At 52.2% G+C, this 128097-nt stretch overlaps 2 protein-coding genes and 1 long non-coding RNA gene across 5 annotated transcripts; 2 read left to right on the forward strand and 1 right to left on the reverse strand.

The window, feature by feature from the left end:
- Window positions 1–2855: 2855 nt before the first annotated feature.
- Window positions 2856–77277, forward strand: ARRB1 (arrestin beta 1; the record flags this gene model as incomplete). 3 transcript variants are annotated; one of them, XM_079707708.1, is made up of 16 exons in its annotated part: window positions 2856–2875; window positions 56427–56457; window positions 58209–58269; window positions 61506–61550; window positions 62306–62502; window positions 63864–63923; window positions 64716–64783; window positions 66963–67098; window positions 67963–68047; window positions 68477–68549; window positions 69546–69683; window positions 70879–70962; window positions 72195–72218; window positions 74923–74993; window positions 75772–75823; window positions 77166–77277. In XM_079707708.1, the coding sequence occupies 16 exons, from the start codon at window positions 2856–2858 to the stop codon at window positions 77275–77277; spliced, it is 1257 nt and encodes a 418-aa protein (XP_079563834.1). The 3 variants fall into 3 exon arrangements, with proteins under 3 accessions (XP_079563834.1, XP_079563835.1, XP_079563833.1); XM_079707709.1 differs by lacking the exon at window positions 72195–72218; XM_079707707.1 differs by lacking the exons at window positions 2856–2875; window positions 72195–72218 and adding an exon at window positions 52909–53219.
- Window positions 77278–94750: 17473 nt separating this feature from the next.
- TPBGL (trophoblast glycoprotein like) lies at window positions 94751–95961 on the reverse strand (the record flags this gene model as incomplete). The annotated part of the gene is made up of 1 exon (XM_079708676.1): window positions 94751–95961. Exon 1 carries the CDS (start codon window positions 95933–95935, stop codon window positions 94751–94753), a length of 1185 nt encoding a protein of 394 aa, XP_079564802.1. The 5' UTR covers window positions 95936–95961.
- Window positions 95962–98808: 2847 nt separating this feature from the next.
- On the forward strand, window positions 98809–99676 carry LOC307056146. The gene is made up of 2 exons (XR_013810999.1): window positions 98809–98865; window positions 99175–99676. It is a non-coding gene; the product is annotated as an uncharacterized lncRNA (long non-coding RNA).
- Window positions 99677–128097: the final 28421 nt, after the last annotated feature.

Below are 128097 nucleotides of genomic sequence, written 5' to 3' on the forward strand. Positions count from 1 at the left end.
CTGCACCACTCCTTCCCTGTTCACCCAAACCCAGGCACCCAGTCCGTCCTTGCTCCTGTGCTTCAGGAAGGCCCAGCTTCTGTTCCTTGCCGCCCCCTCTGCCTGGGTGGCTCTTCCCCTGGCTCTCCCCACACACCGCACATCGCTGAGTCCTCGCCTGCAGGTCTCTGCCCAGAGGTCGTCTCCTTGAAGAGCCTCTTTCTAAGTACACTTGCCCCCAGCACTCTTTGTTCCATCACTTTTATTTCCTTCATAACACTTATCACTGCCTGAAATTAGACTTTTTATATTTGTAGAGGTCTCCTCAACATTCCTACTTTTACTTTTTTATTAATTTTAATTCTACTAGGAATACATAACTATGTTGTCCAAAGAGACTGACAGGTAAACTCCTCTTCTCCCAGTGAGATCCCTCACTGAAATGACAGCTCCGTTTGTCCTATTGACCATGATTTGTAAGTTCCCAGAACCATGCATGCATGGCACATTCCACAAACAGTTAATGAATGAAGAGTGAATCAAGGGCCACACTCTGGCTCTACCACATATTAGCTTCCCTTTGGAGAGGGCTGGAGGAGGAGGAATCAGAGGCCAAAGTCCAGAGGAGGCAACGGATTTGGGTAAACTACTTAGTTTCTCCAACTATCAGTTTGCTCATTTATTTTTTAAAAAAGGGAAAAGAGCATTTATCTCATAGAATTGTGAGCATCAAGTAGTGCCAGGCACACCATACACCCCCTCATGAAGTTTATAGTCTAGTGGGGGGGGGCAGTGGGGACGTACTTGAAACGCTGCATGTTGATTCCATAGTTTACCAATCTGTTCAGTGGTCCTAGAATGTTAGAGCCACGCTTTCCAAACTGGGCTGGAAAGAGCTATGTGGGAAAACGGGTTACCCTGAAACCATCCGATGCATCTTCCTGGACTGTTTGTTTTACTTGGAAGTAATTTTTAGCATTATGTTTTATAGTAAACTAAACACAAAGACTTATTGAGTCAAATGCAGAACTTGCCTGAATTTTAAAATCCAGGTGCTTTGGGCATCATCATGAGGAGAGGCGCTGGAGATCATGTGGGAGGGTTGAGGCCGTGTTTCCTGGGTGGGGAAATAGGTGCAGAGAGTGGCCAGACCTGGCCTCTCCATCCTGGTTAGGGTCTTCTCTGGCTCACTTGGTAAGCCTCCTGTCATCATGCAGGACTCTGGTGTGCTCCTCTCAAGTCCCTGACCTCAGCAGAAACAGCAGGTAGCTTCCTCTCCTTCCCCTGTGGGAGTGAGGGTGAAGCCCAGAGGCCAAGGCCAGGAGGAAGGTTCTAGGCCCTAATCCAACTCTCCTAATTCCTAACATTGCCCAGACCCTGGACCACCCTGCCTGCCCATCAACACTTCCTCTTCTCAACCATCCACCGATCTGGACATAATTACAGTAATTATACTGGGATATCCTTTCCCAATTATGTAAAACCAGCATAGGTAACTGCTTCTGAGCATAATTACAGGAGATGTTTACAGACTCACAATCACATCAGAGTAAATGATAGCTTCCTTTCCTCCCATTAATACACCAATATTAGGGCCCTATCAGGGCCAATTAGTCAAATCCCAGCAGTGAGGGGGTGGGAAAGACCTCACACTCTCCCACCACCTGCAAAGCAGGAAGGGATCTCAGGGTCTCAGCCAGGATTTTACAGGACACCCAGAAACCTGCAGAAGTATGGGCTAACATTCACTGGACACCTGCTGTGTGTCAGGCACTCAGGGTAGGCCAGCAAACACCTAGGAACAATTCTGCACGCTGGTGTTAATATCCCACTTTACATGTTTGTAGACTGGTTCTGAGAGGGCTGGTGTCCAGGGTCACCCACAACAGACCATGAAGCTAGGAGGGGGCTTTTCCATTATGCAACTCAACCGGCCAGACTCCCAGGCCACAGCGCCGCCAGCTCTATGCCCTCTTCCTTATCTCCTCTTTTCAATGCTTCCTCTTCCGTGGCAGTCACCAAAGCTACCCCTGCTCGCCTCCGGTCCCCCTCCCACCCCCATCAGTTCCCCAGCGTTGACACTGCCTTCTCTGGCTCCCTCCGCCCCTTCTTCCTGTCCCCGTGGGGTTGTAGGGTGTTATCTCTCCAGAAGGGCGGGGAGGTGGGGTGGGGATAGGGTGGGGCATAGGGCGAAAGCCACCGCAGGCACCCGAAGTTTCCCACCAACCCCCACCAGGGGCTCCGCCCGGAGCTCGGCCCTGGGGTCGCGGGCACACCTTCGGCGTCCACGCTCCCGCACACGCAAAGGCCGCCCCCCGGCGTGCGCAGGGGAGCGCGCCTGCACACACGCACACAGCACAAAGACGTGCACCCCGCTCCATCCAGGCAAACGCACCCCCAATCGATAGAGCACGCATTGGTGCACACGCACCCGCACCCTCGCGTGCACACACGCGCACGTATACCCACCCCAGCGTGCGCCCTCACGTACACACACACGCACGCACACACACACACAAGCCGGACAGCATCCTTGTGGACCCCTAATGCCGACCTCAGGGCCCTGACGCGTCAGGGCCCTGCCCAGCGACTGGCTCGGCGGCGCGCACACACGCGCACACGGGCCCCCGCGCGCCCTCCCAGCTCGGCTGCTCGGCTCCCCGGCTCCCCAGCTCCCCGGCTCCCCGCCCCGGCCGCGGCGGGCGCTGTGCGGCGGGCGCTGTGCGGCGCGGCGGGACCGGGCGGGGGCGGCGGCCGGGAGCGCGGAGGAGGCGGAGCAGGAGCCGGGAACCGGCTGGCCCGCGCCCCTCCTGCCGGCCGGGGATTTTCCAGCCTGGGCGCTGACGCCGCGGACCTCCCTGCGGCTGCCGCGGACCATGGGCGACAAAGGGACGCGGTGAGTGCGGGCGGCGGTCGGTCCGGGGCGCGTGGGGCGACCCGGGCGAGGGCGCGGGCAGGGATTCTAGTCCGTGTCCCGGCTGTGCGTTCGCAGCCACCCCGGCACCGCCGGCGCCTGCTCCGCGGCGGCTCTCGGCTCTCCTCCACCCGAGGTCTCCCGTGTGGTCGCCAGCAGGGCCAGGGGCGCGGGGACGGAGCGACGAGGACCTGGCCGCGGAGACACATTCATGCACTCACTCGCTGACACCCAGCACTGGCCAGCCGGCGCAGGGGGCAGGTTGACACACAAAGGCACACGCTTATGTGGACACACGGGCACACTCATGCATGGGCGCGCTCATGCTGGCACACACACTGACATTCACTGCCACATGTCAGCACATCTAGTGACACACTGTCACACACTCACTGGTACACACTCATCAACACGTTCTTGCTGACAGTCATGTTGGCATACACAGGTCACACTTCAAGACATACCAATGCTAAGACACCTTCATGATGGCGCACACATGTTGGCCGACGCTGATACATACACTATCACTTGCACTGACCTTAACAAACACTCTCACTGAGACACACACGTTCTTACCCTTACCAACAGGAACACTTATGTTGGCATGTCTCTCACCAACACAGTGTTCAACAGGCTACGCCAATACTGACCCCCACAGACACACATCAGACTAATGCCCACACAGACACCCCAGGTCACATGCCAACAGCCCCTGGCCGCTGATACACTCCAGGTCCCTGCAGGTGGAGAAGTGGAAACACACGCACCACACAGGGTGGGAGGCCCCCTGGAGCCTGGGAAAATGCCTCCCATCCACATTTCCTTTCCCTCTGACCTCCCCAAGGCCTGTGGTGGTGGCCAGGATCTGCTTGAGCTGGGGGTGGGGAGGGCCCTCCTGTCTCCTTAGGAGCCTGCCCTGCTCAGAAAGGGAGAGGGATGCCTCTGAAATGGGAAACTGGGACAGAAAGGGGAGGGGGCTGGGGCCTAAGATGAGTCCCGGTCAGGCACTCAGCTTTGTCACCCTAGTTCTACTCCTTCCCTCAGCCAACTCCCCTTAAGTTCCGATACAAGCTTCTCCCTTAGCTGCTCTTAGCCCTTCTGCAACCCCCTTATTCATTCTTTTCTTTCTTTACCTTCTTCTGTCCTGTGCCCCACTACTCCCTCCTCTCTCCCCTCTCTCCACCCTCCCTTACTCTCTCCTTGCTTCCAGTAATTATCTCTTGAGTGCCTGGGGTGTACAAGGTGTAATGTGGGGATCAAAGATGTCCAAAACCTGTTCCTTCCCCAAAGGAGCTAACAGACTAGAGAGAAACGGCCCCCGTGGTCATCATGTTTCGGGACCACTGACAAAGCAAGGTACCACTCACTGCCATCTGACACTGTCTCTCAACAACCTGAGAGAAGTATTTTTTTTAACACATTTTAAAAATGTATTTATTTGTTTTTGGCTGTGTTGGGCTGTGTTGCTGCGTGCGGGCTTTCTTTAGTTGCGGCTAGTGGGGGCTACTCTTCGTTGCGGTGCGTAGGCTTCTCATGGCGGTGGCTTCTTTTGTTGCAGAACACGGGCTCTAGGCGCACAGGCTTCAGTAGTTGTGGCACATGGGCTCAGTAGTTGTGGCTCATGGGCTCTAGAGCGCAGGCTCAGTAGTTGTGGCGTGTGGGCTTAGTTGCTCCGCGGCATGTGGGATCTTCCTGGACCAGGGCTTGAACCCGTGTCCCCTGCATTGGCAGTGGATTCTTAGCCACTGTGCCACCAGGGAAGCCCCAGCCTGAGAATAGTCTTTCGGAGATTATTTCCATTTTCCAGAAGAAGAAACTGAGACTCAGAGATAACTTGTGCTCCTAAGTTTTAGAAACTGCTTCCCAGCCATCCTCCTGACGGCCCTGCAAGGAGGTTAGCTTTCCTCTTCCTGTTTTCCAGAGGAGGAACCAGAGCTTAGAGAGGTTACCTGACTTGCTTAAGGTCAAGAGGGGTCAGAGACAGGACAGAGGCTGGAGTCTACTTGGTCCATTTCTCTGTGGCTCACCCCTGGGCACTGTCAAGCCCTTCGTGGGCCCTGGTTTGAGGCCCAGGAGGGATGGCCTGCTCTGTGTGTGGAGGCCCGGCTGGTGGTGGAGGCTGCAGAAGATCGTGAGGCATCTGCATTCACCTTGATGGCTAGTCCCCATTGCTGAACTGGTGACTCATGTCTCTGTCCTCAGCAGGAGCATGTGTGACCCTCTCCTCCACCACATCCATGTCCCCCATTGCCAAGATCCTCCTGACCGCTGAGGTCAGACTTTTCTCCCTGCAGGGAGTCAGGAGCCCTTCTTCCTCTCTCGTTCCTCATGTGCTACTTCACCATCAGGGTGACTCAGCCCCTCCTGGGCCTTGGTTAGCCTCACTGTGACTTGGGGGAAAGTGTCATTGTTCTCCTGCTGGCATAGGTTGTCAGCAGGATGGGAACACCATGAGCAACCAGGCACCTGTTGGAGACGCAATCTTTGGGGCCAAGCATTTTCCACGACTCCCCCTTCTCTGCCTCTAACTCACTGGGGGAGCTTGAGGACCTTGGACAATGGTCCTTACCTCTCTGGACCTTAGTGTTCCTGTCTGTAAATTGTAGCTATCAATACCTAACATTTTCAGGGCTCTCCCTGTGTTTTCTGAATATACTGGACAGGGGAGGAGGTGCTGCCAGAAGCCTGGTGCCCAGGCCTGGCTATGGTCCATGTGACGGTGGCCCTGCTCTCTCTTCCGGTCTCCCCTGTAGTCCCAGGAGGCTTCCCTCTCCCTTCCAGACAGGTTTCCTGAGTAATTTGGAAGAGAAAGACAAAATCAATAATGGGCTGTACCTTGCCTTGTTCTGTAAACCACGGGATTCTACTTTATCTCTGACTTAGAAGAAGAGGCTTGCAAGTATCCAATACTCCAAGGATCAGAAGTCATTGCATCCATCCTGCACCTGGATTTTCAACCCGCACGTGAAAGTGACAATGAGAATTAATCAGAAACTGTCACTGCCCTCTAGGGAGTCCCAGGGTCAAGGGGGAAAGAGGGCATGAGGCGAATACCTGGATATTTTTTTTTACAGGTCGTGTGATGACTGCTCTAACAAGTGCTCTAGGAGCAATCATACAGCCATTCAACAAATGTTGACTGAGTGCAGGGGCTGGCAGTTCAGAGGTGAATGGCTCTACTCTGTTTCCAAAAGACTGAGAGCAGAACAGATGATTATAATGAGGGTGACATGTGCTGTGGGAGGCTGAAGGAGGAGTCCCCCGCCCAGTCTTGGCAGGGGGCATGGTGAGGGAAGCTTTCCTGGGAAGGAGGTAGCATTGGAGCAAGGGGGTGGGACTGGGGATGTCATTCCTGGCCGGGGGTGCAGAATGTGACAAGGCTTGGAGGCATGAAGCAGCCTGCGGGTTGGGCTGGGGTGAGGGGTGAGAGTGAACACGGGCCAGTTATCAACAGACTGGGATGTCAAGCTAAGGAGAGGAGATTTTCTCCCGAAGTCCCTGGTGACTCAGAGAGGACTGTGGGGAGGGGAGGGATGGGAGCAGATCTTTGTTTTAGATGGATGCCTTTGGCAGTGGCAAGGAGGGGCGGGCCTGGATGCAGGGAGACCGGTGAGGAGGCTGAGGAGGAGCCTGAGAGAAGGCGAGATCTGAACTAAGGCTTTGGCAAGGATGGAACTGAGAAAGCTGAACAAGGAGCTGGAGTCCATTAGCCTTACTGCCTGGATGCCTGGTATGTGTCAGGTTTACATGCATGATCTCATTTGGTTCTCCCTATGATCCTATTAGCATAAGGACTGTTGTTCCCATTTTACAGACCAGGAAACAGACTAGGAGAGATTAAGTAATTTGTCCACTGCCATTCAGCCAACGAGCTTCTGAACCCGGGCCCCTCTGTCCTGCTGCTCCTTGCTTTCACCCAGAGGGACGGGGTTGTCTGGCTCATAGGTGGCCTGCCCCGTCTCCCTGGTGGCCTCATTCTCAAGTTGTGCGTCCCTTCTGGTTCTTGCTGTTCCCACTAATTCAACTGGCAATATACAGGATCAAAGTTGAACAACAGGAGGGATTTCCTGAGAGGTGATGGGATAGAGTGGCATTTCATTTCCTACAGATGTTTATGAACTCTTCTTTTTTGGCAGAGAAGGAGGGTGGGTGTGATGGGGACACGTAATCACCAGCTCTCTGTGAACCTTGGCTGTTGTCTCTCTTGGTGGTTAAGCTCTGTGTGATCCATCTTGGCTGGAACATGGGGGAAGTCCTGTGGCTTTGGCCAGGGGCGCTTATGGGGCTGCTGGGAGTGGAAGCATTGAGCTTGACCCACCTTCTCTGATCCTTGACTCCGGGCTGGCCTCTGGGCTTCACACGTCTCCCCAGCTCTCTTACTTCCGAGTTTGGGCCTCCTTGCCCAGGGTTGAAACCTCCCACTGGCATGGGTTCAGGGGTCCTGAGTCATGGGTGTGCCATACCTCGGGGCTGTGGCAATGGAAGAACAATAGCCTGGGAGTCAGCACGCCCCAAGTGGCCTCCTGGCCTCTGCCAGGCCATCCTCCACAGCGACCATGCTGACCATCTATTGAGGCCTGCAGGGGGTGGCAGCTTGACAGGGAGTCAGGCTGGAAGTTGAGGAAGATGTAGGGAGGCTTCTGCATAGATGGGTCCGGATCTTGGGGCAGGGATGGACGTGGGAGGCAGGGATTTGAAAGTCTTCGGGTTAGAGGTAGTGTTTGACTTGGGCATTATGGGTGACATGGTACAGGGAGAGGGAGAAGATAGAACGTATGAAGAGAGGATGGCTGGGGGCATTTGAGGCTTTGGAGAGCAACCATGCCTGGGGGTGGAGAGAGGAGGAGGGAGAGAATAGGGGAGGCTGTGTCCTGGGAGCCAAAGGTCAGGGAAGGACCAACAGAGGATGAGCTTGGGAAAGACCCCTGGGATTTAGGCAGAAGGCAGTGGCTGGTGACTTGGTGAGAGGGGTTTTGATGGAGCCATGAGGGCAAAGCTGGGCTACAGTGGGCAGAGGAGAGAACAGAAGGACCTTGCTTTTCTCTGTGCCTGGAGCTGGTGGGGATCCTCTCGGAAGAAGGGTATGAGGCCACGGGCTGAGGGTGATGGGGTTTCCAGGTGTGGGGACCTGGGGGGTGAGGCTCAGCTGGGGACTGGGGGGAACATTGCAGAGGTGTCAGCTGGTCACAGGGGGGCATGTCTGTGCTGGCTCCTGAAAGAGGGGCCGCTGACTCAGGCAGGGGGTCTTGAGAAAGGCTTCCTGGAGAAGGTGACCCCCTGAGCTGGGTCCTGGGGCACAAGGAAGGCTTGTGTTCTAGACAGATGTTCTAGACAGGTGTTCTAGACAGAAGGAAGAACCTAGACCAACGTGCAGGTGCGGGAGTGTGAGGGGTGAGGCTGCCGAGGGAGGTGGCAGCCCTGGCGAGCAGGCTTTGGGTGCTGGGGTGGGTGGGTTTCGAGATACTTTCTACCCAGGTATTCACACCTCAGGTGTCTTTTTTCCCCAGGTGGTGAGCTCCTTGTGATTTGGGGCTCTTTCTGTTTCCTGTTTGCTGGTCCATTATCCAGCTCTGGGTCTGGTTCACAGGAGATGCCTGGCAGGGATTTGTTGACGGGACTGAACGCCTTCCTCCCTTCTTGCCTCTGCTGTCAGTCCAGGGGCCCCCTGAGTGCTGAAATTAGCTCTTTCCCATTAGGGAATCCTAAGGACGGAAGCCATGCCTCCCACATTAGACCGGCTGTTGGGGGGTCTCCTCCATCAGACTGGGAAATCGTGAGGGAGAAAATTACCACCCCTATCAGAACGGGCTTCCTGCAAGTGAAGCCTGTTTCTCCCCCATCAGATAGGCTTCTGCAGGTGGGAGCCATGTCTCCTACATCAGGCGGGGGGCTCCTGGGGGTGGGGCATGTCTCCAGGGCAAGCCCTGGAATTAGAACAGGGCACCCTTATGGTTCCTGGGCACCCGTCTTCCCTCCTGTGTGCAGGATGGGTCCTGCCCCAGGGGTGGCTTGAGTCCCAGTAGGGAGATATAGATCAGAAGGGGTGGGACAGGACAGGGTGGCTGCTTTTGAGAGGGGAACAAAGGACACCGTTGTCCCAGCCCCCTCCCTCCCTCCCTCCCTCCCAAGGGGCCCTGGCAGGGTCATCTCTCTGGAGACACACCTCCTCCTTCCTGGTCCTGGCCCCATCTTTAGTCCCACTTGAGAGGAACTGCTTGTTCCTTCCCAAGAGACCCGGTGCCAGATGAGGCCCCCAGGAGGCCAGACCCCAGGGACCGGGCCAGGCAGGTCCCTGGAGTTCTGTGTGATTGAAGTCACCACAGCCACTGAGCTGCTTTCCCTCTGCCTGGGGCTGGGCCTGGCCTGGCTGAGACCATAGCCAGTGGGTCCTTCTGTAACTGGAGAGGGATCTGGAGGAGGTAGGGTGTGGTGGTCCATGTCAGGCCAGCGGGAGGCAGGACTCCTCACTCAAGGTCGGAGGGGTTCAGTGGCCGTGCAGGGTGCAGCCTGTCTCCAGGGTGTACTCAGAGGTCCAGAAGCTGAATGAGTATGGAACTGCACAAGGCAGGGCCTCCCTCTCATCCTGGCCCTGGGCCTCTGGCGCCACAACTGGTCCTCCTGGTCCTTTTGCAGCCTTACCCCCTTCCCTGAGCCTGTGCAGTCAGTGGGCATGGATGCATTTTGGCAGAGGACCAGGGAGGGGGTGGGGAGTGGACTGCTGGGATGTGCCATCCCAGGAGAGTCCCAGAGATACGCTCTAATGCTTGCTCAGTGCTGGAGGGAAGAAATGGGGGATTGGGCAGCTCAGGCCTCTGCCACACACCAGTGGGACTGAGACTGCTGGGTGGCTGAGGGTTGTGTTCTTTGCTGTGAGACCAGGTCCTCGCCTGAGCAGCCTTCTGCCTCTCAAAGCACCTGCAGGAACCGGCAGGCAGGCAGGCAGGTCCTGGAAAGTTTCATTTTCTCTGCCCAGGCTGTGCCCCCCTCTAGGTGCTCACAGTCCCCTCTGTGATCTGATTAGCATGTATTAGAGGCTGATTAGTATAGTGGTTAGGCTCTAGGAAGAACCAGGTTTCCTGGTTTCAAATGCCAGTTCTGCCACTTACCAGCCTGGCAACCTCTGCTGATTATTTAACCCATTCTCTGCTGCAGCTCCCTCATCTGTAAAATGGGAGAGCAATAGTGCCTGCATGATACGTTGTTTTGAGGATTAAATGAGTTAAAATAGGTACAGCTCACGGACAAGTCCCTGGTACAAGTGCCGTGTTATATGCGGTTAGTTCACAGCACCCTTCCTGTCCTTCAAGGCCTGGATCACACATGGCCTCCTTCTCTGGGAAGCCCTCACTGATTTCCAAGTGCCTTGTGACTTTTTTTTTTTTTTTTTTTTTGGCATATATTCATTCTCTCTCTCTTCTCTTTCTGTTAGCACTCATCCCTCCGTCTCTTCGTGGGTCCTGGTTATTTGCACACTCGTGATGTCCTCTGTGTGAGGCCAAGGGCACCTGTGCTGGATCTGTCGTCCCTTTGCACCTGTGCAGACCTGGCACGGCACTGAGCTCCATAAATATTTGTTCAGTGAAGGAGGCTAATGTAGGTGTTTCACTGGGAAAAAATATACTTGGGGATGGGCAGCATGGTGGGTGAGGACAATGGGACACCACTGCTGATTCTGAAACGTCTAGAAGTGACCTGAGCCACAGGCATTAGATTATTCTCTGTGATCCAAAGGGCGGAGGTCACAGGATGACTCGCTTTACCTTTGCTAGGAGAATGTGTTTTCAGACAACCAGAGCTACCTGGCGAGGGGCTTGGTGGCTCATTCCAGCCTCTGTGCCTTTGTTTTTCCTGCTCTCACCATCCAGAATGCCATCCTTTCTTCTCTCTGCTTGTCCAAATTCTACATCCTAAATACGTGCCCAGCCATGGTGCCATCACTTCCTGGCCCCCAGAGGGTGGGCTCCATTCATCCCGCCCATCCTCAGACATTTACTGAGCCTTTCCTGGGTCTGGGCGGTGACATGGGAAAGTAGGGAGTTCCCCTTTGGGATGGACATCTGGATCTGGCTATAGTATATCCAGTGTGGTTTGACCTGACCCGAGGAGGGGACCATGGCTTCTGATGATCCACCGGTGATCAGGGAGCCCTTTATGCAGCTGGAGAGCCCTCCCTTGGCCTGCTGGCAGAGCACAGAACTCCCCAGTGGCTTCCCACTGGGCAAGTACTCAGAACCCACCTAATTACTGGGGACAGAGTTCTGGGCACTGGATCCAGCAGGCTGCGGTCCAGTAATAATCAGCTAATTAAACCACCCAAGAATTGCTCCTTGGCCCAGAGGAGTGGAGGGAAGGGGGTGGTGAGGCTCAGAAGAGTCGTGGGAAGGAGAGGGCTGCTCTATGCAGGGAGAGTTCAGACACTGGGCCTGCTGAGCAGAGCTGGGAAAGGGAAGCAGGAAATGGGGAGGGGGGGCAGGGCAGGGAGAGAGACAGCTGGATGAGAGCGGGTGTTATCCGGGGACAGCACTCAAGTGAGATGAATCAGGGCAGGGATCTGGTCTGGGAGGCAGGGACCCCATTTGTTCACTGTCCCTGTGACATCATGGATGGACTGTTTTTCCTCTGTGGACCTCAGTTTCTCCACAGGTCAAGCAGCACGGGGGAAAGGGGTTGGTCTGGGAGGTCTCTAGGACCCTTTGCTTTGGTTCAGCAGCTAGCAGGGGAGGGGGGCGTGAACAGCAGGCTGTGTTTCTGCCCGATAGCTTGGTGTCTAGCAGCCCTGTGTTCTGGAAGCGGCAGACGGTGCTCGGGTCTGATCCAGCCTGAGATTGAGTTGCCGTAGGTTAATCAGAGGGAAGACTGTAGGTGGCAGCAGGCACGCCCTCGGCCTCTGGTGTGCCCTTAGCCCTGCCCTGTCCTCGTGACTGTCCTGTGGTTCCCAAACCAAGTGTCCTCAGCGAGAGTGACTGCTTAAGGCTCTGCAGTGTCTTTTCCACCAGTCTAGAAATTTCCCAAGTAGCACCCCCAGGTGTGTGGGGATGGGGTTCCCTGAAGGTAAAGCCACAAGGTTTGGAGTTTGGATTTCAGAATCACACAGACTCGGCTTTGCTGTCCAGCAATATTGCACACTAGCTCCATGCCCTTCGCTGAGGGTCTTAAACTCTCTGGGCATCAGTTTTTGCATTTATGAACTAAGGATAATAATATCCTCTATTGCGTGTGGTTGCTATGGGCAGAGAGGGTAGGGATTTTTTTTTTTTTTTTTTTTGAGGTACGCGGGCCTCTCACTGTTGTGGCCTCTCCCATTGCGGAGCACAGGCTCCGGACGCGCAGGCTCAGCGGCCATGGCTCACGGGCCCAGCCGCTCCGTGGCATGTGGGGTCTTCCCGGACCAGGGCACGAACCCGTGTCCCCTGCATCGGCAGGCGGACTCTCAACCACTGCGCCACCAGGGAAGCCCGAGGGTAGGGATTTGATAACAGTCTTTGTTACTCTTCAGGACTGGCAGTGGACCTCAGCTTTTCTCTCCGCCCCCTCTCTCCTGCATCCCCTCCCTCCTCCCGTCCTGCCCAGGACCGTGTGCCCCGCTGGGTGTGTTGGGGTGGGAGCTGTGCTGGGCTGGAGGAGAAGGTCAGATGGTGGCTGGAAAGGGAAGTGAGATTGCCCGGGGAGGGGTGGGGCAGTTGGGGCTGGAGCAGCCGTGGCCCCCTCCCTTTGGGCCCCGCACTTATGGTGGGTTCTCTAGGAGGAAGTGGGGAGAGTGTGGGGGGCAGGAAGCTGGGGACAGGGGTGGGCTTTATGGAGCGTCCCAGGCCTCTCTCCTTTAGCCCCCACCCCCAGGTGCCGGGTGCGGAGCCCAGAGCCTGGTTTTCTGCCAGGGAAGCCAGCAGGCCGCTGTTTCACACACTCAGACAACAAACAGCCCTTCCTGGTTCTCAACCCCTACTGGGAGGTGCCTGCTTGAAGCTGGGGCACTTGGAAGGCAGCGCCCGCCTGCCGCGGAGGTTGGCCGAGGTCTGGAGGAGAGGCCGCAAAGGAGGGGACAAAAGCCGCCTCCCCCTCCCCCAGCCTCTCCCCGCAGTGCTGGGCTGTGGCATGCCAGGGCCTCTGACTCCAAGGAAGCTGATTACATAACGCAGCTGGACTCCCTGTTGGCTTCTTCCATTCCTCCCCAGAGCGGCCTCGAAGGAGGTGCCGCTGTGCTTTGATTCCCGGGCCCAAGAGGTCATTGTGACCATCCCCCTGCCTAGGGCGCTGGTATGTGCTGCCCACACCATCTCGGGAGGAGAGCTGCATGCCCTGCCCTGCCTTCGTGCAGGCGCTGGGGTTGCCTCTGCGCCCTGCCTCCCTTCCCACGCTCCTGGGAGCAGGGCTCCAAAGGGGAGAAGCCTCATTAGAGGAAACAGGCTATGTCCTGAGATAATTTGCCTGCACAGTGCCCCAGAGGGAAGCTGGCCTCTCTGCAGCCAGAGGGACGGATAACCAGCATCTTCCAGTTTGTTCAACTCAGTTCCACAAACGTTTCTCGAGCACCTGCTGAGTGCCAGGCCCAGACCTCCACTCAAGGCACGTCGCCGAAGCCGGCTGGCTGACCCCCGTGGCATCTCTCTCCTGGTGGGAAGCTGACTTAAGGAGCAGCTCTGCCCCTTGTCTCCCACCTAAGGCAACAGCCTTTCTCACAGGCCGGGACCTGGCTGTCCTGTGTTCTGGGGTGGCAGGGACATCACGACAAGGAAGCATGGGGGTTCCTCTGGGCTAGGCTTTTTCAGGGTTGACTTATACCCTTTCTATTCAGCCACCCTGCCCTCCCAAGGAGGTTCCCGTGAACAAACCCGTGAGTGTCTGCCCCATCGCAGGCCCTGGGCCGGGCACTTGAGGTATGAAGAGGAAACAGGCAAGTCTCGGCCCTCGTGCTGCTTGTATCTTCTGGGGGAGAGGAAACAGATCATCCCAACATGCTATAAGAAGGCGGGTAGTGGGAATTCATTTATACGGGGCACAGAGCAAGCCCAGTAGATAAGTTTCACAGGCACACCCCCAGAAGCGGGGGGCAGGGGGGTCATTGCAGCAAGCTTTGGAAGGTGAGTTTGACATGAACCAGAGGTGACGCTTGTCTTGGCGGTGCCTGTGACCGATGTTCTCAGCGGGGACTGACCTCCTTCATCAGATACTTGAGAACCCACTATGTGCCAGGCACAGAGTCAGACACTCACTTCATCTGCTGTGAGTAAGGTGTGTCCTGGGACTGTTGGAGGACATAAAATCTAGGGTGAAAAGTGAAGGCTCTGCCACGTGGCATCACAGTGAGTGTTTGGGCCTGAACAGAAGAAATGGAGCAGCAGGTGTAAGAGGAGACACCGGGCTCAGCAGCCACTCCATGGAAACCAGGGGCTGCCTGGGTCTCCCCTGGTGGAGGGCAGCGGGAGCAAAGGCTTCCCTCCAGCCGGGAAGACCTTGCAGAGGTCTGATGACTGTTCCCAGGAAAGTGATGGACGTGAAAGAGCTGGGAAACCACATCTTACGAGAAACAGCTCTAGGCTTGGGGACGTGGGGCGGGGGTGGGATGAGGGCACACGTCTGCAGCTCCGAGGGCTGGGAACACAGAGCAGCTCCGAGGGCTGGGAACACAGAGGCCAGGCAGTGGCGTGGTAGAAAGAGGGAGCTCATCTGGGGTTCTCACCTCCCCTCTATCAGTAGTTTTGTGTCTGTGGGCTGAGTTTTTCAGCCTCTGGGCATAAAGTTTCCATCCTTTCTGTGTTGTATCTGTGCTAATGAAAGCACTCAGCACATTAGCAGGTTGATTTTATTATAGGACTCTATAGCTCCAGGGCAGTGGAAGAAACCTGGAAACATTTTTAAACTCAGTAAGGAGAACTTTCTTTTTTCGCAACAGATTTTAATATCCTAAAAAGGACAAAGATGATCCCACGGCATAATGGAGTGGTTAATATGCACGTATTCATTTCCCATATTATTTAGAGCGATCACTTCAGCAGCAGCAAATCCCTATGCATACTCGAAACAATCCAGCCATCTCTGATGTTCGCAACTTTGCAGAGTCAGCTCTGCCAAAAAACTAAAAAGAAAGAAAGAAAGAAAAATTTTTTAGTAGAACTTTCAAACAAAAAACCACGACCCAGTCTTAGGCTGAGCCCTGACCCTGATCAGCTTCCGTCGGATTGTAGAGCTGGGATGGGGGTGGAAGAGGTCCCAAACTCCAGGGAGAAAAGAAACCCTCACCTAACCCTCGGGGGGGCATTTAACCTGATGGTGATGGATACATGTCCCCATCACCAAAGTGCTTTTCTTCTCCCTATTCCACAGCCACCAGCTCAGTCCAGGCCCCACTTCTGGCCTGGACTTACTGCAGTAGTCTTCTGGCTGCTCAGTCTAAACCCCCCAAATCCTCCTCTTACTCTGAAATTCGCATCTGACCCTGTCCTTCTGCAGCTTAAAAGCTGATCAGTTTCCCCTGTTTCCTATGAGACAGTTCACATTCTTCTGGTGACACTGGAGGCCCTTCCCTCCCATGCTCCTTTCCCAGTTCTCCCCACCACACAGCCAATATTCTGGCTCCACTGACTTTTTTGGATGTTCCTCCACAGTCTTTGTACTTTCCACACGTCTGTGTCTGTTCAAGCCGGTCTCTTTGTCTGGAATGCCTTCCTCCTCTGCCTGGTGAAATCTCCCTTGTATTTTAAGCTTGAACCTAAGCTCAGTGCAGTTCAACTGAACACCATGCAATTGAACTGCATTAGGCACGTACTATGTGCTTGGCATGACGCCTTCCCTTGACTCTGTGTTTCCTGCCCAGGCAGAGTCGATGCCCTCCTCCATGCTCCCTTGGCGCCTTGCAGGCTTCCACGATGGCACGTTGTATCAGAATTGGCTGCTGTCATGTCAGTCAATTGAACTGCATTAGGCACGTACTATGTGCTTGGCATGATGCCTTCCCTTGACTCTGTGTTTCCTGCCCAGGCAGAGTCGATGCCCTCCTCCATGCTCCCTTGGCGCCTTGCAGGCTTCCACGATGGCACGTTGTATCAGAATTGGCTGCTGTCATGTCAGTTTCCCGTGCTAGAGGGCAGGCTTGTGTTGGATCCCCAGTTCCTGATAGGGGCTGGCCGAGCTGGGCGAGGTCCAGGTTTGCAGAAGTGCACTGAAGCAGGAGTACAAGCAGCGCACACACACACACACACACACACACACACACACACACACACACACACAGCTGTTGTACTCAAATAAGCGGGGGCCAGAATTGGGTATTGTGCTGGGGAGTAAGTCAGGGAAGGTTCTCTGGAGGAAGTGAGGCCTGAGCTGCTGACCCAAAGGAGAAGCACTCTTTCCTTCTTCTCACTTGCTTCCTGGCCCTGGCTGAAAGAAAACAGCTGAAACTGACTGTGAAAAGGGAAATGTATACATTTTGAACTGGGGGTTGAGATCTTCTAGCCTGGAGATGATTAAATAAGGCATATACGAGTCCGCCTGCCGATGCAGGGGACACAGGTTTGTGCCCCGGTCCGGGAAGATCCCACGTGCCGTGGAGCGGCTGGGCCTGTGAGCCATGGCCACTGAGCCTGCGATCCGGAGCCTGTGCTCCGCAACGGGAGAGGCTGCAACAGTGAGAGGCCCGCGTACCGCAAAAAAATAAAAAATAAGGCGTATACCTCCTCCCTCCCTTCCTTCCACACACATTTTCTGGACCTCTAGGACATGCCAAACACTGGGGCTACAAAAATTGATTAAATAAAACAGGCCTTAACATATTTTTGTCTTAATGTTCATGCTGGAACCTGCCCTTTCCTTTCTTTGTCTCATTGGAGTCTAAGTCTTGGCATGTCACTTACAGCTCTGTGACTCGGGACGGGTCATATAGACCATGGAGGTGATAATATCCCCTCATAAGTTTGTGCTTGATAATGTGTATGAGGTGCTGCGCAGGTGCCTTTGGCAGTGGGTCCCTCATGGAGTGAGAGCTCCTCTCAGACTGCAAGCTTCCTGAGGGGGCGGGTGGGGGCCGTGTCCAGTGTGTCCTCAGTGCCCAATGCAGGCCAGGCACACAGTACACTAGGGTGGTCAAGCATCCCAGTTTTCCTGGTATATCTAAGTCCCACATTTTGGGAGAACCCTCCGTCCTGGGTGAATGGGGACAGTTAGTTGGTCACCCTATACCATGTTCTCCATAAGGGTTTATAGAATGGATATATGGATGAATGAATCATGGGGGACAGACAGCAGTGGGACTTGGACGACCAAGAGCCAGCACTGGGCGGCTGGCTTGTGGGGTGAGAAGTGATCTTGTGAAGGGTCTGGAAGGCCCAGCAGGTAGAAGAGGCGGGAGGCAGGCATGGGGCCCTCTGTTCCTCAGCAGGGAAGGCACGAGGCCCTGAGTCTTTAAGACTGTTGCTTTCAAGCAGACTTCAGCCCCCCAAGGCCCATGTGCTCTTCCTCAGACTCATCCAGAGAGAAGGCGGTCATTGAGGTCCACTTTTGCTGGGAGGGCCTGTAATGAGCCCCCAGTTGCTCCTCTGCCTCGGAAGTTGGAGGCCTCTGGCCCCTCCACCTGCTATGTTCCGGCAAGCCTGCCCACTGCCTTCTGAGCTGTCCACTCCAGACGTGGTGGAGGCCTGGGCCGCGAGGTGGGAGAGCAGGGCTGCAGCCCCATTCTTCAGCCCAGGCCCAGAGACTGAGTGGAGCCTGTGTTTCCCCACCTGTTCCGTGGGGATACGGCCCCTTCTGCCAGGGCGTCTGTGGGATGCCACTTGTGGAAGTCTCCTTGGCATGTCTAGCACTAGTATGTGCATAACTAGTGTCACTTGTTGTCTGCTTCTGTAAATGGGGACAATAAAACTTGCTCTGCATACCTCCAGGGGCTGTTGTATGGGCCCAATGGGGTGTGGGATGTGGGAACACATGGTCAGCCACGTCATAAGCCTTCAAATATTTGGGAACAGGGGCCTCAGAAGAGCAGCTCAGGCCGGCCCAGGGTTCCAGGCGCAGGTAGGGGTGGACCCTGCCCACCAGGCGTAAAGGATCCTGTGGGGTGGGCTCCAGCACTACTGTCCGTGAGAGCACTCAGACCCTGTGAGCAGGCCCTGTGCTCAGATGAGCTCTGCTGCTTCTGAAACCATGGCAAGAGAGAGACGTGGGAGGGTTTAGTAGCAGCAGGACACGTGACAAGAAGAAGGAATGTTCCAGAGCCTCGTCTGTCTGTTGGGCCGGAGGCAGGGCCTTTGTGAAGGCGGGTTGTGCTCAGATCGCCTCTGGGCCCTTCCTCCAGCCCAGAGGCGGATTCACCTGGAGGCTGGTGCCGCTTCAGCTTCAGGCCTTCACACTCCAGGGCCGTTTCCAAGGCCTAGCAGTGTGTCCACGGGCTCAGGGGGTTTGTGAAACGCGCAAAAGGAAGAAGATATTTTTGTACTCTTTTTTTTTTTTTTTTAAAAGAGGGCTTCCAAACTACATGAGTTTCAGGCCCATGCAAGCCTGGATCTGCCCCTGCTCTAACCGGGAATCCTTTGTGCCAAGAGGTTGGTGCCACGTCACTGCATGTCCTCAGGGAGTTCTCATCCCATCGTGGATCTGGTCATCAGTTAGAACCCTCCCTCCTGAGGCAGGGCCTGAAAGCCATCTAGGGGAGCGAGTTCTGGGCCAGGCCAAGCCCACAGTTCCTGCTTGCTGTGTCAGTAAGAGACTGGAAAGGCGTCTCTGCCCTCAATCTTACTCATCCGTGAAAGGGACATAAAACCTACCTTAAAGGCTGTGGAAAGGTTTAAAAAAATGTACCACTGCCTGGTGCTGCAGGTACCCAGTACCTGATGAAACTGCCTGGGAGAGCCCAAGGCTTGTCATGGGAGCTCAGTACAGGGTGGTGGAAGCTGGATGGACGTGGCGCAGGGAGCCCACCCCTTCTTTTTCTTTTTTTAAAAATTAATTAATTAATTAATTTTGGGCTGTGTTGGGTCTTTGTTGCCGCGCGTGGGCTTTCTCTAGTTGCGGCGAGCCGGGGCTACTGTTCGTTGCGGTGCGTGGGCTTTTTATTGAGGTGGCTTCTCTTGTTGCGGAGCACGGGCTCTAGGCACGTGGGCTTCAGTAGTTGTGGCTCACAGGCTCTAGAGCGCAGGCTCAGTAGTTGTGGCGCACAGGCTTAGCTGCTCCGCGGCATGTGGGACCTTCCCAGACCAGGGCTCGATCCCGTGTCCCCTGCATTGGCAGGCAGATTCTTAACCACTGCGCCACCAGGGAAGTCCGGGGCGCACCCCTTTTGTTGGGATGGAGCCAGTTCTGCTGACTGTGCTTCACCTGCACTGTGCTGTGCCTGGTGCTGGGTGCTAGGGATGCGGGCTGCTGGGGTGGGGTGGTGGCGGTTGGATGAGCTAAGAGGGTGAAAGTGTTTATCAGCTGTCAATTACAGCTCCCCGGGAAGGGGCCGTTGTCAACGGAGTAGCCCTTTTGTGAGGAGGGGCTGGGTGGAAGTCTGGACCGTGTCCTTTCCTGCTCGTGGAGGGGAGGTGGTGGTGGTGGTGAGGCGCCTGGCCGGCTTTGTGTCTGAGAAGAGCTGCCTGTGTGGGTTGGGCTGACCTTTCCTGCTCAGAAAGAAAGCCAGGCCGGCAGGGTGCGCTGCTTCCTCCTGCACCTTCAGGGAAGGGTGACTTAGTGGTGGTTGCCTCCTGGGCCTCCCAACTTCAAACCACAGTGCCCTCTTCAGGGAGGGGAGGGAGGAGGAGACTAGGGCGGGGGCTATGAGGAAAGAACATGGCTTTTGTGTCAGGTCAGGTTTCAGATCCCACCTCTATTGCTTGTTAATGTCTATGACCTTGAGGCAGTTATACCTAATCTATCTTTTGTGTTTTTTTTGTTTGTTTTTTTTTTTGGCCTCAGCAGTGAAAGCGCGGAGTCCTAACCACTGGACCTCCATGGAATTCCTTTTTTATATATATATATATATACATATACATTATATATATGTGTGTATATATAGTCTCTCTGAACCTCAGTTTTCTCATCTTCAAAATGGGGGTTTATCCAGGGAATTCCCTGGAGGTCCAGTGGTTGGGACTCCGTACTTTCACTGCTGGGGGCCGGGTTCGATCCCTGATTGGCGAACTAAGATCCTGCAAGTGACGCGGTGCGGCCAAAAAAAGAAAATGGGGGTGATAATATCTTCCCCCAACACCCCAGTGTTGTGGTAAGGCTTAAATGAGATAAGGTAGGGCTTAGCATAGTTCCTGGCACACAGTAGGTGCTCAATAAATGCTGATTGTCCCTCTCTCGTGCCCCATGACCCTCATCAACCTGTCTTGCACTCCATCCTTTACCTATTTGTGAGTGCCCTCAGTGGGACTGAAAGCTCCCTGGCGGCAGGGGTTGTGTTTTGTTTGTCCATCATTATACTCCAGCCCTGGCACAGTACTTTCAATACACCTTGAATTGGTTGGCGAGAAGTTGCACTGGTCCAAAGAAAAGAGCACTACGTTTTAGCCAGAAACTCACTGCAAACCTACTATGTGCTCCTGCCCGAGGCCTACTGTGTGGTCTCTGCCCTGCAGAGCTTGAGTAGCCACTTATAACTTGCTGGGACCCTCTGCACCAGCGGCTTTGTTTTCTTTTCTTCTGAGCACTTAGCACTCATGTAATCAAATCACTCTTTGCTCAGCCTTTAAGATCCACCTCTCCCCACTGGAACGCAAGGGCCCAGGTCCCAGTGCCTGACACAGGGGACACGCATACATTTTTGTTGGCTGTCCTTTTTTTTCCCCTTCTCTGAGGTCAGGCCTTGTGTCCCTTCCAGCTCAGCCCCTTTCTAGCTGGGACAAATCACCCTGCCTCTGTCAGGTTCAGTTTCCTCATCTTTAAAGTGGGCATAATGTTGGTCCCAAATAATCAAGTGCTCAGCTGTGCCTGGAGCAAGGTAAGCAGCCCATCATGTCAGCTCCTGTTTTTTAAATGATCTTCAGGGGTCCTTCTGGTTCTGACCTTCAGTTCCCTCACTGCCTCTGGCTGGGAGGAGACTGGGGAGAACATTCCATTCCTCGCAGACCCTCTCTGCTGGTCTCACAATGGATTTGGAGCTCTGTGCGAAGTCTTTATGTTTCCTGGCAGAGTTTATTACCCAACTGGGCCTTCTGCAATTAATTACAAGCAGAGCAAATAATTTGTCCCTGGGAGGCTGGGCTCAGGCATAAACATTTACATCCAGCCAGGGGCTGGCCCAGGGGCTAGTCTCTTTTCTCCAGACTTCGGAACAGAGAAGGATTAGAGGATTAGGGCTGGGAGGGGTGGGATGGGGTGGGGGCCCAAAGAGAGAACTTGGCTTCAACATCTTTTCCTGGACCCCTCCTTAGCCCCTGAGATGCTGGGCGTATCCTTTCTCTTTTACTCGTCCTTGGTACCCTGCCAGCAGAGTCCCTGTTTGCAGATGAGGAAATTGAGGCTCATCTAAATTAAGGAATTTGCCCAAGGACACACAGCTTGCAGGAGTGACAGGATCTTAGGGTTCACATGGCAGCTGTGTAGAACAATAGACTAGAAAAGAGAGGACAGACATTAAGAAATCACCGAGGGAGTGTTTGTTTGATCGTTCATTCATTCATCACGTATGTGTCAGGCCCCTGTTGTGTGAAGGGATGGTGAGGAGACAGCGATGACTGTTAGTGGCTGGGCTGAGACTGTTTGTCTCCACACTGAATGCTGGAAACTCCCTCAGGATAGTCCCATTTACAGGCTAACGCTGGCTGAAAGAAGTTTCCTGGAGGGTTAGGAAGGGGGCGGCTTTCTCTGGGTCTCTAGTGGTCTTAACCATCTCATCTTACACAAAGAGATGGCTCCAGTGGAAGTAGTCTTCAACAGGAAGGGGCCTCTACGGTCAGCCTACTCATCCCAACCTAGAATCTGGAATTCTAGGTCCTCGGGCCCCTGCCTTTGCGCTGAGAAAGCCTCAGAGAAGGCTTGGCTCCAGGCTATGCAGCAGGAGGGCATAGGGGGCCCCTGGCAAAGTGCTTCTTCTAACGCATTTATGTCTGAGAGGGAGATGACTGGCAGGGGGAACCCTCACTGCTGTCCTGATGCCCCACCCCTGCCCCACTGCGGGGCTGTAAGTTTTCTGAAGGCCCTTCCAGCCCAGCAGCTCCCGCTCCCCTCCACAGTCCCGCTGTGCAGATCTCTGGAGCCTTCTGCTGGGGGCCATCTTCTGTCTTTGCAGAGAGAAAAGCTGAGACCAGGGAGGAAAGGGTACCTGTTCTGGACATGGTGTGCCTGGATCCTGGAACACTTGGGCGAGGCAGGAGCTCAGGCTTGAGGCTTCAGACCTTCTGGCTTCAGGCCTCAGGAGACTGGGGCTCAGCCTGAGCTGTCCACTCCGTGTTGCCAGCTCCCAGCCCGGAGCCTGGAGTGTGATAACTGATGCCCGGGAAAAGTGTGACCTGGCGGGTAGAGTGACTGGCTGATGGGACACATAGGAAGGACACTATAGTCTGGGAGGCAGGGGGCTTCAGTCCAAGTCACTGTCTCTACCATGAGTGGACCTTAGTGTTGCCTTCTGGGAATCGAGACAGAACAGTAGTCCTCACCCACGGGGTCATGGTGAGGATCAAAAGGCAGCAAGTGACTATTCACAATGGACAAAAAGTGGAAACAAATGGCCCAAATGTCCATCAATGGATGCACGGGTAAGCAAATTGTGGTCTCTCTATGCCATGGAGTATTATTCAGTCATAAAAAGGAATGAAGTACTGACGCATGCTATGACATGCATGAACCTTAGGAACATTGTGTTAAAGTGAAAGAAGCCAGACACACAGGTCATGTATTGTATGATTCCATTTATATGAAATGTCCAGAATAGATACGTCCATAGACCCAGAAAGCTGACCCTGGTGGTTGCTGGGGCCTGGAAGGGAGGGGAGGGTGGGAGAAGAAACTGCTTAGGAGGGATGGATTTTATTTTATTGTATTATTTTTTAAATTTAAATTTTATTTATTTATTTATTTATTTGGTTGCGTTGGGTCTTCATTGCTACACGCGGGCTTTCTCTAGTTGCATCCAGCGGGGGCTACTCTTCGTTGTGGTGCGCAGGCTTCTCATTGCAGTTGTTTCTCTTGTTGCAGAGCTCAGGCTTTAGGCATGCGGGCTTCAGTAGTTGTGGCACGTGGGCTCAGTAGTTGTGGCTCATGGGCTCTAGAGTGCAGGCTCAGTAGTTGTGGTGCACAGGCTTAGTTGCTCCGCGGCATGTGGGATCTTCCCAGACCAGGGCTTGAACCTGTGTCCCCTGCATTGGCAGGCGGATCCTTAACCATTGCACCACCAGGGAAGTCCCGAGGGACGGATTTTACTGTGGAGGGAGTGATGGAACTGTTTCGGATCTAGATAGACGTGGTGGTTTTGCGCAACACTGTGAATGTAATAAATGCTAATTGTTCACTTTAAACTGGTAAATTTTATGCTATGTGAATTTCACCTCAATAAATTATTTTTTTAATTGCTAATAAAAGAAGGCAGCATCATGAGGAGGAGGTACTGGAAATGAGATACAGGTGTTGGGGTGAGGCTACTGGAGAAAGAACGAGCGGAGCGAGCAGCTCTGACAGGGTAAAGGTGTCCAGTGGGTGGCACTTTGGGAGCCTGGTTAAGACCAGGGGTTCTAGAACAATAATGCCTAGGGGGCAAAGCTGTGTGGCCATGGGTAGATTATTCAACCCCTCTTTGTTTCAGTTTCCCCATCTGTAAAATGGGAACAGTAGAGTTTTTTATTATGGGAACCTAAATCTTTTGTGATGGAAATCTTAAAAGTTTTCTTGAGGATTAAGCGAGTTAATATTTGTAAAGGGCTTAGAATAGTGCTTGGCACAAAGTAAGTACTGCGTAAGTGTTAGCTACTGTTATTATCGCTCATTCACATTTTTATTTATTTGTTCATTTACTGAGCACCTCCGCTGAGCCAGGCCGCGGGCTGCATTCTGGGGACACAGCTGTGAGCGTGAGTCCGGGCCAGCTCTCAGGAGCTCCCTCACATCCTGGTGCCCGCCTCCCCTTGCGGCCCCTGCAGCTTCAGCTGTTAATGAAAATTGTTCATTACCTCCTGCTTCTCCAGAGCTGCCTGAGCAGGCACCATCTCCCCTGGGATCAGACAGGCCTCCTTTTGAAAACTCCCTGGGTTTGTGGGCTGGTGCCTTGGGCTTGGAGGGAGGGTATGCCTGGGTCTCAGTTTCCCTACCTGTCAAGGGAGAGGGCAGGCTGGCTGTGCCCTGGGATCCTTCTCAGCCTTTTCTGGCCTCCAGACCTCTGAGCCACATAGTTCACTAGCCTATGTTTGGGATGGGCCTGAGGAGTCACATCTGCTGAGATTTAATTTATAAAGAGTAGGCAGTTGGGCTTCCCTGGTGGCGCAGTGTTTAAGAATCCACCTGCCAATGCAGGGGACACGGGTTCGATCCCTGGCCCGGGAGGATCCCACATGCCGCGGAGCACCTAAGTCCATGCGCCACAACTACTGAGCCTATGCTCTGGATCCCACGAGCCACAGCTACTGAGCCTGCGCTCTAGAGCCCGTGTTCTGCAGCAAGAGAAGCCACCACAATGAGAAGCCTGCGTACGGCAACGAAGAGTAGCCCCCGTTCGCCACAACTAGAGAAAGCCCACACACGGCAATGAAGACCCAACACAGCGGGGGGAAGAAAAAGAAAGTAGGCAGTCTTTTGGGGGCTGGCATTTGGGACAGTAGGGGTTGGGGGGGATCCTGCCTGAGCTCCAGCCTTCAAAGACTGGGCTTCTTCCCTCTTTCGAGCACGGCGGTCCCCTGTCAGTCTCCCCGCCGACCAATAATCATGCAGGCTGAGTCTGACCGCAGTTCTCCTAGACTGATACAATCGGATTCTAGCTGCTGCCCCTGCCCACTCTGTAACCCCCTCCATGTGAGCACCTCTTCCACTGCCATCCTCAGTCTGTCACCTCTGCACGGTCATATGCCCCACCCTCTCACTGTGACAACCAGCACACACACACACTGTCACCTGGCCACTTTCACTCCCATCCACACCCTAGCGAAGTCTTGCTGAGCTCTTGTATGCTCTTCCCACCCTCCAACACCTGCATTCCCCACGTCACACTCCAGCCACCTGCCCATCCCCCTGCCCTGCTCCCCCACCCTGACACCCGCCCCCCATCCCAGCTCGGTCTCCACCTGCTGGCTTCCCTCCCAGATGCTTGTCACAGAGGTTGTCCCAGGGCGAAAGGGCAGAAAAGTCCTTCCAGGAAGGAGCTTGCTCTCTCTCGTCTCCTTTTAAAAACAAACCTACGTCTTGAGTAGCTTGAGTCAGGCCTTCCAGAACTCCTCCCCCGTGGTGGTGGAAGGAGGGACCAAAGGGGCAGCTGAACAAGGAGGGCCTGAGGAGGCAGGGAGGGGCAGAGTCAGGCCAGGCCAGGCTCTCTGGGTTCTCAGAAAACCCCGCTATATTCACATCCCCCTTCTTTCTCGCCTACACAGGCATCTCGTTCTCACAGACACGGAGGTTTCTTTGCCAGATATTCATTTATTCAGCCCTTCATTCATTCATCGGTCTTGGCTCTGTGCCAGGCCTTGTGCTGAACCCTGGGGACACAGAGTGGGGCGGGACCTGGTCCCTGCACGAGGACTGATGAGGGAGGTTGCTGTGTATTCACAAGGACGCAGTACATCTGATATGCGCCATTCATTCATTCCCTCGTTCAGCACATGCTGGCTGAGCACCTGCCTTGTCCCAGACACCATTCTAGCATCGGGGCACTAGCTGTGACCAAAGCAGGTGACAAACCTTACCCTCGCCAGGCTGAATTCTAGTGCTGTCATCCTAGACGGGCGTGACCAAGGTTCTGAGGGGACATTTGAAAGAACTGACATTTATCGTTCAATAATTATTTAAAAAACACAAAACCCTTCACATTTGGACAGGAGAAGATAGCAATCATCCATAATCTTATCACTTAGAAAGAAAATTTAAAAAAAATTTTTTTTTGGTCTTTGCGCTCCTTGCTATTTTGTGTGGATGTGGATGTGTGTGCATGCATGTGCCTGTGTATTCAAACACAATTGTGCTTAAACTGTTCATGACATTTGGTTAACTGCTTTTTTCCTTCAGCATTTCCCATGTCATTAACTTATCCTAGTTTCCGTGTTTGTTAATGACACATAAGAGTTCCTCGTGTGACTGCTCGGCAGTTTATTGAACCATCCCCCTATTTGGCATTTACATTATTTCCAGTTTTTTGCTATTGTAAATAATGCTGGAATGATTAGCTTTGAAGCCATCTGATCACTTCTGGAGGGCAGAATCCCAGAGGTCGCAGAGGTCCCAGGCTCGTACACCCCCCCACCCCCCCACACACCCCTTTCTTGCCCCTCAGGGGCACCTTCTTCCCTGTGGAGGAGAGGAGATTCCCTCCAGGTAACTCTCAATATGAGCTGTTCCGGTTACCTTTTGGTGCATAACCAATCACCCGATAACTTAGTAGCTCAAAACAACAAACATTCATCTCCTTATCTCCCGGTTCCATGGGTCAGGAATGTGGGAAGAGGTCAGCTGGGCAGTTCTGGCTCAGGGCCTCTCCTGTGGTTGCAGCTGGCATGGGGCTGCAGCAGCTGGGTGCTTCCAACAAGCCCTGGTGATATCATCCCTGGCATCCCTCGTCCCTCTCTTTCTCTCTCATGGCTACCTCTCTAACCTGGACCACCTTCATTTCTCAACCTGGGTGAATAATATCAGCCAAGCACACCGCACTCTCCAGGGGCCAGGTATCGTCCCAGGCTCTTTACACACAAGACGTTGCTCATTTAATCCTCACAACAACCCAAGAAGGCAGGTGCCGTCATGATTTCTCTTCTGGCAAATAAATGGCAGATCCTGGATCTGAACCCCAGGCAGCCTTGTTGTTAATCCTGCCCCTAACTGGTCTCCCTGTGTCCGCTGTAGCCTCTCTGCCCACCCATTCTCCAGCCAGCGGCCGAAGTGAGCGTATTAAAGTACAGCTACAGGGCTTCCCTGGTGGCGCAGTGGTTAAGGGTCCGCCTGCCAATGCAGAGGACACGGGTTTGAGCCCTCATCCGGGAAGATCCCACATGCCACGGAGCAACTAAGCCCGTGGGCCACAACTACTGAAGCCCGTGGGCCACAACTACTGAAGCCCACGCACCTAGAGCCCGTGCTCCGCAACAAGAGAAGCCACCGCAGTGAGAAGCCCACGCACTGCAACAAAGAGCAGCCCCCGCTTGCCACAACTAGAGAAAATCCCACGCGCAGCAACGAAGACCCAATGCAGCCAAAAATTAAATAAATGAATAAGTAAATTTAAAAATTAAAATAAATTAAAAATATATAAAGTACAGCAACATCTCGTCCATTCCCCACCGTAACCCTGCCACCATCTCATCACGGCGACAGTAAAATCTCATCACAGTGACAGTAAAATCCAACTCCTGACCGAGGCTGCCTGGTGACCGGCCCCTGCTGGCCTCGCCTACCCATCTCCCTCAGCACCTTCCTCCCCCAGAGCCTTCCCACTGCAGGTTTTGTTTCATTTTGCTTCAATGCAGCATCCCCATCCCAGCCCCCTTCACAGTCACATTACTACCTCTTCTTCAGCTCCTAGCTCAGATGTCACTTCCTGGGGAAGCCTTGACTTTCTCAGGCTGGTCAGTTACCCATCCTGTGCTCGTGGAGCACTGCCCTTGACAGCCTGTAGCCTGAGAGTCACTGTGTACTGTTTGCTCACTGTCTTGCAGGGCTGTTGTGTTGCACACGTGCAGGGGACATGGTGGTGCCAGTGGGCACTGTGGTCTGTGCCATGCATCTGCCAGAGTTGGGCAATGCAAGGCCCTGCTGTCTTCCCCGCCGGAAGGGAAACTTCAGACAGGCAGGGGCCATCGCATGGATCTGCTCTGGTCACCGTGTGTCCCTGGTGGCCAACAGCATCTGACACATGATAGGCACTTGATAAATATTTGTTGACTATTATAGAGCTAATATGTATTCCTGGGTGGCCAGCACCACACACATTTATCCCTCAGAACAACCCTTTGGGGTAGGCTCTATTGTGGTCCCCTCTTTTTAGAAAAGGAAGCAGGCTGAGGGAGGGAGGGTCCCTTGACTGGTGTCCTCTAGCGAGTGGAGGTTTCATCTGAGGCAGACTGGTTCGCTGTGATAAAAAAAAATGAATGAAAGAAGGACCCCTGTATTGCAGCAGCTTAGAGCCAATCATATGAGGGGAAGCTCAGACACAGGTCATCACAGTGCTGGCAAGGATGTGTGTGGGGAGGGGGTTTTCCCTCCAGTCGGGAGAGAGCAAGGAGAGAAAAGGCCCCCAGACAGGAAGTGCATCTGCTCTAGGGCCACTCTCCCCCTTGGGTGCCAGGGCTGGCTGCCTTCTCTCCTGACTGCAGCTTCTGTCTCCCAGGCTCTGTACTGTGATGGAGGCCTGAGGAAAGAGGGTGCCCGCAGGGCAGGGATGGGGTGGGCATGGGAGTGGCGGTGAGATTCTCTTCTGTGTGCGGAAGTCATACCAGAGGACTCCGTTCTCACCTACTTGGAGGTCTGTCCTTCCTGTCATGCCTCCCCTGGGAGGAAGGTGGGTACAGGAGAGCCCCCACTGTGCAGGTGAGGGAGTGGAGAAACCAGGAGACATCAAGGGATTTGTCCAAGTCCCAGAGCCCAGGTCCCTGGAAGCCCCTCAGCCCCCGGCGCTGAGTGTGTGTGTGTGTGTGTGTGTGTGTGTGTGTGTGTGTGTGTGTAATGGGGGTGGGGATGCCCCCCGGAGAAGATGCCCCCCTCTTCCTCAATCCTGACTCCTGTCCCAGCAACATGTCCTGTTGAAACTGTGCACCTCAGATTGGGACTCGAACCCATGTGCTGGGACTCAAACCCGGCCAAAATCCACAGTCTTCCAACTGAGATCACACACCTAGTTTCAGGACTTATTGAAGCTCAGGTTCTTGATGTCTCATCTCAGAAAGAATTCAGAGAGAGACAAAGTGATAGATAAGAAGTGGAGTTCTTTAGAGACAAACACTCCACAGACAGAGTGTGGGCCATCTCAGAAGGTGAGAGTGGCCTTGGGAGAAACACACTCCACAGACAGAGTGTGGGCCATCTCAGAAGGTGAGAAATGCACCAGGGTATGGGGTTGTCAGTTTTTATAGGGGTGGGTAATTTCATAGGCTAATGAGTGGGAGGAGTATTCCAGTTATTTGGGGGAGGGGTGGGGATTTCCAGGAATTGGGCCACTGCCCACTTTTTGATCCTTATGGTCGGTCTTGGAACTGTCATGGCGCCTGTAGGTGTGTCATTTAGCTTGCTTATGTGTTACAGTGAGCGTGTCCTGAGGCTCAAGGTCTAGTGGAAGTTGACTTGTCCGCCATCTTGGACACGGTTGGTTCTAATCAGTTTATGTCGTGTCCTTGGGCTATGTCATTCTTTCAGAAGTTGTGACCTGCCCCCTTCCCTCCTGTTTCACTATCAGAGGAAAAGGCCTCCTGTAAGGCTTTGTGGACTGGCCCCAAGTGCCTGCCAGTCCCTGGTTGTTGGGGAGTCCAGAGCCACCTCAGTGCCCATGCTGCCTCCTTTGAATTCCTTGGGTTTCCCACCAGCCTGTGGGCTTTCTAAGGGCTAGGCCTGGACTCCCCCATCAGATCAGTTTTGCTGCACAGTGTTTTCTGAGTTTGTGCTAACTCTGGTGTTGGAGCCCAGCCCAGAGGTTGGGCCCAGCGGCTTAGGGAAGTGTTGGTACCTGAGTGGGTCTTGGAGGAGCTGTAGGAGTGACCATATGGAGTCCACATCCCCTTCCTCCCTGAGCCTCGGGCCCCATGGGACAGAGCTGGGCAGGCCCCAGTGATGGATGGGGCCTCCCCACCATCCCCATGCCTGGCAGGGCTACCCAGCTTCCAGAGGCTCCAGCCCTGGGCTCCTTCCCAGCCCCCCGCCCCTCTGAGGCCCCTGCTTCGTTCCCTGTCTCCTTCCCCACAGGTCTTAGTCTGCTGGGGATTCTGTTTTGGTTGGAAAGAGGAGGCGGAGGTGTTTGCGTGTCTGGCTGTTTCCTCCTTTCTCATTCCTCCTCCCTGCCTCCCTCCTGCCTCTCAAGATGTTTCCTCTGCCAGCCTGGCTCCACTCCAGCCTCTCCCCTCCCAGGGCAGACAGCAGCCATCCTCTCCCGCCTGGGGCTTCTGCAGGCTGTGGCTTTCCAGAGTGCGCTGTTAATGCCTTCCACCCCGAGGAGGGGTCCACAGGGCATGTACTTCAGGGTAGGGGCACACTGCCTCCTACTTCCTCCACTGTTTAAATCTCCTGGGAGAGGAGGCCAAGGGCCCACTCCAGGGCTGCCTCTGCTTGGGGCTCATCCCTTTCCCCCTCTGGGCCTCGGTTTGCTGGGAAGCCTACGGCCAACACGGCCCCTTGGCACAGAGACACATAGCGTGTCTTGTGTTCATTTGGTAGTAGTTTTGTGTTGCTTTGCCAAAGGCATTGGGGGGCTGCTCCCCACAACTTGGCAGGGCCCTGGAATGTAGAATTTGTACTACTACCCCTCACATCCCCACCTTCTCAAATATCCGGCTGAGGTCTCATCACTTCCTGGGGACCCTCCGTGGCCCCCCTCTCTGTCTGCCCTCCTGGCAGAGGCTCATAGGGTGAAGCAGACCCATACCCTGGCCTGATGGAGCTCGGTCTGGGCCTTGCCTCCCCATCACCTGCACTGTGCCTGCAGCAGGGCAGATGCTCAGTAAATATTTGTAGAATGAATGGCTGGAGAGCAGCTAGGGAAGCAGAGGTTGGCATGATGGAGCAGTGAGGACAGACAAGGTGCTGAGGGAGGACTTCTCAGAGGAGGTACAGCTGACCTGGGGTTTTGAAGGATGGAAAAGAGTTGGACGAATAGGCAGGGTAGGAAGGGCATTCCAGGAAGGAGGAACAGCCTGTGCAAACCCTGAAACAGATGGTGTGTGATCTGGGGCTTAGGGTATGTGTGAGTAAGTGGCTGGAGGGGAGGCTGTAGAGAAGGGCCAGGATATAGGAGGAACCTCCAGTCTGGGGGTGGGCACCCTGGCCTGCTGGAATGATGCCAGCAGTTAGCCCCTTCAATTGGGTCCCAGGTCTTTGTGCTGCAGGCCTGGCCTTGGAGGGCAGGCAGGCGGTGTGGGGAGGGCCCTGGAGGTTTGCCAAGGCTTGTCAGCGCTTGTCAGGGTTTGGGACTGTGTGACTCCAACCCAAGGCTATGGCTCTGCTCCCCTGGGCCGAGCAGGTCGTGGGATCAGAACCTATCAGGGCCAGCTGGTTGAAGCAGGCTTCGTGACAACACGTAAGATAGAACCAGGTTCAGTTGTGGTCTCCATAATTTCCTGGCTGTGATCCTGGGCGAATCATTGATTTTTTTATGCTGTGTTTTCCTTTACAGTAAAGATAGTAGAAGCTACCTCTCAAGATTGTTACAAAAATTAACAAGGTAACTTGTTGGAAAGTTGTCCTTTTTCCTCCTTGCTTCTTCTCCCTGTCCTCCCCCACCCTCCATTCCTTCTTAGCAGAGCTGGCCTTTTGGACTGAGGCCTGAGTATGATTTGAAGAATGCTGGGCATCCTCAGCCCTGATAGCCCACCTGAAATCTCGCCTTCCTGGAGGCCCTGGATTCAGAATGCCCCTGTTAAATATGCATTCCTTAGGGCAGTGGTTGTGTGTGGTTGTGTGTCTCAGCCCACAGCACCAGTGTCAGCATCACCTCTAGAAATGCAGCAGTTAGAAATGCAAATTCCCAGGCCCACCTCTCACCTACTGAGTGGGAATTCTGGGGGTGGGTGCCCAGCTAGCTGGTGTTTTTTTTTTTTTTTGCGGTATGCAGACCTCTCACTGTTGTGGCCTCTCCCGTTGCGGAGCACAGGCTCCGGACGCGCAAGCTCAGCGGCCATGGCTCACGGGCCCAGCCGCTCCGTGGCATGTGGGATCTTCCCGGACCGGGGCATGAACCCACGTCCCCTACATCGGCAGGCGGACTCTCAACCACTGCACCACCAGGGAAGCCCACAAGCTGGGTTTTAACAGACCTCCCAGGTGATTCTGACCTACGCTTAAGTGTGAAAACCACTGCCTGAGGGGACCGATGCTCAAGGGCCTCTCAGTGGGAGAAGCCTAGCTTTGGGCCTGGAGTCAGAGCACATGGGTGCCCAGGGGGCCGGCTTCAGGGGTGCGTAACCTGTGCAGTCACTCAGGGCCCCAAGTTCAGAAGGATCTGGTTTAATGCACGTCTGTCTCTGTCTTGAAATCTGAACAAGGGGCCCCACGTTTTCATTTTGCACTTGGGTACACAGATTATTATAGCTGGTCCTGGGTGCTGGTCCCAGCGTGTTCCCGGTTAGCTGGGTATCCTTGGGGAAGTCACTTTCTCCTTGAGTCTCACTGTCCTCATCTGTGCAGGGGATGATAATCCCCACCTCCTAGAGGGATCATGAAGATTAAATGTGGTGAGTGAGTTCAGCAGTTGGAGTGGGGCCCGGCCCAGGCAAGTGTGTAGTGGCTTCCAGAGGCCATGTGCCAGCACTGGGCACACCTCTGGGGATGCCATGGCAGCAAACAGACACTGTCCTTGGCTTAATGGGGCTTCTGGTCTAGAACAGGGACACAGCTGGCAAGAGATGCACACTGTGAGAAATGCTCTCAGGGTGCCTAATGGAGGGGTCTGCCCTAGTTGGGGGTCACCAAAGGCTTTCTGAGAAAGTGCCAAATGAGCAAAAATCTGAGCTTGAGTAGATGTGAACTTGGTGTGGGGCTGGACAGCATTGTCCAGAGGGAGGCAACAGCATTACGGGTGGTATTTTCATAGTTATTTATTTATTTTTTTAAAATAAATTTATTTATTTAATTTATTTATTTTATTTTTGGCTGTGTTGGGTCTTTGTTTTTGCGTGAGGGCTTTCTCTAGTTGCGGTGAGCAGGGGCTACTCTTCGTGGCAGTGCACAGGGTTCTCATTGTGGCTTCTCTTGCTGCGGAGCATGGGCTCTAGGCACGTGGGCTCAGTAGTTGTGGCTCACGGGCTCTAGAGTGCAGGCTCAGTAGTTGTGGCGCACGGGCTTAGTTGCTCCGTGGCACGTGGGATCTTCCCAGACCAGGGCTCGAACCTATGTCCCCTGCATTGGCAAGCAGATTCTTAACCGCTGCACCACCAGGGAAGTCCCTTCATAGTTATTAATAACAGATCTCTGGGAAGGCTGAGGTGAGGTGAGGTGAGAGGGCCTGGAGGGAGGAAATGGGCCACAGTGGCCGCAGGCGGGTCAGGAGGCTGCGTTGGGGCCTCAGCGTCCAGTCTGGGTTCCTTCCCTTCAAAAAGGCCTTAGACCTCAATAATTTGGAATAGGAACGGACCCTTGCCCAGAGGCCTTCTGGAGCAGGATAGGAACATGGCTTTGCCAGCTGGTGCCACAGGCAAGTTCTTCACCCTCTGGAAACCTTGGACTTCTCTTCAGCAGATGGGCCTCCTAATCCCCTATGGGTGGGCCGTGGTGACGTTCAAGTGAGATGAGTGCACGGAAGCCTCAGCACAGCGCCACCTGCAGGAAGTGCTCGGTGCGAAGGGTCGATTCCTGTTTCCCTCTGTTGATGTGGAAATGAGAGCTCAGGTTTTGATCAGGAGTCCCTCTAGCCCAGGCTAGCTCCCTTGGCGGAATCCTTTCCTTAACTGTAAGACAAATGAGGCTGAGAAGCCCTTTCCTAGAGATAATCAAGGACTGACCAGCATTGGGAGCCCAGAAGCAGTGGCTTTGGAGACAGCTGGGTGCCCACCTCTCCGGGTGCTTCCCCAGGTTAAATTAAACCCACCAGCTATGTCACAGAGAGGGGGGTGAACTCCTTCATGGGCGTCCTGAGTCCAGCCCCTGCTCTCTCAATGGTGAGAACAACTTTCAGTTATCGCAGGCCTCACTGTACCGGGTGCTTCTCATGCATTCATGGAGAAAGGCACTGTGATTCCCATTTTAGAGGTGACGATCAGAACAGCTCTCTCCTTGCCCAAGGTCACCCAGCTAGTGAGTGGCAGACCCCAAAGCCTTACCTACTACCCCAAATTGGCTCCCATAGTGACACACTGTGGAGCCAGGGGCAAGTCCAGACCTTCCTGGGCCTCAGTATCACCATGTGTGCCCTGAGGGGTGGGACCTGACATTCTTCAAGGCCCCTTCAGCTCCAGTGTCCTAGAGTCTGTGTATCTGGGAGGGCCCGTCCCCTGGGGAGTTCGGCCACCACACCTCCAGGCTGCTGTTGTCTTTACTGTGTAGAAAATGACCAGCTTACCCAGGCCCTCTCAGCTCCAGCCTCCCAGGCCTGCCATCTAGGGCTGACCCCTGGCCCTGCTCCCTCTCCCTTAACCCCCAAGTAGGAGCAGGAATGGCCAGGACCCGTGGTTTCTGCACCACAAGTGGCCTGGGGCTGGGGTGGGGGGCAGTGGGGGCAGAGCCCTGTGGGAGATTGCAAAGTGGGAAAGAGTTTGATGGCTCCAGGGAACTGACCAAGGTCAGTGTGGCTGGAAGATATGGAGGTGCAGGAGGCTGTGGTGGAGGGGAGGTTGGAGGGGTGAGTAGGAGCCAGATTGCGAAGGGCTTGTGGGCAGCAGTTAAAGAGCTTGAGGCAGAGAAAGGACTTGATCGGGCCTGTCTAGAATGACTGAGAAAATGCCAGCAACGGTTAGCACAGTGTCAGGCACGTAGCATTCAAAGCCGTTCACTATGGTTTGATGCTTTTCATGATATCGATCATTATGAATACCCAGATTCCACTCTTACCAGCTGTGAGAACTTGGGCCAGTCACTAACCCCTGGGACCTCATTTTTCGCACCAGTAATGCAGGAAGAAGGATAAGGAGCCTTCCTCCCAGGGATTTTATCAGGATCAAAGAGAGAGAATGGGGGGATTTCATCTCATCTCCTTTAATCCTGAAAACACTGAGCCCCCTGAGCCCAGCTGTACAGCCAGTCAGTGCCCTTTCTCTGTGTCACATGCATCCCTGCTTCCCAGTTTGGGGCAGAATAGGACTCTGCCACTGGCTCCAGAAGCCCCCGGCCACAATACAGCCCCTTTAAGGCAGGACTTTACCTTCCCCAGATCCCTTCTCTGTCCTCGACCTCAGTCCTTCAAGCAGCAGACCTCTTCCTCCTCCTCAGGCCCTCCCCTAGCCTTGAAGCCCTGGCCAAGGGGCTCCCAGCCTTAAGAGCTCGTGGAGATTCCCAGAAGGCCAGTGTGGTGTGGAGGGGAGTGTGCAGAACCTGAGAACATCACGTGCCTTCTCTGAGCCTCACTTTGCTCATCTGCAAAATGGGAATGGGAATGCCTACTTTATTAGTCTCCTATTGCTCCTGTAACAAATTACCACAAATTTAGTGACCGAATACAACACACAATAAATTCTCTTATAGTTCAGGGTGTCAGAGTCCTAACATAGGTTGACAGGGCTGCATTCCTTCTGGAGGCTCTAAGGAAGAATCTGTTCCTTTGCCTTTTCTAGCTTCTGGAAGTTGCCTGCATTTCTTGGCTCCTGGCCCCATCCTCCATCTTAAAGCCGTCAGCACAGCATCTTCCAATTTCTCTCTCAGTGCTTCTGTCGTCCTCACATTGCCTTTTCTCTCTCTGACCCTCCTGCCTCCTGCTTATAAGGACCTTCGTGATTGCACTGGGTCCACCCAGATAATGCAGGGTTATCTCCCCATCTCCAGATCCTTAACTAACATCGCATCTGCAAAGTTCCTTTTACCACGTAACATAACAGATTCACTGTTCCAGGGATTAGGATGTGAGCATCTCAGGGGGTCGTGATTCAGCCTGTCACACACTCCTTGCAGGGTGGTTGTGAGGATTAAATGAGACAAGAAATATGAAAGGCTCAGACAGTACCTGGGACGTGGCAGTCTGTCCCTCGGCACGTTTTCTTTTTGTCCTCTCTCTGGGCCTTTGTCTCCCCATCCATAAAAAGAGGCCTATTCCAGCTCTAGCAGTTGGATCCCACCTTATCTAGAGCATGTCATATGGTCAGGCAGACCATGCCCTTAGCACGGAATTCATAGGAAGCAGCAGAATTAAGCCCAGGATGCCCCCAGCGGCCCTCGGAAAAGCCCCCCTTCTCCTCCTCCCTCTTGGGGGTAGGCCTCCTGTTAGTTCCTGGCCAGCCGAGCATTTCCCATCATTCCCAGGGATGGCTGATGGGAAAGGCTGAGCTCACTGCTCCCTGGGGAGGGCGAGGGGTGGAGGGAGGAGAGGGAGAGGCTGGCGGCAGCTGCTTCAAGAGGCGAGAGGCGGGGAGAGGAGAGGCCAGGAGAGATTTATAGTGGGAGAGGTAGAGGTTATCAGCGCTCAGGATGAGTGGGAGAGGGTGGGGCAGGGCCTCTGAGCTGGGCCTTGGAGAATGGTCAGCTCTTCCTTGGCCTCCTCAGCCCAGCCCTGGCCGTGCTGCTCTGTCCCTCTGTCCCTCCTGAGAGGCCCTGGGGTCTGGAGGAGTGTGTATGTGTGCTGGGGATGGGAGGAGGGTGTCACAGGCCAGCAGGGGCTGGAAGTGAGAGATTGCTGCCAGAGAGGAATACCGTCCCCTCCGTGAGAAGAGGGTCGTCTCAGCCAGCATACATGGCCCGCCCAGAAATCAGTCACCATGTGCCCTTTGGCTCATCATCTGCCTTCACTGTACCCTACTTTTCTTTGTTTTTTTTAGGTTTTTTTTTTTTTTTTTTGGCGGTATGCGGGCCTCTCACTGCTGTGGCCTCTCCCGTTGCGGAGCACAGGCTCCGGACGCGCAGGCCCAGCGGCCATGGCTCACGGGCCCAGCCGCTCCGCGGCATGTGGGATCTTCCCGGACCGGGGCACGAACCCGTGTCCCCTGCATCGGCAGGCGGACTCTCAACCACTGCGCCACCAGGGAAGCCCTACCCTACTTTTCTTATTTGCATGTGTGGTGGGGGGAGGGAGGGGGAGGTAATAACACCATTACCAGATTTGAGAGAATCAAGTGAGAGAGTGACTTTGCAGTGTATACTCTGCTATATAAGGATGTCCATGCTTATGCACGTCACTTTGATGTTCTCTCTTCTGCACCTTGACTACCTGGCAAACCTGATCACCCTTCAAGTCCCAGCTCAGATGTCGCCTGCTCTGTGTCACTTCCTCAGCAGCCCGTTGTCCATCTGGGAAGAATGGAGCCACTCCTGTCCCCTAGTTATCCTCTTTATAACCCTCTCTCGGTGCCTTTTGCAGGATAGCGGTTGGTTTGTGCATCTGCCTCCCCAGCCAGATGTGGGCAGTGCATTCACCTCAGACCCCTCTGCATCTCAAGGTCCCAGTGATTGTGGTAGAACAGAGGCAGGATGATAAAGGCCTGGGAGAGCTGGCCTCCTGGCCTGGGCAAGGTCCCCACTCGGCAGTCCAGCCCTTCGAACCGAGCAGACCCCCATGATGGACTCAGTCAGATTCAGAGACCCCACTCAAAGCAGGTGGGCAGTCATCCAGGTACAAGAACCCTTCACTTTCTGTGATGCAAATGCTCATGCCCGCTGCCCAGGACCTTCTGGGCATAATCAGGACACCAAGGGGGACACGTTGGTAATGAGGTTTCCTGATGAGGGTGAAACCTGAGCCAAGGGACGGGGGCAGTGTTTTGGGAGAGGCTGTCTAGGCCCTAAAGAGTGTATTCCATAAGCTCATCCACCACACTCCAGGGGCCCCCAGGAGGCCCATATCCCAGTGCCTCAGGCCCACTAGATACACAGAGAGGGCCAAATAAATGTTGGGGGATTTGGCCTCCCGCTCCTCGCAGTGTGTTCTCACCTGTGATTATTTGTCTCTCCCGCATCTCTCCAGAGTCCTGTGTAGCCTTGTTCATCCTGGCACTTCCGGTGTCTCTCAGTGCCCTAATCCTACCGTATATTGAACTTGGATTATGTTCCAGGCCTAGGCAGACATCAGCCCATTCATTCCCCTCCACAGCCTGGAGGTGGTCATATGATCCCACTATCCAGGTGAGGACAGGTGAGGTGAGCAGCCGCTAAGTGCCAGGGTAGAGATCTGGACCCTGTTCCCAGTTGCTCTTTTCCATTTCCTTCACCGTTTGCATGGTCTCCCTGAGCTTCGAGGAAAGATGGCCTGAGTGTCTAGGTTGGGGCAGGTGGAGCTGGTACTGAGTTGTCACTTCAGACAGTTTGGTAGCTAAGGCCCAGCGCTTGTGCCTCCCGGCAGGTTTCTCACACCCCACCCCCGCCCCCAAATCCGTGTGAGGAGCAGGTGGAAGGTAGATTGCTAAGCCCCGGGGTGTGCTCTGGGGAGAGGTTCAGAGATGCCCTGGAATGCCCTTCCCTGATCGCTGTCTCACGGAAGGCAGCTGCTCTTGGCTGGCTTCCCTGTGCTCACCTCATCTGCAAGCCTGTATGTTTTTGGAAGTAATGGAAATACATTTCTTAAAAATGCTCGATAATTCAGCCTTGTGCTGATAACAAGACTTGGTCTCTGCCCAGCACTCTGGCCTCCCAGGAACTCCTCATACCCATCACCTCCTCTCAGCGGCCCAGGCCCGTACGAGGTGACGTGACCCTCACGGAGAGCTGGTCAACCAGCTGAACCCTGTTCATCAGGGACCTGCCCAGGGCCACCCAGCGAGTCTGTTTCTTGTGGGGATGGTGGTGCTCGTTAGTATTTTCACCACTTACAGAGTTCTAACTGTGTGCCAGGGCCTCACTTAACACTCTAGAGGGCTGAAGTGCAGGCTGATGAAGCAGCAGGCCTGCCTCACCCCAGCCCTGAACTCCTTTATGTTGCACCTTGTCTGAGCCGGAGCACAGTCCCTGCCCTGAAGCAGCTCCCATCCTGGGGGGCAACCCCCCTCTGGATTACGCCCACCAAAGGGGTGTATGAGCTAGGTACCCTCAGCCTGGGGGCTCAGTAAAGCCCCCTGAGGGAATAATGCCTCTTTTTCCCCCTTCAGTTCTCAAGATTAAACAGGAGGAATAGGTCAAATACTTAGCATATGACAAATGATAAATCTTAAAATAATTGTTATTGTGGTTTTGGGGCTTTGTTTTCTAAAGTTTAATGAAACTACTCAAAGTTTCAGAAGAAAACTATGATTTTGAGGTGACTGACAAGCACATATTGTACATTTGTAATATTCCTCTTTCAGAGAACCTTTTACGTTGGAACTATACCACCGGATGTCCAATAATGAAAGTATTTGGTTTGGAACACACAGGATAAATTGTATCTTTCAACAGTATCTCATTCTTTTAAAACCCAGAAGCGTTGTTACTATATTTTTACTTCCTAATTTATCAAGCGTTTGGTTTGAACTGCTTACGTTTCTTATTTCTACTCTGTGACTTTAATCAAGTTACTTAATTTCTCTGTGTTTCCTCATATATAGAGTGGCGATAATAAGAGTATCTACCTTACAGGGTTCTTGTGAGGATTAAATGAGTTAAATACAGTGTTTAGAATAATGCCTGACACTTAATAAACATCAGTTATAATAATAATAATAATTCTTATTTCTTAATAAGGAAATACACCCAGATTTAGTTACCAAATCCGGTCAGGTTGCCTTTCAGTGACTATGCATTCAGGTAACATTTACTGAGTGCTGGTCTTGGGCTTGTCTGGGTCTTGATCTTGGGGCTCAGCTGCCCCCTGGCTCTGCCCAGGGGCCTGGGCTTCCTGCTCGGTTTCTGCCTCTTGCGACTAGCCCCCAGGGCCCCGGGTGAGGCTGAGCTCATAAAAAGTGTCGGCAAGGCACTTTGTGGACCAGTGCTAACTAATAGCAGCTCCCTGGAGCTGGCGCATATAGGGAAGACTATCGTGGAGGCAGCTTGAGCCAGGCTCAGGGGCAGCCCCTGGGGAAGGCCAGTGATGTCCTCAAGGTGGGACCTGGGAAGGGCCCTGCCGTCCCTCCTCCCTGTTGCCTCCTGCCACTTTAACCAGCAGTGGGTGCTGACAAAGTTTGGAGATGGGTGGGGGGTGTTAGTGGCCACACGGGGAAGAGGTTTGCCCATTTAGTGACAGAGTCAGGAGCAGAGACCCATCTAGCCCACACACCTGGTCACTTCCAGGCCAGAGCTGGGTGCACGGCCTGTCCTGGGCATCCTCTTGTCAGGGATCTCCCAGTCATCCCCATTGCTGTCTCTCAAGAGGTCAACATTCCTGGCTGAAATAGACAGCTACTGGCCTTTGCCCAGACACATGTCTGTCTTAAGGATGGCAAAGCAGCTTCTGTTCAGTTGCGGGCATAAATGGGAAGTTGGCATGGGACCTTGTGCAAGGGAAGTTGTGGGCAAGACTTCCCCTGGTTCTGCCCCAGGGGGAAGTCCTTCTCTGAGTCTCAGACGGAACTGAAGTCTGTTTTGGGAACTGCTGAGGAGGCAGCTGACAGGAATGTGCCCTCTGGGAACTCATGGTCTGATGGAGGGGGCATGGTCCTGTTCTCCAGGGGAGAGACTCCGATCTGCTGGTGGGGGCAGGGAGGGGGGATGTGGCTCCTGTTTCCTGGGACTTCCGATCCAGTGGAGGGGACATAGCCTTCTTGTCCTCTAGTAGCTCCTTGTCTGAGGAAGGAAGCATGAACTTTGTCTGCAACAGCCTCCTATCTGATGGAGGAGTCATGGCCACTTCCCTCAGGGGATTCTTATCTGATAGAGGAGATATGACCTCTGCCCTCAGGAAGGCCCCCTGTCTCCCTGTTTGATGGGGGAGGCTCACCTCCTTCTCTCACTTAAGAAGCCCCATTTGATGGCCTCTGCCTTTGCTCCCTGCCTCCCTGGCCTGATTCATGGGGAGCTCTGGTCTACAGGCAATAGCCACAGAGAGCTGGGCAGAGTAAGGGGCTAGGCTGCTGTGGGGCAGGGCGGAAGGGAAGAAGGGAGTGCTTTAGAGGGGCTCCCGTAGCGAGTAAGGGTGACAGGAAAGGCTTCCCAGTCGAGATGCCTTTATGGAACAGTCTGATGGAAGGAGGTGCCTGGCTGTGATGAGTACCCACTGGGGATCAGGGGGTGCTCCTCCAGGCTGGGAAGGGTAACTTGAGGGTCACTCGGGAGCCTGTCTCCACGCAGGCCAAACTGCTGGAGTGGAAAGGGCCCCTGGAGACGCTCACCTTCTGCCTGTCCGTGCACAGCCCGAGTACTGCCAGCCCAGAGACCTCCGCCCTCCAAGGCCTGAGAAGCCCAGAGGAGGAGAGGAAACAGGACACGTATCAGGAACGCCTTTTCCTTTTGTTTGTAACTAACCCCCTCACTCGGGGCTGGGGAGAGCTGATTCTGCAGGGCCTGCCCTGGCCTAACTCCTGCTGCCTGCAGCCCCCAGCACTGGGTCTTCCACGGCCTCCCTCCTTCCCACACAGCACCCCCTTGCCTCAGCTACTGCTCCTGGGCTGGTCCCTTAATTTCACCGAGACTCAGGGCTCTCATCTGTAAAATGGGGTAAGACTTCCTATCTGCCTCATAAGGAAGTTTGTTTTTTCCTTTCTTTATAGGATTTACATAATTTATTCCTTTATCCATGAGATGTGCCTGGAGCATTTCCTGTGTGCTGACCTCTGGGGTGGGCAGGGGCAGAGAGTGTAGGCGAGGAACAGGTGCGGGCAGACAGGAAGTCTGTTTGGGACTTGTGTGAGGAGTCTGGGGACATCTGAGTACACATGTCCCAAGGCTAGTGGGTATGGGGTCAGAGAGGGTCTGGCTGGAGATGGAGGTTTGGCTTACCAGCATCTGGTGGCAGCTAAAGGGGCCAGGTGGGTGGGGTCACCAAGGGAACTGCTTGCCATGGGTCCTGGGAAGGGGTGGAGGCCAGGCCCTGGAGGCCACAGGCAGCCGGGCTCTGCTCTGGAGCCTACAGACAGCTGGGCACAGGGCAGGGATCGGGGACCACTGAGTCAGGGCTCCAGTGGCTAAGAGGAATGGGCCTGGGATGGGGTCACAGGATGGTGCTCCTGGGGGGTGTCGAGAACTTTGCTTTGGCAAGCTGGGTGCGGGGGTGTGTGGGAAGGATGGTCTTTGGGTTGAGGAGACAGTAAATTATGGCAGAGGTGCTCAGACATCAAAAGAAGGTGGTCAGGCAGATTGGCATTCTCTTTTTGTTTTGGCTGCACCGTGTGGCATGCAGGATCTTAGTTCCCCAACCAGGGATTGAACCCGTGACCCCTGCGGTGGAAGCGTGGAGTCTTAACCACTGGACCGCCAGGGAAGTCCCGGATCAGCATTCTCTTATTCTCATGATTTCAGTTAGTCTTCTGCTGGCTAGAGGGCTGCTGTGGGAGCACATGTGTTTACGTGGTGTGTGTATGGTGTACGTCGGGGGAGTTGTAGGTGAGATGTGTGTGGGGTGTGTGATGCAGGTGTGTGCATGGAGTGTGCTTAGTATTTGTGTGTGTGGTCTGTGTATGTGGTGTGTATAAGTGTAAGTGGTATACATGTGGTGTGAGATGTGAAGCATATGTGGTATGTGTGTGGTGCAAGTGTGCACGATGTGTGTGGTTTGGTATGTCGTGTGTTTTGTACATGTGTGGTGTGCGTTGTGCCTGTAGGTACACGTGTAGGGCATGTAGGGTATGTGTGGTGTGTGGTGTTTGTGGGTATGTGTCTCTGTGTGTATGCATGGGGTGTGTGTGTGTGTGTGTGAGGTGTGTAGAGTTTGTGACTGCATACAGCAGGCTGGTGCTGAGCCATTTGCCTGGGCTGGAAACTTAGAAGCATCCACCAGGCTTCTGAATTTCCCTTCTCTATTTAGGGTCACATCCAATGGTCCACTGGTAACAGCTGGCTATCCAGAAAAAAAGGGGGGGGTTGGGTTGTAGTATTTGCTGATTTCTGTGGTGTAAATTCTTCCACCAAGGATTTCACCCTACTAATGTCATGTCATTGAACGTGGAGTTGGAAAGAGATGCACAGTAGGGCACCACCTTTATAGTGAAATTTAGTAAAAAAATAGTGACAAGTTTTGAGTATGTATTCCCTTTGTTTTTTTTTTAAATGAGTGTTGATAGTTTTTTTAAAATAAACTTATTTATTTATTTTATTTTTGACTGCACTGGGTCTTCGTTGCTGCACGCGGGCTTTCTCTAGTTGTGGCGAGCGGGAGCTACTCTTCGTTGCGGTGTGCGGGCTTCTCATTGCGGTGGCTTCTCTTGTTGCGGAGCATGGGCTGTAGGCACACAGGCTTCAGTAGTTGTGGTGCTGGGCTCAGTAGTTGTGGCTTGCGGGCTCTTGAGTATGGGCTCAGTAGTTGTGGTGCATGGGCTTAGTTGCTCCACGGCATGTGGAATTTTCCTGGACCAGGGCTCACACCCATGTCCCCTGCATTGGCAGGTGGATTCTTAATCACTGCACCACCAGGGAAGCCCTCCCTTTGTTGTTTTTTTTTTTTACTTAAAAAAATTTTTTATTTATTTATTTATTTTTGGCTGCGTTGGGTCTTTTTTGCTGCATGAGGGCTTTCTCTAGTTGCGGCAAGTGGTGGCTACTCTTTATTGTGGTGGCTTCTCTTGTTGCGGAGCACAAACTCTAGGCATGTGGGCTTCAGTAGTTGTGGCACGAGGGCTCAGTAGTTGTGGCTCTCAGGCTCTAGAGCACAGGCTCAGTAGTTGCGGAGCATGGGCTTAGTTGCTCCATGACATGTGGGATCTTCCTGGACCAGGGGTCGAACCTGTGTCCCCTGCATTGGCAGGTGGATTCTTAACCGCTGTGCCACCAGGGAAGTCCCCCTCCCTTTGTTTTTAATATAATTTATTTAATTGTAATTTTGGATCAGGATTTCTCACCATCAGCACTGTTAACATTTGGGCTCGAGGTTTTTTGTTAGGAGCAGGGAAGGGGCAGGCCTACACATTGTGTAGGCAGCACCCGTGACCTCCACCCACTAGATGCCAGTAGCACCCCTCCCCCAAGTCGTGATCATCCAGATGTCTCTAGACATTGCCAAGTGTCCCCCAGGGGGCTGATTTACCCCAGTAGACAGCCATTTCACCCCCAGTAGAGAGACATTGGCAATGGCTGTGTTTAGCAACTAGCTCACAAAATTCCTACAAGTGTGACAGTCAGCTCTATGAGCCTGTACAAGCCAGCTCCAGCCCATCATGTGCACTGTATCTAGCTAAATATAAGATGTGGGTTTTTCTCCCCAAAATTCTTTCTCAAGAAAGAGCCATTACCCTAGGCCATACCTTTCAATCTGGACAGAGCTCCTGACCACAGAGGGCTCTCAGCCCCTGACTGGCCCCCAGAGTGGTTGAAGCAAAGTTGGAGATGCACTGCCCTACTGATCTGTTTTTATGTTTTATGAAATGTGACAATGGAGAAAAAAGTAACACTTCTGAATTAATATCTTATTTTATTATATGTTCTTCTGTATCCCTAAAAGTTTATATGTGCAAATTGGCAAAAACAAAAACAAAAAAACCACACACACACACACACACACACACACACACACACACCCCCAAGCAAGTAGAACTTTAAATAAAGTCTTCCCACTGGGAAAACCATGGCTGCCGTGTGTCTGGGGCTGCCCTGTATGTAACATGCTCCTGCTGAGACTACACACACCCGTGTCTTATCCTGGCGGCCAGGCAGCCCGCCTCTGAATCGCCTCTTGGCCCAAGTCCTATTTTTCCCATCTTCAAGCTCAGGGTTTGGCCCTTGTTTATTCATTTATTCATTCATTCAAAATATTTACTAAGCACCCACTATATACCAAGGAAGATGACTGAAGGAAGACAGGGTTCCTGCTCTCTGGAGCTTGTCAGTATTTCACTCCATGCCATCCACTGGGGAGCAGAGATGTGCAGGCTCATGTGGATGCTATGGGGACATGGGGCAGAATAGAGGTGAGGAAGGGAGAAGTGCATGTGTGGGTGGCTATTGTGTGCCTGAAGCTGAGCTGGGCACATCATACATCGTATCATCCCACCCTCCTGCTGTGCTTCTGAGGGAGGGTTTTGTTTATTTGTGGAGTATCTCTCTCTCTCCCTGCTCCAGAGTGCAGGTGTCCTGGTGACAGGGCACAGGGGCCTGTATCTTCTGGAGGTAAGAACAGTGTCAAGCCCAGAGATTGGAAAAAAAGGAAGAAAAGCAAGGAGGGGAGTAGCAAAGATGGATGGAGAGAGGGAAGGAGGAAGGGGTCAGGGCAAGGACACTTTAAGCTGAAGCAGTCAGGGAAGGCTTCTTGGATGAGGTGACATTGGGAAGGAAGGATGGGAGGGATTGCAGTGGGAGAACCGATAGAAAGGCTATTACAGAAAGAGGGACTAACAGGGCATGTCCCTGGAGATTTCTGGAATGTGAGGGTCTAAACTAGGAAGAGAATATCATAAACTGCTGTTTTCTACCCAAGACTGAGAGAGAGACAGACAGCTAAAAAAACTTGTTTTTCTCCAGTGGAGTTAATATAACCATCCCCTCCCACCTGAGGGACAGCTGGGCAAGAACTCTCCCCTGGGCGCTGGAGGGAAGGCAGAGTGTTGACTCAGGAAATGAGGCTAATAGCAATAATAATTACAGTACCAATGATGTCCGCTTCCCTTTGTCATTCCCTACTAGGTACCAAGGCTTTATATATGCCTTCATCTATGGGGTAGATATCAACCCCACTTTCCAGATGATGGAAAGTATGCCTCAGAGAGGAAGCAAAACTCAGGGTCACACAGGACTCAAGCGGGGTCTGCTTGCTTCAGCGTCTGCACTGTTTCCTCTGCCAGCACCCTTCCCTTCCTGCCTCTCAACCCTCGAGAAGGCTAGAGAGCATTCAGGTGCAGTCTGTGGGCTCTTTGGGATCCAGCTGCCAGCCTGCTTGGTGAAATGATTAGCTTTCGATTTCAGATCTCCAGTTTTGTGGGTTACTAGAAAATGGGCCAGGCTCCTTTAAGAAACTCTCCCCTCTGTCCATGGCCACCTGGTGGCTCCCCTCTTCCCTCACTCTGCACCCCCTGGAAATCTTCACATATATGGATCATGGCTAGAAAAGTGAACACATGAATGTGGACAAGAGGCTGGAGCCATTGCTGTCTGCCTAGACGCCTGTGAGAAGTCTGGAGCCCTGGAGCTTGACTTGGCCAGACCCCCATCCACCACCCCTCACCCCTCAGGCCTGTGCCCAAGGAAGCCATGCAGGATTCTGAGCAGGGATGTGACAGGAGCACCAGAAGCCTGGGGCTCTCCTCCCAGTCTGTGACTGGACACACCCCAGAGTCTCTTTGGGCCTTAGTTTCCTGGCCCGGGTGCAAGATTCTTCTCTCCCTTGGGCGTTGATTTCTCTGTCTGGGAAATAAAGCAGGCTGCACTGTGATCCCTCGTGCTCCCCAAATCTGTGAAACAGGGGTGACATCTCCTGTCTTCTTGCCTCCTCCCCCTGTCCTGGGCTGTCCTGAGAAGCAGGTGCACCAATGGTGGGTAAACAGGCAGGCAATGTTCTGACACAGGGAGGACTGTTCAGTTCTGGCAGAGCAGACAAGCCTGCACACAAATAACTCTGCTACCAGGGAGGGTGTGATAAGGGCTCTAGAAACCTCTTTGCTGCCACAGCTACCTGCTCCTCACACCTCCCGGCTCCCTGATGGCTGTTCTCACACCCAGGAAAGTGGGTCAGAATGTAGGGCGGGTGTACCTGAGGGTGAATGCCCCCTTGCAGGTCCCCACCCTACCCAGCTGAGCTATGACTGCTATCAGGTGCAGGGATGGGGGAAAGGTATGGGGTGACAGCATCTCTGTGTCCAAGGTACAGTCCTGGCCATTCTCCCTCCCCCTAAGTGCCTATGGCTCCCCATTGCCTTCTGGATATGGTCTGAGGTCCTAGTCTGGCATTCGAGACCCTTTATACCTAGCCCAGGGCCTGGGGCATGGAGGTGCTCCGTGACTATCAGGGAAGTGAGTGGACCCTTCTCTGGCTCATCCTCATCCCTGGTGCTCCTCCCAGGCACTTGGGACATACTGCAGATTGCCGACCGTGTCCCAGACGCACAGTGGACTCAGTTGTGAGGCCCCCACCTGCAGTGCTGTCACCTCTTCCGCACCTCTGTGTGTTCTTCAAGATCCCCCTCGTTGCTACTTCCTCCCTTGAAGCCTTTCCTGACCCCCTCAGACAGAACTGCACAATCCTACCTATAAGGTAATATTGTGAGTGGTGAAAAGTGTCATCCCTGCAGCTAGACTGCCTGGGTTCCAGTATCAAGCTGAGCACCTTACTAGCTGTGTGACCTTGGGCAAATGACTTAGACTCTCTGTGCCTCAGTTTCCTCATCTGCGAAAGTGGGATAGTAGTACCTCCTCATATGTTGTTGGAGGAACAAATGAGTTAATATTTATGACACACTTAGAGCAGTAACTGGCACCTGGTTTCTCTCCTGGATGAGTTTTCTGTTGTTGATTGAGCTTAACATCTGAAGGTCTCCCCACATTCACTGTATTCATGGCATTTTTATCTAACATGAATTTTCTGATGCTCACAAAGGATTGAATTGTCACCAGTGCTCTCTCAATTCACTGATAGTGAATCTACGTTTGTGGACAAGCTCTACAAGATGAGTTTTCTGATGCTGAGTAAGACATGTTTGGCTAAATGATTTCCCATGGGCAGCCCATTCATGGGCTTCCTCTCCTATATGAGTTTTCTGATGCTGGCTTTGAGACTTTGATTAAGTTATTCATGGTCTCTGAATCTCAGGTTTCTCCTTTGAAAAATGGGAATGTTTAGATGGCATAATATACTATCTTAATGTGTGTGAAGTTCTTAGCACAGCACCTGGATTACAGGGAAAGCTTAATGCACAGTGGCCGACGTGATTGGTGGGTTTATCTCACTTGGCTATACCGTGTTTTTTTGTCAGCAGGAACTATGAATTATTCATCTTAGTGCCCGCAGAGCCTGGCAGTGGTAGGAGTGTGTGAATGTTTACTGGGTAAGTGAATGATAAATGAGAGTCATTGGTCAAAGCTGAGCAGAGACCCATGTGGGTGTATCAGTTTTATACCTGGCTCAGCCTGATGGTGTCTGGGACCCTGCCCCTATGAAGTATTTTCTAAGCCCAGTGCCTATTGATCCTGACAGCCGAAGAGAAGCATAGATAGAAGAAGAAATCCCTGGAGTCCACTCACCCAGAGCAAAGGACCATCCCCACCATCTTTTTAAATTTCATCCATCCTCACTATTGACTAATTCTCTCTTAGGGCATTCATTCAACAGCATTCCACCTGTTTTTATTTACTGAGCACCTACTGTGGCCCAGGTACTGTGCTGTGCCCCAGGGATCCAGTGTCAAAAATACAAATAAGATCTCTACTCTCATATAAGTTATGAAAGAGAAGCAGAGGGTGAGTAAACAGACTTTTACAAAGTGTGGTAAATGTTGTGACGGAGACACACTGGGTGTGGGAGTTGGGGGGCATCTAATCCAGACTTTGGGGGAGTCAGGGAAAGCTTCCTGGAGAAAGAGAGTGCTGAGCAGAAGACACAGCACGCAGTTCTAGCAGTTGACACAGCAGGCTTGGGGAAGGGTCTGAGGAATCACAGAGATGTGGACTCTGGATTGTAAAATTGCAGCATCAGAGATTCTAGCATCAGAGGATCCGAAGGACAGGATCCATATTTTCTCTACTGTGCTTACAATGTTTTTTTCACTAAGACTTGAGACATACCTTGTTAGGGAAGCCCTGGCATCTTTGTGAAGTAATTTGTGCTCATTGTACAACATGGAAAAATAAGGGATATAAAGGAATGAGTGGGTGGGTGGACAGAGTTTCCTTCAACCCCTGTTAATATTTAGGCACATTTCCTTTCCTTTCATTCATTTTTTGGGGTTGTTTTTAGTTTTAGTTTTTAAAACTGAGATATCTTTTACATACCATAATATTAGCAGTTTTAGTGTTTTTTAGTATTTTCACAAGGTTGTATAACCATCACCACTATCTAATTCCAGAATATTTTCATCACCCCATTAGCAATCACTTCCCATTTCCCCCTCTCACCAGCCCCGGGCAACCACTGATCTGCTTTCTGTTTCTATGTAGTTGCCTATTCTGGACATTTTGTATAAGTGGAATCACACAATATATGGCTTTTTGTGTCTGGCTTCTTTCACTTAATATAATACTTTCGAGGTTCATCCATGTTGTAGCATGAATCAGTGTTTCATCCCTTTTTATGGTTGAATAATATTTCATTGAATGTATATGCCACATTTAAAAAAATAGATTCATCAATTGATGGACTTTTTTTCACTTTTTGTGACGGTTATGAATAATGCCTCTATGAACATTTATGTACAGTTTTTGTGTGGACATCGTTTTCAGTTCTCTTGGGTATCTACCTAGGAATGGAACTGCTGGGTCATATGTTAACTCTATGTTTGCTGTTTAGAGGGACAGCCAGACTGTTTGCCAAAGTGACTGCACTGCTTTACATTACCACCAGCAATGTACGAGGGTTCTTGTTTCTCCACATCCTTGATAACACTTGTTATTGTTCTTCTTTTTCTTTCTTTAAAATTTTATTTACTTATTTGTTTATTTTTGGCTGTGTGGGATCTTTGTTGCTGCGTGTGGGCTTTCTCTAGTTGTGGCGAATGGGGGCTACTGTTCGTTGTGGCGCGCGGGCTTCTCATTGCGGTGGCTTCTCTTGTTGCGGAGCACGGGCTCTAGGCGCATGGGCTTCAGTAGTTGTGGCTCACAGGCTCTAGAGTGCAGGCTCAGTAGTTGTGGCACGGGCTCCAGTTGTAGCTCGCGGGCTCTAGCGCGCAGGCGCAGTAGTTGTGGTGCACGGGCTTAGTTGCTCCGGGGCATGTGGGATCTTGTGGACCACAGCTCGAACCCGTGTCCTCTGCATTGGCAGGCAGATTCTTAACCACTGCGCCACCAGGGAAGTCCCTGTCCTTCTTTTTCACTATAGCTATCGTAGTGGGTGTGAAATATCTCACTGTGGCTCCCCCCACCCCGCCACACTTGTGGGATCTTAGTTCCCCGACCAGGGATTGACCCTAGGCCCTTGGCAGTGAAGGCAGAGTCCTAACCACTGGACAGCCAGGAAATTCCCCTCATTGTGGCTTTAATTTGCATTTCCCTCATGACTAGTGATCTTTTCATGTGCTTATTGGCCACTTGTGTATCTTCTTTGAAGAAATGGCTATTCAAATTCATTGCTTGTTTTTTTTTTTAATTAATTAATTTATTTAGTTTTGGCTGTGTTGGGTCTTCATTTCTGTGCGAGGGCTTTCTCTAGTTGTGGCGAGCAGGGGCCACTCTTCATCGTGGTGCGCGGGCCTCTCACTGTCGCGGCCTCTCTTGTTGCGGAGCACAAGCTCCAGACACGCAGGCTCAGTAGTTGTGGCTCACAGGCCCAGTTGCTCCGCGGCATGTGGGACCTTCCCAGACCAGGGCTCGAACCCATGTCCCCTGCATTGGCAGGCAGATTCTCAACCACTGCGCCACCAGGGAAGCCCCCATTGCTTGCTTTTAATTGAGTTATTTGCCTGTTGTTGAATCGTAATAGGGTCTTTATATATCCTGGATACTAGACTCTTATTAGATACATGATTTGAAAATATTTGCTCCATTTTGTGGATTGTCTTTTTACTTTCTTGATAGTGACTTTTGAAGCTCCAAAGTTTTTAATTTTGATAAAGTGCAATTTATCTACTTCTTCCTTTAGTTGCCTGTGCTTTTGGTGTCATATCTAAGAAACCATTGCCTTATCCAAGGTCATGTAGATTTACACTTATGTTTTCTTCCAAGAGTTTTATAGTTGTAGCTCTTACATTTAGATCTTTGGTACATTTTGAGTTAATTTTTGTATACGGTGTGAGGTGGAGGGGCTCTGACTTCATTCTTTTGCATATGGATATCCAGTTGTCCAAGATTCATTTGCTGAAAAGACTATTTCCAAAGACTTGTCTTGGTTCCCTTGCTAAAAATCAATTGACCGTAAATATATGAGTTTATTTCTGGACTCTCAATTTTGTTCCATTGATCTCTATGTCTATCTTTATGCCAAGATCACACATTCTTGATTACTGTAGCTTTGTAGTAAGTTTTGAATTTGGGAAGTCTGAGTCCTCCATCTTTGTTCCTTTTTTTTTTTTTCAAGATTGTTTTGGCTGTTACATTTCCGTATGAATTTTATGATCAGCCTGTCAATTAATGCAAAAAATTCAGCTGCGATTTTTGATAGGGATTGCATTGAATTCATAGATCAGTTTGAGGAGTATTGCCATATTAACAACCTTGTCTTCTCCTTCTTTCTTTTGGGTATTTATTGAGTATAAAGTTGAGCTCATGCCAAAAATACTGTTTTGATTCCTGATTTATTCTGCTTAATATTCTATCATAGGCATTTCCCTGTGTTATGAAAGATACAAGCATAATTTCAATGCTATGTAGTATTATTCCATTGTTTGGCTATACGATACAAAATTATAAACTCTTGATTGTTGGATAATCTATCGAGGAAGGTACTTTGTTCTGGGTCCCTCATGATATAGGCCTCTCCCTATAGGCACAAAGGGACATTGGGAGGCCAGGTGGCACACAGAAAAGCAGCAGAATCAGAAAATAGGATCCAACAGGCTGCACAGACACTGATACAGCATGTTTGTTTTAGGCATGTTCTCTAGAACAGTGGATTTTAAACAGTTAAAAATTTGCAGCATGATATTCATTTTACATTTAACTCAGTTCATCTGAAACAAAAGTTTTACTAAATAATATTTACTTTTCCTATTAGCCAGGAGAAGCTGGTCTGCTGCAGTTACAAACAACCCCCAAATCTCAGTGGCTCAAGAGCTTTCTTTCTCTCTCATGCTACATGTCTATCATCTAGCAGGAGAGCCCTGGGATTTCGATGTCTGAAGGCTTTCCCATCCAGATCATTGCTGGTTTCAGTGATAGAGGAAAGAGGGTGTGGTAGGCAGAAGAATGGCCCCCCAACAATGTCTACGTCCTAATCCTTGGAACCTTTGAATATGTTATATCACATAGCAAAGGGGAATTATAGTTGCAGATGGAATTAAGGTTCCTAAAATCAGTTGATCTTAAAATAGGGAGCTACATGTATTCATAAGGGTCTTTAAAAGTGGAAGAGGGAGGCAGAAGAGGAGGTCAGAGCGATGCAATGTGATAAGAGCCCAACCTGATGTTGCTGGCTTTGAAGATGAAGAGGCCTTGAGACATGGAATGTGGGTGGAAAGGGCAAGGAAACAGATTTACCCCTAGAGCCTCTGGAAAGGAACTCAGCCCTGCTAACATCTTGATTTTAACCTAGTGAGGTACATTTTGAACTTCTGAACTACAGAACTGCCAGATAATACATTTATGTTGTTTTAAGCCACTAAGTTTGTACCCTTTGTTATAGCCTCCATAGAAGACTAATATAAACAGCATGGGGAATCATACACCAGCCCTTAAATGCTTCTGACCGGAAGTGACATATGGCACTTCTACTCATGTTTCCTTGGCCAGAGCAAGCTGCATGGGCACGACTAACTTCATAGAACTGGAGAAATTTGATCCACCCATATGCCCAGACTTAGAGGGCAATAGAATATTGGTAAATATAGTAGTATCTACTATACCTTTGCCATCTGCACCTGATGCTTGTATCTTTTATTCTATTGCATTAAAAAACAACAACAGGGTCTTCCCTGGTGGCGCAGTGGTTGAGAGTCCGCCTGCCGATGCAGGGGATACGGGTTCGTGCCCCGGTCTGGGAAGATCCCACATGCCGCGGAGCGGCTGGGCCCGTGAGCCATGGCCGCTGAGCCTGCGCGTCCGGAGCCTGTGCTCTGCAACGGGAGTGGCCACAACAGTGAGAGGCCCGCGTACCGCAAAAAAAAAAAAAAAAACAACAACAACAAAGTGCTGGTGGCAACTCTGTAAGTTGATTTCATTGTCAACTAATGGGTTGTGACCCCTGGGTTGAAAAACACTGCTCTACAGACCCTCCTCTGCCCATGCCTGATGGACCACATGACTCACCCTAAGCCTAGCTGATTGGCCCAGGCATCGGACACCTGACCAAAACTGACCAATGAAATTCCTCTCCTGGTGATTTGGAATTGGGCCATTCAGCCAGTTAACCATGGGAAGCTGAGCAGAGGCAGAGTAGACATAGGGTCGGAGTGAGAGCCACATACAAGCCAAAATGATGGAGGGGCAGAAAAGCCCTGAGTAAGCAGAGAGTTGGTCCACAGAGGCAATGTAGCAGCCGCACAGAGAGCAGTGCAGCCGGGAGAACATGCAGCCCCAGGGAGAGAGGTGGAGAAAGAGAGCAGCCGCCTGAGAGGCTGATGGCTTCCTCGTTCCTGGCTCCGGCCCCCGTGCGTCCTGCCTGCATATCCTTCCCGTGAGATTTTTGCCTCCTTATCATACCCTCTCCTTTTCTTGAGCTCTGCTAGGTGGGTTTCTGTTCCTTATCTCCAGAGAGTCTTAAATCAGCTAGAACACCACCAGTATTTCTTGCATGGGACCCAGCTTTGGCTCTGAGGATCAGGCTTACGGGGTACAAACGGGACTTGGGGATGAACTAAACCCAGCCATCCCACGGTCTGGAAGTTTGGCTTTTACCTCAGTTTTGTGTGTTTGTGCTTACTCTTCAAAGTGGACAGGCAGAAGTCATCTCTGAGGTCCTGCACCACGTGGGGGTCCCGGTGAACTGGAAGCACCCCTGCAGGGGCCTTTTTTCTGACAGCATTGTGGTCAGGAAGCCAGTGGAGTTGTTTCAGGGACCGTTTGGCTGTGGGACAGAGTGGAAAGGACATGGGCTCTGGAGACAGGCAGCCATAATTCACCTCTTTGAGCCTCAGTTTTCTCATCTCTGAAATGGGATTGTGGAAGGATCAACAACAGTGTTCTGGGAAAAATACTGAGACATGCTGAGGGCGTACGAGCCTGGAGGGCGCCTGCAGCTGTTGTTGTCTGAGGAAGCCATCAGCGTCCAACTTCCTGAGGAGGTGGCCCGGCGGCTGGTTGAGTTAGCAGCGGGCCATCTCCCACTGCTGGGATGGCCGTGCTTCCTGCTCCTCGTCACGCTTACTCTCCATCTCGCTCCTTCCTCACCCTTTCATTTCTCCCCCCAACTCCTGTTCTCATCTCCCTCTTTTCTGTTATTCCTGACGTTGATTAAAACACCTGCTTTAGGAAAGCAGCAGGGTTGGACAGAAAGTAACCAGCCTCTGGAGGCAGACGGACAGAACTGGGTCTGAATCCTGACTTATTAGCCCCTTGCTTGCTGCACGTTTCTGGGAAAATTACTACATCTCTTTGAACCTCGAGTTCATTGTAAAATGAGGGTTATAATGCTCATTTCACAGTGCTGTTGTGAGAAATAATTAATTGGGCACTCAACAAATGCTAGTTCCTACTTTTAAAAAATGTTAATTGCGGGCTTCCCTGGTGGCGCAGTGGTTGAGAGTCCACCTGCCGATGCAGGGGACATGGGTTCGTGCCCCGGTCCGGAAAGATCCCACATGCCGCGGAGCGGCTGAGCCCGCGAGCCATGGCCGCTGAGCCTGCGTGTCCGGAGCCTGTGCTCCGCGACGGGAGAGGCCGCGGCAGTGAGACGCCTGCGTACCGCAAAAAAAAAAAAAAAAAAAAGAAAAAAAATGTTAGTTGCTTCTTCCTTCCTTCCCTCCCTCCCTCTCTCTCTGACTATCACTACTCCCAGCTGGCCCCCCCCACCAGCTTCCTGTGGCCAGGGTGCCGCTAGTCCCTCTCAGGGGTCACTGGGATGGCCTCAGGCATTTGTGGCCTCTCCTTTCCATCAGACCCAGGGCTCCTGAGGGGTGGACCGAGGCTTCTGGAAGCAGCTGGGACCTCTGTGGCCTGTCACTTCTCTGGTCTCCTCTGCAGGTCTGGCCTTACCTTGGGAGCTGCTAGTTCAAACTGTGTGATCTGTAGTTTTTTCTCACTTTAGCAATGATTATACCCCAGCTGACTGTGGCATCTTCACACTCCAAACACTGATAAATATTTATGAGGAGGAGAAAAACCCAGAGCTCCTAGGGGAGGTGGGGGAGGGATGTGCTAGGCTCTTACTTGCCAGCCAAGCTCAGACCCATCAGTGGTCCCTTGGGCCCCAAAAGTAAGGGGTGGGAGTGATGGGGGGTGGCTACAGAGGCAGCACAGAGCCACCACCCCACTCCCCTTCTGGGAGGACCTGCTGTCGCTGGGACACTGTGGGCCTCACCCTGCCTTGCCCTGGATGCCTGCTGGACCTCCTGCCCCTCCAGGATTGGGGCTGCCTGCATCGCTCTCAGCGCATGCAGGTCTGCTCTGTTGTTCTGTGTCTGCTCCATCTCTCTCTGTTTGTGACTGTCTGTCTCTCCCTCTCTTGTTTGTTTGTTTTATCATCTCTCATTCCATCCTTTATTGTCACATCTCCAGAGCCAGCATCCCCTTCCTCTCCCTCCCTCCCTCCCCTCCCTCCTCCAATACCTTCTCTGCCTCTGGGTCTCCGTCTCTACCTTTCTTCTCTCCCTCCCAACATTGCTCTGAGCTGTTCTGGGGCTGGATGATGGGAGATAGGTGAGGGGCCTCAGGCTCCCAGACCAGCTGCAGGGAGACAGCAGGGAGAGCTGCTGGGGCCCAGGGTGTGCTCTGGAAGGCAGAGGGAGCATTTTACGGGAGTCAGGGACCATGCCTCTGCCCGACCCCACATCCGCGCTCTGCTGCGTGGCCATGGGCACATCCCCTCCTTTCCTGGCCTCAGTTCCTCAGTTGATTCCTTCACAAATTCATTCATTCACCCTCTCAACTAATATTTATTAAGTGCTGGCTGCCTACCATTCATTAACAGATTTATTAAACACCTACTAGGTGTGCCATTCTAGGTGCTTGGGACGCATCAGTGGACGAGAGAGACAAAGATCCCTGCCCTCGTGGAGCTGACGTTAGCAGAGTAGACAGGCATAAATGTAATCCGAGAGTCAGTTATGTAGTGGGTTAGGAAGTGGTGAGTGCTGTGGAAAAAGGGAAAGTACAGTGAGAGGACTGGGAACACTGGGTAGGCACAGGGCGAAGCTTCATCGTATAAAGCGCGGGGCTGGGCAAGTGTATCTGTGCGGGGAGAACGTCCCAGGGAAGGGACTGTTGAGGCAGGGACCACCCTGGTGTGTTGGAGGAAAGGCAAGCAGGCTTGCGGCTGGAGGATGGGGGAGAGTAGGGGGAGGTGAAGCTGGGAGGTAAAGGGGGAGGGCAAACCACACACACAAGGCCGTGCCTCTGCGTGAGCCGGGAGGACTTTGAGCAAATGAGTGGCCAGGTCTGACCTATCTTGGAAGACTCCCTCTGCCTGCTGGGTGAGGACCAGACCGAGGGGGCTGTCAAGGGAGCCCAGGGGACCTCTAAAGGCAAGCATGGCGTCTCAGGTGGGGATGGCAGTGGAAGAGAGTGAGATCTCACCATGCCAGGCACTGTTCTGGCTCCCAGCGCCTGGATGGTGCCTGCAAGTCACTCCAGGCCCCTTGTTCTGGTCCTGCCGAGGGACAGCCTGCAGCAACCTACCCCTGGGCGGGATATGCTAACCCGGCCTTCCCGCTCTTTCTCTCCCCAGGGTGTTCAAGAAGGCGAGCCCCAATGGAAAGGTGAGTCTGTAGCAGCCGCACCCCGGCTCCTCTCTGTCCTCAAACTCTCATCCTCTCTTCCGGCATCTTTACTGCCGCGAAGGACCTGCACACCCTGTCTGAGGGAGAGACACAGCCCTGTCCTTAGGAGCCCTCGACTACAAGGAGAGGGGCCCTGTCAGCAAACTTGCCGTCTCAGGGGGGAAGGACCACTCTCCTGGACTTTAGGGAACCCCTGCCCTGGTGTGGGGAGGCACGGCTCATCACGGAGAGGCTGCAGTGTGAGTGCAGTAATTAGAGCAAGTGCCAAGGGCCTCGGGGGAGGTGAGTCCTCTGGCATGAGCGGCCCCTGGAGCCTCTCTACTGAACCCTGTTATCCGGGGCAGCTCCCAGTGCCTGCCCTGTTCTCTTTCTTAATACGGCCCCAGGCTCCATCCTGCTTTCCTCTCAGTTCAGCACATATTACTGACATCATTCCATGTCAGGTATAGGCTGAGCCAGTGGGAATCAGGGTAGGGTGTACTGAGATAAATAAGGCACAGCCCGTGCCGCTCACGGCCAGATGCGGGAGGTAGACACAGAAACTGGTAATTTCAATATAAAGTGGCAAGTATAGCTGCAGACCCAGTCTGGGTGGTCAGGGATGGCTTCCGTGGGGAAAGATGCATTCCCAGGCAAGGCAGGGTGGAAAAGGGCATGCAAGGCGTGAACATAAGTTGTAGGGAGTCTGGGTGCCAAGAGGGAGGCAGAGGGAGCGGGAGCTACGAGGGGGAGGTGGCCGGGCTTAGGAGCTCGGACTCCTGGCCTGAGCTGGCAGATAGCACCACATGCACCCACGTCTCCCTTCTGAGCCCACAGCAGACATCACCGATCACTGTTCACCCTTTCCTGCTGAGCCCATATTGCATCTTGGATTCTTCTCAACCCAGAGCCCCAGGCAGTCCCTACCAATCAATCAGAGTTGGCATTTGGAATGAAACTCATTTGTCATTTTACCTCTGAGCACTGAGGAACCATTAGAGGGTTGTCAGACCAGACTACCATGGTTAGATTTGCATCTTAGGATGACCAGTGTGGCTAAGGAGGGGAGAAAGGTCCGAAGTATGGGAGGCTCCAGGCGGCAAACCATCGAGGAGCTGGTGTGTAGTCCAGCCAAGGGTGGCTGTGAGGATGGAGAAATCTGGTGGAGGGAGACTCGTCAGGATTTAGGGATTGGGGAGGAGTAGGAAGCATCCAGGATGACACTCTGGATTCTAGCTCTGGGGTTCTTCCCTGAAGACAGGTTACCGAGTGGGGCACTCACTGCCTCGGGAAAGAAGTCCTCCTTCGAGTGGATCTCTGCAGGCTGCACAGAGGCCGGGAGCAGTGAAGGGCACAGAGCTCAGTGTTCAGAGCACCCTCTCGGCGCTGCTGGCCCTGCTCTGGGTCCCCCCATCCTTTCAGAGATGCACCCAGCACCCCCTCTCAGCAGACTCCTTTGCTTCTGCCACTCCAGCCTCAGTGGTGCTTGGCATGAAGATCCCTGCAGGCCTCAGTGTCCTCATCTGCAAAATGGGAACAATAACAACTTCTTCACAGGGTTTTGGGATGAACGGGTGCTTTAAAAATTATACAAGGGCTTGTTCGTATTAGGACTGGGGCTCAGGTCCAAGTCCAGTTAGGATTTTGATGAGGGCTACGGTTGGGTCCAAGGGTTTCAGGGGCAGCTCCCAGGGTTTCCTCCAGGGCGGGGGCCCACAGCTGCTAACACCCTCTGTGCCTCTCCTCCCCAGCTCACCGTCTATCTGGGAAAGCGGGACTTTGTGGACCACATCGACCTTGTGGACCCCGTGGGTGAGTCCCTGGAGGCCAGAGAGGGAGGGGAGGGGGGAGGCAGGGCTGGCCTGGCTCCTTCCAGAGAAGAGCGTGTTGAAGCTGCCCAGGAATAGCCTTCAGGTCTCCAGAGAGTCCTGGTACCAAGAACAGGACGTGCGTTCAGTCAGCAAACGCTTACCAAGCAGCTACTTTCCTCTTCAACTGAGGGACCTGTGAGAGGAAATTGTGGGAAGGATTGAGGTAAGAAGCAGGGCCGGTGTCCTGATGAAGAGGAGGAGGATGACAATAGCCACCAGTTATCCTGAGCCTTTATTATGTACCCAACACCGAGGGTAACTGCTATTATCATCCCTGCTTTACCGAGGAGAACAAGGCACAGGGAGGCTAAGTGACTTCCTCCAGGTCACAGAGCTAGTAGATCGAGGAGCCTGGATTCACACCCAGGCCATCTGGCCTCGCAGAACCCTTGTTCTGCTCCCTCCTAATGGCAAACGGTGGGAGGTGGCAGGAAAAATGGAGGCTGTCCTCGCTGACATGGGGTTCTTACCGGAGGTTGAGCTGTGGCTGAAGGCACCTTCCAAGGACTTTTTCTTGTTCAGGGTTTCTCAGCCTCAGCCCTCTTGACATTTTGGATTGGATAATTCTTTGCTGGTGGGGGCCATCCTCTCTGTTGAAGGATGCTTAGCAGCATTCCTGGCCTCTACCCTTTAGACACCAGCAGTCCCCCCATCCCAGTATGACAATCAAAAATGTTGTTAGGGGCTTCCCTGGTGACACAGTGGCTGGGAGTCCGCCTGCTGATGCAGGGGACATGGGTTCGTGCCCTGGTCTGGGAGGGTTCCACGTGCCGTGGAGTGGCTGGGCCCGTGAGCCATGGCCGCTGAGCCTGCGCATCCGGAGCCTGTGCTCCGCAACAGGAGAGGCCACAGCAGTGAGAGGCCCGCGTACCACAAAAAAAAAAAAAAGAAAAATGTTGTTAGACCTTGCGAATATCCCCTTGTCGGGCAGAATCACCCCCAGTTAGGATTCTGAGAACCAAAGCTCTCCTTAAAGAACCTCAATCTCATTGCCTCTTCCCACAGCTGTTTGAGGGAGGGAGGCCCAGGAGGACCCCTATTTTACAAATGTGGACAGTGAGGCCCAGAGAGGTTAAATGATTAAAGAGGGACATGGACAAACCCGAGTGAGGCCAAAGAAGGTGACAGTTTGGGAGGATGGGCCCTGGAAACTACATGAGGCCAAGTCCAGGTGAAGAAAGTAGGATGTGTTGCTTGGGGAAAAATTCACAGAGAACGTCGCCTGTCATCACATCCCTGCAGGCTTTGCTGGGGCCAAGAGGGCAGGAGTGACTTGTGGTTCCAGAGCCCAGGTGGGAGCAGAGAGAGCAGAGTGGCAGGTTTCAGCTCGCTGAGAGGAAGGCCTTTGCGACGTTAGGGAAGGAGACCTGGGGAGTCCCTGGGGTCCCTGAGCAGGCTGTGGGCTGCAGAGTCCAGCTGTACTCCAGGCCCCTCCCTTCCTGGCCTGGAGCACTATGACCCCACCTCACTTCTTCTCCCCGGCCCTGTCTGGTGTCCTCTGAAGCTCACTGCCCCCTCTGCCATTTCCATCTCCTCCCTGAACTTGGAGGCAGGGAGCCAGCATCCCTGTGTTCACCTGTGGCCTGCTCCAAGGCAAAGTTTCCTACGGGCTGTCTGAGGCCAGGGCTGTTCACACCCCTTGGCCTTTAAGGATAGCAGCAGGGTCACAGGGACTGGGGAGAGGGGCAGGAGGGATCTGGCTCCCCTAACACACACAGGCACCCTGAGAACTGTTTGACAGGTATTCATAGAGCACCTGCTTCATGCCAGGCCCTGTGCTGGGCCCTGCAGATCCCAGACAGTGCTGGGGCATCGTCCAGAGTTGCTCAAATGACCCACAGTGAGAAAATCTTTTTCCCTCACAACGTTGAACTGATTGTGTCTTCCCCATGTTTAACTATACCCCTGGTTACCCTGCAAACTCAGGGGCAAGTCCGAGCCCCCTGACCTCACAGACAGGACGTTTAAGGTCAGGCCCGGCCCTCCTTCCTCCTATGCCTCCGGGATCTGCTCTCCCAAGCCTCAGAGCCATGCTCTTCCCACTGCCCACCTTGGGCTGTCCCTTGGTCACCTAAATGATGACCTTTACTTGTCCTTAAGACCTGGCTCCCGCTCCCCCTCCCCCAGGGAGCCTTCCCTGACACCCCTGGTTCGGGGAGTGCCCTTGCTGGGATGCCCTCTGCATTGAGTTTCCACTCAGCCCCTCGTACCCAGGCCCAGAGGAAACCCCACGGTAAAAGGAGGGAAGATGCACGTCAGGCTCTGGGCATGGGGTGGGCATCCCCTGACCAGCTGTCCCTTGGACCTGCCCAGCACTGGGAGAGGACCAGGAGCCCTCCGGGCACTCACTTTCTAATGTGGCCTCTGAGGGGTCAGCTCTGGGGGTCAGTGTGGTGTGGGGGGGCTGTGGGTTAGACTGGGGAGGGCAGGTGATGGAGTGACCCCTGAGCCGGTCTTTCTGGCCTCCTGGGCAGAGAAAACATCCTTTGTCTTCAGCTGGACTCTGTACTCCCAAGGCCAGGCCTTGGGACATTCTCCATGGTGTCACATGTGCCAGGCACTGTCTAACACTTTACACATACTGACTCATTTCGTCCTCACAGGAGCCCTATGAGGTAGGTACTACAGGGTCTGTTAATTCCAAATCCAAAAGCTCTGCAAGCCCCAAACTGTTCATGAGTTTGACACAAAATTCAATTAGTGGCAAACCTGACCTGAACTGATGGGAGGCCACCGATACCTTAGTGACCCTCTTGGTGAAAATATTCGCGTTTCCCTGCAGAGGTATTAATGAGTTTGACCAGGGGTGTTGCCCCAGAGCTGGCAGAAGACATTAGAGAACATGTGGAAGATGGACCATATGGCCTTTCTTCAATTCAAGACTTCTGAATTCCAGGGTATACCTGATATTGGGGTTTTGGACCCGTCTTATTATTCTGACTAACAGATGAAGAAACAGAGTTAAATAATCTGCCCAAAGTTGTGAGCTGCATCTGTCAGGCCAGCCTGGGTGGGTGCGTAAGGGGGAACATGGTGGTACCATCGACCGGGCGCTGGCCTCCCCATTTCGCTCATGATGCTTTTGGACAGACAGATGGTTGAGTTTAAATTTAACTTGGTGTTTGGGGCTCAGAAGTTGGAGTGGTCACGTCTACTCACCCTCTGTCCTTCCTCCAGATGGTGTGGTCCTGGTGGATCCTGAGTATCTCAAGGAGAGGAGAGGTGAGCTGTGGCCCTTACCCCCAGCCTGTCAAGGGGCCTCCTTTTCCTCCATGACCTCCAGCCGAGGGCCTTCCTGACTCGCAGGCAGAACGTCAGCAGTAAGAGAGGCAACAAGCCTGTCCCTGCCCCTCCCTGCTGGTACTTCCCTCAACAGCTCCAGTCAACGTCAGAGCAGGTGCCTTGGCCTCCCCCGGCCTGGGGCGGCCCTGCCCGTGCCCATTTTGGGAGAACCTTTTAATGCCCTGAGCCCTTTTACATCAACCCATCATGACTGTTGCAAGGCTGGGGATGCAAACAGAGCAGGAGTTAGGGTCTCATTGTACAGAAGAGAAGACTGATTCCTGGGGAGATCAAGGGATTGTCTAAGGTCAGCAGGAGGACAGGAGGGGGTGGGGGCGGGCAGTGGGACAAGACTCTGAGCCTTCCGGACACCACCCAGCACTTGTTTCCCCTCCCACTGCTCTTTCCCACTGTGCTCCTTCCCAGCCCCTATCAACCCTGTCAGACCCTCTCCACACATGCCTTGGGCTGCACTGGGGGTGGAGAAGAACAGAACCGATCCAGCAGTCAGCCCCACTTCCTCCCAGGGGCCAGGCACCTGACACCCCATCCCACGGGCAGCGCAGCCCTCCCCGCGGGAGCTCTGGGACAGACCTGTGCCTCCAGTGGGGCCAGTCCCAGGGCTGCGGCTCACGCTCTGGGGGGCGTGTTTGCTGCCCTCCCAGGCCCCTCCTTAGTGCCCCCTGCTCCCACAGTCTATGTGACACTGACCTGCGCCTTCCGCTACGGCCGGGAGGACCTGGATGTCCTGGGCCTGACCTTTCGCAAGGACCTGTTTGTGGCCAACGTGCAGTCCTTCCCGCCAGCCCCTGAGGACAAGAAACCCCTGACTCGGCTGCAGGAGCGCCTCATCAAGAAGCTGGGCGAGCACGCCTACCCTTTCACCTTTGAGGTCAGGGACTGCCAGCCCCTGGGGCCCCATTCCAGAAGCATCGCCTCTAGCAAGCCCTCTGGGCAGGCACATGGGGGCAGCTGGGGCAGCAGCTCCATGCCACCCAGTTTCCCAGTGTACGCTGGGACCAGGGCATTGGCACTTATGTTGCCTGGTAAGTGTCTCTGGCCACTGCCAGGGGCATCACCCTTACCTCTGCGCTACTCCCCAGACCCTCCTGAGTCCGGGTCATTGGTGGGAGAAGGGGTGTCGAGGGGGCTGCTGCAGAGAAAGAAGGAGCCCTTTCTGGCCCCTGGGTCACCACAAGGCTGTCTCCTCCCTCAGACCGGCTGCCCACTAGCCCTGCTTCAACCCAGCTCACAAACCAGGATGGCAAGTCGTGGATTTCCCTGCTCAGCCATCTTTCCACTCCAAGACCCCAAGATTCTGGATTTTCAAATTAACTGTTTCTCAGACTCTGATTCTGTGATTCGGTGAAATCCCCTGGCTTTCTGTGAGGATCAGAGAAGGGGAGAGGATACAGAGCCATCCTCTCTGTTATACATGTATTAGCTTCTTGTGGCTGCTATAACAAATCATTGCAAACCTGGTAGTAAAACTAAACCTGCTAATTAAAACACGAATGTTATCTTACAGTTCTGGAGGTCAGGAATCAAAATCCGGTCTCACGGGGCTAAAATCAAGTGTCAGCAGGGCTGCATTCTTTCTGGAGGCTCTAGGAGGGAAACTGTTTCCTTGCCTTTTCCTGCTTCTGGAAACCACTCACACTCTTTGGTCCCTAGCCTATCCCTCCTCCATCTTCAAAGCCAGCAATGGCTGGTCCAATCTTTCTCGAATCCCATCACTCTGACGCTGTCTTTTCTGCTTCCTGCTTTCACTGTTAAGGACCCTGTGATAAGGCCCATCTGGATAATCCAGGGTAATCTCCCCATCTCAGGATCCTAAAACTGAATCACACTGTAAAGTTCCTTTCGCCATTTAAGGTAACATTATCAAAGGTTTTGGAGATGAGGGATGTGGACATCTTTGGGGGGCCATTATTCTGCCTACCACAGTGGACATCATGGAAAGACCTTTTCAACTCTTGTTCTGTGGGGACTATGCTGGGTTAAACCCTTAGATAAAGAAAAACACTGAAATCCTTGGCTTTACTGAAGGGGCTTCTGGTCTAACATGGGGCGTGGCTTGGCATGGTCTGATGGGGGAAACATGGTCTGTCCCCTGAATTCCCTAGTCTGATGGGAGGGACATGGCCTGTCCTCAGGGTCCCCTGGTCTGATGAATGTGTGTATGGGTGCCTGGGGTGGGAGACACAGAGAGGTCAGTGGTGAATGTGACAGGTCTGTCCGTCCTCTTAACAGATCGCTCCGAACCTCCCCTGTTCTGTGACGTTGCAGCCGGGGCCTGAAGACACAGGGAAGGTGGGTCACCCCCAGGGGAACATCTCTCTGGGTCCAGGACACTGTGTCTCCAGTTCTCTGGCTTTCTCTCTGGGAGGGTGCTGGAACCTCCCTGTAGAAGCCTCCTTGCCTCTAGGCCAGGCTGGTCCCACCTCAGATAAGCAGTCTTTTCAGACAGGACAGCAGATATGGTATCACCCAATTATGTGCCCAGGGTCACTCTCGCTGGCCTCGGTGTTGTCTGCAGAATGTTCTCTGGAAAACCAGCTGGCCTCACAACCCTGTGCGGAGGTGCAGTCATCACTGTTTCACAGATGGGGAAACTGAGGCTCAGAGAGGAGTGACACCATGAGTGGCCCAGGCCTCAGATCTCTGAGCCCGTTTCCTCATCTGCGAAATGGAGGTGGTAGGATGTGCCTCGTCGTGTGGTTGAGAGGGTGGAGTGAGACGCTGCAGGGACGTGCCCAGTGCAGGGTCTCTGCACCGGAGGTCGGGGGGAGCTCTCTAAACAGGGCTGCTGAGGTGCCTGTTGTTGTTTCTGGGCGGCTGCCTTGCTGAGTGATGAGGACAACCCCCCAGAAAGGCAGGAATCTGGAGGGGAGCCCGGTCAGGGAGCATCTCTGCAGGAAGGTCGGATGGGGGAGGCAGCCCCGCGGCTGGCTGAGCGCAGGGCTCCGAGTCAGACGAGGGGGGTCAGGCCGTGGGAATGTGGTGCTCCCATCCAGCGGCCTTGTTAAATGAGAGGGTGGGCAGGCTGTGCTCACGGGAGCCGGTCCTCTCCAAGGCTCTGCGGTCAGTGACCCCTCCCCACAGGCCTGCGGTGTGGACTATGAAGTGAAAGCCTTCTGCGCTGAGAACCTGGAGGAGAAGATCCACAAGCGGTGAGAAGGGCACAGCTTCCGCCTGCCTGGGCGTGGGTTGCCTGCTGGCAGGGGTAGGGAGACAGGATGGGCAAAGTCCGAAGAAGACAGAAGTCACAATGCCTGGAAGTGTGCGAGGAGGGGCCTCACGTTCCAGCCTTGGGAGCTCCGCAAAGGGCACTCGGGAAGGCTGGCAGGTTGTGAGGGCTTCCTGGGGGAGGTGGCTCAGTTGCCTTGGCTCAGGCCTCAGTGCTTTTTCCTTTGCACCACTGTACCCGCTTCCCTTATCTCCCTGCCTCTAATCTCTTCCTCTCCAGACGGCGTGTCCTTTAATTTTGTTTTGGAAAAAAAAACGAAAATCGAAAATCAGATTGTTTTAAACAGTGAGCAAGATGTTTCCCGCCAGCTTGGACCCTCATCTCCCAGTTCTCCTGGGAGGCCACCAGCAGGAGGTTGTGGCGGCGGGTTAGGGGGGTGTCAACGGAGGCTTCTAAACAAGGCAGTGAAGGGGAGAACGTGAACCCACCCGGGGCAGAGGGAGGAGGTCAGCCATGTGTCAGAGAGAGGAAACCTTTTCCTGGAGAGACACAGCCCTGGGCAGACAGAGAGCACAAGCTAGCAGCCAGAAATAGCTGGCCCTGACTTCTGGGGTGAGCTGCCCAGCCCCGCGCTCACACCTCCCCCTCCTGGGGTCGGGCTCTGCTCTGGCTTCTGGCGAGGCTGGCCTCAGCCCCCAGCTCTGATGCACCCTGCCTCCTGAAGGCGCTGCAGCCTCTTAGGGAGCAGGCTGAGTTTGCCACCTGGTGGTCGCAGGATGCGTTGCACATCTCTACCTCCAGCCTGGCAGCTTATGTGTGTGGGCAGATGGGATCCTTCTCCCTTGCTTCTCTGTCCCCCTTTTCTTCTTAAGCCCTGAGATCAGAAGAAAGGAATGGGGTTGTAGGCTGTGGTAGGTGGCCTAACCAGAGCAGGGAAGAGGAGGCAGCACTGAGAGCCAGCACTCTCAACCTACCACCAATGGGACATTTTAAGTCCGTGCCAGAGTTACTAAAATGATATAGCAACTATCACTTATCAAGAGCTTATTAGACACCAGACACAGTTCAAAGTGACAGACATGTATGAACTAATTCAATCCTCACAGCAACCCTAAGAAGTGGGTCCTGCTGTTGTCACCATTTTACAGATGAAGAGACTGAGGCATGGAGGTTAATTTACTCAAGGTCATATAGTTAGTATGGGGAGAGCTAGGACTTTAACCCTGGCTATCCAGCTCAGGGAATGGAGGTGGCTTGTCTGAGAAAGAGGGATGCCGGGATACCTAGCACACCTGACAGGGGACTGCCTGACTGAGTCCCCATCCCCTCACCAAATCTTCATGTCCTTGTTTCCTCCCTGAGCCCATCACCTTCATTGAGCTCCATCCCATCTCTGGGCCTCCATCCTCTCACTGAGTCTTTATCCTCTTTACTTCCCCTGACTGAATCCACACCTCCTCACTGAACTCCTTCACCTCTCTGGGCCCCGTTTCTTCATGGGCCCCTTGTCCCCTGTGTATATTTTTATTTAATAAATATTTAGCAAGTATTTATTATATGGCAGCAGGCACTGTCATAAATACTGAGAATACAGTAGTGAACAATGTAGACAAAAACTTCTGTCCTTAAAGAAGTCACACTATTAGGTGACGTAAGAGATGCAGGAAGTGAAACAACAGTCCCTTTCTTAGCGTCCCACTGGCTACCAACACACAGATCCACATAAAGTGCTGCCATGGGATGGTTCGTCCTCTGATGTGGTGGGAATTCAGACCAGGAGAAGATCAGAGTGGGCGGATCTCGGGAGTTTCCTGGTAGAGCAGGTGTTTGGCTGGGCCTTGAGGAAGGAAGCAAATGAGGGCAGAAGCTGGAAGAGAGTGTTATAGGCTGGGACCCAGTATAAGCAGAGCTTCAGAAATAGGACTAGATAGACCATCGAGAATGATAGTGAAGAAGTGGAGGAGGCTGGGGACAAGATGGAGGAGGTTGGAGTGGGACCAGATGGTGACAAGGCCCTATGCCAAACTCTGCAGTTTGGCCTGGAGTCCAAGGTCTTGGGAACCATGACAGTCTCTTGAGCAAGAGAAGGATGTGAGGGTCGCAAGGGAAGAGGATGGAAGCAGGTGACTCTGGTCATCATTTGCTCTACCCATCTCCACTAGGAATTCTGTGCGCCTGGTCATCCGGAAGGTGCAATATGCCCCGGAGAGGCCCGGCCCCCAGCCCACAGCCGAGACCACCAGGCAGTTCCTCATGTCGGATAAGCCCTTGCATCTGGAGGCCTCCCTGGATAAGGAGGTAGGAGGCTCGGGCTTGGCAGGGGGTGGGGGCCGCTCCCCCGGGGCTGGAGCCTCAGATCCCAGCTCTCTCATGCCCTCCGGGCCTCCTCGGCTGGGAGCTTCTGCCTCCAGCCCAAGGATCACAGGGCTCAGGGAATCGGAGACCTCCGTTGGAGGATTTGGAGAAGCCCCTTGGGGACTAAAGGCGTGACAGAGGTGGGGCATGAGCTCGAAGGATGCGATTGACTTCAGAAGTCAGAGTACCTCCTGAAGGGTCCTGGGTCCTGGCCATCTCCCTGCACCCCTGTCCCCCTTTGAAGTGTGATCACCTCCTCACCCGCTTGAGGGGCAGCTGAAGGCAAGTGCTTGGGCCAAGATGCAAGTTGAGGCTCTTCCATGAGGATTCAGAGCAGGTTCCCTCAGTGAGTCCATCAGCCCTTCCCCACCCTTCTCCTGCTTCTTCCAGACCCTCCTGGGTCTAAATTCCAGGCAGCCAGAGCCAGCAGGGACTTGATATATCACCTCCTGTCCCTCCATTGTACGGAGGGGGAAACTGAGGCTTAGAGAACCTGTTCAAGGTCACACCGCTCTCACCCTCATTACCGTTACTATTACTGTTATCGTTACTTCTGGTGGCCAACCCTGGAGTGGAACACAGGAGTATCACCTTCTAACTTAATTATCTTTCAAGGTCCCACAAAGGAACTTAAGTTTAACATGCCCAGTGGCATCAGTGGGAAGTGGCTGATGAACTTGGGGCCAGTGTCAGAGTGACCAAGGCCTGGGGAACCCCAGGAGATGTGTGTGGGGCCTCTTCTCCCTCCCCATCATCTAAAGCCTTGGAGTCTTCCCATCCATCCCTCTCCCTTCTTACACCTCCCAGATCTACTACCACGGAGAACCCATCAGTGTCAACGTCCACGTCACCAACAACACCAACAAGACAGTGAAGAAGATCAAGATCTCGGGTACTCGGGCAGAGGGCCGGCCCAGGGGGTGGCAAGGGGACTCCTTCCAGGGGTTGGGGTCGCTGAAGGCTCTCCCCTCACTAACAGCCTTGTAAATAACTACCGGCCCACAGAGAAGCCCAAGGCCTGCTAAGCCAAAGGGTAAGGCTTTTGAGGCTGGTAACACAGGCTGCTTATTGGCGGGGTAATGAGTTTACTATTGAAGCCTCCTCTTCTCTTAGGTTCCCTGGGTTCTGGCCAGGGCTGTCCTTCAGGGAGAGAATTTTGTTTATGGAAGGAGTGGGCATGTTTGAGCTGCCATGTAGAGGATGGGTCCATCTCCTGCAGAAGCTTCTGGTGGACTGGCTGTTGCTTGGGGCTGAACATCCCCAACTTGGGGAGCCTGGGACCCCTGGCTCACCCCCACCTTGTTTCCCCCTTCCTCCCCAGTGCGCCAGTATGCAGACATCTGCCTTTTCAACACAGCGCAGTACAAGTGCCCCGTGGCCATGGAAGAGGCTGAGTAAGTGAGCACAAGGCCAGCTTTGGACGTGTGGGATCCGGTGGGGAAAAGAGAAGCCCTAGGTCTGGTCACAGGTCCAGGTGGCTCTTCTCCACCTGGCAGAGGGCCTGGCCTCAGATTTCCTTGCCGCTCAGTGTAAATGACCCTGAACAGCCTTTTAGAAACCATCCACTTGGTTTAGCTATAAGGAAATGCATGCTACAGTCAGGGAAAAGACCCACTAAAACTAGAATGACAAAATAAGAGCTAGTGAATCTAAGTGGACTGGGGTTATGGAGGGAAGAGAATAATTACACTGTACTGGAAACCTAGATTGCACAAAGCCCTCTGAGTTGGGGTTGCTTCTGACCCCAGTACGTAGGGAAGGAAATGGGGCCAGAGAGGTGTGACTTGCTCAGCCTCACGGGGCTGGCCAGCGGCAGAGCTGGGGCTCTCCTGACTCCGAGGCTTGCTGCACCCCAGCTCGCTCATTGTTGAGAAGGGGGATGGCGGATGGAGCAAAAGCAGGTCAAAACTGACCAATCCAAACACCTTACACGTGATGGATGGAGATGAGATAAAGCAAATAAGGTCTTCATTGTAGAACCTAGGGGGTGGGTATATGGGTGTTCACTGCACAGTTCTTTCAGTTTTCCTGTATGTTTAAAATTCTTTCATAATAATATGTTAGGGAAAGAAAAAGTCCATGCTGTCTCCACTAAAAAATTATCCTAGCCAAACAGCACAGGGCCAAGCAGTACATTGAATTTTTAAAACCTTGCAGCTGTTTACAGACCAAGAATGAAGTTGTTGGATCACCCCAGAGTCATCGCTGTTTGCATGTGGAGTAGAGATGTGCCCCGTTTGTGTGGCAGTGGTCTCCCTGCCAGAGCTGGGCCTGGCCCATGTGGCCCCTTCATGGGGGAGGGGGACTTGGAGCAGGGCCGGGCTCTGTGACCTGGCTGGGCTGGGGTTGGCTCTGGGGGGCATCTCCACATCGGTCCCCCTTCTTCCCAGTGACACAGTGGCCCCCAGCTCGACATTCTGCAAGGTCTACACGCTGACCCCCTTCCTGGCCAACAACCGAGAGAAGCGGGGCCTTGCCCTGGACGGGAAGCTCAAACATGAGGACACGAACCTGGCCTCCAGCACCTTGTGAGGACCTACCCTCCCTAGTCCCAGGCTCTTGGATGTCCCCCCTCCCCCGGCTCCCCTACCCTTCCCCGAAACGGGTCCACACCCACCTTGGTCCCACCAGTGTCAGCGTGGGCTCAGGCTACCTTCTCCCCAAGCGTTGTCCAGGGCCTGTCCTCACGAGCTTGAACTGCCAGAGAAGCTGTCCCCAATCCCACCCCTATCCAGGGGTGCCCCAGAGAGCAAGATGGACCACTCGACCAGCCTTTTGTAGTCAGTGCTGGACTCTGCTGGCTTGCCTAGGGGAGGGCAACCTGGAAAGGCTTCGTGCAAGAGGCAGGAACTTCTGCCGTCATGTCTTCTGTTGGATGACCCTGAGGCAGAGCAAGCCTGGAAGGAAGGAAGGAAGGAAGGAAGGAAGGGAGTGGCTTCTGGAAGGGTCCTAGCAGGAGAGGATGAATCAGGACAGGCCTGGGGAGTCTGGAGAGTTGAGGGCGGTGAGCTGGGCTAAACCACACGTGGGGGTGTCCCCGGAGGGCAGAGATCCCAGGGCCATAACATAGGGTCACTCCTGTCCCATGGTCACCACTGACTCCCTGAGGCCACCCTCCTCTAGTGGAGACCTGGGGGTGTGGGGACCCGTCTTGCCCTGCCCGCTGAGGTCTGGCCCTTCCTGGGGGTTTGACCCACCTCTGCAGCACCGCTGCCCGCCACTCCAGCCCAAACACTGTCTCACCCGCCCCTTCGTATGCTACCATCTCCCCTCGGAGTGTTTGCTCTCTTCTTCCCTGGCTCAAATCCTACCTGCTTTCAAGACCTAATTAAAGCATCACTTCCTGCAGGGTCTTCCCTGGTACCCACTCCCCTCCTCTCCCCCGCCAACTGCCCTCTCCTCTCTGGCCCAGGAGTGAGACAGAGGGAATCCACCTGAGAGCAGGAAGAGCCGCTCCGCACAGCACTGCTGGGACTCAGGCCCCTGGAGGGAAGCAGGGGTTCCCAGGGCTGCAAAGCCAGACTCCAGACTCGGAAGCCAGGGCTCTGAGTTCCCGCTCCCTGAGAGCAGACCTCGCCTTTCTCACACACTGGGCTCTGCCTGTACCTGGCGGCTGAGTGGCCAGGAAAGGGACCGATGGCCGCTGCCCGCACCGCACCCCACCCTGCCGGGTCTTGCCCACCAGCAAGCCCTGTGAACCGACTTCCCTGTGTCACCTTGCAGGTTGAGGGAAGGGGCCAACCGGGAGATCCTGGGCATCATTGTTTCCTACAAAGTGAAGGTGAAGCTGGTGGTGTCTCGGGGCGGGTAAGTGCTCCAGCCCAGCCCAGACCCAGACCCCGAAGTGCAGCAGGGAGGTCCCTGATGGCCACACCCGCTGCCCCATCCTGCCTGTTTGCTGGACCTTTTAGCTGAATCCTGTTCTTTCTCTTTCTCCTCCTCCACCCCTTTCCCTCTTCTACTTCAGAGGCCTTTGGCCCCTCTCTTGCCCCTCCCCTCTTTCTCTCCTCCCCCCTTTTCCTCTTCCTCCTCTTTTTCCTCCTCCTGTTCCCCATCGCTAGTCTGGGCACGTGGGAGGTGGGGGGAAGCTTCCTCAGAGTCTGTGCTGTGGGGCCTACAAGGGGTGCCGTGTCCATCATCACATCTCAGGGCACAGCACCCACCCCGACTCATACCCAGGCTGATCTGCTGGGGAAATGGCTCAAGGAGCTCAGAATTCCAGAGTTGGATTGGGAATGCTCCGACTCTCCCATTTTACAGATGGGGAAACAGAGGCCCAGACAATTCCCTACACATTTCCTGAAATCTCCTCCCTTAATCTCAGGTCACAAGCTGGGTGCTGGGGTCATGGCAGTAGACCAAACGTATTCCCTTACCTGGAGCATAGTCTGGTGGAAGCTCAGAAAGAACTCCCACTTTTCTCCATATGTTGGGCCTACATGTTATTATAAACCTAGAATTAGGATTTCTAATTTGTCAGAGGGATTTTTTATAATTCATAAATTTCTATGAAAAGATTGGAAAGCTAATAGCCTTAGACATCGAGTCTCCTTTATTCTTAGAATAATGCCTCGTGCAGGTGACAGTGTGTAATATGGACCATATATTATAGGACATCTCAGAATCACAGATCTCAAATCCCGTGTCCTGTGACTCTTGCAGGACCCACAGTCTGCCTCAGGCTCCTCCTTGAGGGACCCTTGGGGAATCCTAAGTGCTTCCTTCTGCCATTAGATAATCCCAGCCTCCCCAGGGCAGGCAGCACAGGGGTTAACTTTTATGTCTCCTTTACAGATAATGACCCTGGGGCTCCCCTCCCAGGGCGTTTGGCTTAGCCGGGCCTGGGTTCCAGTTCCCCACGCAGGGCTCACATCTCTGTATGTCCCTGAATGAGCAGTTACAACTGGGGTGGGTAGAGTGTGTCCCAGGATCTAATCTACCCCAAAGGGGAACAGAGGTGGTAAATGAACGTGCTTTCTGTTTTCTTCCTCTCTGAACTCTCTCCTGACCACTTCTCCCGCCTCCTCTGACCCACCCAGCCTGTTGGGAGATCTTGCATCCAGGTAAAGTCCCTTCCTTCGACCTGATCAACTCACCTTCCTAAAGGGCCCAGAGACCATTGTCCTGATTGTCCAGAATCACGGGCACTGGGTTGGAAGGAATCTTAGCAGTCACTTCTGATTGCCAGGCTCAGGCCTGTGCCGGGACTAGGACCCTCTCCAGAGGGACTGGGGAGGTGCAGTTTCTCCTTTCAAACCTCGCCCTGCTCTTCCATCCTACCCAAGTGACAAGGACCTTTGCAGACAGCAAAGTTGGCTCCATTTATCTGGGGAGTGGCCCCCAGTCAGTCTGTTTTACACGATGTTTTGGAGAAATGCAGGCTTTGTGGCTTTCAAACTTCCACACTAATGAGAACTAACTGCTGTCTGAGGGTTGTTAAGGAGAGGTCCTGAGATCTGCCTTTGTAGACAAGGCTTCTTGGAGCCAACTGGATCCACGTGCATTCCAAAAATACCTGTGCCCCAAACCCAGTGCTTTTGCTTCCTCCTGTCACAAGATGCCACTATTGCTCATCCCAAGAAAACTTAGTCCATTTGGAGAGGTGAAATTCAATTCAATGTAATTCAGTAAGAATTTCCTGAACCCATACTTGAGCTCAACCTTGTGAGGGGGACTGAGCTCCCAGAGAGGAATCAGATAACACCCCCTGCCCTTGATTGCTCATAGCCTGGTGGAAGGTTAAGGTCCAGATTCTTCCATCTGTATTCTGGATGGCTTTAGTGAAGTTTGGCAGTCTTAGTCTTCTACCAGCTTCCATTTTGATAGCTCACTTTTCCAAGTGAACCTGGAGAAGCAATCCCCTTTGGAAGCAAAAAGCAAACAAACAAAAAAAGCCAAATTGTTTCAATAGCCTTATGAAACCCCCATGTTCCTACTGAGGGGAAGTAATAATTCTGGCAGGCACAAGCTTCACAGCTTAACCAAGCCTTTTACCTACATCACCTCCTGGAAGTGGCTCTAGAAGGTAGGTATAGTTAGCCCCGTTTTCCAGATAAGCTCAGTGAGACTTAAAGATGTGAAGTGTTCCTCAGTGAGTGGTGGGGCTGGTGAAACAGCCCTTTCTGGTTGCGTAGTTTATACCCCTGACCCCTCCGTCCCCTTCCCCATCCTCCTCTCAACCGGCCCCTGGCAGCAAAGTCAGTAAGATGATGTGCCTGTAGGTGCTCACAGTTGACAGGGCCTTGTAGGGTGATACCACGTAAGTGGAGTGGAGGGGCTTTCAGGGCTGCTTTTGTCTGGAGTGGAGAAAGAGGGTGGGTGGAATCACCTTCTCAATTCTGAGGTGTTATCACACAGGGTTAAGGGCGTGAATTAGGGAGTCAGAATATCCTCAGTCTGTAACTTTCTTTTTTTTTTTTTAATTTCTTTCTTTAATTAATTTCTTTATTTAATTTTTGGTTGCGTTGAGTCTTTGTTGCTGCGCGCGGGCTTTTCTCTTGTTGTGGCGAGCAGGGGCCACTCTTCGTTGCGGTGCGCGGGCTTCTCATTGGCTGGCTTCTCTTGTTGCAGAGCACGGGCTCTAGGCACGTGGGCTTCAGTAGTTGTGGCACTCGGGCTCAGTAGTTGTGGCTCACAGGCTCTAGAGCACAGGCTCAGTAGTTGTGGTGCACGGGCTTAGTTGCTCCGCGGCATGTGGGATCTTCTCAGACCAGGGCTTGAACCGTATCCCCTGCATTGGCAGGTGGATTCTTAACCACTGCGCCACCAGGGAAGCCCTGTCACTTTCTTTTAATAGCCGTACGGCCTTGGATAAGCTGCGTTTTCTCCTTGGTCTCAATTTCCCAGCCTGTACATTGGGTTGTTGTGAAGGTTAAATGAGTGACTCTAGACTACTCCTTGGCGGAATGCCCTGGTGGTCCAGTGGTTAGGACTCTGCGCTTCCACTGCAGGGAGCACAGGTTCGATCCCTGGTCAGGGAACTAAGATCCTGCAAGCTGAGCAGCAAGGCCGGAAAAAAAAAAAATGTAGACTCCTCCTTGGCACAGAGTCAGTACCATGTGAGTGTCTGCTCTTGTTATTATTCTGTCCATCAGGGCTAAGGGAAGAGAAGGCCCAGTCAGAAGCGTTAGCCAGTAGCAGCACCGCTCCCATCCTTCCATCCCCACACGGCTTCAAGGCTCTGTGCACAATGTAGACAGTGCTGGGGCCTGGGTCCCATTTAGCTTGAATTTGATTAAGCCGACCTCAGCAGTGCATCATCGAGATTGCAGGGGGCTAGGGCCACCTGAACACTTTCACAGGAGCCCCCTGGAGATGTTGGGAGATAAGACAGAGTGAGGGTGGGAGGAGTTCCAACCGGGAAGTTGGGAAGGGCAGTGTCAGGGGAGGCTGGGCTGGCTGTGGCCATTTGAGGCCAGCAGGGACTCAGGGCACCTCTGGAGCCACTCAGTGAGCAAGATGCACACTCACTGCCCTGAGCAATCCTTTTCCCACCCCTGTGCCTCCTCCCAGCTCGTGGGAATCCAGGGATCCTTCTCAGGAAAGGGGAAGTTTCCATGTTTTTTGGAGTCAGGAGAAGAAATCTCCCAGTTCAACTCCCAGATAGACTGGTGCTCAGAGAGTGGTGGAACTGGGTCTTGGGGCCAGATTTCCTGCCTCTTGGCCCAGAGCTACCGTAAAACCCTCCCCAGTCCTCAGAGTGACAGGGCATTGAGACTCACAGCCTGGGACTGGATTCAAGGCTCAACTGGTCTGGGTCTCTTTCAGTGACGTGGCTGTGGAGCTGCCCTTCACCCTAATGCATCCCAAGCCCAAAGAGGAACCCCCGCATCGGGAAGGTGAGCAGAATCTGGGGGTCACTGGGATGGGGTTTCCCTATCACCCCACCTACCTCTGGGTCAGCCTTCAGCCCAGGGTCACGCCTCTTCCCCAGCTCACAAGATCTTTTGTGAGGCCCACACTCCTATTTGCATCTGACTCTTCAGGAGACAGAGAGGTCTGGCTCTGTTCTCTCTGGGCTGGGGGTGGTGGTGGGAGCGGCACGGGCCATGCTTGGAGCTCTTGTCTGGCATCCAGGCATAGCGGAAGGGGCTGTATGGATAAGATGATCCCTGGACACACCACCCCCGTAATTTTTCCAAGTGATACCGGATTAAACCTAAGACTGTTTCAGTTGAAAGAAACATTGTAGTATGTACCACAAAGAAAGAAAAGTGTTCCCACAATTAAACTTTGAAATGCCATTGATTGTAAACATACCCCAAATTCAGAGATGTGAAAATGTGAATAAGTGGTTGTATTAGAGTTAGTGACAGTCGTGCATGCAACAAATGAATCTAAGTCGTGTTGGAGAAGTGCCAAGAGGAGCAAGGTCCAGAGATTTTTCTGTTCCCCTGGGCCAGCTGTGGGCCTCCCTGGCCCTCCCTGGCCCCTCCTCCCTGCATTTAAGGTTATTCGAGGTGTTTCCAAGACCAGGGACCAGCCCCCCCTTCTCCACTCCCCTTCCTCCTTTCCCTCCCCATCTTAGCTTAGTTGTCCCAGGGTGGGGACCTGTGCCCACCTGCCCGCTTGCCCACTCACCAGTAACCCATGGGCGCTCGTCTGCCCTGTGTTTAGTTCCAGAGAACGAGGCTCCAGTAGATACCAATCTCATAGAACTTGACACCACGTAAGCCGAACCCTGCCTGCAGACATATGGGGGGGGGAGGGGGCGGGCCATGGGAGGTGGGTGGGGCTACCTGGTTATTTGTATTTATGCTAATTAACCCCCTGAGGAGCAGCTGGTCTAACCCGTCTGCTGAGAGCTGCCTCTGCTCGCCTCTTCAGCAACCCGCTTGCCTGCATGTGACTTGAAGGACCCTCGGTGCCTGTTCCTCTTCTTCCTGCCTTGGTGGGGTCTGTCTTCCTCCCTCGTCCTTGCACGTCCGTCAGTCCGTCAGTCCGTTCGTCCATCCACAGCACCTGCTCGGCTGTCACAGGGCTGGTTTGTGGCCCTGGGCTGGGGCTCTCTTGCCTGGCCTTCACCCAACCAGTGGAATCAGGCCGTAGGGAGGGGAAGTTTCTGGGGATCTTGTTGCTTCTGACTCCCGAGGGCCAATGTGGATTCCCCTGCGGTCGAAGGCTGTCGTGTCACTGGACAGTGGCCAGAGGGGGAGGACCTGGGCGACCATCACGAAATACCTCCAGGGCCAAGCAGCTTTCTCGCTCCAGCTCCAAATCTACACTTCCTTTGTCCCCCAGGAGATATTTGGGATATGCGGTTTTAAGTCACCCCATTAGGACACCCCATGCAGCTGGCTGAATTCTGTGGGGCTGGGGCCTTGGGTGGGCCTATGTGGACATGTTTTATAGTAGAAGGGAACTTACTGTTCTTAGAAGCAGCCCTTAGCCCTGAAACCCCCTCAGGCACCCTCTTTTCCCACCCACATTTTCTCTGCCCCCCTATTTAGATTGGCCTACCCCCTTCCTGCCCCCCACAGACCCTGTCTTATCCAAGATCCCTCAGGGTAGAATGTGAGCTGGCACTTCCCTGGAGAAAAGGGGTTTTCTCTCCCAAGCCAAGCCCACTGCTTCCTGTGCAGAAAACAGGAGTGCTTTCTTTGGGTGGTTGAATGGGGTTTCTTGGGCCTGTTCTTGGGGGATTCAGAATATACTGTGAAACTACTGGTAGCCTGGCCTCTTTGTGGGAGTAACTTCCTCCTCTGGCCCTAACCCAGCCACACTGATCCCCCCCCCAATTTTATGTGTCCCTTGACCCCAACTCCTCAAGAACCAGGTCAATTTCCAGCCCTGAGGCAAACTCATGCCTCCCTCTGGTATTTCCACAACTGGCTGGTCCCACTGTCATTGATGGGCATCCAGATGTGCCAGCCTGGCAGGCCTTTCTATCTGAGGCCAGTCCCAGAGGCCAGCCTCTGGGTCCCACCTGGCTGTGCAGGCTCTCCAGCCCCTGGATAAGCCTACTCTCCCTGCCCTGCAAACACACCCGTTTTCCTTGTCTTTCCCACCAGCGACGACGACATCGTGTTTGAGGACTTTGCTCGCCAGAGACTGAAAGGCATGAAGGATGACAAGGAGGAGGAGGAGGATGGTACCGGCTCTCCACAGCTCAACGACAGATAGACTGGGCCCGCCCTCCCTCCGGGCAGCTCCAGGTCCACTCTCATGCACTAGGATGCTTGTTTGTCTTCTTCCTGCCCTGGTTCCCCCTCCCCTTTGTTCTTCCAGCTTCTCCCGGGGGCCCCAGTGGCCTTTCAGGTCACGGTGGTGAACCTCTGGCCTCAGGATTGGCCCCATCACCATGCCGACAGGGCCACGTGCACCACCCTCACCACTCTCGCTGCAGTCACCTCTCCATCTCCCCCCTCTTTTCCTGTTGACCCCCAGAGAGGCCAACATGGCTCTGGTCTTGGAATTTGACTTGGGATGGGGAGCAGAAAGGGGAAGATGGGGCACGAGGGCTTGGAGGGGTGGGGATGGGGGCTCAAGACACGTGAGAGGCTGTCCACCGTCCCAGGTGATTAACACAGTTCTGGCAGCGAAAACGTGACCGAATCGAAGGCCAACCTCTGGCTGGGAGGGGCAGACCAGTGGATAGATTCTCCATCCACAAGAACTGCAGTTCTTTTCGCAGTTTGGACCCACCAAGCACCTCTCCCCTTTCTCCCCCATCCCCCCATGTCCCTCTGTGACTGACAGTGACATTGGTGAAGGTTTGTGGACCCCAGGAATGGAGCAAAGTAGCTGGACTGACTTTCTTACCAGCAGTTACCTAGTCTAAGGCAAGTTGTGTGAAGTAGCCCAAGTCTATTTCAGTATCGTCAGGATGTAATATCCTAACTGCCTTGTATCTTGTGTGTGTGTCCTATCTACAAATATGCACAGAGAAAGAGAGAGAGATGGGAGGGGTCTTCAGAAAGCACCAAGGTCCCGAGGAGGTTTCCTGAAGGGTGACTCTGAGAGATGGGGGCGGGGTGGGAAGATGAGAGTCTGCCTAGCTCCCTTCCTTTGTAGACCTAAGAGCGATCAGTGATCCCTGACGTGATCACTGGTGTGGGAAGTGAGGGCCACCGGTGTCCTCCTGCCCTTGCAGTTCTCCAGGGCCGGGCTGGGCTGCCCCTGCAGGCTAGGAGAGAGCACCTGAGGTCACTGTGCCCACAGTCAAAGAGGATCCTTCCCCAGAAGGTGGCAGGGTCCATCAGGATGCCCTCGCCTAAAAGGAAGGGGGGGACTCCTTTGTTTCCTTGGGGAGTTGATGAACCCCCCCCAGTAGTTGCCAGTGTCATGGGTACCCAGTACCCATTGGCTAGTGTTGGTGTGACTGGGACATGGGGCATTTCCAGGGCAACAGGGCAGGCAGACAATGAGGCAGAAAGTGTTCAGAGGTATCTGTTTTTGTCTGACCTTTGCTGCTCACTTACTGTGTGACCTTGGGCAAATTCCTTTCCATCTCTGGGCCTCAGTTCTTCACCTAGAAAACCAAGGGGTTTGACCAGATGATCACAAAGCGCCCTCCCAGCTCTGCCTCCAAGAATTCGTGAACATTAGAGCTTCTGGTCTGGTGGGTGGAGCCAGAGCCACTGACTCTGATCTGTCTGCCACCAGCAAGGATTCATTGGACCCCAGAGGTGGCAGGGCCATGGAGAGCACCTAGCACCACCACCCCACACCCACGCCAGGCCTGAGAAAGGCCCTTCTTGGGCTCCTGAGGGGTTGCGTGATGTCAAGCTGTGGCCATAGCTAGCATGAGCTGCTTGGCCCTAGGGCCCGAGTGTTACAGAAGGACAGAGCTTGTATTTGCTGAGGTGGGTGGGGAAGAGCTTGTGATGAGCCCTCCAGTACTCCACACCCCCTTTGGATGTCCTGAAGTTTACTTATACCCAAGCAAATATAGTGATTAGCAGGACAAGGGGATCTCTTGCTCCTTTCTATCCCTGTCCCATACTTGTGAAAAGGGAGATGGCAAAATTTTATTGTATAAGTTGCATCTCAACCCGTTTCAGTCCAGCCCCTCCTGGGGTGGACGGAGCAACCATTTTCCATGGTGAAATTACCCAGTTCATGTGTCTGGCACTGTATCCCAGCCCTTCCCTTCTGAATCTCATGAAGACTCAACCCTAGGGACCCCTACTCCAGGTCAGAACCAAGTCAGCTTGGGGCAGTCACACACCCATGGCCAGTTCTGGGGTCCCAGCTGCATCCAGCCCCTCCCAGAACGTGCTGGGCAGTCTGTACCTCATTTGGGCAGCTGGAGAGTTAATGAGTTGTTGGAACAATGCATGGCAAGCATATGCTCTTCAGGGTTGTCTTCTGGAACCTCTGGGGCTGGTATAAGACCCTTTAGGATTTGGGGTGATCACTTGCCTGCATATAGACCTCTTCCCCCATCCCTAACCCGGTCACACAAAAGCTTTGTCAGGCTGGTTTCTTGACCTCCTTCCACCTCAAAATCACACTCACCATTTTGGGTTTATCCCAGTGTTGAACTGAAATTTCTCCAGCTGCAAGAAGCATCATGGGCCCATTTAGCCTTTTATTTACTCTTTGGGCCCAGGGTTGCAGAAGGGCAGTGGTCAAGTTCATTTGAATTTGGCTTAACCATCCTTGGTTGACAACTTCTGCGCTTGGTGCTGAGCACTGGAGACACAGAGTTGGGTCAGTCCCAGCCCCTGTCCTCAGGAAGCTCAGGATCAAGGGAAAGTTTTATGGGAAGTAGCGAGGGGGGCCATTGCATTCAGGGTTCCATGATGGCTGCTAGTCTGTATAGTGCCTTGATGTGAATTAGAAATGGTGTCACTTCCAGGTGGATTCAACCCACATTGAAATGCACAGCTTCCTGAGTGGTCACAGGCTGGAGTTTAGCCCCACTTGCCCCTGGGCTGGGCGCCCTCCTGCACAGACATGCACTGCAGCCCAGTGGGACACTCAGGCTTGTTCCGGAGGGAAAGAACATCCAGATCATCTTTCCAAGTTTCTGGTTGGCTCCAGACCCCGCTTCTCCTGCAGCCCCCAAGCATGACTGAGTTCTTCTCTGCAGGGCCCCTCTCCATCTGGAGTCAGCCTGTCCAGGGGAACCCTTGGAGTGAAACTGGGGGTGGGGGAGCCCCACTGGGCTCCAGGCACCAGCCCACAGTACTAGCTCTCTCTGTCCACACATTTGGAGCCTGTGCTGACCATGCCTCTCCACACCGAGACTTTGCAGTGGGCCATGCGGGTGGCATGTAGATAGCAGTCTGGGCAGGAAGGGAGAGCATGGCCCGGGGTGAAAGTCTGCAGGCAGAGGGCCAGCTGGACTTCCTCAGCCTTCCAACCGAGAGAAGAGTTCAGTCCCCGTGAAGATAAGGACAGAGTTCTTTGGCTGGACTCCACGGGCCTTCTCAGTCTCAGAGCCCAGACAAACTGAGAGTGGGCTCACTTGGGGTCTTGGTTCAGCTGGGGGAGTGGCTGACAAGCAGGTCCCACATGGTGCAGTGAAGAGCACCCTGGCCTGCAAGTCCACGATGCCTCTCTGTGTTGGCTGTTACCACCCAGCTGAGGAGCTTGAGCAACTCATTCAACCTCTTGGGATTGGTTTCCCTAACTGTAAAATGACATAGCCATCCCTTTCCCGCCCAACTCAAGGAACTTGTGAGGCCCAGAGGAGATGAAAATCAGCTCTGTAAGTTGCACAGGGCTGCCCAGGCTGTGGCCCTGCCGCTGCGGGGAGTAGCCCAGGGTCACACAGGAAGTTTGCCGCTGGCTGAGCCCTCCCACCCATCTTCATCTCTTGCTCCTGTCTCACTTAGGCAGAGGTCAGCCAGGATGAGACGAGGCCAGTTTGGCTTTGGTGACCCAGCCGAGAGGGAAATTCAGATACTATTCAGGAATGCTGTGTCTCCAGGCAGTGGTCCCAGCAACCAAGACAGAGAGACTGAACATGGATTGTGTCAGTGATTAGGGGGGCGGGGGCACACCTTGGTGTCAGAGGCCAGGAAGCGTTGGATCTGATCCCAGGTTAGGGAGAGCCTCGTCCCCCAGGCCCAGGGGTGCTAACCCCCCACCCCCACTACCCCACTAGAGAACCCCAAGGGTGAAGTGGAATAGAAATTACCTTCCCCTTCCCTTCAAAGTGTAAGACCCCCTCCAGGATCAATCAGAGCTGCCAATTGTCGCTTCTTGGTGACGCTTGAGGAGGGATTTGGGTCCGGGGAAAACCCAGGCCTCTTACGCTGAGACCTGAGCCCCAGCTGACGCATCCCCGGTGGTTTCAGCAGCCCACAAAGGCAGCTTCCCTCCTGCCAGCGACTGGGGGCTGGACATCCTCCACCCATCCCAGAGGAAGGCATTAGGCCCCAATCTTGAACTCTTACAGGGTCTCATGGACATAGGCCTATACCTGTTCTGGTTTTTAAAGTCAACAGGGACCAAAACAGACTCCCCCGACTCTCGTGCATAAGCCTGCATTGGGCCTGGCATTTTGCTTTCCTGGCCCAGGCAGCTCCATCACTTTTGTTCTCCTTCCAGGACTGGAATGGCCTACCCATGGGGCAGGATCCCCACCTCTACCACTCCCCTGCAGGCTCACTGCACAGTGGCTTCAAAGAGAGGCCAGTTGAAGGGGGAGCATCCTCCCCCCATCACTCTCTCCCAACTCTTCACCCCGAAAGGGAAGTCAAAGCACAGATCCCCAGGACCCATGACCCATTGACTCTGACACACTGGTTTTCAAACCAGGTGCTGTGGAACCCCTGGTGTGCCATAGAGCTTTGTCAGGGGCTGCTAAGGTGGGAGAATGGGGCTGGAGGCAAAGAATAGGTCTCCAGCCCTCCCCTCCGCATTCCCACTTCCACCAGAACAACTCTGCTTTTATCTGTCATGCCTATTGAGGTTTCACCTTTAAACTTTCTTTTGAAGAAAAACTTCTTCAAACCACCGTTCTGAGGTTTGATCTTAGACCAGCAAGCCCAGCTTCTATTCTTGCTTTTCCTGTTGGAATGACTCTAGCATTCCAATACAAAGTATCATTGTATTGGAACTTGGGTCACAGACCCAGCCCCAAGCATTTGCTTATTCACACACACGCGCACGCGCACACACACGCACACACACACGCTTGATGGTTTTGTAGCCCACCCCCACTGAAGCTCCGGCCTGGGTTTCATTTGGGCGGGGGCCTGGTGCTGTGAGGATGGGTCTTGGCCCTGATATTGGCCCAGGCATTGTGGGGGACCATGGAGGAAGCAAAGAGGCCCAGCCCTACCCCAGGACTTGTGTCTGTGCCCCAGTGTGACACCCCACTTCCCTGGCCCAGGCCCATGAGATGGCAGAGGGACAGCGTGGTGGGAAGGGAAACTAGAGTTAGGTTCCTCTTTATATACAGCCAGCTTTAGTAAAAGAAATGCTAAGGGAGGACTTTATGACAGAAGTCCCTCGTATGAAGGCAGGATTCTTCCAGAGACCCTTTAAGCAGCAAATTTCCCTAGAGCAATTCTAATAGGATTCCATTCCCACATCTGCGGTCAACTGAATGTATGGGCAACAGGCAGTTGTCTGAAGAGAGGCTGGTTCCCTACCTCCAGTCCCCCAAATTCTCTTCCTGCTGGTCTGCCCCTCTGCCCAGGTCCCTCACTGGGGCTGACTAAGAGGTGGGCACTTTGGGGAGACCTGGACCAGCCCTTGGCACAGCATCCTGCCTGGCCCGCACCCAGGGCATCCAGGTGGAAATGTGAGACTTGGGGCACAACAAGCCATGTGGCATGGGAGAAAGAGCGCCCAATGCTATTCTGTGTTCAGTCCAAGTGTGCCCTTGGGAACCTGACCTCAGTTTCCCCTTGTGTAAGATGGAGATAGTACCCGGCTCTGCCCACCTCAGAGGGATTACTGCAAGGGTCATGGGAGAGGTGGGTATGAAGGGGGGCTCACAAATTCGGGTTGTGGTCGTGGCCTGCCCTGGAGATCCAGGAGCACTCGGGAGATGATGGTTGGATGGACCGTCTTCCTGGGACATCTCTGCTCAGTGTTAGGGTCTAGCCACAGATGCTGGGGGAGGGGGCTGCGTCTTCTTTTCCAATGGGAGCCAGCACTTAACCTGGTACTGTGTGTGGATCCTGGGTGTGAGGAGTGACAGGTGGCGGAGACTGGTCTCCAGGTCTGTGGCCCTTTTGTTAAGTGATTCTTTTGTGACACCCTTATTCCTGGGCCACCTGCCAGGTTTATCTGTTGTACCTGTGGCATTCCTTATTATGTCAGATAAGTTATTACAGTTTATTCAACTCTAACAGGACAAATAAAAAAAGAACCATAAATAGGAGACCATTAAAGGTCTTTTATGACAGATGCTGGCTGTGCTTTTATTTCTGTCTCATAAGCCCATGGCAGGACATAGACCAGCAGAAGCTGTCCCTGCTGCCCTGGACTAGCTGGGTCAGGTGGTGGCCCCACCTCCAACCTGGCTGCTCACCCCCTCTCTTCCCCTCGCTGCCATTTACCAGCCTTTGGTCCCGGGGAAGTTGCCAAACCTCTGATCCCTCTCAGACACCACTGGATCCCATGACCCCTGGTTTGCTCCTGGGGTGAAGCCATCCCATCTTCTCTTTGGCACCACTGACCACTTCAGCTGGAGTCCTGTCCCAGTCCCAGCCCTGGTTCTTACTCAGTTCTCATCTCCTGCTCTGCTGGCTCTCCCCGAAGTCACTTCAGTTTTCCATGACTTACCCTGTTCCAAAAGAATACATGGGAGGGGTGGGGATATAGGTGAGGAAGATTCAGAGTCCTAAATGACAGTGTATCATATTAACATGAAAGGAAGATGCTGCTGAATGTAAGATGGCTTTCCTAGAAAATCGGTCATATGTGTGAAACCATTTTTTTTTTTACATTCCTGTAGAATAATGTGCAACTTAGATCAGTGCATTGCCCTCCTGGTCAGCCAGAAGGTGGTCTCTTTCCTCTGATGCTCCCAGCCAGAGAAGGGTAATGGGCAGACACTGACATTTGAATCAGGAGACATGAGCTAGACTTTGATTCTGCCCTCCCACGTGGACTATATCATGTGTCAGTCCAAGTCCAGATAAACAGAGCCTATGCCAGTATATCAGTAGCAGGAATTTAATCAAAGAAACTGGTTATGAGAATGTTGCAAGAGTTGAAAGGGCAAATGGGATGTAAGGCAACCCAGGTACAATAGGAAATCACTACCATCTGTAGGGTGGAAGGACAAGGGAGAGGAGGTGGTGTTACGGAGCTTGGGACCAGGGAAGCCCAGTAGGGCTGTTGAGGGAGAGAGTAGCTGAAGAATCCAGACCGTAGAAGAAAAGCCTCTGTTCCTGGGATGCTTCCCAAAGCAAGAGGGTGGGGGAAATACTCTGATTTCTCCTTTCCTTCTGCCCTCCTAATGGCAGACTCGAATTAAAAGTTAATTTTCAAGGACTCTTGGGGAATGTAGTTTGCAATGGTGAATGCCCTGCAATACAGAGCAGGAGAAGGTCAGGGGATTAGATCTGAGACCAAATAGGCAAGTCACCAGTTCTTCCTTAATCTTCTCATCCAAAAAACAGAAATAACCCTATTGGCCTGGATACCACAATTTAGAAGGAGTACCCTGACACCTAAACAAGGCTCTAAACATGGAAGAGGTCTTTGCGGTTACCTCTTAGCTTTGAGCTTTTCTCCTGTCACTGTCTTCATGGTGTTCTGAGACTTCATTTGTCTTAGCTTTTAAAAATTTCAGCAAATCAAAATTGTGTAGGAGTTTCAAATTCTGGCCAAAACAGAGTAAGTCCACTACAGCCTATCTCTCCTACTGATTTCATAAAAACCCTGGACAAAAATACAAAACACAACTACCTAATGACTCTGAAAATTAAACAAAAGCAGGTAAATGGTCCTGGAAGTAAAAATTTGGAGAAGTAACCTTCATGGGGTAGATTTCCCTTTTATTTCTCTTTTCTCTTGTGGATTTGTGCTGCGATTAGAACCACCCACCACCCAACAGACAACTTTGGGTCTGAAATTAAATCAGTTGGTAACCTCTTGAAAAAACGATGACAACAACTACAAAATCAACGTTCTATCAAGGATTATAACAGGACCCAGAGTCTACACAACATAACATTCACAGTGTCCAGGATACAATCTAAAATAACATACAAAGAACCAGAAGAAGAGGATGATCAATGAGGATGCATGATCAGTATACAAAAATCAATTATACTTCTGTATAGTAACATCAAACAACTGGATCTTGAAATTTAAAAGACAATGCCAAATAAAAAGATAATACCACCTACAATAGCACCAAAATGGAAATATACTTAGGTATAAATAGAAAAATCTGTGCATAATCTCTATGTACATCTCTAAAGCACAAAATACTGATGAAAGAAATCAAAGAAGACCTAAACAAATTGAGACATGTGCTATGTTCATGGATTGGAAGATTCAATATTGAATATGGATTCAATATGGATTAGAAGATGTCAATTCTCTACAAACTATAGATTCAGTGCAGTCCAAATCAAGATCTCTGCAGGATTTTTTCTTTTCTTTTGTATGTGTAGACAAGCTGATCCTAAACATTATATGGAAAGGTAAAGGAACTAGAATAGCCAGGCAATTTTTAAAAGGAAGAACAACATTGGAGTTGCCTACTAACTGATCTCAAGACTTACTATGAAGCTACTGTAATGAAGACAGTGTGGTAGTGGTGAAAGAATAGACACCCATATCAATGGAATGAACTCCAGAATCCAGAAATAGACCTGTATATAACAACTGATTTTCCAAAAAGGTGCAAAGGCTATCCAATTGTTCTTCCCAATAAATAGTGCTGGCGAGGGTGTGGAGGACCTGGAACACTCACGTACTGCTGGTGGGCATACCAAATGGTACAGACACTTTGGAAAACAGTTTGGCAGTGTCTTATAAGTTTAAAGATACTTACTATAAGACTTAGAAGTTCCCCTCCCAAAATAAATGAAAAGTTATGTCCCCACAGAAACCTGTATGTGAACGTTAATAATGGATGCATTCATAACTCAAAAACTGGAAACAACCCAAATGCTTTTCAACTAGTGTGAATGGATAAACTATTGTACAGCCATACAATGGAATACTACTCAGCAATAAAAATGAACAAACTAGTGGTACCTACAACAACAAGGATGAATCTCAAATGCCTCATGCTAAGTGAAAGAAGCTAGACTTAAAAGGATAAATACATATGCATCTATTTATAGGACATTCTGGAAAAGGCAAAACTATGGGGATGGAAAACAGACCACTAGTTGCCAGTGGCTGGAGTTGAGGAAGGGTTGGCTACAGAGGGGCAGCAGGAGGTATTGGGGGGTGATGGAACTCTTCCATATCTTTTTTTTTTTTTTTTTTTGCGGTACGCGGGCCTCTCACTGTTGTGGCCTCTCCCATTGCGGAGCACAGGCTCCGGACGCGCAGGCTCAGCGGCCATGGCTCACGGGCCCAGCCACTCCGCGGCATGTGGGATCCTCCCAGACTGGGGTATGAACCCGTGTCCCCTGCATCGGCAGGCGGACTCTCAACCACTGCGCCACCAGGGAAGCCCTCTTCCATATCTTGATTGTCAAAATAAAACTGTATGCCAAAAAAGAGTGGGTTTTTACTCTATGCAAATATGTATCCCAATAAAAAGCAAAAAAAGAAAAAAAGGTTAAAAAGAAACTAAACAATCTATAGCTCACACACTGCAAACTATTTACTGGGCATGTACCATTTGCTGGGGCTTATGCTGGGCCTTGAAGACACAAATATTAATAAGACAATCCCTTCCTTCAAGGAGCTCACGAATTCACAGGAATGTAAGGCATGATGAAAAAGATTTGGAGTTCATGTTGAGGGATATTGGAGATGGGGGCTGACACATACTCATGGCGTGCCATGGGAGCACTAAAGAGGGGCGGTGGGATAGGAAATAAAGCAAGCTTCCTAGGAAGGGGATTGCTTCAACTGAGTTTTGAAGGATGAGAAGCCGTTAATCAGGTGAGGAGAGGCTATGGGCATTCCAGATAGAAGGGGTGGCCCATGGGAAGCCCCAGGTGGTGAGACAACCTGGGACCTTCAAGGAATTGTAAGGACTTCGGTTTGGCTAGAATGAAGGGAACCAGAAGAGCTAACAGGAGATGGGAGCAGACCATAGCCATGGGGAGGAAGGTTAAATATAATCAGTCCAAAGAGCTTTTTATCCAGAAGACGGTGGGACAGGTTTTAAGCAGGGCAGTGAGATGGATCAGCTTCATGCACTTTTAGGATCACTCTGGCTGCACGGCAGAGGGTGGACCAGAGGGAAAGGCTGGAGGCAAAGGGATCAAGAAGGAAGCTGGGACAGGGATCCAGCTGAGAGATGTAGAAGTTGGGACCAGGTGGGGAAGCAGAAGAAGGATTGATTGGAGAGGTATTTAGGGGTAGAATGGTCATAACTGGCCTCCTACTCAATATTTGAAAATTCAGTCTCAGAACCTTTGCACTCGCTGTTTCTTCTGCCTGGATTGATCTTTCCTAGGCGGTTTGCAGAGCTCCTTCCTTCCCATTCTTCAGGGTAAGCCACCTTCTCAGAGGAGCCTGCCTGACTACCCCATTCAAAGGACAACCTTTCCCATCACTCTTACAACACTCTGTTTATTTCCCTCATAAGAGGTATCTTACTTGTTTATTTACTTGTTCTTGGTACAAGCACATGGGCTCTGAGTTCTAACCCCAACTTGACCCCTTTATTAGCAGTGAGCAAATTATTCATTTTTGTCTTAGTTTGTTCGTTTGTAAAGTAGGAATAATAACACCTACTTCATAGAATTGTCATGAGGCTAAAATCGGTTAATATATGTAAAGTGCCTAGAACAGCTGCCAGCTTCTTCCTAGCATAGCGCTTGGCGCATAGTAGGCACTTTATAAAATATTTGCTGAATGGATTTGACTAAATGAAAGAAGGAACATTCCCATGTTCACCAGCAGATGGCGCATGTATGAAAAAAAGTTAAAACTGGTTCCACTCTCACAAATTGGCCAATAGATGTCACTATAGCTCCCTGGGTCAAGGAACCAAGGCTGAGGCAGGCTGAGCCAGTGGCAGATGTTGCCCAGATAGGACGCTGGACAAGAATCCCAAATGGAGGGCCAGAAAGCTATAATTGTATTAAAAAGTCAAAGTCTAAAAGCTAAAGCTAAATTATGTTTTACATGATTACATATTCTAAAGCTGCTTTTTCTTTCTGTTCTCTCACTTTATTGAATAGTAACAAGGAGCTGACCATGCAGGCATCTTCTATAACTGCAGCCTCAGTTCAACAAGATGAGAGGTTGTGGGACTTAAAGGGAGTGGGCATCAGACATGCAGCAGAGGGAGGCCACGAGCCCTGCGTGATGCCTCTTCCTCTGTGCTTTGGACTTCTGTGCAGTGCGGTGCTCAGAAATCTCTGTGCACCAGGGTCAGGCACCCAAAAGGGAACTGGGCCCAGCCCCTGCAGGGAGTGTCTGGTCTGGTGCAGACAATGGGCCAGAAAACAAATCAGTCCAAATGAAGGTCTTGGTGGGGGGGGGCTCCTGAGACAGGAGGAAGAGGGTGAGGTCAGGAAAGCAGAGGGGACCATTGAGCTGTCCTGCTGCTCTCTGTTGGGGGTAAGGCATCCCAGGCAGAGGGTACTGTGTGAGCAAAGGTATGGGGCCTGGAATAGCTAGCTGGGCTCTGTCACTAAAATCTGAGTAGTCTGGTATGGCTAGAGAATAGCATTCAGGAAGTTGTTTAGCATGGCTGGAGGACAGGGGCAAGGACAGGGAGAGTATTAGTTATCTAGAGCTGGAAGACTAGCTAGTCTAGCAGTCTGGCACTTTTTCTTTTCCTCTCCAAGTCTTGTCAAAAGTCATTGTAGGGCTTCCCTGGTGGCGCAGTGGTTGAGAGTCTGCCTGCCGATGCAGGGGGCATGGGTTCGTGCCCCAGTCCAGGAGGATCCCACATGCCGCAGAGCGGCTGGGCCCGTGAGCCATGGCCGCTGAGCCTGCGCGTCCGGAGCCTGTGCTCCACGACGGGAGAGGCCACAACAGTGAGAGGCCTGCGTACGGAAAAAAAAAAAAAAGTCATTGTAGCCCAGGGCCCAACAGCCTGGTACAGTCCTAGTTTACTCTTGTCCCAATGTAATTATTAATAGAGGTCCCTTTCACACTCCAAAGTTTCCTAGTTTGGATGGTCACCTTAGTTTGGAGCCCCCATGCCTTCATTATCACAGTGGCCCCATCTTTACTGAGCACAGGAGCCGGGTATGGTCCATCTCAGCAGGTGCTCGGCAGAGAGGAGAGGCTCAGGAAGGATGAGTTTCATGCAGGGGGACCTCAGAGCCTGCGGGTCCAGAACAAGCCCCTTTCTCCTCTCGGAGAGGGGTAGAGATGCCCCTTCCCTTGAGAAGGAGCCCGCATCAGAGTTTCTGCCTGCAAGAGGCTGGAGCAGGTTTCTAAGGCCTCCTGGAAGCTGCTGATGGAGGCTGAAGAGAGCTCTCCACCCCTTCCTTGCTGGCTTTTTGCTTATCTCCAGGTCACCACAGGCCTGGCCGCAGGAGGCAATGACCACAGGGGTGGAGATACAGAGTTTGGAGATGGGGCAGCACTGCCAGATACTCAGACCCAGAGCAGGGCAGGGATGGCCCCAGGGGGCACCCTGAGCTCTGGATCTGCTCTGCTTCTGACATCCTGTGTGACCTGGATGGGCTCCTGCACTCGCTGGGCTGCAACTTCCCCACCAGTACACTGAAGGTTTAGTTGAGGGGGTCTCCATGGGACTGGCCATCCCCGGGCCAATCACCGTGAGGCAGGGCTGAGGGAAGAGGGTGGAGGTGGAGAGGGAGGGGTGGGGGGCAAAGGCAGGGACTCTGAAGGCAGCCAAGTTCATTACCACAGGAATATTAACTGCCCCTGTCACTTCTACCAGTCCGGGAAAGGCCATGCCCGTAAATTAGGGCCATGAGTCTGCCAGGCAGAGACTTAATGAAGAAGGAGATGGACTTCAGTGAGAGCAGGCAGTGCCTCTGGAGGTCACAAGTCCAGCCCTGGCCTGACAGAAGGAACCTGGAGCCAGGGAGGGGCAGGGGGTGTCCACAGTCAGGGTCGGACTGAACCAGAAAGGCACGAGCTGGCTCTGCTGTGTTCACTGCTGAATCCCCAGCACCCAGCACACAGTAGGGCCTAACCAATGTTTCCGACTAACTAGGGTCCAGGCGACGTGGCAAGTCACACTGAGCTCAGACTGAAACCCAGTCCTCTGGACGCCAGCTGGGCCCTCACTTATTCCCACCCCAGACCTGAGGGGCCTAGGTAGGAAAGGGGTCGCAGAAGTAAAAGGCTTCTCAAGGAGATGGTGATCGTGGCTTCCCTTTGTGTTTGAGAGGAAATTTCAGTTTTTACAGGGTCACAGAACCCCAGGAAGTCTGACGTGTTTCTTGGTGCAGAGCTGCCTTGATATGTATCACATTTCTGACAGTCACACACCTTTTCTCTCCTTCTCTACCTGCTCTCTATCCCACCTGCTCTTTAAGGGCACATCCTGGATGGAGCTTTCCCCCCTAGCACTTGGCCTCTGCAGTCACCTGCCCATCTCAAACTTCCAGCAGCATTCACAGAATCTGATTAGAGGGGGAGGTTAACTGTTAGGTGGGTCCCTGGCACTGCTGAGAGAGGGTCTGCAGTGAGTGGGTGATGTCAAGGTGTCAGGGGAGGGTCAGCCAGACCCCTCCATCTCACCTTTTCCTGCAAGACCTCTTTGTGGCCCCTTCTCTTACCCCCCTGACCCTCTGGCTTCCCATGGGCACGGCTTAGCTGACTCCTCTCTCTGTCTCCTGTGCCCAGCATGAGGCCTGGCACAAAAAGGATGGGCAGAAGGAAGGAACAAGTAAGAGAACCACGCAGTTCTCCTGGCCCACATAGCACACCTTCCCACTTCCCTGACTTCTCCTCTGAGGGCAGAAGTCCCTCTAGTTCCTCCCAGTGGAGAATGAAGGGAACGCAGAACCATCTTACCCACACACATCATCCTAGCTACCCCCAGCCATTAATGATCTTCTTGAATTATCAGACTAACAGATCTTCCTGCATCTAGACCTTTGTACAAGCTGATACTTCTGATCTTTCTCTGTCCTGCAAACTCCTACTCATCCCTCAAAACCCTGCTTAAATGTGACTTTAAGAAATTTCCCTAGGCTGGGTACAGGGGCCCTTACTCTGAGTTCTCATGGTTTCCTGGGACTTCTTTTCTCTAGAACTTGACTGAATAGAATTTCTCCTCTAGGTCATTAGCTTTTCTAGAACTGGCAAAGTTGTATTTAGTAGAGACTAAGAAAATGGCTGGATTTGCAGAGGAGGCTGGGGCCCTGGGGCCCTGCTGATAGGTCCATAAAGCCAAAGGCCACTGACAGGCTACAAGAAGGGAAGCTGCTCAGAGACAACATTTAATGGGAGTCAGTGAATGGCACTAAGGTTAAATGTCAGTTGGCATACATTAGGTACTCAATTAGTTGATTTTTGACAACTACTGATTTGATATTTAGCTTAGCATCAGCTCTCATCTAAAACCCTCAAAGATTTTTGCTGACAGTGTACCACAGCTAGAAGCATGTTTTATTTGCCAGGACTTACTGTAGTCTTAGGTTACATTACATTATGTCTTTGGAACTGGGCGGCGGGGGCAGGGGGTGGGGTGGGGTGGTGGGCAGGGTGACCTGTTAGAGACACAGTTCTCTAACCTGTGTTAGAGAGAACATCACCATTTTCCCCTACGGGACTGGCAAAGCACCCTTTGACGGTCACTGATGGATGGGAATGCTTCAAGAGAATTTAACCCCCTTCTCACGAGGAATGACTGGGAGAAGGGGTAGGGAATTTGCTGGGAGAAGATGAGGAGGCTCGTGCACTGCCAACCACTCTGTGAAGAGCTGTCCTGGGGTGAGGTGTGCTCCTGGCCTCAGGACAAAGTTGGGACTGTCAGGGAGTCCCAGGCAGATTTCTCTGGCACTGAAAGGGGTGCTCCCAGGAGGGGAGGGAGTAAGCTCCTCGAGAGAGGGTGCTCCTCCTTGACACAGTTTATGAGACTTCCCGCGTTACCTCTGAGGTCCCTTTCAATGTTTAGAAGACACAAATTCTAGAATTAGGGCTTCCCTGGTGGCGCAGTGGTTGAGAGTCCGCCTGCCGATGTAGGGGACACGGGTTCGTGTCCCGGTCTGGGAAGGTCCCACATGCCGCAGAGCGGCTGGGCCCGTGAGCCATGGCCGCTGAGCCTGCGTGTCCGGAGCCTGTGCTCCGCAACGGGAGAGGCCACAACAGTGAGAGGCCTCTCACTGCTCTGAGACCCTGAATGTAAAATAATCCAGCCTGGGGACCTTGAGGTAGGAGACAGCCTCTTATCCTGGCCCTACTGGCCCAGAACCCACCTGTCTCCTTGTCCCACATATCTCAAGGGGCTATTTTATCCACATCCCCCACTGCTAGGCTACCTCTCTTCTCAGCCTCTCACATATCCAAGGTGCAGGTCTTAACCCTCTAGCCAGGAGAGCGTGGCATGACACAGGACATAAGGGAGTACCAGGTAGTTCAACAGAGGGGATGATGCCAAAGCAGCAGATAATGATTCCTCCTCTTTTCTGTCTGAATTAACTGCCTCTGATTCTCTGCAGCTGGATTTTTTCCCTGATAGCCTCGTCTGATGCTAGTGTTTGTCAGTCCAACTACATCTCCCCCGTGACCCTCCACCCCACCACAGTGATGAGGAACCGAAGGGTAAGAGGATGTAGAGGAAGTGCAGGACCCTACCCTGGCTGCAGATAACACTGTCTCAGCATAAAAAGCGAACTGGTTTGGAGAGTAATGCCATCCCAATGGGAAGTCCCTCCATGTGTGTAGCCTCAAGCTTACTATGTACAGTCAGAGCCCTTTTCTTCTCCCACAGTCCGGGAGAAGACATCAAGAGTCACTGCTTCACCTCAGGAAGGTCTAAACTGCTCTAAGTGTCCCCTCCCACCCCCTTTAATGACCCAAGGTCAGCAGGAATGACATGGCACCGTTTACAAGAGCAGAGTATCTGAGATTATTGCAGACTTTATAGAAAACTGCCCAAGGGAGATCCAGATTTCCAGGGTGGGGTGGGAAGGCAGGCCTCAAGGCAATATGTTGAAGGAGGGTGACTTCCTGTGTGCAGAGGCAGCACAGGCCAGCCATTCTGCCTGACCCAGGGGGTGGGAGTCAGGGAGAGGCGGGCCCCTCCCACTCACCAGTTGTGCTTTGGGATCATACAGAAGGCAGGGCGCTGAGGCTCTGACCCTGGACCGGAGGGTTTTTCCCTTCCTCTTCCAGAAGGCATACGGGGGGACAGGGGTGGGGAGGTGGCAGAGAGGACTCTCCAAGGGAGAAGAGTCACATGGGTGGGAAAGAGCATGTGGCCAGCAGCTCCCAGCCCTTCAGAGCCCTTCAGCTACCCCTCTCTGTGGCACAATGGTCAGGTGACCCTGGTTGTGAGGCCAGACCATCTACTTTGCACCCCCAGGACTCTCTCCTCCAGGATCTCCCATGGGGATCTGCTAGTATGGCTGCGGGGTGCTTCGCATCTGCGCCTGTTTTGCAGGGTTTTGCAGGGCTAGAGAGCTCATCCTAAGAGGAAAGGGGGCTGAGCATATCCCAGGGATGGATTCCTCACTGGACCCTGAGCCAGTGAGTGGCAGTGTGGGTACTGAGTGCAAGCGATGGATGTAGGAGGAATTGAGAGCCTAAGACTTGGGCAGGGGGAAGAAACTCAGATCGGGGTGAAGAGCTGAGAGTTTGAGATTGGGGACAAGGACTGAGTATTAGGGTATCAGAGCCAAAAGGGGGAAAGGCTGAGGATCAGCTCCACGCTAAGGCTATAAAGGGGTGTGCCTGTCCCTCGGATGGGAGAGATAGAGCTGAACCCCAAGCCTGGGCCAAGGAAGGGAGGGGCCTGAGCAAGAGCTGGGGTGGTGGGTGGTATGAAATACATCCTCAGATTGGGGGAGGGTGCCCAACCCTCAGACTCCCGGGATGTAGGTCTCTATGCAGGATGGAGAGTTAAGAGCTCCCAAATGAGAAAAAAGGCTCAAAGTCCCCAGAAACCTCCTGGTGGGGTTGCTCTGCTTCTGAGACCAGAATGGGATGTGAGGGTCCCCGAGCCCTCGAAGGGAGCTGAGGGCTGCAAGCTGGAATGTAGTCTAGGGGGATGTTTCCTGCTGAGAGGTCTGGGTTCAAAGCACAGGGTAGTGGAAGCAGTCCCAGGGCCTTTGGATTGAAGGACAGGGTCTCTGGGTGAGTGCTGAAAGGGGGAGGGGGCTTCTGGTGGTTCAGGAGGGCTGTCAGAGCTTGGGATGGGTGGACGGGGTTTCTGGAATCAGAAAAGAGTGTCTCTGGGTCTTTGATGGTGACAGCTCTCAGAGGCTGGGGAGGGGGGTACAGCTTGGGGCCTCCAGGTGGGGGAGATGCCATAATCCAAAGGTCTCAGATCGGTCAGGGGTAGGTTTCAGAGCCCCAAGCTCGCAGGTGTCTCATACCCACGGCCTCGGGACAGGTCATGAGCTGGCAGGGGTAGCCCCCAAGTCCCAACAAGCGAAGCTCAGAGGCCCGAACCGGGGGAAGTGGCCCCAGAACCGGCGGGGGCGGCCGAGGCGGGCGCGCGGCGCGGGTCTGCGTCCTGCTCGTAGCGGTAGTGGTAGCCCTCCATCTGGTCCCGGCACGCCTCGCGCAAGTTGCGCATCCAGCGCTGGATGCCACGGCGGTTTAGGTAGAGCACCATTAGGAAGATGAGGCCGATGAGCGCCAGAACCAGCCCGAAGAATACGTAGGAGGCTTCCAGCTCCGGGCCGGCAAGTTCCACTTCTTCCCCGCGACCGTCGGCGTCGCCTTCGGCGCAGCGCAGCACCGCCTCGTCCAGGTCCAGGAAAGGCCGGTCGTACAGCGCCCGCGGGGAGGCGCAGCGCAGGCGCCGCGCGTCGGGTACGCGCTCCGTGGCGTTGCGCAGCCAGGCCAGCAGGGGGCGCGCAGCGCAGCCGCAACGCAGGGGGTTGTCGGCAAGCAGCAGGCGCGGCGCGGGGAGGCCGCCATCGCGCTCGAGCGCGCGCAGCTCGTCGGGGTCCAGGCCGGCCAGCGCGTTGAGGCGCGCGTCCAGCTGCTCCAGGCGCGGCCGGCGCAGCGCGGCGGACGGCAAGCGGCTAAGCGCGTTGCCCGACAGGCCCAGGAGGCGCAGCTCGTCGAGCGGGGCGAGCGCGGCGTCCAGCGCGGCCAGCAGCGCGGGGCCGCCCCGCGCCAGCGCGTGGTTGAGCTGCAGGGAGCGCAGCGCGGGCAGCCCGCGGAAGGCGTCGCCACCCAGGGCGCGCAGCGGGTTGTGGCTCAGGTCGAGCGCCGCCAGGCTGGGCAGCCCGTCGAAGGCGCCGTCCTCCACCATCTCGATGTTGTTGTGCGTGAGGCGCAGAGCGGTCAGGAGCGGCAGGCGCACGCCGCCCGCCGCCTCCGCCTCCGCCTCCGCCTCCTCCCCGTCCGCGTCCCCGCCGGCGAAGGCGGCCGCGCGCAGCACAGTCAGGTTGGCGCCCACGATGGTGAGGTTGCGCGCGTCGGGTGGCACGTCCCGCGGCGGCTGCCGGAGCTCGGCGCCCGACGCGCAGCGCAACATCAGCTTAGGGCCGCCGAAGCAGTAGCACTGGAAGGGACAGGGCGCGGCGGGTCGGCTCAGCGCCGCCGCCAGGAGCAGCAGCCCCGGCAGCAGCGGGCCCCTGTGCTCCGGCTGTCCCGCGCGCGGGGCCATCACGGCTGCCCCCGCATCCAGCGCCCGGGCCGCCGCGCTCACCAGTGAGTTCGGAGACCCGTGGGGGCGGGGAGGGGGGCGGGTGGGGCAAGTCTTCGATCGGGAGCGCCCGGCGGTTGTGGTCGGTCCTTCCGCTGGCTCTATAGTCCGAGGAGCCTTCACTTTCCTGGCTGGGGCGAGAGGGGTCAGGCGGGGAGCGGAGCCCCCCGCCCCCGGTGCCCTCTTCGCCCTGCGCACCGGCCTCCGACTTCCGCGGCCGTTCTGGGCTCGGAGCCGAGTGGGCAGGGTTTGCCTCCCCCCTCCCCGCCTCCCGGCCTCCTCCTCCGCCCCCGGCGGTGTCTCCGCGCCCTCCTTGCGGAGAGGCGGGGTGGGAGGCTCCCGAGAACCAGGGCTTTCGTCTGCTGCTCTTTCTCTTACCCCCTCTGGGCTCTCGGACTGCTGAGAAGTTTGGCTCTCCGAGGTTCTGACTTATTTCCCCCTCATCTCCCCCTAGCCCCCGCTTTTAGGCTGGTACCTTCCCCCTCCCTCTCTGGGGTGTGTGGGGTGGGGTGGGGCCGGGCTAGGGAGAGCAAGCAGGTGGGTCAGCATCACCGGCCGAGAATTTGGGGGGAGGACTTTAGGGCTCCTCCTACCAGCGCAGGCAGGGATGAGGGGTGGGCTGGGAAAGTTCCTCATTTTTCAGCCTCTACCTTATCCTTGTGATCAAGGAGAGGGCTGTGCTAGGAGTGAGGGAAATCCCCAGCCTCATCCCCCACTCCTCTGCCACCCCAGTTACATCAGGCCTGGCTCGGTCAACAAACCCTGCGAGTCCCGGGAGACCAACGCCTTCTCCACCCCACCCCATCCACCCCGAGGAAGTCAGCGACATCCCCTCCTCCTTCCACCCCTCCTCCCCCCAAGTCACTGGCTGCTCTGCCGGGAGTTCTTCCATCTGATTTCCTCCACCAGGCTGGACTCTTCCCCCAAGCACTCTCCTAGGCCCGGGGACCCGGTGGGTGTGGTGATTCAGCTCTTTGCTGTCCCCTCCCTGTCCCAGCACCTTTGTACCCCCGCTAGGCTGTTCTGGGTCTCAGGACCTTAGGGTTGTTGGATACCATCAGCTGCCCCTCCTCTCCTCCAGGGTATCTCACCTGTAAATGTTGAATGGGTAGGAGGGTTTGTGAGACCGGGAGCAGATTTTGCAGCAGGGAGTGGGGGTCTCAGAAGGGGCCAGGGCTGAGCTGTTTATAGGTTTGTTTTGTTCTGGATTTTTTTTTTTTTCCCAGAACTGGACAGCTCCAGACCTGATTTAAAGGGACAGACTCCTGAGAAGGGAGCACTCCTTGCCTTGGCATGAATTATTCAGGCTGGAGAGGCTGACACTTGATCCGAAAGCCCTTCTGGTATCAGCAGAGCTGGTTGGGATAGAGGCTCCCCCCAACCTAAGAGTCATTCTCTTTCACCTGAATTAGGGATTGTTGGGTTGACTCCTTCCCTGAGGTTATATTTAACTGATCAACCAACAGATCGACACCACTTAAGGAGAAGAGGTAGGAGAAGACGTAGACCCTGCAGTGACCTGGGTCTCAGACAAGGGCCATTGTTAAGGCCCAGGGCTGTTGATGCTGGGGGTGGGGGGGTGGCCTCCCCTTCCCCTTCCCCTTTCTCTCCCCTGTCCCATTGTCACTCCCAAGTATTGGCAGATGAGAATAGTAACTTGCACAAGCATGTTGGACATGTCTGTACAGATGTACATGTGTGATTGTACATGCACGTGTACACATAGCAGCAATCTTAGCACGTAAACAGACCTAGGTGTGTTCACGTGTAAGCACACACACTCATGCTCACTTGGGTGTGCATACACATGCATAGGAAGGCTTGCATAAGCTTGTGCACAGTTCCAGGCAGCCTCAGATGTACCTCTTGCAAGTACATGCAGGCTCATTTATACGTGTGCACATATAAACATAGATTTGAATGTATCCTGGCATATGTCCGTAGATTCATAAGCACATACATATTTGAACCTTCCTACCTCTGGGGCCATGCAAGTGCCTGGGTGTGTTCTCAGAGGGGCAAGCTTACAGACTCATGCGTGCAAGCACATGTATCCAGAGGTCGGCCAACACACCCTGAGCCCACGCCTGCCCTCCACCATGCCCTCGGTCTGTGGAATTAACAGGGGGTGGTGTCTTTTCTCATATGGGCACAAGAGCTCAAACAGATGCCACTGAGGCTGGGCCCTCAGCTCTTGCACTCACCCCAGTCCTGGTCCACGTCAGCTCCAAGCCCCAGCCATGACATCTCCCCCAGTGGGAGACACTGGCTCTTCTTCACTATTGTGTTTCCGGTACAGGGACTAGCACAGGAGACTGTGCAGTAAATGTTTGTAAATGAATGAATGAATGAATGAATGAAAAGGTCTTTGCTTTTCTGTCCTGCTGCATAGAGCCCCTTCTGCCTCCAGCCACTAAGAAATCACAGACCAACTGCCAAGGCCAGATCTCCCTCTCCAGGTCCCATGGCGGCTGGTTTCTGATGGGCTGATGCCTGCTGAGTAGCAGGCAGCTTTGGTGGTAGGGGGTTGGGGTGTGTATGCAGGTGCTAGACACCTCAGTTGGGGAAAGGAGGACCAGAGGGAACCTAGGACCATCAGGTGGCAGAGAACAAGGCAATGACTGTGTTTTATAAATGGGGAGGTGAGACCAGAGGGCCAGGGACTTGCCACAAAGCCTGTGGTCCTCAGGGCTTTGCCTAGAAACCTGGCCCCAGGGTCCTTGCCCAGGGCTTTGTCCAAGGTAGTAGCTGCATCTGAGAGGGGCCAGCACCACAGGGAAATTTCATCCTGACCCCAGGAATCTGAGGCCAAGAACAGATGCCAGGGCGGATCTGGTGTCACCTTGGACCTCTCTCTCCACCTCTGGGCTGTCAGCTTCTACTTCTGCAAAGTAGGTGGGCTTTTGAATTCTTGTCATTCCTGGTCCTTTCAGAGCTATTGTGATAACGTGAAGGGAAAAGGTTTTGAAACAAGAAAAGCCATATCATTAGGGTCTGGGCACCTAGCATCCGTGTGACTCTAGATGAGGCATTGCCCTTTTCTGGGACTAACTAGTTCCCATGTCGTTTTGTTCTGTTCCATGTTCCTTCATCTCCCAATACCTCAAATTCATGGTAGCTAGTAAAAGGAGTGAGTCTCCACTTGCTGTCTCCATATATGCCTCTAACCCTGCCTTCTCCCCACCCTCCTCTTTGTGCAGGTGTTCCTTTTCTCTGTCCAGGTTCCCCCAGAACCAAGTCTGTGAGCCAGTTGGGGGTCTCTGTTCTCTGGAGGAACAGCCCTCTCCATCTTGGGGTTGTCAGTGTTCAGTATGCAGTAGGTGTTCAATAAATATATGTCCAGTTGTGTCTGAGGCTGTGTGTGTGTTTATTCTCTGATGCATCGAGTGGATTGCTCACTGTTTGCCCCACATGAGGTGCTCTCTCCCCTTGATCCTATTTCTCCAGTCCAGCCTACTGTCCCTCAGGGCTCAGCTTGAGTTCTGTCCCCTCCAGGAAGCCTTCATGGCTTCCTTCTCTCTCCTTTGAACTTCACTGAGTGATCAGAGGGCTAGAGCTCTCCTGAGCCCCCTGACTGTCAGCAACTGGGGCTCAGAACTGTCTGATTTCTTGTGTTGTCAGCACACAGCTCAGAGTTTCAGCATGGAGAAGGCACCAGGGAACATTTACTAAATGAAATAATGATTTAAAAATCTCTGGCTCGATCCACCCTTGTGAAGCAAGCTAGGTGAAGATCCTCCATCTACACTTTACACCAGGAGACAGCCTCCCAGAAAGGTCAAGTGCTTTCCTCAAGGTTGCACAGCTAACTGGGACCCGCCTGACAGGAGCTCAGGTTTCCTGCTCATCTCCTTTGCCGCAGCCCTCCCCATCCTAGGTTCTCTCTCTAGGGAGTGTGACTGGGTCAGATCCCAGGGGAGCCTGTGGGCAAAGAGCGCAGGCACTCAGGGTTTCCTTAGGACTCAGCAAATGACTCACCCCAGCCCCACCCAGGCAGAATGATCCTGTCTGCCCTGTGCCAGGTTGAGAATCCCCCGTGTCAGCCACGCTAGACCCCAATTCTTGAGTTTATTACCCCACTAGGTCCCAGAGCCCCTCTCAGCCTTTCAAGGAGCTGTTCCCTCCCCTAAACCCCAGCTCCTATACCCTTTTCTCCCCTGGAAAGGCCCTACCCTCTATAAGCTCCACTAAGCCTTGGTAGGGAGCCTGGAGAGGTTTTCAACTTCCCTGAGGTCACCCAGCAGGTAGCCCTTCCCCATCTGCCTCCAGCTCCATTCTGTCCATTAGGGGCAACTCAATGTTACTGGAGCCTGTAGACAAGTCTGCCTTTCCAGCTCTGTTTCCCTCTATTCAAAGGTGTGTGTGTGCACGGGCTGATCTTGGAGGGCTTTTGAATCCTGTGACCCTTGGCCTTTTAGGGATGAGGGTCATGGAGGGGAGGGTAATGCTGTGACTTGCCCAAGCTGGTGCCCCCACCTTCTTAACATGTGACCTTGAACTTGCCCCCCCAATTATAAAGCAGTGGTAGGATAGTCTGGGGGTCCTCCTAAGTCTGATGATGTAGCAGCCTGCAATCCAGGCTCCCTTTATCCTGGCGGCCCTCATGCTGGCCTCCCTTTCCCTCTGACCCCCCTTTCTCTAAGACAAGTGGAGGAGCAGCCCGGCAGGCCTGACATGATGAAGCTCAGTCATTAGGTAGTGGGGGAGGCCCCAGGTTCTCTCGTGTAGCGTCTGCGCTGGTGGGGAGGGGACAACTCCACTGCAGGCTTTGCTGTTCCCATTTCTCATTTCCCCCTCCCCCCACTGCCATGAGACACAGGAAAATCCATAGACCCAAGATTCATTTTCTCCATTGAGTCAGCAGAGGCCACACTCTGCTTCTGAGGGGCGGGCAACCAGCTTTTAAATAACTCTCCGATATTTAATACCCTCCTCCTCCACTCTGTGGCCTGGGCCTCTGGGGAAAGGGTAGAATAAATGAGTTGGATGAATCCTCTGAAAGTCGTAAGTGCTCCTGCCTGCGCCTCAACCCACCCTCCTCCACCCAGACTTCCAGGCCATGGGGAAAAATACCGATTTCTTACTACCTTTGCACTGTGCTTTACAGTTTCTAAGTGATGCCCCAGGTTGGGTTTGTTATCCCCAGTTTAGAATTGGAAACTGAAGTTTAGAAAAGAGGATGACCCCATCTGGCTTTTGGTCTTTGTCTGCTGCTGGCTGGCTGTGGGACTTTGATCAGGTCCCTATCCCTCTCTGGGCTTCTATTTCCTCACCTGTGCTACAAGGTGGTTCAGCCTGTGGGTTGCCACTAGTCCCTCTAGCTGTTACATTTCATGAGCTGCTGCCCTGGTCTAGGCCTAAGTCTCCTCTCATGGAGCTACTTTTTGCCTCCATCCTCTTCTTGGGGAAGCTAACGGGCAGAGCAGACTGAGGCTCAAGGCCAGGCAGGGTCTGGCCCCAGGATGCCAGTGTAAGTCAGGGACAGGAGTAGGTGGGGGAAAGGGAAAGGAGCAGAGCTGGATTCTTTTTTCCCTCCTCCCCAACCCTCTTCCTTTCTTTTGCAGGTAGAGGTTAGGACAGACAAAGGGCAATAACATATTTAAAGCTTGGCTTCCTTAAAACTCAGGGTCTCAGCAGCTGCAGATATAATTTGAGAAGTTGGGAGCAAAGCCCTCTTCCTAAGCTGTGTCAGGGTCAGGCTCCTGATAATGGAAGTTAGTGGGCCCAGTTCTCCTGGCTTCACCACTGTTCTGTGTCATTTGGAAGACAGGGATTGATATCTCCATTGGTTATATGAGAACACTGGGAGGTTAAGAGCTGTGCTTGGGGTCACCTCAGACTAATGATGGAACAAGGTCTATAATCTAGGATTTCTGATTCCCAGCTCATCCCACTGCCTGCTCTAGCAGGAAATTGGGGGCTGAGGGACGGGAATGGAAGAGGCATGTGGGTTCCTGCTTAGTCTGGGAGTGACCTTACTTTGCTCGACTTCCCTAGGATCCTCTTGGGTCCTCATGAGCCTCCTGAGCTGTACCAAGCCTTCTACTTCTAAAATTACAGAATCTTAGAATCAAAACATTGAATTCTAAGAACCACAGACTCCAAGAGCCATAGAGCCATGGTCTGTTTGAATCAGAACATAAGACATGGTGTTGGTAATATGAATGGTGGTGAAGCACTTAGAGCCTGTGGTAGGTTGTTATATTAATGTTCCCCAATGAAACCTGCCTATCTGTATCCATACTTTTATGCTGTCCCTTCCCACACTGACTTTGGTTTGGCCATGTGAATTCCTTTGGCTATGGAGACATCAGTAAATGTAATGCAAGCAGAGGGTTAAAAAGTGATTGTGCCTGGGGGCTCCCCTCTTCCTGCTCCCCTGAGATGTCCATGTATAGAAACCAAAGTAAGCCTCTTAGAGGAAGAGACCAGCAATGAGCCATCCTGCTGAAGCCCTCTAGACCAACCAGCTCCCAGATGATCTTCCAGCTGATTCCAGCTGCCTGAGTGACCCTAGATAAGACCAAGAGAACTAGCTGGCCCGAGCCCAAATTGCTGACTCACAGAATTGTGAACAGATAAAGTGGTTGCTGTTTTAAGCCATTAAGTTTTGGGGGGTGGTTTGTTACACAGCAGTAGATAACTGACTCAGAGCCTTAGAATTAGAATTGTAGAATCTTAATCATAGATTCCACATACCCCTCAATCACAGTATCATAGATTTCTCAGACCAGAAACTGGAATCTTTGATGCAGTACCTGAGGAGTCGAAGGGTCCTGAGAACTCACTTCTTTAACTCTCACCCAATGCTGAACTCTCCTTTAATTCACAGAACAATTGACTCACTCACTCTCTTCCAACCTGGAACCCCCTGCTCGAGGGTCCCCGATCCTTCAGTATCTGTCCATCCTGTCATGCAGTCTTGTTCCACCCCTCAACTGGTTTCTCAGTTCTTCCTTCTTTAGCAAGCCTTCCCGTGTTGATTTACTTGCTCTGGTCTGGGGAGCTAAATGTGGCCTTGGTGGAAATTTGTCCTGGAACAGTTCCTGGCACAGTGCCTGGTGCAGAGTGGGTGTTAATGAACATACCTTGAGGGAAAACAACCATTACCACCACCACAAAACTCTTCTCATCTTTTCCTGCTCTGTCCCCTCATTACTGAGTTCCGTGATCTGTCCATGGTGCTGAATGCCTATCCTTGCTACTGTCTGCCTCAGAATGGCTACTTCCCAAGGATAGGAATCACTCCCATGTCCGGGAATTCAGTCAGTCTCCCTCCCTCCCTCCCTCCCTCCTTCCCTCTCTTCCTCCTCTCTCCCTCTTTCTTCCTTTCTCCTTCTCTCTCTTTGCCCCACCCCTCATGGCCTAGCTCCCTCACCCCCCACCCCATCCTCCATATACAGATCATTGGCCTGAACTATTTAATGCAAACTGATATGAGGTGATGTGTACTAATTAGGATTAGGTTTAGCTGTATGCATCAGAATGCCCAAAACAATAATCTCTTAAGTGATACAGAAGTAGAAGTTCATTTTTTTTCTTTCATAAAAGAAAGTCCAGACATAGCTGTCCAGAGTCTGAATGGTTTCTCCACAGTTATAGAAAACCAACACTCCTTCCAGCCTCCCACATTGCCTTCCCCAGGGTGTAGTCCTCATTCTTGTGGTACAAAATAGCTGCTAGGGTACCAGCCATCACATCAGGTAGCAGATGGAGGCAAAAGATAAATAAGGGTGCCCCTTCCCTTTATGGGCACTTCCCATAATTTCATCCAACATGTTCACTTGCATGGCCACATCTAACTAGCTTCAAGGGGCCTGGGAACTATAGTCTTTTAACTGGGGGACAATTTTTCCAACAAAAAGTTGTGGTCCTTACTGCTGAGGAAGAAGGAGAAATAGTTATTGAAATGTAACTAGAAATCTCTGACATTAGTAATGGAACAGTGTTGTTGATGGTGACAGTGACTGTGGTATACTACTTGTGTGGATGATAACAGCAATGGTAATGGTGGTGGTGATGGCAGAGGGAGTGATAGTGGTAATGGTGGTGTTGATAGTAGTGGTGGTGATGAAGAAGGAGGTAATGGTGAGAAGGGTGATGGTAAAGCTGGTGGTCAATATCAGCTCTGGTCCAGGAGCACAGACTCACTCAAGCATCAGCCTGGACCAGGAGAATACTAGAAGATAGACCCAGTGACTACAATGTGTCTGGAGCTTGGGGCCTGCTCCAAGCCACAGGGGAGTGATTTCTGGCACCCTTGCTGCTTTGCAGTTCATCAGTCATGGGCCTCTTACCTTCCTGTGTCCAGATAACCCCCAGAAGAGCATGAATCAGATTTTCCCCCACACCCCATTTAGGCTGGAAATAACTCTGGAATGAAGATTTAAGGCCTTAGGGAGGTGAAGCAGGAAGGACGATATTGGACTTCCATTTATTAGACAATAAACGTTGATGGAATTTATTTCACTCAAGGAAATCTTTGCTGTGAAATACACAGAGAAACACACAGACACAGCCTCAGACATAGAGACAAATGGTTACAAAGACAGACATGCAAAGAGAGTTACAGATGTGCAGAAACAGGCCCATAGCCATGGAGACCCATAGGCACAGACACACTTAGTCTCACAAGGAGGCACCAGCCCAACCCCTCTCCCCAAAGAGATGCAGCCCATGCAGCCACCTTATTCCATAGGACCACTTTCATGTTACCCCTGGGTCCCATGCACTGAAGGCACCAAGGAGCCAGAAGTGACAATGAAGAGAGGGGCTCAGAAATCAGTAGCCAATCAGAGAAGGAGGCAGTCTGACCTTTGATACCCCTCCCACCTGGGGTGAGATTGCACCAATGCACCGTGGCCTGCCCCAGGCCAGCCCAGGTTCTGTGGCTGAAGGTGACCAGAGGGGTGGGAATTGGGTAGGAGGGGGTGTGTCCTCCATGATGTCTCCCCCCAGGGGCCCAAGGACACACCTGGAGGCCATTAGCAGAGGAGCCATCAGGCAGCAGGCTCCGGCTCTAGGTGAGAAGGCGTGATGAGAACATGTGGCAGCCTTCACCAGCTGGAGCATGGAGGACACCTTGGTCTGAGCGGCTCCAGCATCACTCCCCCAGCACCCACCTGGAATGCAGAGGTAACCACAGCACAGGCTCTGACACTCTAGATTGTTGGTGAGCCCACCTCCAGTTTACCTCCCAGACTTTTTTGACATCAGATTTCCTGACCTTCATAGTGACCTTCTTCTTCTAGGAAACCTTCCTGATGACTCCACTGCCCCCTTACCCATCACCCCACCCCTGTCTCTTTCTTTCTCTGCTTCTGCTCAGAGCTCCTATATGGCATTGTCCTGACCTGCCTACCCTTTCCATTGATCTGTGCTTCTTGGTAAGCGACAGCCCTTCCTGGCTCCAGCCCCTGCCGCCCTCCTCCTCTCTAACCAGCTGGAGCAGGTTTATTTCACTGTAGTTTCAGTTCTTTCTTAGTGACTGAAGATGTTTGGGTCCCACCTTGGCTCTCAGTCCCCTTTGCTGCCGATCCTTGGCCGTGGGACTCATAGCTGACTCATTTCTCACCACTGGAGTTCTGGAGCTCCCAGCTCACGAAGGAGCCCCCAGAGAGCGCCGCTCTTTGCAGACAGATCATCAATTGCCACACCAGCCTAGGCCTGGTGGTTTCCTGCTGCCCCAGAGCCTCTGCTACCTTTCTAGCTTCATGTTGGCCATTTACCAAGATGACTTAGTGCTAGTTTCCCCCAGTGGGTCACATTCAATGTCCTTAGACTTCCCCAACGGTATCCCAAAATGGTAGAGAAAGCATTCAGCCTCAGGTGTGGTTGTGGTAGTTTTCCCCAACCCTAATAAAGGCCTGATTTCCCTGGGGATCTCTATGAGCTCATCACTTTATGGAAGGCTGCAGGTGGGCAGGAAGACCTTGAAGACTGGCCAGAAAATAGATAATTGGCTGCCCCACATGTACCTGGACTTAGGACAGGAACCTCGGGACAATGGACAGCAGCCCGAGCAGTCAAGAAGCTGTTCCCTGTTGAGGCAACCCCACACTCTGTACCTCGGCAGCCCCCACGGCACACCCACGGTAGACATCTCTCCCCCCCTCCTTAGCACAGGGCCCGGCTGTGGCGGGGATTCAGCTTGGCCTTGCCAGTGTGTCTCCAGCCCTGACCTGGGGAAGGAAAAAAGAAGCCATTTGGAAGTTCAGAAAAAGAAAGGCTAAAAAGGAGCCTACAATCGGCCCTAATTAGCCACTGGGAGAGAGAAAAAGAGGTCAGAGGACTGAGTCTACTTCTGAAAGAAAGCACCTGGCAGGCAGAGCTCTGGCTGGTCTGTGCTCCACACCACCCAGCACGGGGCTGGGCCCTGCATGCAGGGGCCCATCTGACCCTGAAGTCTTCGGCTCCCCAGCTGGGGAAGGGCTCCACATCTACGCACAGGCTCCATCATGACCCTCTCCTCTGGAAGAGGCAGCTGGGTTGAGGGAGGGAGGGAGGGAGGGAAGGCAGGCTGACTTGACTGAGGGCCCGCTGTACCCAGTGCACTAAGTTGAGAGCTTTACATACATGGTTGTATTTAATTCTCACAGTGGCCCTGAAATGGAGGTACTTTGGCCCCAATTGTTAAATAAAGAAGTGGACACTCAGGTTAAGTAGTTGACCCAAGATCACACAACTTAAAAGGGGCCGAGTGGAGAGTCCAGCTCAGGCTGTGGGCTCTGCAGCCTGTGCTCTGGGTGCTATAAAATGAGCACCCAGAGGGCAGAGCCCTGGTCTGCGTCATCTCTGTGCCCCCAGCGCCCAGCCTGGGCAGGGGCAGGCAAGTGGCAAGTGCTGAGAAGAGCTGTTGAACTCAACAGGCAGGACAGGCTGAACCAGGGAAGGACATAAAAAGGGAGGGACAGATGGAGGGATGGCAGAGGCGCTGCAGAGACAGAGAGGCAGATGGCTTCCGTGCCCTGGGCTACCATGCAGGGGACCCTCGGAGTGGGGGGCTTTCCTGGGGCTGAGGACAGTGCTGGACTGAGCACAGCTTGTACCCTGCCAAGGGGGAGACGGGGAGGAAGAAGTGCATTTCTTCTCCCCACTTCGCCACTCCTCCTACCCCACAGCCCACCCCAGATGGTTAAGCTGAAGCAGGAAACAAAATGAGGAACCTTTAGCCCTTGTTGGAGCCAAGCCACCCCTGCTTAGCCTGGGCAGATCACCAGCAGGCCAACTGGGCCAGGACCAGGCCGTGGTCCAGAGTGGGGGGTAGGGGGAGCATTGGGCCTCGGGGCAGGGCCACTGTGGGCACGGTGCCCCTCCGTGTAGGCTGCTTCTTCTGGCAGGGGCCGAGAGAGACGGCAGGATGGGGAAGGGGATGGGCATCCTCCTTTGGCACTGCCTCTGAGCACCCTAGTAGCAACTGAGGAATAGGAGAGATATATTTTGGGTCAGGCTGACTTCACATAGAAGCTGGTTCAGTCTTCACAACCACCACCCTGAAAGGTAGTGATTCTCAATCCTGATTTTAAAGATGAGGAGTTGAGGCAAAGAGAGGGCAAGTAACTTGCCTAAGGTCACAGAGTGAGTAGGAGAAGGGCTGGGATTCCACCCCAGGCTCTTTGGCTCCAGGCCTGCTCTTAATAGCCATGATCTCCTGAGAGGAGCAGCAAGAAGCTTGTCTGCACCCACCAGCAATTAGGGGCCCCTCGGTATTGTGGAAAGTGTCAGTGGAGTGTGTCTGATTAGCCTCATCAGTGCCCAGCATGGGACACATGTGTTTTCTAGATGGATCACCATTATCCTTGGCTGAAGAATTGCGTGGGGTTTTCTAATTACAAATTATTCCTGCTGGATTTCATTATGCTCCCTCTTGTACTGGCTTTTTGTGTTCTCAATAATCTTACAAAACTTTGAAAACCATAGCCCAGCTTTTTTTCTAGGACTTAAAGTATACAGCTAAGCTTTTATTAAGTTACAGTTACAGTTTTAACAAGTGAATGTTTGACTCGCTATTACAAGAAGACGGTGATTATTTGAATTTTACCATTCCACATTTATAATGAGTCAGAAGAACAGGACGGAAATTTACCTTCCTATAGAAAACCTTCATTCGTTCAGAAAGCAAATTTCCCGTGGTAGAGGGAAGTTCTCATTTAAGGGTTTTGAGCTGTTTTCAGCCAATAGTCCACTATTGTAGGCAAGTAGCCTGGGTTAATTTGATCATTTCTAAGTGAGACTTTTCACTGAGGACTGAAAATTCTTCAGATTTAACAACACTAACAGAGACAGCAGAAAAAGAATGCTTTATGTCATTAAAAAATGAAGAAGAAAATGCAGTGGTCCTCAGGACCCAGCACAGGTTTACTTAAAGGAAGTCAGGCTAATCTCCTATCTCCTCCTTTGGGAGAACCTGAGATCAGGGGTTGGTCAGAGTCTTGAAAATCTTGATTTCAAAAAGGCATTTGACTATATGATGTCACTTATATGTGGAGTCTAAAATATGACACAAATGAACCTACCTATGAAACAGAAAGAGAATCACGGACGTAGAGAACAGACTGGTGGTTGCCAAAGGGGAGGGGTTTGGGGGAGGGATGGAGTGGGAGGTTGGGGTCAGCAGATGTGAGCTTTTATATATGGAGTGGATAAACAACAAGGTCCTACTGTATAGCACAGAGAACTAGATTCAATACCCTATGATAAAACATATAGAAAAGAGTATATAAAAAAGCATGTATATATATATACGTATAACTGAATTACTTTGCTGTACAGCAGAAATTGACACAACTTTGTAAATCAGCTAGACTTCAATTAAAAAATATTAAAACTGAAAAAACAAAACAAAACAAAAAAACCCCCAAAGGCATTTGGAACATCTCCCAAGGTATTTTTATGGCAAGATGAGGGGCAGGATCATATAGTGATACTCTAGGAGAATGCCTAGCTGCCTGGCTAGCTGGTGGAGGAGAATGGATTAGTGGATGAATGGCAGCCTGCAGGGCAGACTAGAGCTCTGCTCAGGCTCTGTCCTCCATGTTGACTTGTGGGTCTGATATATTTTTGGAAGGGCTTGGACGAGGCCAAATAAAATGTGTATCTAATCTGGGGCGGGAGAGTGACTGTGTCAGATGGCCAGACTGGAGTCTGGGTTTCAAAATGATCTGAATTGACTTGACCTATAGGTGACAACCATAGGTTCAAGTTCATCCAGGTAAAAACCAGGTTCCTATCGGGGAAAAGTTTGGGTGAGGAAGAGAGGGGAAGGAATTACTGAGCACATGTTATCTGCCATACCCTCTGCATAAGGTCACTCACTTAATTATGAACCCCCTAAGAGGGGGATGTTGCTCTCATTTTATAGGGGAAGAAGCTGAGGCCCTGAGAAGCTAAGCACTTGCTCTAGGTCACGGCTAGAAACAGGTGGAGCTGGCATCAAAACCAAGGCTGGTCAGACGCCTAGGTCCACCTTTTCACAAAGTGTTTAGGATGAAGGACAGCTTAACAGCAGCTTATGTGAGAAGAAGGCAAAAACACACATTTATGTGATGTGAGTCCCAAATTCGAAAGCTGAGGCTTTTCTGAGCCTCTCTTTTGAGACCACCCTGGAGTTAGGCTCAGGGTGCAGAGATGAAAACACCCAGCCCCTGAGCAAGCTGAGCACCTGGTCTGGGCAGAGAAACCAACACAACCACAGGCAAATTGACAGTCCTGGGCGTACTGAGTGCTGCGGGAGCCCAGTGAAGACAGGCCCCCTGCCTTGGGAAGTCCTGGCCAACTGCACAGGAGACAGTACGTGGCCTGAGGCCTGAGTACGGCTGGCTGATCTGGGAGCCCAGAGAGCACATGGGGTGCAGGTCCAGGCAGAGGGCACCAACCCAGGCACTTCATTTCTGCCCCTCTGGGCTCACTATAAGGCCCAGGAAGTGTCTGGGCTGAGGGGATGGGGAGGTTTGCCAACCTTCCACTCCCAGCCCCCAGCACAGAAATGAAAGAAGAGAGCAGGGGCAGAGTAGAGGTTCTGGAAGGCATCTGGGAGCCAGAGTCAGGGCTGCGCTTCTGGGAATGCTGTGAGGTTCTGAGACCTTGGGCTCCAAGTCTGCCGGTTACTTTGTAACCATCGGCTATGTCCTGAAGCTGTTCTTTCAAGTGAGAAGGGCCAGAGACTGGTGTTCAGGGACAGTGAACATGCAAAGAACAGACATCCTGGGAGTCAATTTGGAAGAAGAAAGGAGGGCAGACCACGTCTTTGTGCTCAGGGGGGAGACAATGTGAATAACATGTACAGAGGTCTCTGTGGTGCAGGGATAAGCTAGGTGGGCCAGAGACAAGAGGTCAAGAGATGGAGGAGGGTGTTGCTGAGACACAATTGGCGAGGTCTGCAAAGGCCAGGCCAGGTGGGCCTTGCGGGCCTTGTTCAAGGTCTTAAACTTTAGCCCAAAGACAAGGAGAAGCCACTGAAGGCTTTTAAGCAGAGAGCTGACAATTTTATGTGCTTTTTGGAAAGATCGCTGTCACTGCAGGATTGATGGGGGCTGAGTGCAAGAAGACAACTGAGGAGATGCTGGAAGGAGGAGTGCAGGTAGAAGAGGCCAACACTTGGGCTGGGTGGTGGCGTGGAGGTGGGGAGAAATGGTGAGTTTGTCACTCGGGGCCTGCTGACAGACTGCATATGGGGTGAGCGGGAGGGATGGCTCTGGGGTGTCTGGCTTGTGAATCATGGGATCATTCATTGAGAGAGGGAAGACGAGGTCCGGGGTGGGCAGAGAAGTCTGCCTCGATCCTAGTGAGTTTGAGATGCCAAGACATCCAAGTGGAGAGGCTGAATGGGCAGTTGGATATTTAAGTGTGGAATTCAGGAGCCATGTCAAGGCTGGAGCTGCAGAGCTGGGACTTGTTGGCATTTAGGTGATAATTGAAGCTGCTTATTCAAGGCCCCCTGGGATCCATTGCCTGCCCTGGGAAGCAGTTCCTGACCCCCACCCTGCCCTGACACTGGCTCTGGGCTGCCTCTGGGCTCCCTCAGCTCCCCCATCACTGTGTGTGGTCAGTGTCCTCCACATATGGAGAACTCTTTGAAGGCAGGGACCACATTCATGTCTGCATCCTCACGGTCCAGCTCAGGTCCTGGCACAGAGGAGTCATTGGTGGCAGTTTGATAACTGAGCATGAACCAACTCTCAGTGGAATGGGCTGCCGTATAAGGGAGTGAGCTTCCCGCCCCAGAAGGCTCGCTGGTAGGGCTCTACAGCCCATCAGGGAGTAGAGGAGATTCCTATACCCAGCAGGTGTCCTCCGGGGACCCTCTCAGCCCTGGATTCTAGATTTCCAAGACCTAAGTCACATTCCCTAGGGAGGAGGAAGTGTCATTTCCTCTCATCCCGAGTCCAGAGTTTGGGCTGGGACTCTCTGTGGCCTCAGTTATCCTCTGGAGAGGTTTCTGGAGGCTGTGCCGACCTCAGCACATGCTCCCCTCCCCCACAAGCCTCTCAGCTCTGGGGTTGCCACCCAAGCGTAGATGCCTTGCTAGAGTTTAGCTGAAGCTGCTGAGTTAGCTTTGGCCTGGGTTGCTAGGGCTGGCTGCCTGCCCTGCCCAGCCTCTTTGACCTCAGCCTTGGCCTGGGCCCTTCTCTCTCCCAGCCACCTCCACTCCACCCCCACTGCATCCCTTACTGCAGCAGCCAAAGTGGGCCTCCACCTGGAGATTCTGGGGGCTTGGCAGGAAAGGGGTGTACACGGACGGAGGAGGAGAGGGAGCAGACTGGTGAAGAAGCTGAGAAGGAAGAAGGAATGGGGGGGTCTGGGAAGGGGCAATGAGATACAGAATGTCCCCACTGAGATGGAGGACCTGTAAGGTTATCTAGCTCCCTTGCTTTGCCTGGGGAGAAACTGAGGAGCAGGAAGGGAGAAGTGGGAGTGGAGGGGAGTGGTGGGGGGTGGAGGATGCCAGAGGATGCACTGGGCACAAGGAACCTCCCTGTGCTTGGGGAGGTGGAGGAGGGGAGGGACCAGAGGGCCCAGGAGGCTATGACCGTGACTGTCCCACCTGGAGGAGGGGGTAGGGAGGTAGTGGTGTCCTAGGGCAGAAGCTTTAGGAGTCAGGGTTGGCTGAAACGGATGTCTTCCCATATGACTCAACCTCTGCTCTCTCCTGTCTTGTCGCCGCGTTGCACTGGGAACTCCTGGAAAATAGGAACTGCATCTTCCATCTGATTGGGACATTCCTAAGGCAGTGAATAATCTAGAGTCTCCCTGAGATTGGAAGACTGACTCCTCCACCAGACAGGACCAAACCTCCAACCTCTGTCCATCCACAGCACTTGGCATTGGGCAGGGCAGGGAGAAGAGGTGATAGGGGACCTGCAGCTTGGACAAGAAGACACAGAAGGTACCTCAGAGGGGCCTAAACTTCACAAGACTGAGCAGCCCTGCCCCATTTGTAGGCGGGAAGGCGAACCTTGAAGCCTGGGAAATGAGAGATAAAACCAGCAGAGAGGAAGATTCCAGCCCCCGGAGCTGAATCTTCACAGTTTAGCAAGATTCCAGCCCCCGGAGCTGAATCCTCACAGTTTAGCAGAGCCTGATAACATGTACATTGTTACAAGACGTGGGAATGCTGGGTTATTCCCACCCTGGCTCAGAGTGTTCAGCCTGAGATAACTGGTGACTGTGATGCACACCAGCTATGCCAGCTCTGGTAGCAAACACTGCAAGGGACAGCCAGGCTGCCCCAGAAAACCCAGAACCACCTTGGTTTCCAAACCACTATAGGACGTGACTATGGGAACTTAAAAGGACTAAGACATGCGTCTCTTTGTTAATATCATTTTTATGCTTGGTTTTAAAAATAAAACTTATTTTACATTTGTTTCAGAGTGCTCACTATAGAAAATTTGGAAAGTAGAAGTTGAAAAAAAAATAAGCAGACCCATAATTCCACTATCCAGAGACTTTTTGGACAAATTTCCTTCCAGCCTTTTTTCTATGCATATTTTCTCCATGATTGGGTTAACACTGTCATAATCTTTAAAACTGTTTTTTATTTTATTTTTTCTTATAACTATTAAGGTAAAGCATACTCTTTTTTAAAAGGAAAGTACAGAAGAACATAAAAAAGCAGGAAAAGGGTTTCCCTGGTGGTGCAGTGGTTGAGAGTCCGCCTGCCGATGCAGGGGACACAGGTTCGTGCCCTGGTCTGGGAAGATCCCACATGCCGTGGAGCGGCTGGGCCCGTGAGCCATGGCCACTGAGCCTGCGCGTCCGGAGCCTGTGCTCCGCAACGGGAGAGGCCACAACAGTGAGAGGCCCGCGTAACGCAGAAAAAAAAAAAAAAAAAAAAAAGCAGGAAAAAATTACTCATAATCCTATTATCCCATCAATCATCGTGTGAAGTGTGAAGATATTGGAACATTTACTTCTAGCCATTTTTCTGTGCCCCACACTTTAAATAAAATGTTAGCAATGGTAAGTACAAATTCTCTGTGTTTACAATTTGGGAGACAGCATAATGTATTTGTAACAACAAAACCACCCACCTGGGGGCTTCCCTGGTGGCGCAGTGGTTGAGAGTCCGCCTGCCGATGCAGGGGACACGGGTTTGTGCCCTGGTCTGGGAGGATCCCACATGCCGCGGAGCAGTTGGGCCCGTGAGCCATGGCCGCTGAGCCTGCACGTTCGGAGCCTGTGCTCCGCAACGGGAGAGGCCACAACAGTGAGAGACCCGCGTACCGCCAAAAAACAAAAACAAAAAAAAAAACACCCACCTGTATTGGAATCCTGGCTCCATCACTTACCAGCTGAGTGACTTTGGGAAACTTACTTCACCTCTGGAATCTTAATTTCCTCAGCTATAAAATGGGATCAACCATTATCCAGTGAAAAAAGAGAGTCTGCTTTGCTGATTTGTTTGTATAAAACTCCTGGAATGCATCCAGCATTTAGTGACTCCTCAGTAAAGGTGTAGAGGACATTTGTCACAGTTTTTGTTGCCTAAAACCAGCCTGTTGCTTTGTATTTTGAGTAAATCCTCCACTAGGTGAGTCCTTATGGAAACGAGGACCCAATCTTCCATTTCAAAGCCAAAAGGGGCCAGATACTCTACCACTACCACCCCCTGCCAATTTGGCCAGTTGTACCTGGCTCAGGACCTTGATGTGACAATTAGTGAGGAGGCTGGGAAGAAGATTCGTTAGCATTCATTTGTGCTTACATCATGCAGCAGTGCCATGTCTGGGTGGGCAGTATGGTGGAGATGTTCGGGCTAGTGGAGGCATTGGGGCCAGCTGTTCCTATGGTATGACCTTGGCTGTGAATCCAGCTGCCCACTCAGTTGGTTCTCCAGCTTTCCCATCCATTCCGAGCTGCCCAGTGGAACTGCTAATAATTTTTTTTCCGTTTTGCTTAGTCTGTGTCAGTTTCTGTTGCTTGCAATCACAAAGGTTACTTCCTAAATCTTTCCAACAGTGGAATACATTTCAGGCCCTAGCTTCAATTCCCAGCCAACATTTTAATGCAGACAAGTCCAGGATATGCTAGAATGTTGTGCTTAATGCTGTCCTTTGGACAAAGAACAGGGTGACCCTAGATCTGTGCCTCATTGCTCAGCCCAGAGCCTGCTTGGATAGAAGAGGTACTGAGAGCTGCTGAAGGAAAGTATGAAGGAAGGGAGAGAACAGGTGAGGGAGGGCTTTCCACATGCCTGCTTCCTACAGGCAGCTTGTGTGTGGTCCACTTGAATTCCTAAGTTTCCATGGGCCTCCACCTGACCAATCCTATAACTTGAGGAGCCTGAAACCATTGCAACTCCTCTTGTTCTCCTCCTGACCTTACATCCTCCTGTTTCCCATAGGATGGCATGACAAGAGATAACAACACTGAGTGTCTCCCAAGACCCTTCCAGTACAACTCCTAAGCATTTCTCGACCCATACCTTGCCTCCCTTGCTAACATACCAGCTCAGGGCATTACTTTCTCCCATCTATCTGAATTTGCTCATGGGGACCTTGTTTGCCACAGGACTGGTCTTCAGGAGTTAGGTGGCAGGAGCAGGCCCCCAGAGGCCAGGTCACTTTTTTTTTTAATTTTTATATATTTATTTAGGCTGCACTGGGTCTTTGTTGTGGCACACGGGCTCTCTAGTTGCCATATGTGGGATCTTCGTTCCTGATCAGGGATCGAACCTGGTAACCCTGCATTGGGAGCACGGAGTCTTAACCTCTGGACCACCAGGGAAGTCCCAAGGCCAAGTCATGTTTGACCAGCAAGACTGCTTGCCTGGGCATCTCAGTCCTTAGGCAAGGGGCTGCGGGTAGACCCAGCCAATAAGCAGAGCTCCAGAGACACCAGCCAGGCCTGAATCCCACCTGGAGCCAAGCTGGGACTATCAGCTTGGTAACGGAAGATATTTGTGTGTCCTTCTAGAACTCCTGGAGGACAGGGCCTGAGTCTCATTCATCTCTTTATCCCCCACTTCCATCCGCCCCCAGTCCCAGCACAGGGCCTGGCATATTGTCAGTGCTCAGGAAGCATAGGTTGATCAGAGACGCTGGGGTCATTGCCTCAGTGCCTTCTTGGCACACCATCAGAAGCGAGACCTGGACTGGCTACCTCTCCTGCTCATTTCCCCCATTCCTAACTCATGCTCTAAGCTCCAGCCACATCAACTAGTTCCCTGAATGTGTGCCAAGCTGTTTTACTGCCATGCCTTTGTACATGCTGTTCCCTCCACCCAAGGCCCTCCCTCAACCAGGTCAGCCCAATGAACTCCCACTAATCCATCCTTCCTTTAAGGCTCAGTGAGACTGCCTTTCCTGGAGAGACTTCTGGAACTGGCCCCAGGAGGCCTTCCTTATTTGTGACCCCTCTGTTTTACCACTTGGCACACAGCGTTGTGGGTATGTGTCCCCCCACTAGGCCATGCTTCTGAGGGAACTAGGTCTGTTTCTCTCTGTACTTCCAGTGCCTAGCCAGGACCTGGCACAGAGAGAAAACCAGGAGGTGTTTGTTGCCTCTCTACCCACCCGCACCCCTTGGAGGCAGGAGATGCCCCAGGAAAGTTTGCAGGGCCTTGAATGCCAGCCTAAGGAGAGAGGCTTGGTCAGATTTTCATTTATGAATAATCTTGGTGGCTGGGACCCCCTCACTTGGGGGAAGGAAGAGTGATTTTTCGATTTGTCCCTCTCTCAGCCCAGAGAACAGGGGATTTGTTCTCAGCAAGAAGATGGAATATGGGCCTCTGCCTGGGGTCATGGCTGTCCCTTCCCCTGGACCCCCTTTATTTCCCTCTGCCTTTACTCCAGACTCCTGAAGTCTCTTCCCAAAAGCTGGGATCTGGGATCCACTGCCACTACTCAAAGGCCAAGTCCAAACCTCAATACTCTGTTATGTAAGTGAATTATCCACTGTTCCCAACCAGCGCCAGCCAGATCTCCTCCTCCTCCTAATTGATTTAATCTTCTCATACCAGAGAGCTGGGCGGGGTTGGGGAGACAGTGTTGATCAGAAGCCAACACATCAGTGACGTAGGCTTGTTAATTACAGAGAATTTAGGTCACGGATTGGCTCTGGGTGGCTCTGACTCTCTCCCTCCTCTGTCATTTGGGCCTCTGAAAGGACATTTTCAGTTTCTGTTCATTCCTCAACCCCAGACCTCCACAGAAAGTTGAGGGTCCCATTAGACCCCATTTCTGTCTCCCAAATCTCTCCAAATCCTCAGCTCTGGATGGAAATTCCCTACATTCCAATATGAACTCAGGGCACAGCTGAACCTAACTGTTGAGGATTGAAAAGATGAACAGATGTTTTAATTTGGGGGTGGGAAGAGATTTCAGAGTTGCCCTTATTTACTTTCCACATCAAGCAAGTCTCCACTTTGTAGCTTCTCTCATAGAAGATGTCCAGATCTTACTTGTGCAACCCCAGAGATGGGAAGCTCACTCCCCCAAGAAAGTCCTTCTCTTGTATGATGGCCTTTCTCACATGAGGCTGAGACCTCAGCCTTGTGACTTCCTCTGGGAGCTAGATTTGCCTCTGGGGCCACAAGGCATGCCCCAGGATAGCCAGCCAGATCCTGAGCCATGATGATTATCACCCCTGACTTTTCTCTTCTCCAGGCTGAACACTCCTGGTTCTTTCACCAGTTCCTCATTTGGTAGGCTTTACAGATTACTCCTCGCCGTATCGCCTATGTGAACAAGCCATGGCTGTCATCATCCCTCCAGATGCACAGAGCAGAACACAGGCTCCAGGGCAGTGTGAACAGCTCAGGTCAAGGCAGGACCACTACTTTTTTTGATTGTGATATTAGATTTTCATTGATACCAGGCTGAGATTTTTTACAACCTTAGCACACTTTTGACTCAGCTTAAGCACAGAGTCAGCTCACCCCCATAGTCATTTTTCTGACATTAGCAATGGAAAGTCTCCATGAAAGTGATCTTTGTGATATTAGGAATACCTCCATGTTTCCTCTAATTCTTCTTTCTACATATCCTGACATTTACCTTTCCATATAATCATGTAATTATACATCCACTCATTCACCCACACAACTATCTAACTATATATTAATCCATCCATTCACCAATCACATTATCCACCTACATACACTTGCATTCCACTGTCCATAGAATCATTCTTGTACTCATTCACCTCTCCATCTTCCCACCGACCTACCAACCCAGTTGCCCATTTATCCATTTTCTTCCCACCTATATGGTCATATACTTATCTGTCCATCCATACATTCACCCACCATCCACCCGTATACCCACTCACCCATCCACACATCCATCCCTTCATCTTCTCTCTCTCTGAGTCACCCATACATCTATATTCATCATCCATCCATCTATCTATTCAGCCATCCAATACTTACTGAGATTCTATTACATTTCAAATCTTGTGTTGAGTATACTGAGTGATTCAAAGCTGAATAAAATGCAGGCTCTCTCTCTCTCTTCACTCATTATGGGAGAGGATGGGAGCAGATAAGGCAGACGATGCTGAGTACTATAAAACAGGAACAAAGAAAATGCTTTGGGGATTCAGAGGAGAAAGAAGTGGCATCTGGATAAGGTTATGGATGCTTTCCCACCAGGGGAGACTTTTGGTTTGAGCCTTGATGGAACAGCAGTACTTGGACATACATAGATGCATTGGAAGTAATTCCAAGTAGAAGAAGCAGCACATCAAAGATGGAGAAAGCAGAATTCATGTCTTATTCTGTATGTTCCTGCCAAGGTGTTTAGTGCAGATCTGGGCACACTTTAGTACCTAATACCTATTTCCTGATTTATATTTTTTCTTCTCTTCTCTGACATGAGCACCTCCCAACACTTGATCAAGATAAGAGTTCACTCTTTCTCTTTAAGAGGATTCTACAGTTGCCTTGCTGGATGGCCTTGGGCAAGTCACAAAACCTATCCAGGGTTTCTCTGAGTTTAGGGTTGAATTTCTGTCTCTATGAGGTGGTCCTTTCCCCCTAATCTTAGTTATTCCTACTATGCTCTCTGCATAGAGATCAGCATTTCCACATATCTTAAAATTTTATTTCCTTTTGTTGGCACCAATGAACTCTATCCCACCTGTCTTCAACTTCTTCAGCTCTGTCCCCAGGCAAAAAGTCTGCAACATGAACTAAGGGGGAAGTACTGTGCAAGTGAAATAACACTGAAGTAGAAACCAGGAGCCATGAATTCAGACCCACATTTACCATGAGCTTGCCATATGACCTTGGGCAAATCTCTTTCCTTATCTGTTTTAAATGTTCCTATAGAATTTTAGCACTGAACACAACATTTGAGATTGTCTAATCCAACATCCTCATCTTACAAATGGAAAAACAGGCTCATAACGGGCGTGCCACTTGCCCTAGATCATATCTAGATTAGTGGCAAAGCTTATCCAGAACTAAGCTTCAAATTTCCTGAGTTTCAGTTCAGGATTTTCTTTACCCAAACACATTTCACGTCCATTCACAGCCCCTATACATCTCAGGGAGAACTTCCTCTCCCACCTCCATTCTCCAGGAAAAAACGTGTGAGTCTTCCAAGTGTTTTGGCAGTGTGTCCCTGATTCACACCTAGGCCGGGGCTGGGTAGGTAGTATTTAAGAGCAAGTATTCCCAGCCTGATGGAGTTGATTATGTTCATCAGGAAGAGAAAAGAGAAAGGAACAAGGGGCTCTGGTTATCTACTGGGCTTTAATCAAATTGAGAAACAAGGAAATTCATCACCCAGAGGTTAAGGGAGTTGGAGAGTTTGGCTTCCGCTGGCTCCAAGTCCTGTAATGGGTTGGGCACTGTCCAAGGTGCTGACATCTTCACTTGCTGCTCGAGTGGCTGGGAGGGGCCCAGCTTGGGCAGAGGGATGGCAGCTGTTAGGAGATGGCCCAGGATAGAGCAAGAAAGGACTTGCTGGGGGAGAGGCTTGAGTTCTTAATCTTCTCTTTTTCATTTGTCTATCTGATTTAGAGAAAATATCTCTTCTTCAGGCTAGAGTCCTGAGCTAGGGTTAAAGAAATAGAAAGAGAAGGGAGAACCCTAGACCCTTTGATCTCAGGGAGATGCCCCCAGCATGAGTGGAAGCTCAGCCCTTGGCCTTTGGAGATTCCCCATATTAAGGGGAGATGTAGCTTCTGCTTTTATAAAATCCTCAGTCCATTGACAGAGAAATGAACTTACCATTGGGTATTTATTAATCTGGTGGAGAAACATCACCCTACTTTTAACTCTAGCTCCAGTATGATATGAGGGAGGCATGGACCATGTCTCCATGGAGCTTCCAGTCTGATGGGGAAGACATGGTCTTCCTCTACAAAACTCTCAGTTTGGTTGAAGAGACATGCTCTTAATTTATGGGGGAATCTCAGTTATAATCTGGAGAACATGATAAACAGATAAATTAAAATGTGCACTATAATCAACCAAAGAAGTCAGATCTTCACATTTGTGATTAAGGTTATTGGTGCTAGATATTTAGTGTCAGTCAAAGAAGGTTTCCTGGTAGAGGTAAGTTTGAGTTGAACTTAAACAAAAGCAAGGGACTTGAGTCCTTAGATCCTGGGCCCCCTGAGAATTACAACCATACCTTCTCATTCTCTAATATCCCTTTTGGAATAAGCACAAGCCTGGACACAGAGAAGGTTCTTAGTTAATGAAAAATCACCAGCAGATAGAGAGTGAATATACCTACGTTGTAGGTGTGGAGTGAAGACGGGGTAGGAATCAGGGAGGAGGGTTTTTTGGTATGAAGAGCCTGAGGCTGGAGTGAGGGAAGGCAGTGGAATGATAACATGAGCAGAGGTAGTAGCCCAATGTGTGTCCAGGCCAGTGAAGCACAGCATAGAGCCACTCCCTCATATTTCTAGAGCTGGTGAGAGACACTTTATTGAATCTTGGATTGTTAAAGCTAGAGACTATTAAATTACAAAATCATAGGCTGCTCAGCTTCCAGAGCCACACAATCATGGAAAGTTAGAGTATTAAAATCATAGCATCTTAGCAGGGCAGAATTACGATGTGTTGAAACTATAGAACTGTGGCATATTAGAGCCAAAGGGCCAAAAATCCATATTAGAGAATCTTAAAATCCAAGAATCTCAGTGTCAAAAGAGAAAAGAAACAGCAATTTATTGACTCCCTCTATTTGTATCAGTTATGGTGCTAGGAGTATTAGAATGTACTAGAGTATATTATCCTCTTTAATTCCTACCACAAGTTTTAAGCTGTTCAATCCTGTTCCTACTTAATGCAGTACTTCTGACAAATGTTTATCTAACACAGGCTTGTGTAAATGTCATGACAGGAGAGCCATTGCCTTTGTGCATACCCCTACCCCTGCTGAATGGAAGCTAGAAAGCTCTCCCTTATATAAGCTGCATTCTATCTCCCGGTAGTGGCCCCGCACTTGTCCAGTTCATGTCCTCTGAGCTACACTGAGTATGTCTAATCTCCCACTCAATGACAGCTTTTCAGATGGCTAAAGACAGTCCTTATTTCTTTCTTCTCTAGGATAAGCTGGTTTGTTCATCATGTAGCTAGAAATGGGACAGCAAGTCAAAGAATATTTGAGCTGGAAAGGCCCTTAGAGGTCATTTTGTCCAGAGACATCCTTTTACCACCAAGCAGTATAGCACTATGGTCAGGAGCCTGGGCTTTAGAGAAAGATGAGCATGAATTCAGAATCCAGAGATCCAGCACTAACTTGCTATGTAACCTTGGGCAAATTACCTCATATCTCTGGGCCTCAGTCTCCTTATCTATAAAATAAAGAGAATAATAATATTGACATAGCAGGGTTGATGTGAGGATTGAATGAGATAATGCAAGGGAAGCTCTTAGCAGACTGCTTGGCACACAGCAAGCAGTCAATAAATATTACCTATGATTATTGGAGGCCCAGAGGGGCAGGGAGTTGCTCAAGATCAAGATCACAGAACAAATCAGAGGCAGAGCTGGGGTTAGACCAAGGACTCCTGCCTCCCAGCCAAGGGCCCTTTCCTGTTCCACAGTTTCACTCTACCTTCCTGCGGAAAAGGAAAATACCCCAGAGGGAACTGGAATGCTTTGCTCACTGAATCAGTTAGAATGCAAGTAAGAAAAAACCTGATGGCTTAAACCTTTTACTTCCTTAACAAGGAAGCCAGAGGAAGGTGGAGCCAGGGTTGGTCTGTTGATTTAACCAGAATATGTCTGGTTATGTCTCTGATGACCCAGGTTTTTCCCATTCTAAGCCTTGAGAGAGACTCCCCTTGTGATCACAAAATGGCTGATGTGGCACCAAGTACCATGTCCTCCCAAGCAGGAAGAAAGGGCATGGGAGACAAAGGATCTTCTCTCATGCCTCTCTTATCCAAGAGAGGAGCTTTCCAAGAAGACCATTCCTTTATATCTCACTGACCAAAATAAAGTCACATGTCTACTCTTAGACTATTCACTGGCAAAGAGGAAGGTTTTCCATGAAAGGCTTGGATCATCCTTGTGGCTGGGCACCTTGCTACTGGAAAGAGGAAAAGGAGATTGGCTGCAGGAAGGCAACAAATAGTGTGTGCCACACTCACCCTCTGTCTCCTCGCTGAATTGGCCTCCACTCTCAGCTCCACCTCTGCCAGGCGGCCTTCCCTTATTTCCACCCCTTGGTCCGGCAGACCCTCTTCCATCATGTGATTGAGCATTGCCCAATTCAAGTTGCAGTCTACTTTCCCAAGCTCTCTCTTTTTGTGTCCAGATCTTGTCTTCCCAGCTAGTCTGTGAGCACAGGGAGAATAATAGCAGCTACAAATGAATAAGTACCTATTGGGTGCCAGGCACTGTTCTGGACACTTGTGGTAGCCTGCTTCCAAATGGCTCCCAAAGATCCACACCTCCTGGTATCCACACCCTTTTGTGTTCCTGCCCCACATTGTACCAAGGTTAGTCTGTGTGACCAAAAGAATATGGTAAAAATAAAGGTTTGTCACTTCCAAGGTTAGATTATAAAAGATACTGTGGCTTCCATTTTGGTAGATTCTCTTTCTTGGATCATTCATTTAGGGAAAGTTAGCCACCATGTCATGAGCAGTCTTGTGGAGAAGTTTGTGTAAAAAGGAACTGAAACTTTTGACCAACTGCCAGCAAAGAATGGAAGCCTGACAGCAACCACAGAGGGAGCTTGGAAGTGGATCCTCCAGCCCCAGTTGAGCCTTCTGATGACTGCAGCCCTGGCTGAGACTTGACTGCAACCTCATGAGACATCCTGAGCCAGAATCTCTCAGTTAGCCCAATTCTGTGTTCTTGATCCTCAGAAATTGTGTGAGATAATAAATATTTGTTGTTTTAAGCTGCTAAGTTTTGGGGTAATTTGTTACTCAGCAATAGTTAACTACTATAGTCTTACATTATCACATTAAGTCCTCATAACAACTCTATGAAAGATAGGATTTGTTTCTCCCATTTTTCAGATGAGAAAATTAAGGCTGAGATGAATGCAGTTGACTTCTCACAGCTGGAAAATGACAGAGCTGCAATTTGTCCTCATGTCTATTGGATTCCAAAGCAGAGGGAACCTGGTTTTCTCACCTGGAATGTCTCCAGCTCCAGGGTGAAGGTTGAGGAATTGAGGACAGGAGGAGATCTCTTACTCTGATGTGTTTTTTTAATGCTTTTTCCCATTCCAATCACATTAGTTAGTAGCTACTACATCTATTGTGTGTATGTGATTCAGGGACAAGTAAGTTTATTAGAAAAAATACTGGAGCTTTAAAAGGGGGATACCTGAGCTCTTGAGCAATGTTGGACAAGTTCCTGTAGTTTTCTAGGCTTCAGTTTATTTATCCACTATATGGGGCCATTAGTTCTTGTTCTACATTCCTCATCAGGAAGCCATGAAGATCAAGTGTGAAGGGACTTTGTAAAATGTAGTGCTGTGATCATGGAAAGACTCTCAGTCTTCAGGGGAGGCAGCTCCATACTGTCACCTCTGTACAAGTGGCCAGTGCTCCCTCTCCTCTCCCACCTGAGTCTAGGTTCAGGAGACAGAGAATACTGAGAGAAACTGAGGGCCCTGACCCATTTCTTCAGCTACGTCCCTCACCATGACCTTTCTCTTAGACCACACTGTAGTCCTGCCGAACTAGTGGAAAATTCCCAAGCTTGCCAGGAGCTCTCTGTATGCTGAGTTTTTATCTATGTAGTTTCTTCTCCCTGGACACTGTTCCCAACTTCTCCACCTGGTATGGTCCTACTCATCTTTCAAGACTCATCTTAGATGTCCCCACTTCAAGGATGACCTGGTTCAAGGCTTCCTACTTCTTCTCTTGATTAAGCACCTGTCTCCAGCCTGAGCTCTTGGCCTCCAGCTTCCCTTTTCCATTCAAAGCCCCCAGGGTACAGCCTGCAGCCTTTCTAAAACACAAATCTTGTCATGTCACTCCCTGATTAAAATAACCAGTCAATTGAATAATCCATCAGTCAATGCTTCAAGGGTACCTCTTTGCCCTCAGGAAGACATCCAAAGCCTTCAGCTGGAACTCAAGGCTTGGTCCTCACTGGTACATCCAGCCTCAGCTCTCCTCTCTCTCCTGATGGCCCTGCACATGCAGTACATCCCAACCACATCGCTCTTGTACCATATCTCAGACAAACTCTGCTCTCTTGTGCCTTCCTATCTTTGCTCATACCATTGTTTCTCATGTCTATTTGCATCTTTTCTACCTGGGGACTTCCTGCCTAATCTTTAAGGCCAGCTCTGATTTAACCTTTTCTGGAAAGCCTTCCATGGTGACCCCAGGAAGAATACATGGCTTCCTCTTCTTCCCTCTCCTATATGACTAATCATGCTTTTATTACTATTTGTCAGCTTGTCTGCTTATACTGGGAGTTTCCTGTACTGGACCCATGGCTCTGTCCCCAGCAGTGCCAGCACAGGGGCATAGAACAGCCATGTGATTTGTTGGTTGAGTGGGTGTTTGAATAAATAAATGAATGTATGGTGAATGAATCTATCCTTGAACCATCACTTCTTGGCCAGCACCAGAACTGCTGCTTCCAGGGTTAGCCCATTTTATAGCAAAAAGGGAAACAGAAGGAAGGGACTGCTCTGGAAGGGAGAAAGAAAATCAATAAAAATGTAAATCTGGCTGAGAAAAGCTGTCCCAGGCTGGCTGTGGGGAGAGATAAGACTGGACAGGCTGAGCCCTGGCTGACAGTGGAAGAGAGATTAGGGGACACGCAGAGCTGCAGCCAGGGCGGGGCAGAGGGAGGGTGTTGCCTCCTCTCAGTGGTGCCTTCTCCCTGTCCTTACTGCCCACTCCCACCTCCATCCCCATGGGCTCCTTTCAGGAACAGGGGAAGGGGAAGGAAACTTACAAATATTGATCATTAGGTACACTGCCTGTGAATGAGTATGTTATCATTATTTTGTCTTCATACCTTCTGGGAGACAGGAATGATCAACCTCACTTTACAGGTGAAGAAACTGAGAGGCAAAGAAGTTAAATCTTGTTTGGGGTCACACCGTGAATCAGTGGCAGAGTCTAGATTTGAACCCAAATCTGACTGACTCTAAAACTCTGTTCTTTTTACTCCACTCCACTGGAGGTCTACAGCCAGGCTTCAAATGATCCCCAACCTCTGAAATCAGGGGCACAATTGTGTATAAGTTTGTGTGCATTTTTAATGGAGAGTCTATATCTTTTAACGGATTCCCTTAGGTGGTTGCCACCCACTCCCGTTGCCTATACCATGCTGCATCCCTGGAGGTGGTGGCCTTTGAGCTGGGTCTGGAAGTTTGGGCAGGACTTCAAGAAGTGGGATGGAGAGGCAAACAATGGGGTGGGGATGTGAAGAAGGCCAGCTGGGTAGAGGGAAGAGCACATGTAGGGACTTGTTAGGGGGAAAGAATTCAACATGTCTAAAGAATGGCAAGGGTGCCGTGGGTTCTTTTTTTTCTTAATAAATTTATTTATTTATTTTTGGCTGTGTTGGGTCTTCGTTGCTGCACGCAGGCTTTCTCTAGTTGCGGTGAGCGGGGGCTACTCTTCGTTGCAGTGCGCAGGCTTCTCATTGTAGTAGCTTCTCTTGTTGCAGAGCACAGGCTCTAGGCATGTGGGCTTCAGTAGTTGTGGTGCACGGGCTTAGTTGCTCCGCGGCATGTGGGATCTTCCCAGACCAGGGCTCGAACCCGTATCCCCTGCCTTGGCAGGCGGATTCTTTTTTTTTTTTTTAATTTATTTATGTATTTTATTTATTTATTTTGGCTGTGTTGGGTCTTCGTTGCTGCGCATGGGCTTTCTCTAGTTGCGGCAAGCGGGGGCTACTCTTCATTGCAGTGCGTGGGCTTCTCATTGCGGTGGCTTCTCTTGCTGCAGGGCACGGGTTCTAGGTGCATGGGCTTCAGTAGTTGCAGCATGCAGCCTCAGTAGTTGTGGCTCACGGGCTCTAGAGCAGGCTCAGTAGTTGTGGCACACGGGCTTAGTTGCTCCATGACATGTGGGATCTTCCCGGACCAGGGATTGAACCCGTGTTCCCTGCACTGGCAGGCGGATTCTCAACCACTGTGCCACCAGGGAAGTCCCAGTTCTTGCTCCTTGTTTAGTTGTGCTCCAATCACGGCTCCTGACTCCCTGGCATCTGCCTGCCCTGCAACTTCCCAGCATGAGTCTACAGCCTAAAGGAACTCCGGGCCAGGTGTCAGGATCTTCACTCTGGTTCCAGTCCTGTTCTCTGCTGGATTTTACCACCATAGAATCTAGTAGGAGACTTAATGCCTTCTCCTCCAACTCTCAGGGACAGGGTGAGAAGAAAGTGAGCTCACAGGTGTAATTGCTTGCGGCTTCTCATTGGCCAGAGGCCATGTCAGGGAAGAGGGCTGCTCCCTGGACCCCCTGAATCCCTGGGAAGTCGCTGGCCCTTACCTGTTCCACCCCTGGCTCTCAGCCCCATGTCTCTCTTGTGATTACTCCTGGAGTCTCCTCCCTGACCAGCATGGTTGATTTTAAGCACAAGCACCTCGTCTTCTTCGAATCTCAGCTCAACCCAGAGGTAGACTCAGCATGAAGCTAAGGCTGCTTGAGCACCATGGCCTCTACCCAGGCCCTGGGAGAGGCTTCAGCAATATGTTCCTGTTGTCAAGTTCTCAGGAAATTTGCAAAGGTAGACACTTTCACCACAATGGGTCAAGATTGCTAGTTCTTTCCACTCCAAGTTTCCTTGTGTCCCAGCTTCCCTTTATGTGAAGCAGTTAGCATGGGCATTTCTGGAATATGGCTAAGGGGGAGTGGAGTTGGGGATCGATTTAATTTGGATTCATTGGGATATATTTATGTGGTTCTCAGCCACCTCTATGAATAGATAAATCATTGCTAGCTATCTCTGTATAGAGAATGGCTTCTAGGAATCTTCCTACCCACAGTCCAACTCATTTGGCATTGTGACATCAAGGTGTCATATCCAGAGGTCATCTTGTGACATGAAAGTGTTTTCTCCTGCCTGGCCCTGGAAGTATATGGACAACAGAGGAGAAACAGGTTTGAAATGTATAGAACCAGAAGCGAGTCTATAGCAAATATTTCCAACCATCAGGGGGAGAATTTTGGAGGTACGCACAGCAGTTAGTAAAAAATCTTATGCTATTTTTCTGAATTGTGAGATGTATTTGTTTTGACTTCTTTTTTCATTCTAAGTAAATATTCACCTTCTTACCTAATTTTGTGTTCTTTTTCTTAAAGAGGACTCTGCAAATTGTATAAGCATCAGTTCCCACAAAATCTAGATCTAATCCTGGCCCTGGCATTCACTTTGTGTGATCTTGGGCAAGTTGATTATCCTTTCTGAACCATCTCCTCTTCTGTAAAACCTGAATGACAGTTTGGACAGGTGAGGACTTGGAAAGCCTTGTGACCTTATTCCACTTCTGAAACCATTACTAGAGGAAGTAGTTGAGCCGAACAAAAATTAGACCAGAATATACAGGTAGGGGAAGATGTAATATATGAGAAATAATGGTGAGCAATGAATCCAGCAAAACTTAAATCTAAATAACTGGAAATAATCTGGCTGTTGCAAACCTTAATGCAGTTTGGAAGAAAGGATTTTTGTAACAGAAGACACATTATGCAAGAACAAATTTAATAATAAGCTATATCTATAATTCCAGATTATTTCTGCAAAACCTGGGAAACAAGAGGGAAGGAGGAGGAATATGAACAAACAGCCTCATCTTGTTGGAAGAGACTCTGAAATTCTTGGCACTGATAAATACAGGCTCAGATATTTGTTAGACATTTAAAGGTATCAACCAGCAGAACAAAAATGGGAATTAGAACTTTTGTACCTCCCTCTTCTTTCATGTGGCATAGCCTCAAAGCCCTGCCACTGACAGCTGCGCAGAGGGCCAGAGCCACATGTGCCCCCGAACCCCCAGCTTCTCCCCTGGCCCACAGCACAGGGCTGGACACGGATTTGGGAAGCTCCTGCTGCTGGCTCCCTGTCTCTTGCCTCCCAAGCAACCAGATTGGGCTGGAAGCAGATTGGGAAACTCTCTCCCCGTCCCAGGGAGATAATCAGGCCAGATAACACTAGCCATAAAACAAGACAAGGCAAGACAAGGCCTGACACAGACAAGGACTTGTCTGTTCAGACCCAAACATCC

The sequence above is a fragment of the Hyperoodon ampullatus genome (assembly GCF_949752795.1).
Source record: "Hyperoodon ampullatus genome assembly, chromosome: 7".
Taxonomy (NCBI): Eukaryota; Metazoa; Chordata; class Mammalia; order Artiodactyla; family Ziphiidae; genus Hyperoodon; species Hyperoodon ampullatus.